The following is a 121,896-nucleotide window of genomic DNA, read 5'->3' on the forward strand; positions in this document are numbered from 1 at the left end:
ATCCTCCTTGCAGCCCTGCTCCTCTTCATGCAAATTGCAACGGCCTCAAATCTATTAGTCAATTGCAGTGCTATACTCTGGATCCCTGAAACCCAGCTCACTTTTAGTCACACCTTCCAATCCCTAAACACAGATTAAATCTGAAGTTCTTAGCCTGAGGAGTGTGACCGCTGTCTGTAACAAAGTGACCAGGTAACTGTCTCCAGCCCTCATGTCTAACATTGAGGCCCAGACTCCAGCTCATTAAATAGAAGGTGAAATTCCTGTAGTAGCTGTCGATACTTACTGCAAATGTAGTTTCTGTGGATCATACTGGTGACCATTCTCCAGCTATAATATATCCCCACTGTCTTTGTGTTAATTAATCATGTTTCAGCATAGAAGTATCATTCAGCTGTTGTGTACAGTTATACCAGATAGTTCAACTGGATAAGCTATAAATCTAAATGTAGTATTTATATTTCCTCAGCATCAGTTTAAACTACTATGTGCACTGAAAATGAATATCTTAAAAGAGTGGTCTATCTGCTCACCTCATTAAAACCTTAAAGACTCACCCATTTCTGGAGATTGAAAAAAGTGCAGTAACAAGTAACACTTTGTTCTCCCTACTCAGCATTAAGTTCCAAAGTTAGCACTCAAATCTCAAGTCTGTTTACTCGTATAGAGAGAGCTGATAACACACATTCAATTTGTAACTTTTGTCAGCTTCCTGTTAATGATCAACACCTGTTCACTTTTAGTTGATTGACAGTTAACTGCCTGGCATTACTATAAACCATGTTCTTTGACTTGAACTAAGACTGCAAGTAAGATTCAAACTGTGAATCTAAATTATAGTGTGACAAAAACTTAGCAGAGATTCCCACTGCACCAAATTCCTAAATTATCATTCACACTGGCCACTGCCCCTCTGTTCATGGTTGGAACAAATGAGTTTGTATGCATTGTTCATTCCTTCCTGTTCATACAATTAAAAGAAAGCTGTAATTTTGTCAGTAAAGCATGGGTGTAAATACCAAGAAAAGGGATGACATAGACGTACATTACCTCATTTGTCTTTTTTTAAATTTAATTCGGACAGGCTTGATGAGTTGAAGTCGTGCATCTCGATTCTGATAGTTTAGCTGTAAATGGCCTGTTATAGATTGTTCAGTTGCTTTCTGCATAAGAAAGCTAGCAAAGTTATATCAATCCTGTTTTAAACTCTCTTCAGGCTTGCACACATTTCATATGAGAGTTTAATGGCAATGATTTTAGTGAGATTTAAATCTCCACAAAACATTACCTGATTGCTTATTGCCATTTATGGCATCGTGCTGTGTGCAAACTATCTGCCATATTCGAAATATTACTGCAGAGTGCTTTGGGACGACAGATGCTATTAAAAATGGCAGCAGGGAGACAAGTCTTAATGTGCACTCTCTGACATCACATGTAAAAGAGCACAGTGGTTATGTTAAAGAGATAGTAGGAACTGCCGATGCTGGAGAATCTAAGATAATGAGGTGTACAGCTGGTTGAACACAGCAGGCCCAGCAGCATCAGAGGAGCAGGAAAGCTGATGTTTCGGGTTGAGACCCTTCTTCGGAAATGGGGGAGGGGAAGGGGGTTCTGAAATAAATAGGGAGAGTGGGGGAGGCGGATAGAAAATGGATAGAGGAGAAGATAGGTGGAGAGGAGACAGACCGCCAAAGCGGCAGGGATGGAGCTCGTGAAGATGAATGTAGGTGGGGAGTTAGGGAGGGAATAGGTTGGTCCAGGGAAGACGGACAGTTCAAGGAGGCGGGATGATGTTGGTGGGTAGGAGATGGAGGTGGGGCTTGAAGTGGGAGGCACGGATAGGGAGGTGGGGACTAGCTGGGCCAGTTTTGGGATGCAGTCGGGGAGGGGAGATTTTGAAGCTTGTGAAGTCCACATTGATACCCTTGGGCTGCAGGGTTTCCAAGCTGAATAGGAGTTGCTGTTCCTGCAGCTTTCGGGTGGTGTCATTGTGGCACTGCAGGAGGCCCAGGATGGACATGTCGTCCGAAGAGTGGGAAGGGGAATTGGAATGGAAATGGTTCGTGACTGAGAGGTGTAGTAGTTTGTTGCGAACTAAGTGTAGGTGTTCTGCAAAACGGTCCCCAAGCCTCCTCTTAGTTTCCCTGATGTAGAGGAGGCCACAACGGATATAGGATACCACATTAGCAGATGTGCAGGTGAACATCTGTTTGATGTGGAAGGTCTTCTTAGGGCCTGGGGTGAGGTGGGGGGAGATGTAGGGACAGGCTATGTTACCAGGCTGGTAATTTAGAGGCATCAACTAATTATCTGGAGACATCAAATTTGATTCCCATCAAACAGTTGGAGAATTTAAAATGTAGTTAAATCAAAAAATCCTGAGTTAATGGCTCATATCAATAATAGCAATGTGAAACAACTGGCTTGATGTTCCCTTTCAGGGAAGGTGTTCTGTTATCCTTATTTCGGCTGGTCTGTAGTGGCCCAGAAAGCTATTAAACTGCATTCAAAGCAGCTGTTGATTACCACCTTCTCTCGGTGATCAAGGTTGAGCTATAAATGCTGGCCTAGCCAACAATGTACACAATTTAAGAATAATTAAAATCAAATAAAGAACATGATTTAAATCAACATTCGGAGCAATAGGATTTAATGAGGAAATGAGGGATCACCTCTCATTCTTTTAAATTCCAGGGAATATAGGGCTGCTGTACTAAAGCTCTCCTCAGAACAATTCCCTCAAACCAGGAGCCAGTTTACCCTGGCTAGGTCTATTCATCAATTCTAATAAATTTCCACTGTACAGATTGCACCACGTCATCATTTCCACTTGTCTTTTCCTCCCTTATTTCTCTTTTACATTTTCGCAGTTCTCCACACGAATTCCAGTTTATGCACATTGTCTTGCACAGTCATGTACACCTACCAGCTTGGTTCCCAATGACAGAGAGATGGCAGCGAAGGGAAGTGATTGAGAATGCTGCTTGGGAAACAAGGGAGCAGAGGTAAATGGCAGCACTATCCCTGACTAATGAGCTTAGGCAGGGAGTCGGCTGGGGGGAAGAGAGAGAGGAGATACGCTAACAGAAACTCAGTTGTGGAGGGGGTGCGGTTTGAGCATTCAACATTTTTTGGTATTATTTATTCCCAAGATATAAGCATCACTGACGAGGCTGATATTTGTTGCCTATTCCCTTAGGATGCTGAAGTTACCTTCCTGGATCACTGCAGTCCATGTGGTCTCGGTACATCCACGGTGCTGTTGCAGAGTGTTCCAGGATTTTGACCCAGTATCAGTGAGGGAGTGGCAATATGGTTCAAGGTCAGAATGATGCGTGGTTTGGAGGCGACATTGATGAAAGTAACAGCACGTGCAATTTGCTCTCCTTCTGAAGGTGTTTGGATTTGGAACATATAATCAAGGGAGGTTGGATATGTTACTGCAGTAAGGCTTGTAGACGGTAGACACAGCTGCCACTGTACGTCAGTGGTGGAGGAAATGAATGTAGGTGGTGGTGGCTGGGGTGCCAAATAAAGCGTCCTGTATGGTATCAAGCTTCTGGAGTGTTGTTCGAGCAGTAATCATTCAAGCTAGCTAACAGCATTCCATCAGACTCTTTTTGATTATGCCTTATAGATGGAGGTGACAAAATGAGCTGCTCAAGACAGAATTCTCAGCCCTGGACCTGCTCTGAGCAGTTGAACGATTGTGGAGGCGGATGTGGAAAAGACACGAGGAATGCTGATGTCAAAGGCTGAAGTGTCAAAAATGGCAGAGAACTCTGGGATCAACTGCAACAGGAGGGGGTGCATTTGAGCGGAGATCTGGTTTGAACTTAAAAGAGAAAGTGGAGGAAGGCGAGTTCCAGTATGCATTAGCTGAGGGAAGGGGGAATATTTCCATGCAAAAATGAAGAGGAGAAAGTGAACTGTTAAAGGAATTTTCATAATTGTTGAAAATACAATTTTTTTTTAAAAAAAGGAATGTTAATCTGCTAAGGTGAAAACTGCTCACAATTATCAAAATACACATAACCTTTACATAATGACTATGTCATGTCAACTGTGTGTGAAGGAGACAGAAATGAATTGCAGGAACAAAACAATAAAGGTGCCTGAGGAGGCGCGAGTTCCACTTTATTGCAGCCATTGTGGATCACAATAATCCAATGTACTGTGAAGCACAATATACAATGTCAGTTTTAAAACAATTCTCTGTACACATTTTAGATTTATATTCAATCTCTTCAATGTCTTCACAAGACTACAAAATATTAAACCTTTTATTAATAAATAGGATACTGCAATACAATTGCGACAATATTTTACAGGACTGAGTCTGTAAAGCCACTTTCACTGCAGCAGTATCGAAGGCAGGGTTCGTGACTGGGATTCTTCATGTGCTTCAGAATTACCTGCTTTTCCTGAACAAACCATTATGGACTTTCTTTTAATTACTTGACTCGGTCTTTGGGACTATCTCATTACATCTCAACTGAAGGATGGCACCTCCAGGAGTGCAACACTCCTTCAGAACCACACTAGAGTGTCAACCTGTTTTGTGGGCTCTGGTGTGGGGCTTGACTCTCAATCTTCAGACTCCGAGAGAAATAAACTACCCACTGAACCACAGCCAGTGAAAACAGTTACAACAATGATTCTTCAATGCTCTGGCCCATTCATCAAGGGGATAACAGGATTATAGAAGATACAACTTGGGAAGCAGAACTGGAGAGGAGCAAAATTTTACAGATTTAATAATTTAAAAGTATCCTCCAGATCTCAAGCAATGACTGGCTGTCGGAAATGCAGAGAGCTGGTGGGAAGCAATTTGTGCAGTGAGTTTAAACAGGGGGCTTATGTCAGCCATAAGTCATCCACACTGCTTCTTGCACTTATGTTTAAGTAAAGGTTCTATATGCCATGTCTCTCACTGACAGGGCACTTAAAAAGAAAAGGAAGAATCATTTAGTATTCCCTATCACCACTCACTGTGTGTGCAGATCACAAGAGAACACAACCTGCTCGCAATGGGGAGCTAGTTTATATTGAGACACCTTGGGCAGCCTGTTGCCAGAGGCAATTGAGCTTTCTCATGGCACTCTCTGTATCAACACACAGCTAGTACCCTGTTCCCCTGGCAGAGGGTGAAATCACATGACTACTGGACAATCACACAATGGAGGTTTTCTTAAGCGCACAGGGATTTGCAGTGCAGGGGTGCCTTGAGGAGAGCTGTGACCTTGAGAGGGGCAACGCCATCCCCATGCACCTCAGCGAGCACTAGAAAGAGAGAGCGCAGCACCAGATTTCCAGTACCGTACATTTTGTTTTCAATCTGCAGTTCCACATTTTACATGTCAAATGTTGTGGATGGATTAGATACTGGTCAATCCCATTTGGAGTAATGTGTATGGAATTCAGACAGTCACAGGAAGGAGAGGGATGGACATGGAGGGGAGGTCTGAAAATGAGGCAAGACTAGAATTTTAGAGCACATGGAGGGGGGTGTTTCAGAATTATGAAGTAGATTTGTACAGATAATCTTACGAAGACACACATTTGATGGCTAAAAGGCTAAAGAAAAGAAAGCAGGAATAAATCAGGAGTTCTGCCACTTCAACATAATGAAACATAGTGATGTCCAGAATTAATCAAAAGGCCCTTTGAACAATGAAACCCCAAACAGAGGCAGAGATGGATTTAGAGAGTAAAACAGGGGGTTTCAGGTGAATCCAAGCGGACAGGATTTAGCAGCAAAATTATCCTGTTCTCGTTTTCAAATCTCTTGTACAATTAGAACCCACGTTTCCCTACTTGTGCTCAAAGCAATGAAGGGGAGGAATAACGGAAATCAGAAACCATGGGCAGAAGGAAGTTCCAACTCAATCAACCAGTCATGAAACAAATAAAAAAAACTGGAATTTGTAAAAACTAATGGAAATTACATGGCTGTCTGTTGATTTAGTTCGTGAATTTTGCAGCCTCAGAGCCCCTGTGTAAAACTTCTGGTTCCTTTTCTGAAATTTCTCATGATTTCTTCTCTCTGCTTTTATGATGCTTAACTATGTACTTATCGTGATTTCTCTGTGTCACTGCACCCCCACTGCCCAAATCATTCCACATCAGACCAATCATTGGAAATAGTCTTGTCTACCATCTCCCATGCTCTCTGTTCAAATGAAAACAACTGATTTTTCAAGTTTTGGCATTTTACCAAACAATACAGCTTCCAAAGAAGCTAATTTAACCAATATCTCAACATCCTTGCTATAGTGTGGAGCTCAGAAACTGTACACACTTCTTCAATTGTGGTCTCATTAACGTTTCATAATGACTTGCCATTACATTGTGATCTTTCCAGTGATCCTAAAGTGTGCAGACATAATGTTTCCCCACTCTGTCTCTACTCAACAGGTGAAAGGAGAGGGATCCAGGAGACTGACCAATGGCAGTCCACATGTCCCTAATACTCAGTGCAATGGTAGACAGAATTATGCCGCCAAATACTGGAACGATTCTCTGTACTCACTTTCCAATAACTCTACTCTGCAGAAACACAAATACATTGTCAGTCATTTCAGTTCTTCATTCTGGTGCATTGGAGTATGACTTATCCTAGACTTTATTTTTTCGTCCAATGAAACACCATAATAAATAAACTTCATGTAAAATAAGCTGTAAAGTTAACCTCAACTGTTCAAATTTAAAACTCTTCAGATCAAATTCCATCACATTGGAAGTCTACACCCATGCCTGATTATTCAGGTGTGTGAGAAGTTGAGAGCCAGTGAGGAGGCTGAACAAATAAGTGTGCAAGGAAGATGAACAAATGAGTGTGCAAGCCAGGCAAGGATGGTGAGAAAAATAAGTAGAAGAGTGAGAACACGACTCAATGTGAGAGCTGGAGAATGAGTGGGAGAGACAGATCACACTCAAGATGAAAATGAGCTTGTCTGTAACTGAGTGTTCGAATGTGCCTAGTCTGCACCCACAGGCCAGCTGTCCAAATGTTGCACAGTCCTTTTGAGTCAGAGGAACAGAATGGAGAGGAGAGATCTGTTGTCCTATGTTAGCTTCTCATGTTGAATTTGATAATAGCAGGCCTGCAGATCAATACAAAAACAATATTAAATTGCTAGAGGAAAACATTGCGTATCACTGCAAATATCACCCCGTCCCTTGTTCCAATGATTTGCACAGAGCTTGTGTGGGTTGTGTCTTAATACTGCTTTGTAATAGTGCATCAACTTGGGGAGCACAGCCTCAGCAACCTGTTTCTGTCTTCCTTCCCAGCGACCTATTCCCTTCTTCCCTGCCTCCCTCCCACACAGTGACCCATTCCTCCTTCCTGGATCCCAGCAACCCACTCCCCCTTTGCCTCACTCCCTCCCTTCATCTCTCCCCTCCCTCCTTTCCTCTCCCAGAGGGAGTCCCTTTTTTCTGCCCTCACCTCTCTGTATTTGTCTCATACTGACCTTCAGAGTGGTGAACATGATCCCCTGTTCTCCATGCTGTACTGAAGGATCCATCAGATCTTCAATCAGATGAACCTCTGAGCCCAAATTCCTGATCCTACGGTAAAAGTATGCAACTTTACATTAGAAAGCAATTTTCAGCCTTTCCCAAAATGATTCAGGAATGATGTTTGACCAGAAGGGAAGGTTTCAATACCCAAGTTGAACTAGGCAACAAAAGGTTTCAGAAGGATATATCATGACTGGTGAGTCATTTGGAGTTAGTCCTCTGACTGTGTGTATGGAATTGTCCTGAGGGCATGCACGTGAGGGCATGTGCACGTGCATGGAGAACAGCCGAAGTTTCAGGAACAAAACACAGAACTTGCTGGAAAAGCACAGCGGGTCTGGCAGCATCTGTGAGGAAAACAATCAAAGTTAACGTTTCAGGGCTGGTGACCTTTCCTCAGAACGTCAGAGTCAAAGTTTCAGTCTTAATTCAGTAGCCAGCACCTCAATCCCCAAGTGAGGTAGTTATGGAAGTCAAGTCCCACTCAAGAGATTCAAACACACAATCCTGGCAGAGGCTACTATGTCATACTGGGGGTGTGCTGTGCTGTGCCGCACTGTTGAAGATGCCATCCTACAGGTAACCAAGACCCCCGTGTTGCCTTTTCAGCTGGATGTAAAAGGGATCCTGTGCTATTACTCAAAGAGGAGGAGAGGTGTTTTCTTGGTGTCCTGGCCAATGTCTATCCTTAACACAACATTAAAAAAAACAGATTACCTGATCACTATCATAATGATATTTGTGTGAACTTATCAGGGACAAATTGGCTTCTGTATTTATCACATAACAACAGCGATTTCATTTCAGAAGTATTTTAATGGTGTTTAAGTGCTTTGAGATATCCTCAGATTGCCAAAGGTGCAACAAAATGCAAGTCTCTCTTTTCCTCATAGTTAAAGAGTACAGTCAGGTTTTCTGCAGATAATCACTGCTGAGTGGCTGTATCTGGTAAGGAAAAGTTTGAGGAACTGGGAAGATGCCTGCTGGATAGATGTGGGTCATGTTAGAGGTTCATGAACAGGACCTTCCAATGTGGTGATGTCCCACTGTCCTGCCCACATTTACACCCAGGGCACACAAGGTTTGAGCAGTTGGGCAGGGATAGGAGAGTTTCCAGAAGAATGGTGCTGCCATATTTACATAGAGGAGGAGAGGAAATGAGTACAATCTCCACTTCCCGAAGCATCCCTACACTCCTCCTAGACCAAGTGCAATTAGTGAATAAAGCCTAACTATTTATTGGGTGGAGATTAGGGCAGGGGCAAATACAAACCAACCACTTCTGAGGGATTCTAGTGCAAGTAGGTAAAAACAACTGAACAAACCCAGCTTTTTGTGGGCGGCACGGTGGCTCAGTGGTTCGCACTGCAGCCTTACAGCGCCAGGGACCCGGGTTCGATTCCAGCCTCGGGCGACTGTCTGTGCGGAGTTTGCATGTTCTCCCCGTGTCTGCGTGGGTTTCCTCTGGGTCCTCCGGTTTCCTCCCACAGTCCAAAGATGTGCAGGCTAGGTGGACTGGCCATGCTAAATTGCCCATAGTGTTCAGGGGTGTGAGAGTTATAGGGGGATGGGTCTGGGTGGGAAGCTCCAAAGGGCGGCGTGGACTTGTTGGGCCGAAGGGCCTGTTTCCACACTGTAGGGATCTACCCTAGCTCAGAATTCCATTGCAGTGCTTTACATGAAGAGAGACATCACAGAGGCTCCAGTACCGTAATCAGTATGGGACAGTACTGAGTTGTGCTATCAATCATTTGATATTTTGCAAGAAGGCTTGGTTTTCAAGAATACAAGTAATCGCAGACAAAACAGATTTCTGAGAGGCAACAATGTGGGTGTAAGTGTGGTTTGCACAGAAACGGGGGCTACTTAGTGTGTTGGAAAGCACTCTCACCTTGCTCGAAGCACCACATACAGGAAGACAGGGAAGAGGTCGTCCATTGACCAAAGAAAGTCTCCTTGCACCATAGTCAGGACCTCCTGTGTGATCTCCTCAAAGGTCTGCTGGATAACATTCAGCTTGTCAGCTGGTGTGAAGGTGGTGCTGTTGGAAGAAATGGCAGTTTTCATAACCAGGTGATTCTGGGGAATGTAACTCCATCATGTTCCATAACATTTTACAATGGAAACCAGTCCAGAAGGAGGCCACACTGGTACATATACCCCAAATACAGAGCTAGAGGAAGCCTTTTGGCCCATTCTAGCTCACATCAACCCACTGCCTAAAAGAAACATTTGAAATTCCACACTTAACACCTCCCCAAACACCACCACCCCTCCCAACCCCCAACCCACCCCCACTTACTCCTCAAATTTGACAAAAATTTCAAATTGTCATCCTTTGGCTACTGACCTTCCTGTCAGTGAAAACAATTTCTCTATGTTTTCATATGTTTGAAGATATCTACTAAAACCCCTATTTAAAGCTCCAAGTACAGCAATCCTGCTTCTCCAATCTCTCCATGTCACTGAAGTTTTTCAAACCTGGTTCCATTCTAATACAACTCCAGTCTTTCTCCAAAGCCTCAACCTTTGCTGTTTAATTGTTTTATGATGGTACTGTAGTGATAGCATCACAGCGTTAGTAACCAAAAGACCCAGGCTATTGCTTGGAGGACATAATGTCATGATCCCAGCTGATAAGACAAGATCAGCCATAGTAAAGAGTGAAACCTAGCTGATTGACAACAATGGTGGCCAAATTGCAAACATGAAACTTGTGGTCTGTTACCAAGAGTGCTCACATGATGATATCAATGTGGTTTTAAGATAATATAGGTTTTTGCACAAAAGTAAAAAAGGCAAAGATCTCTCTCTCTCTCAGGATATATATATATAATGTTCAACCCTCTTCATGATTGGTGAGTCATTTCGAGTTATTCTCCTGACTGCGTGTGGAAGTGTATAGAGGGAGTCGCAGTGGTGACTTCATGCACATATGTGGAACGGAAAGTTTCAGCCTTGACTCTGAGTCGTGCTTCTCCCCATCTCATTAAAAAATAAACACTCGATTTGCTGACTTTATAGGATAGGTGAGATGGGCTAACTTTCAGATTCAGGCAGCGGATACTGATAAGAGCTTATGGTTACACATTACTTAAACTCCCAGTGCTGCTTAACACAGATCATTCTCATCCAGTGCGGTGATAATGTCTCGCTGTGTCAACTAACTTGAATAGTTTGACACAGTAAACTGCATTTAATCTACTGAAGCCCATCAGTCTTGTTCCTCTTTATACAACATTTTGAAATCATCACACAAACCCTTGGAATATTGGAGCAGCCAAGTGTGCCCTTGATTTACCTGATCTGCTGTAAACTTTCGATAGCAGAAGCGTAGCAAACATCCTTCGTGATGGATTGTACCTGGGAAGGATGAACTATACATCATTAAAAGGAAGAAGGGAGATACCGTGCCAGCCGCATAAATTCCAGGGAATAGCATGCGGTTACAGAGAGGAAAGACTGATGAAGCTGCTCATCATAGCTAACATCCTCTCTCAGCTCGATTACTGTGTCAGTTCAGAACATCTTCCCGCGCCTCATGCTACAAGTCAGTCCTCTGGTCGAATAACTTTTGCTGAAGATTGGACATGGACGAGTCATGGCTGGGTGTACGGCATGGTGGGCACAAGCTTTGGGCATGTATCAGTATTAGAAGCAAATTCACAGCTGGGAAGCAAATGGATGGGAGACAGACGAAGGGCAAGATGTCAGAGCTGGGAAAGTGACAATTTTACTTTCTTTTCAAAGGCTGAGCCTGTGAGAAAACATCATTAAACTGTATGTTATTCAGGTCTGCCATGCAATCTTTCACAGTGGGCCCTGTTATTGAAGATCCATATTAACAAGTGAAGAGTTCAATCTCCCTCTGACCAACATTCAATAAAAGATTAAACTCTGCAGTTCCTACTATCTCAAACTCTGTAGGTTCAGAGTTCTGGCATGAAATTAAAGTTTTATTCCCAATGTGAATTCACCTTCCTCTTTACAATAAGCTGTGACTGAACATCAGACAGTGAGCAAGTTACCTGTGGAGTCTGGCTGAAGACATGACTGTTGTCTCCAAACATAGAATCTAATTTCAGACCACAACTAACAGCATACAGACTGGAATCAAAAGAACAACATGAGAAAGGGGTCCATCTACATTGGACTGAGAGGCATTTGCAGGCAGAATCTCTACTTGTACAATGATTGAGATCTACAGCACAGAAAAAGGCCCTTCAACCCATCACATCCACACCTGTCAAAAACAGCCACCTAACTATTCTAATCTCATTTTCCAGCACTTGGCCCATAGTCTTGTTTGCCTTGTATACGTTGAAATACTTAAATTTTGTGAGTGTTTTTGACTCCACCTAACAGGTAATAAGATCCTGATTCCAACTGCCTCTGAATTAAAATATTTTTCCTTACATCCCCTCTAAACCTTTGACCTTTTAACTTAAATTTATTTCTTCTTGTCTACCCTGTCTACACCCCTTATAATTCTTCATCTCAGTCACGTCCCCTGTCAATTTCTCCTGCTCCAAAGGCAACAACCCCAGTCCGTCCAATCTCTCCTCATAACTGAAACGTTACTGTCCAGGTCATGTCCAGTAAATCTAACCTCTATATCATTTCTACTGAAACGCATCCCTCCAGAACTCCACCCATGTTACTTCTAAGTTTTAAACAGGAACAGGTCGTTGATGTCTACCATCATATTTCAGTTGAGGACACCTATAGGCAGGCAAGCTATTTGAGCCTGGAGGAATCACTTTGTGAAATAGATCAATAAAAGGGTCTCAAACTTTGATTCTTGGAATTCAGCTTGCCCATGTCAGTATAGTTATTTGAAGAGCTACAGGAGGCCTCCATAACCAAGGATGAGGGATAGAGAATGGCAGTTGGACAATGTCACTCATGCCTGCATTTCTGTGAAGCTCACTTTGGTACACTACTGCAAACCTCGATATTATTTGCTGCTCTCGGGAGGGTAAAGGAAACCAATAAGAGGAGGAAGAAAGAGAACGGGAAAGGGGGAAGACTAATAAAAGTTGAGGGGAGAATTGAGGGCGGTAATAGGAGGAAATGTCGCTTCCATACCTCCATCTTCTCTCCAAGTATAGAGACAATGACAGGCCAAAACTTCCTGAAAATTAAAAAAAAAAGGAAACTGGTTAAAACTAACTAGATGTGGTAAAGCATCACCAATATGAGGTAAACTGTTGTAGACCACATGGCCATAGACAGGAGAACAGTACTATTTGCACACTGGAGCCAGTGATAAGTTGGACACCGCACCCTTTAACTTTCAGAAGTACAATGGTGTAAATCCTCAGAAGGACAGAGTTAGATAAATACAGAGCGAGGTTCCTTCTATAATACAGAACTGTACACTCCAGCACAACAACACAGTTTGTTAGATCATTAGAATAAGGATGATTTTGTTCCACTCCAATGTGGTGCCTTTTGAGATAGCTGATAGTCCAATGCTCGATCTGCAGATACTGCCACACACAGGACAGGCAGATATTGTTTGGAGGGTCAGGTACAAGAGGTTTTTGGAGGTTTGCACGGTCCCTCTAATGCCTCAACTCCATCCGTGCACATTATCAAAACATCTTTTCGTACATTCAATGCTTTCTTGAACGTCTCTTAACCAGCCAGGGACTCCCAGGAATTGGTGGGGATACTTTGAGGGCACTGCTAAAGCATTTCCACGGTCCTCATTAGAGTCGCCTATTATGACTAAATTCCCAGTAGAGTAGCTGTTCCAGGGAGCTGATGTCTGGCATGTGAACAAAGAGAAGCTGGTTTGGAGTGACCAGCACCTCCACACTGACTCGGGAGAGAACAACGCTGTCGGACTGCTCTTCTCGCCGCTGGATTTGAAGGACCTCGAGAAAGCATTACCAATGATATTCCTCCAGAGCCTTTAGGTCCCTGGGGTTGTCCAAGTCTCTGAAGTATACTGGAGCACTTCTGTCCAGTAATCCATGACTTGAGGCTTGGGTTTGATACATAGTGTAGCCCCCATCTGCTGTCCCTGTCAAATGTGCTCAGAATTGCAGAGTTTTGGCATCAACTCCAACCTGATTTCTCGAACCTATTATGGGCTTGTTTGCAATCTTGCCGGTCACATGCTGATCTTGGCAAAAGGAATTTGGAATCCCTGATGCTGTGACTTTGGGCACAGTAGGAGTAACCATTTGCCAAGGCCAGTTTCAAAATAATAAGGAGGAGATGGGGGTCATGCACCAGAGACTAACTTTTGGCACTGCCATTCAGCAATTTACAGAAGGTTCAGGTTTGGCATACTGATAGTTAATGGTTGGTCATTATCAGCCATGCATTTCTAATGTGCTAAACACCTTTGTCATCTTTAACAGCAGCTCAGAGTTCCTTTAAAGCAATACTCAACTGCTGTACTCCCAGGAAGCCAAGTAGGGATAGATCTGGTTGCTTGTTGAGTCGGAGCACACACTCCCAGTAAACATCTTCCTCCCTCTCATTGTCTAGAGCGTAAAGTGTGAAGAGAGGTGGATAGAGCCGGGGTAACAGGACTGGAAGGAGCAGGCCACAGCTCGTAACCAGTGGGACCCTGCTGGAATAAAGAACGAGGTTAACCTTCATACACACAGCATCTGCAAACCAATCCGACCCATCTTTCAATGAAAAGAACACTCCAGCCAACATACAGAGGTGATGATAGTGGGAATAGAGAGGGATCGACAGCATAAGTCCAATCCAACAAGAGGATGACAGCCATGCTACTGACACTGCCTTGGAACTGAGAGGCGAAGGGTAAACTGACAGGGGATGTGAAATGCTTCAGCGGTGCTCCTTCCGTCTCTTCTTGAAGATAAAAGGATTAAACTTCCACTTAGCCCTGTGCCAGGGACGCAAACCAGCAAGCAGGACAGCTGCTATCTGTGGAACAGGAAGACGCCAGGTCTTTGTCCAGGTAGAGTGTGCCACTCCAACACAGCACTGGCAAAAAAGGAGGCAAGGCCATTCAGATAGCAAAGAACAAATCTCAGGGTCATTCGGAGAACCACGGCGCACATTGTATCCATGTGGTACTTTCCCAGTGGTTAGGCATCTATGTATTGGTTTCTAGGATAATTGATTTCCAACATCATGATGTACTGGGTCCGAGCATTTCATCCAAGGCTAAAACAGGCACAGCCCAATCCCACTAACGACCAGTTGAACAAGTAGCAATCTTTTTACCCTTGGCTAGACAAAGTCCCTTCCTCGCTGTCAACCTCTTTGTCATCGTGTGTTCCTGATGTCAGATCGTCACCATCTGGGAGGAATGGAAAGAGAAATCTGAAAGAAAACGCAGGGCCAAATCAAGTTTAGTGGCTTCAAGTGACACTCATCCACCACTTCAGCAAAGAGTGAACTAACTGCTGAAACCTGTCCTGGTTCTCAGCTCCCAAAAGGCCAATGGAACTGTTAAAAATTGTTGTTATTACCTGACCAGCTGGAAGATGCGAGTTAGGTAGGATTTGATTTCACTGACTGCTTGCTGCAGTAATCGTCGATTTGCACCCACTCCCACATAGGTCATCCTATACACGGCCACTAGAGTCTCTAGCAGTTTCCCCAGTGGATGTAGAGGGGTGTCACATGCCTATCCAAGGTGGCCAAACAGAGCCAAAGGTCAGTCACAAGCAAACTATATTTTGTTTTCTAACATTTAAACAATGATGCAGTTGCTGGACATTATCCTTTGCCTTACAGAGGACATATCAATGGTACGAAGAATTTTGCAAACACCATATAAAAATTTAATTTTAAATGGGATTCCACAGATGGACAACATTTTCTGAATAGTCCCAAGCAGGCGAGGAAGAATATTAACAACAAATTTAAAATAATTGATAGGGATTCCAGTGTGGCTCCCCTCACTTATTTGAAGGTCTATAAAATCATACACAGGAACTTATCCTTTGCATGTAAAAGAAGCATGTCTAGGCACTGTGCCTACTTTGAATTAAACAACTTCACGGAGGATAGTTATTCCCTACTGCGTGCTCTATATGAATGCTTCAATCAGGGTTCACTTGACAACTAATCTGCACCTTTTCTTGTCTGGTTTGTACATGCTTCAACAGCATCTCTCTCTGCATCACGAGTGATTACTTAAATTAAGGGCAGGAGTTAGCTTCTAGTTTCTAAGACATACATAGGACATCAAACAATAATATACCGAGCTCTCCAGTAGATTAAAAGGGATAGTGGAGAGATGTGTCAGTTTCCCACTCAGCTACTTAGATTACATGCCCTAGAACCACACAACGTCAAGATGGATGATCAGCGACTCAAATACCTTTATTAAATATTTCCGGATGGTCTCGTATTTATCCAAGGTGATGGGGCCAACAATCTGAGGGATAACTTCCAAACTCTCCAAAGTTTGAGTGTGAGATCGACTCCTGAAATCAGGGCTGAGTCAAAATAAAAGAAACTGGGTTGAAAAGCTCTCCACTGGTGGATCAGATGTTGAGAACAAACACAGGAGGTTGAAAAAAAAACCTGTTTGACCTTGGCAAAATGCATTTCATACCAATCTCTGGCAGGTCTGTGCTATCAAGAACCAATCGCATGAGAAGGATGATGACCAACAACAATTACTTGTATTCGTTATAGTGCCTTCAATGTAATAAGTCATTCCAAAGCACTTTACAGGAGGGTTACAATGCAATATGTGATGCTGGGCTGCAGTCGAGCTATTTGGGTGGATGGCCAAAGGATCGATCAAATTACAATAGTAAGTTTTGAGGAGTGTCTCAAGGGCGAAGAAAAAAATAGGATATAGTTGGAGATTGAGGGCAGAAAAGACAGTGCTTAGCGCTTGTGCAACTGAAGATATGGCCATCACTGGTAGGGCAATTAAAAACAATAATGCTCAAGAGGCTAGAATTACAGGATGGGTGATATTTTGGGGGGTTGTGGGGCTGGAGGAGATTACAGAGGTAGGGATTGGTGGGATTCCAATATAAAAAAGGTGAGAACTTTAAAAATCAAAGCATTTCTTAACTGGAAATGTAATCACATGTAGGCTGGAGCAGCAAGGAGTGGGTAGGTTCCATTTCACAAAGGAGATTAGTGAATTAATGGGGCTTTATAACAATCCAGCAGTTTATGTGACTAATTTTCCTTGCTGCCAACTCATCTGTTAACAGATTTGCTAAATTCTACAGTCGAAGGATTTGAACTCATGATCTTTGGGTTCTCATTTAGGACCAGAGCTATGAAGCTCGGATGAATGGACTTGCATTTACATAGCAGCGCCATGAGTTTGAACTGTGTCAAAGCACTTAACAATCCATGAAATACTTTTGAGATACATTCACGGTGAAAATGTATGAAATGTGAGCAAGAAAGAAAACACTTGGTGTTGGAACGCAAATGAGACATAGGAATGGAGGGGAAGAAAAAAGTGAGAAAGTGCAAAAGAGAAAAGAGACAAAAAGAAACAAAAGAGAAGGAAAGAATATGCGAGAGAGAGAGAAAGAGAGAGAGAGAGAAAAGGAGACAAAACAGAAGCACATACAGAATATATTACTACTAATCAGATAATGCTGTCTTGCATCTTAACCAGGAGAAAATGACAGTGTGCCATACTTTCCTGGCCAAATTCATCCCCCCCTTCCTCACCTGTTGATCATCATCTGCTTCCTGTTCCACACCATTTTCAATGTGGTCATAAAATGTTAATTTGAATATTCAGAGATCAATCAGAAGGGAACCTTTCTGATCTGGAAAGTTACATCAGATAAAATGACCGAGCCGGGTATGGACAAAATCATGAGCTTTTTGAATGAAGGAAGAGGTGGCTGGGGATGGCAGATTCTCTACAGACAGCATTGGAAAATGAGAAGCCTATTTGGGTTTCCAAAGTGAAGAGGTTGTGGAAGAGAGTGGAAATAAACTTCACCTGACAAAATAGTAAAATAACAAACTTGGATTTATACATAAATGGGGATTTGGATCTACATTTGGCTCTTCAAACCTGCTGCGCTTTCCTTCTTCACCTTACGGCACTTCAGATCTAATTCAACGAATGTGAAATGTTTCTAAGTGTAGCAATCTACTGTTTAATACAGGACTTAACATTAGGGAACTGTTTTTCTTGGAAAAGGGAAAACTGATCAAGATATTTATAATCAAGTGGCATTTGGATGAAATAAGTAGGGTTAAACTGTTCCCATTGTGGGAAGGTTCAAGAACCTGAGGGTACAGATTTAAGGCAAGAGAAGCAATGGTAACACAAAGAAAAGCCTTTCAAGCAGTGAGTGGCTAGGATCAGGAGTGCTCTGCCTGTGTGGGGTGTAGGCAGATTCATGCTAGATTGCCCAGAATGTCCAGGGATGTGCAGGCTAGGTAGGTTAGCCATGGGAAATGCAGGGTTACAGGGATAGAGTAAGGGGTTTAGGTCTGGGAGGGATGTTCTTCAGAAGGTTGGTGTGGACTTGATAACCTGAATGGCCAGCTTCCACACAGTAGTGATTTTATGATTCAAGTAGGAATTGGATTATTATTAAAAAAGAACAACATGCAGGATATAGGGTGATGAGAAATGGCATTAAGTGAATTGTTCCTGTGGACAGCAGCAAAGGCATGATGGACCATAATCTTGAACAGGTGGTGTGTGTGCGTGTCAGTGGTCCTGCTCTTGCTTTGAATCAAGTTGTAACAAGTGTCCATTCGATCCAGAGGTTGAGACCATTCTTCTGACCCCTCTGGACCACTGACGCTCACCTGTCCTTATGCTGCCGTCTGCTCGTGGTGAGACAAACTGCAATATTATCCCAAGCCTTGAGGACATCACCCTGCCCAGCAGATTCACAGCCAAGCTGACTCCAACACTCATCGAACACAGCCTTCCATTTCTCATCAGGATGCACAGCCAGTTTACCCAACTTCCTGTAAACACATTAAAATGCACAGTCACTCACAAGATCAGAACTGGGACCAACTGAGAGATTTCTGGGAGCAGCGTTCAACAGAGGAATTTGCTGCTCACCACACTTTCTTCCTCATACACTCCAAATATTTGTGAAACTATAAAAGCTTATCATCTACCATCCAGTGGGGGATATAATTACATGGACGTGCTCGTGCTTTTATAAATGAGGAGGCAAGTCCCAGGTTTAAACCATGGTTTGTGTCAAGTCTGTGCATCTGTTCGGGCAGTGATGCCACAATGACTTCAGTGTCTCACTTCCAAAGAAGGGACACTCAAATTGATTCCTAATGTTGAGTTTCCTCTGCCAGTATCAAGCATGACAGACAGCAGAATCCAGCTCTGCTTAGTGCTTCATATTGCTGAACATCACTTTACTCTCCCTCTTTACATGAGAGGAGCGCTTCACCAGCAAGAGGCACATGCACCCTTCGCTATCGTCAACCAAGGCTTGTGTATTCTGCTTGGAATGGGAAAATATGGATAAATTCATGGAAAAGATGAACAAGATTGAGTTTACAGTGCAGTGCAACAGAAACCTCATCACACTGCAATTAAGTGCACTCCTTATCCAAGGAAGGATATATTTGTCACAGAGACCCCAACAAAGATTCACTGGGATGGTGGGGTTGTCCTGCAAGGAGAAACTGAAAATACTGGGCTTGTATTCTTAAGTTTAGAAGAATGAAAGGTGATCTCATTAGAACACACAATAGCTTGATAATATAGATACAGGTAGAATGTTTACAATGACTAGTGGGGGGCGGCAAAACAGCTGGTGGGAGGGGGTGTGTGTTCTAGAATGTGGGAAATCAGTCTCAGAATTTGGGACAGAGATGAGGAGAAGCATTTTCTCTCTGAGAGTGGTGAATCTTCAAAATTATCTACTGCAGACCCTGTGGTAGCCCCTGTCATCAAGAGCATCTTGTGATCAACATATTTTGAGATGTTAAAATTAGAAGGAAAATGGGGATGGTGCAGACAAAATGACCTTGAAGTAGACCAGCCATGATCCAGTTGAATAACAAAGCATTTAACGGGCTGAATGGCCTACTTCTGGTTCTGCTCTGAAGTACAGTCCAATTGCTAACCATAAGACAAGATTTCTACTGTAGAACTGCTCATTCATTGAGAACTATGCAGGTATTAGAGATTTTGAGAGTATTTCTCAGAGAGATATGATTAATACACAGTCAACAGACAGAGCTGTTGGCTGGATAAGACACAGCTGTGATTAAGACCAATACAACTTACAGCACACGCGATTTCTCCCTGTCGGACTCATATAAATTAGGCTTGAAGTACGTCCCAGCAACTTTAATCCCTGCACCCCACTCTCCGTTGAAAGTTCCTTCAAAGTAGTCACCATTTTGCATAGTCAGGATTCCCTGCAGATACAAAGACCTGGACAAGTCACTTTTATTTGCAACGACTCGAATATTTGCAGATATAAAGCACAGCATGCTCAAAATTCAAGTCTTCCTCAGAAGTATTATGGTGTCTCAGAGCTCACATAAAAGCTCCAAACACATGTGCAACAACTAATCCCCGATACCATCAGATCTTGGGGTTTAAAAGATACGATTTAAGCACCAATGACACAGCAACATCAAAAACAGGGCTGTAGAATCCCTCAATTTATATCACTAAAACAGATTATCTGGTCATTATCACACTGCTGTTTGTGGGAGCTTGCTGTGCACAAATTAGCATAAACATTTCCCTCAGAATAATTACATTTCACGGGTGTTGCATTGGCTGAAAAAGCTTTTGAGATGACCAAGAGGCTGTGAAAGATTCTATATATGTCAGTCTTTCTTGTCCTTATTACTGCCCACTTTCCACACAGCCTAGCAGACAGTCGCTCCATCTAAAGTAGGGCAATGGCTAACCAGCTTTCAGAGCCTGTGGCTTTTATCTAGGTTGTGTCATTTACTGATCCGATTAAAGTGGAGTATGTAACTTGAAAACTCTGAAAATTGAAGCCTGCCAAACAAATAGGTAATCATCGGCCCATGTTTACAGATTACAAAGATTGGAGACCAAGTATGAAAACAGAAGGAAGCTGCCATGCAGGTCCATACAATGTACTAGATCGGCACTGGGAAAGAAAAGTTTCCATCATTCAACGAGAACACTGCTGGCCAATATCTAAACATTATCTACAAACCTGCCTTGAGACTGGATCCAGGCCCATGACTGAGCCAGAAGTGGGAAGACTGCCTAACTTTTTTGAGATAAGACTATGAGGTGAATTTTATTGTTTAATTTTTCAGGCTTTTTTTCTCTTTACTCATTTTCGGTGTTTTAATATGGTGCAAGAGTGGCAACAGTAAACAACATTTTTCACTAATTGTAACAAATCAATCAATATTTCCCTATTACTCTTGGATAGTAAAAGTAAATCCATCTTCTCTTATAAATTGTTCATAGAGTTAATATCTACTGCTTTGACTTTAAGGTTATGTTCCCTTGCCCTGGAATCCAGTTCACACACTGACATCAGTCTTTTTGATTTTGCTTTGGGCTTGACTTCCACAGTTTACTAATCAACATACATGGATTTCAACATCTCCTTGGACCTGCACTGTTGCTAACTTTTCAACATTTAGAAAAGCTCCACACAAGCTTTTTTTGATGGAAGGTGGATTAGCTATGTTGAAATCTGCTCCCAAATTTTGTTCATTAAGTTAATCTATTGATGGCTCTGTAAGTTGATGCTTCCTTCCATTTTCCTTACCTTGTTCCCCCGTCTTAGTAATCAGTAAACATGGATGTATGACTACCTATTGTGTTAATGAAATCATTAATAAATATAGTGAATTACTGAAGCCTCAGTATGAATCCCTCCAAAAAGTAAAAATAATGGGCTAAATATTACATTGCTATCTTCGTTCTATTCTGTGCAATATCAATTCAAAAGAATAATTCATATAAAACATAGTCCATTATCCTTGCTCTGTGTCTTCTACCACTTGAACAATCTTCTAGCCATGAAAATAATTAAGAGTCATAGGGATGTACAGCATGGAAACAGACCCTTCGGTCCCACTCCTCCACGCTGACCAAATACCCAAAATTAATCTCGTCCTATATGCCATCATTTGGCCCACATCCCACTAAACCCTTCCTAATGATGTATCCATCCAGACGCCTTTTAAATGTTGTAATTGTACCAGCCTCCACCACTTCCTCTGGAAGCTCGTTCAATACACGCAACATCCTATGCATGAAAAGGTTGCCCTTAGCTCGCTTTTAAATCTTTCCCCTCTCACCTTAAACCAATGCCCTCTAGTTTTGGACTCTGCCAACCTGGGAAAAAAAAGACTTTGGCTGTTTTACCCTATCCATGCCTCTCATGATTGCATAAACTTCCATAAGATCAGCCCTCAGCCTCCGACATTCCAGGGAAAATAGAGCCAGCCTATTCAGCCTCTCCCTACAGCTAAAATCCGCCAATCCTGGCACCATCTTTGATAGGGATTTATTGGAAGATTGTTCAAGCCGTTTACATCTGGGCCAACATGCTCATAAAATAGCAAAGAACTACGGATGCTGGAAATCTGAAACAAAAACAGAAATTGTTGGAGAGCAGAGTCAACGTTTCAGGTCCAGTGCACCTTCTTCAGGGGTTTTTCCAGCAATTTCTGCTGTTTTTATATTCTCATCAATTTACCTTTCCATTTAAGATCCAGTCATCTGAGAACTCTCCTTCAAAGCTGGTGTCATCTTCAGAAAGCAGGATACCGGAGCCCTAGAGGAATGAAACAGACACTTGATCACTCGCCAGGAAATGTTGGGTAGGGGTCCTGTCCATCACAGGCCCCCAGAATCCAATTTTTATACCCTTTCACTTTTATAGTAAGATCTGCACATAATCAGCTTACACCTCCTAATTCAACAGCTAGTATTTCTTGGATAAAGAGAGAGACATGGTGTCAAAATTTATTGTCTTGTGCACATCAGCACAATTCCAATGATGTGTGGATCATATCAAACAGAACATCCCTTTGGCTGTTCACAACAGGCAGAGTATTATCCAGACTCAAGTTCTTACAAACTCAGATGTTATGTCTAACGTTAAATGTGATTGTGATCAGGCAGTGCTCGCTGAATAATTGCAAGCTTGCTAAGAATTACATTGACAACCACTTTAAGGTTTTCAGACAGGTTCACAATGTAGCTCATTTAGGCAATCAGAAGCTATATTTATTCATATGCAGAGACCTGTGTTCAGCAGACAATAGGAACATGTGCAGGCATTGTACCTTTAATAAATTAAAGAAAAGAGTGTGGGACACAAGAAGTCTCATTTATTTTTCTTGGCAGCAACCCAAACAGATGCAATACGCCAGCCAATCAGCACACTTTTCTCATGCTGACTGAATTATTGCTGCCTCATCAAGGCTTTAATTGGTGCCTAAGTTTGAAGGGTGAATCTTAGAATTTACCAGGGGGGAGATGATAATTTTATTTTCTACCAGCGAGGAATCCTGGAATGCTCAACCCCAAACAGTGGTGGGAAGGGATTTCCTTAAGGAAAATAAAAGGATTGAAAAGATACTGGAAGATGAGGGTCATAAACAAAAATTCAGGATGTGGGATTGATCATGACTGTTTTTTCAAAGAGCCAACATAGACACAGAAAGACCTCATGTAGTGCTGTAAAGCTTCTACGATTCCATTTAACCTCGGGACAAAGCAGTCTGTGCTCCAAAGACTCTGTTTAGAGAAACTTAGCCTCACTCATGGTGACTATGTTAAATTAATAACTGGTTGTCACTGACTTTCCAAAGAAAGCCAATGTCTGCACAACCTCAATTGCTGGCTTGGATGGTTCAGTGTCAAACACAATAGTGTTGGTCTGGAGTCACACATAATCAAGACTTTATAAGGATGGAAGACTTTCACCCCGAAGGAATTTAATGAACCAAATTTCTTTTAAGCAGTGTCTGCTGACAGCACAACTGAGAGGCAACTGTGAAAAGCGAGCTGACTTGGCAAAACACATGGTTCCAGACCCTCAATATAGTTGCGTCATGCACAAAGTCTCCTCTGTGCATAGAATAGGTGCGGCCTTATGACTGTATGGCTCCATGACTCTGAAATGGGAATCAGATGGAACTCTGAGGACAGGGCATGTGGGAGAGAGAGTCAACAGGGCTCAGTTTTAGGGTGTGGATTGGGGAAATGACAGGGCATGGAGTATGTGATGGGGAGAACAGGTAGGGGTCTGGGTTTCTGAGATTTCCCTCCCACCCCGGTCTGCCCTGTTAGGAGAATGCTTATGTTCATGGGGAATAGCGTGCATATTCTGGTCGCAGCAAATGCAGTTTTTTTTTAAAAAATCACTCTCCAGTAATTATGATCGTTCTTTTTACTTTTTTTTAAAATAAATTGAATGCTGTTTAAATTCTCCAGCTCTCTTTGTGGAATTTAAACTCATGGCTACAGGCCTCTGGATTGTTAATATATCAACAAAATGACAGAGCTACAGTACAACAACTGGTGGTTTCACAAATCCACTGGGAGTCACGACCCATAAAAAGTGGCAAATGTGAGACTGTTGAGTGCACCTGGTTTAAATGCTACCTCAAGTATGGTCTGCACTTAGATTAACGATTCACAAGTGGGAGATTCTTCAAGCTGCCGGATATGGGATTGAAGGTGAGAAAAAGTCCAAACAATTGGCCAATTCCAGAAATTGATGTGGATTTCAATTCGAGCAAGAACAGGTTACTCATTAAGAACATTAAGAGTTTGCACCTACCCAAACAGCCTGAACAAAGACTCACCACCATTTTATTGCTGCTGAAGGTACCCTCGTAGTACAGGCCAAACTGAGTGACCACAACTCCATTCCCATGGCGGATGTCATCCAACCACATGCCCATGTACTTCTCACCTCTGAAACAAGGAGTACAGCTGAATTTGTAAGTGGAGAGCACAGAGTTCATTTAACAACCATGGTTATAATTGGATGTAATCAGGCCATTTCCCAAAAAGAAACAATTAACACAGAAGGCAAAACATACTGCTTTAGATTATTTAAAAGAGCGTGTTCAGTATTTGTGGAAGGTAGCTGAATAGATTCACATTTGAGTTAGGACCTTTTAATGGATCCAGAGTCAACAGAAGAAAGAAGAGTGATGACAGGGATAGAGGATGGGAGATTGAGGAAGAAAGAATAAACCAAAGTGAGAGAGAAAGAAAAAGGAGTGGAAGCAGAGACAAGTACTCCTTGTTGGACAGGGCTAAACAAACCCAACAATACAGGAGAAATACCTTCTGTGAGACAGCCAACATCAAAATCTGTGCTTGCTTGTAACTCTATGGATGTGGCTATGTAATCCCAGGATCTTAATGTAGTGGTGACTCAAAATTAACTTTAAAGTCCACGTCCAATTGCCTTTTGAAAATTACGATGAAATTTGATTCCCCCACCTGGGTAGTGCATCTACCATCAGCTCTGTGATATTCTTTACCCACACCAAATGGGCACCGAGATCTGCTGTGTGCCCTCACCTGCCATCACACTCCATGCTGTCATTTGCCCTACTGTGCCAAGAATGAGCTTTAGACTACACTCCAAATTGCTGATACTCACCTGTGACCTCAGATGGCTGGATGCCTGGTCTGCAATGTAGAATAATGCCAACAGCATGAGCTCAGTTCACATGTTGGCTGAGGTGATCATGAAAGCTTTGCCTCTCACTTGAAGCATGGTGATCCTCAAGTTATATTCACCAGTTGTGTCTCTTTAGTAACAGCAAGCTTATGGTCCTCTGGGAACACAATGACTTCCACTTTCAAAACTGACTTTGCAAATGTGACAACCCAGAATCTTCCTAACCTGCTTCACCAAGCCCACTAAAATGTGGGCTTTAAAGTGAACATTACCTGGAGAGCATCATCCAAGAAACTCCCATGCCTTACAACATCAATGACTCCTCAAATTTGTAAAAATCATCTGTTTATTTTCCTGTATTTTTGACTAAGAAAATAGTTTCTTTGAAAAAAAACTGAAGATTGAAGAAAGAATGTTGCACTTATTAAAAAGAAACAATCTGACACACATTGTAAGGACAATTCAGCCAGCAATGAGTAGCTAATTGGTCTGTGGAGTAGCTATTTATTGATGACAAAGGCTTCCTTGGAGCAAATATTTTGGCAAAACTCACTGGGACCTCTGGAAGAAGAGCTAGTTTTGCTCTGCAGTAAAAATGCATCCCAAGGCTGATAATATGTTTTGTGCCTTTCCAGCTGCTGTAAGTGGTGACTTCCAACTGATTTGTCAAAGATCTCTAGAAAATGTGGGAACCAGTCAACTTGCAAACAGGTAAAAATATCTGGAGGGGGAGAAACCACAAAAGGAACATCTCCGTGAACCCTGTGAACAGGGACCATTGAAGTACCTTCCCAATCTTTCCCTCCACTCTTAATACCCTTTTTTTTAAGCCCCGTCTGTGCCCGAGTCTGCATTTGGTAAGTTTATATGGTGGGGATTAGAGTTTTAACTTGTGGAATTTCTATGTTGACAATTTATAACCTGGAATTAAGAGTCTAATGATGACATGAAACCATTTCTGATTGTTGGGAAAACCTATCTGGTTCACTAATGTCCTTTAGGGAAGGTGACTGCCACCCTCACCTGGTCTGCCCTATGTGTGATTCCAGACCAACAGCAATGTGGTTGATGCTTACTTATTCAGTGAACAGTTAGAGATGGACAATAAATGCTGGCCTAACCAGTGACATTCACATTGCCTGAACGAATAAAGAAAATTGTTTCACTGTAGCTAGAATCGTTTATTGAAAATAGTAATCCTTGTTACCAAAACTTGGTCCATGCTTTTCTGTCAACCTGGGTCTTGTAGACAGGTAAATTACAGAATCCTTTTAAAATCTTTCATTTTTGTGTGCTGACTGCAGCAATAGTGGGACTTGATTTTCAGCATGCTACTCTAGTGAGGTGTAACAAGTTCAAAGATTCTTAAGTGCTGGTATAGAGGCACTTCCTGCACCCCACTGTCTGGGATAAACAACACATGTTGTATTTCCCACATAGGGCAGAATGTGCTGGCAACAGGTCTGCACTGTCTAGCCATTACACTGAAATTAACTGTCTATTTAAAGTTCTTTTCACTTAGCTTGTTCCAGATTTTCTATTTGTTTCACTGCAGTCTCTTGGTGCATATTAATTAGCATCTGCTTCCTTCTCACACCTAATTCCCACTCCTACCATTTTAAAGCCTCCACTCTATATACAATTCACCCACTGTGCTCTTGCAAGCATAACCTCTTAGTAGATGCCTTCCATTCACCAGTTTGCACTGGCCAGTGAAGATCCTCCCCCATCCACCCAAAGATCAATACCTACTTACAACTGTTTGGCACTAAAGCCTCCAATGACCTGCAGTTCTTTTAAAATCTTCTTTTAATTATAATTATGTAGAATCCCTACCAAGTTCAGCCCAACAGGTCCACACTGAACCTCAGAACATTCCACCCAGACCCATCCCTGAACACTACGGGAAATTTAGCATGACCAATTCACCTAGTCTGCACATCTTTGGATGATGGGAGGCTTCCAAAGCACCCAGAGGAAACCCAAGCAAACACGGGGAGAACGTGCAAACTCCACACAGACAGACAGTCACCCAAGAGTGGAATCGAACCCAGGTCCCTGGCGCTGTGAGGCAGCAGTGCTAGCCGCTGAGCCACTGTGCTGCCCAAAATCTAGACAGCCCAACTAAATTTCAATTGGATAAAAGCACAAAACTCAATCAACTTACCTGTAAAAATGCCACACTAGCCACATTCCTGTTTTAAAAAGTCTTCACTCTTCTTGCAGTTCACCCCTTTCTCTGCACAGGACTCCTCTTTTCATGGAAACTGGCTGTGCATTAATTGGCTGCGTTGCCCATATTATAATGGCGACCCTAATTCAAAAGTATTGCTGAAAAGGAAGGCACATTGCCAAACCTCTACAGTCGAGCTCCAAATATGGCTCTATTACACTTGCAAGAAGTGATGTGCTTTGATGCAGGAACCTGTTCTGTTGAAGCTCTGCACATTTTCTGAATTATCTGAGAATCGCAGCTGGGGGGGGGGGGGGGGGGGGAGAGCACAGTTCCTTTCTCATGGCAACATGTTGGCCAATCAAAATCAGTATGCAACTTATCAGCATGCTTCTCTTCTGTTATATAAATGGTTGCAAATGTTTAGAATTTTGTATTCTTGTGTCAGTCCTGACGAGTTCAAGATGAAAGACATCGGCAATACTCTTTCAGAAATGTCAAATTCTGGGCTATCAAATGATTTCAAAAATAATTCCTAAGCTGTATAATACAGGATGCTCTTTGGATGTGAAAGGCATTATAGAAATGAAAGAATTTCTACTTTTCTCTGGAAAGTCTCAAAAACTTCACTGCACTGGACAGGATGAGAGGCCACTGTGACAGACACATTTCTTATCTGTCCCAGAGTAGCCAAGGAACCATGAGAGGTTCGAGGCGATTGTTGGGCAGAGATAAGGCAGGAGTTATTCATGTACAACAGGGCATTTTGTTAATTTGCTGTATCATCTTTTCACGAAGATCACGTCCAGAATCCAGCAGATACATCCTACAATATCCCTGGTTCAAGCTGAGCCTGCTTTCCCTGTGTGTTCTTAGGGATTCCAACAATATCCACAGGCACAACAGAAAGATCAGATCTGCCTCCGGGGTATTAGCTGTTAAAATAAACTGCTAGGCCCTTATCAAACACAAAACAATACCTTTTGCTGATCAAGGTGCTGACTCATTGGGATGTAGGAAGAAAACTGGGCAGAGTAGAGTGGCACATTCAGCAATGAGAGAAGTCTGGGACTGGGATATTACAACAATCCTAAACCGAGGAGATGGGAAGCTATGGCAGGAGAACCCCTATGTGCTCCTCTTGGCTTTACTGGCTGGGTGACAGTGTCATGACTCACTCAGTCATGGCTCACATAGGAGTTGTGGGGGTCAGGATCCCAATTGGCATACATCAATTGATAAGGCTCCAAAACCAGACAAATTAAAATTCCAGAGTGGTGGGCGAGAGAATGGCCTGCTCCCCTGAGGCCCTACAAGTTAAAGCCCAATAGTCCTGATATCAGGGAACAGTAATAATTAAACCCAACTAGTTGCTATGTTCCACATATGGCAAGGTGAATCAAGGGACGGGTTAATGGAGACCAGACCTTCCTACTGGCTGCTGAATATTTGAATACAATAATCCAGAATAACCACCAGAACGTATTCAGGGAAAAGAATTACAGGTACTTGTTGCTTAGCTGCAGAAACTTTTCAACTTGTTTACTGATCCATGTGAATGGACTTTGGGATGTTTAGACAACACATACCATTCCCTGCTGCATTATCAGACAGGAAACAACAATTGTCAGTGTGAGATGTCACTAATGAGCCCAAAAGTTCCCAACAGAGCAAACACACAAGTTAAACAACCATACTCAAAGGCTCTGCAGGCAGACAAACTAGGCTGGCCAGAAAAGGAAGGTCCCAGGATCTCCAACAAGTAAGCAGCTCTCAAAAGATGTCATGAGCAGGACATCAAGATGGCATTGTGCCCTCATGTAAAGAGACGGGTAAACTAGCGACCGATGCTAACCTATCAATCCAGGCTGTGATGGCACATTAAATTGAATGATCAGTTCACATTTGCCACCACAGCTCATGACAAGTACAATGGCCACTCTAGCAAAACAGTAGCCAGGGCAGGCTGCAGGCAGGATGTAGGAATTTGTTGAATTTTCTGGGAACATCGAGTTCTTGAATACCTGCCAATTTGATGCAACTCACACATGTATCTCAATGCCAGTAGGTTAAACTGAATAATTTGTTCCCCTGCAGCAAGTTTGGAACGTGCAAGTGAGGAGCAAGAGTAGACTGTGTGGCCCATTGAGCCAGTAGATAGTCACAATTGCTGCGTGTACTCCATCTTGTGGGCCACACTGCAGGGCAGGTTTCGTTACTCTTTAGCTAGGTCAGGCTCTTGGACAAGGTGCCATGCAAAGGTGAGGTGGTCCATGCATGGGACGGAGGGAGGAGAAGGAAAAGGGTAAAAATGGATGGTGCCTGGGCTCACCCTGTGCCTCCAGCTGGTTGGTCAGTGAGGTGTGCTGATGATGGCGCCTGGGACGTCCACGGCCAGGACCATCCCACCCTCCTGGCAGGGGGAGGACGTTTGACGGCGGGCGTCCTGCAAGGGGACAAGAACAGTCAGAAATAAAATGGAGAGGAAACAAAAACACCAGGAGTGGATTTTGCTCAACTCCCGCTTTCCTCATTCAAGTGTCATGTCCCCTCTGGGGACCAGACCCACAGGCATCAGCTGCCTGGAAACCTCTCTTCTTCACCCTGTGCTCCTCCCCAGTGACGTGCTCACATGAACATAGTAAAACTATCCCACTTTGATAAGCACCGTGGGTGAGCCCAAAATCTATCTACAGGTGATGAAGCAGGGCCCATAATGACAGAGGGACACGGTGATATAGTGATAGGGGCAACATAACTGGACTAGTAATCAAGCAGTCCCTGGTAATGTTCGGAGCTCAGGTTCAAATCCCACCAGGATGCCTGGTAAAACTTAAATGCAATCAATCATCAACAGATCTAGAATTGAAAGCTAATCTTCTTAATGGTAACAACGAAGCTACCTTCATTTGCCGTAAAAATTCTATCAGATTCACTAATGTCCTTAAGAGAAGAACTTTGCTGCCAAAACTTAGAGAATTCCATATGGAAGCAGATGCTAGAATTATAGAAGGGGCAAGGGCAGGAAGTGAAAGGGACAGGTGGGAATATAACAGCCAAGCTAGTCAAAGGGAGCATAGTGGGGAGTGAAACAAGGAGCAGATAAAGAAAAGGATGACCATAAGCACAACATGATTACGAGATGAATCAAGTGACAGGGTGAGAGTGAGGCTGACTGCTGGGTCAACAGCCAGCACAACTGCAAGGGTTGAAGTTTAGGAGAGGAGGAGTTGGATACAAATCAGGCTTACCAAAGAATGAAGGTCAAAAGGATATATGTAAATTTACAGAATGATGCAGATCTGCCCTGATATTTATGGCGGATCAATGTGGACTAGGAAGCAATAGTCAGTCTGGTTATACAATTGGCTGTACGCTTTGACGAATAACTTTAAGGCTGATGAATGGGGGCGAGCGGAAATCGGAAGTACCAATGGATTTGAACGCTCACCTCGTGAGGCTTCTTGCTGCAGTTGTTCACCAGTCTGAGCACCCAGAGTGGAGGCTGCAGTGGGGTGATTTGTTGAAGGAATGGATTCAACAAAACCAATTCATAAGCTTCTTCAGTGTCTCATTCCTTGCCAGTGTTTAGGCCAGTGCATTCCTCACATAGTGAATGGCTGCACCAGTCAGTGGTCTTGTGGGGCGGTAGGCAGCCTCTGGCCTTTAATCAGGAGCTTCAGTTTCAAGTCCCACTCCACTGCATGCTTTGTCTGCCTCATGTGCCACTAGACACAGAGAATCTTCCAGGTGCAAGCACCTCTGCACACTCTAAAGCTTTTCAAACTTGCTGAAACCGATGAGGTTTCTCCAGCTCGGAGACTTAAGGCAGATTACAGGTCCAAAGACATCTTCCAAAAGTACACAGAATAAATATAGAAAATAACAGATTCCAAGTGCAGGACGTTCATCATGTCTGATCACAGAGAGTCTCTAAGTCTTGTATCAGTTACACTCTCATGTCAGACTCAGAGTATTAAGGATTCAAGTCCTGCTTCCAAGAATTGACTACACATTCGTATTTGATTCTTCAGTAGAGTGCTGAGGAAGTGCTGCATCGTCAAGAGGCATTTTTCTAATTTATTCAAGGGATGAGGGCATTGCTGGCTAGACAGCATTTATTGCCCAACCCTAATTACCCAGGGAGCAGTTAACAGTCAACCACATAGCTATGGATCTGGAGTCACATGTATTCCAGAGCAGGCAAGTACATGTGCATGTACTAAAATGTAACAGGAAGTGGAGAAACAGTCACCTTTGTGACACTCTCTTCTTGACACCCCACTCCAATTCAAACCAAGACAGGAAGGGTTAAGGACAGTTTCCCTGCACAAAGGTCAACTGAAGTCCTGAAAGACCTCATCCAACCTCTGCTGGTCTTTTATCCTGGTGTGTACGTCTGTGATATAATTAGGAGAGTGAGTGTCCAACTGGACAGACCCTTAAGACATAGGAGTAGAATTAGGCCATTCAGGCCATCAGGTCTACTCTACCATTTGATCATGGCTGATATGTTTCTCAACCCCATTTTCCTGCTTTCTTCTCCGTACTAATCAAAAACCAGTCTCATCTACACTCAGTGACTCATGGAAAGTCAAATCCCATCCTTGACAATGACACTAGCATCAACTCCCTTCATTCCATCCCCAAGAAATCCCACCCCTCAGTGGCGCCTCCCTGACTGCTCCCTAGTGACAATCCCATCCTGGTTACCTTGGTCCAGGGACTCCTATAATTATCCTTCACCAGGGCCTGACAGTAGCAGTGCCAGAGGCCACCACTTCCACTGGAAAGCTGCCTGCCTCTGACTGAGTGGCAGCTCCTTTACTAGGAAGTTGCAGCTGGCAGGGTTCCTATGTGGGAGTTGATCCGACTGGGCCCCAGAAGTGACAGCAATGGAGTTACCACCAGCTTTCCAGCCAGTGAACAGCACAGTGGCCACGACCTCTAAAAAATATGCCCACTGTTTTTCAGTTGATGCGTTAATTTGAGGCCTTGTCTGCCCCTTTAACTTGGTGTAAATGATCCAACGGAACCATAAATTCTGAGTATCGAGCAATATTTATCTTTCCTGCTGTCATCACCAAATCAGATTATCTGTTCATTACCATGTTGTTTTTATAGGATTTTACACTCCGTCATGATTACACCACACATGCTTTCATTATATCACTTCTCTTAAAATCCATCTGCTAATGAAGACCTCATCTTTGCTCGTCACCTCCAGACTCAAGAAATGCAAACGTCTACTGGCAAACTTCCATAGCTTCATTTCATCCAAAAATCTGCTGTCATTATCCTAACCTGATCCAAGTCCTATTTACCCATCAGCCCCATCCTTATGGATGCCTCATCTCAACACCATAAATTTAATCACTGATAATGGGAACTGCAGATGCTGGAGAATCCAAGATAATAAAGTGTGAAGCTGAATGAACACAGCAGGCCAAGCAGCATCTCAGGAGCACAAAAGCTGACGTTTCAGGCTTAGACCCTTCATCAGAGAGGGGGATGGGGTGAGGGTTCTGGAATAAATAGGGACAGAGAGGGAGGCGGACCGAAGATGGAGAGAAAAGAAGATAAGTGGAGAGGAGAGTATGGGAGGGGATAGGTCAGTCCAGGGAAGACGGACGGGTCAAGGAGGTGGGATGAGGTTAGTAGGTAGGAAATGGAGGTGCGGATTGGGGTGGGAGGAAGGGATGGGTGAGAGGAAGAACGGATTAGGGAGGCAGAGACAGGCTGGGCTGGTTTTGGGATGCAGTGGGGGGAGGGGACGAGCTGGGCTGGTTTTGGGAAGCGGTGGGGGAAGGGGAGATTTTGAAGCTGGTGAAGTCCACATTGATACCATTGGGCTGCAGGGTTCCCAAGCGGAATATGAGTTGCCGGTCCTGCAACCTTCGGGTGGCATCATTGTGGTACTGCAGGAAGCCCATGATGGACATGTCATCGAAAGAATGGGAGGGGGAGTTGAAATGGTTCGCGACTGGGAGGTGCAGTTGTTTATTGCGAACCGAGCGGAGGTGTTCTGCAAAGCGGTCCCCAAGCCTCCGCTTGGTTTCCCCAATGTAGAGTAAGTCACACCGGGTACAATGGATACAGTATACCACATTGGCAGATGTGCAGGTGAATCTCTGCTTAATGTTGGAAGTCATCTTGGGGCCTGGGATAGGGGTGAGAGAGGAGGTGTGGGGGCAAGTGTAACATTTCCTGCGGTTGCAGGGGAAGGTGCCGGGTGTGGTGGGGTTGGAGGGCAGTGTGGAGCGAGCAAGGAAGTCATGGAGAGAGTGGTCTCTCCAGAAAGCAGACAAAGGTGGGGATGGAAAAATGTCTTGGGTGGTGGGGTCGGATTGTAGATGGTGGAAGTGTCGGAGGATGATGCGTTGTATCCGGAGGTTGGTGGGGTGGTGTGTGAGAACGAGGGGGATCCTCTTGGGGCGGTTGTGGCGGGGGCGGGGTGTGAGGGATGTGTTGCGGGAAATGCAGGACACGCGGTCAAGGGCGTTCTCGACCACTGTGGGGAGAAAGTTGCGGTCCTTGAAGAACTTGGACATCTGGGATGTGCGGGAGTGGAATGCCTCATCGTGGGAGCAGATGCGGCGGAGGAATTGGGAATAGGGGATGGAATTTTTGCAGGAAGGTGGGTGGGAGGAGGTGTATTCTAGGTAGCTGTGGGAGTCGGTGGGCTTGAAATGGACATCAGTTACAAGCTGGTTGCCTGAGATGGAGACTGAGAGGTCCAGGAAGGTGAGGGATGTGTTGGAGATGGCCCAGGTGAACTGAAGGTTGGGGTGGAAGGTGTTGGTGAAGTGGATGAACTGTTCGAGTTCCTCTGGGGAGCAACAGGCGGCGCCGATACAGTCATCAATGTACCGGAGGAAGAGGTGGGGTTTGGGCTGCACCTCCATTTCCTACCTACTAACCTCATCCCACCTCCTTGACCTGTCCGTCTTCCCTGGACTGACCTATCCCCTCCCTACCTCCCCACCTGTCTTCTTTTCTCTCCATCTTCGGTCCGCCTCCCCCTCTCTCCCTATTTATTCCAGAACCCTCACCCCATCCCCCTCTCTGATGAAGGGTCTAGGCCCGAAACGTCAGCTTTTGTGCTCCTGAGATGCTGCTTGACCTGCTGTGTTCATTCAGCTTCACACTTTATGACCATAAATTTAACATTCTCTACTAGACCCAGAAGGACTGATGTATACTATGAAGCAAGATTCTTCATACTTGGTTTCAGGTCACTATATGGTCCATGCTTTAGATTATATTTGCTGCCACTAGATACGTGACCAAATACAACTCAGACTTACTAGCACTGCAGCCAGTTGAATCTTTAATGCGAAGGGGCTGCAAATCCTTTAGCTTCAAACAACACTTCACAACAGAGAAAATGTTACAGCTCAGAACTCCAATTACATACCTTAGAACATGACAAGTGAACCACAAACACGGAAGTCTAGAAACACACTATCATGTCACATTAGAGTCTTACAGAAGACACTTACATTGAAAATAACATTGCATTACCTCGTGATATCATCAAACACACCATAGCCCATTTTTTTGTCCTGTGCCCACTGCCCAATGAACATACTGGGGGAGGACGACGTCAATTTGCCACTGCGGAGTAAGCCGTGACCATGGCGCATGTTGTCTTGGAAACAGCCTTCATACACCTCTCCTGTGGCATATCTATGGAAGAGGGGAGACAGAAAGGGAGAAGGTTAGTCAATCTCATTGTATCACATAACATGCAGCCAACTAATCAGAAAATCGCCCCTTTAGGCCCCTGTTGTACTTTTCATGGGGTATACATGTTTATTACAGCATTTAGTTAACGAACACCAAACCATTGGTTTGCAGCTCTGACATTTTTAAAGTTTATAATAAAGTATGTCATTCATACTTTTCATGCATCCAGTGACAACACAAGCATACCAAGCTGACCAGAGGAGGAAATATACTTCTTTGTGGCTCAGTTATCATCACTTTCACCTCAGATTCTTGGTTCCGGGTTCCAGTCACATGCTGGAGCTTCAGTACAAAAATCAAGATGGACACTCCAATGCAATACTGAGGGACAGCTGCACCACCTGAGGCGCTGTCTTTTGAATGAGATGCTTAATCTAAGAGGTGGATGGGGATTTATGTAAAAGCTCCAACCTGCCACTATTTGATGATGATGTGGGGAGTTATCCTCAGTATACTAATCAATATTTATTTTCTTTTAAAACAACATCAAGACAACGGATTGCCTGACCATGATGACACTGCCAGTTGTAGGAGCTTGCTGTGAGGACCTTAGCTGTTGTGATTCTCACACTACAACAGTGGTTACATCTCAAACGTTCTTCATAACTACCAGCCAGTGAAAAGTGCGATATAAATGCAAGTCCAACTCAGGAATACAAAAACAGAAGGAGGCTATTCAGCCCCTCAATTTTATTCTGTCCCTCAATTAGATCATGACTGATATTTGCCTCAACTCCATTTACCATCCTTTGTTCTATGTTCTTGGATATCCATTAAAATGATCAAACTTAAGTCTTAAAGTCTCAATAAACCCAGCATCAACAGCCTTTGGGGAAGACAGTTCCAAATTTCACATATTCTACATGTGAGAAATTGCTTCCTAAAAGTTATGAATTGGAAAATTATAATCGTAGAATTCAAATTCTGTTCTGGGTTCTCCAATGAGAGGAAATAGTTTCTTCACATGTACTCCATTAAATCCCTTTATTACCTTGGTTAGGTCACACCTCCATCTCCTGAGTCAGTGAGAATCCAAATCCAGTTTACGTTATGTGACTTAATCCCAGTTCCAGGAGGGCTGTAACCAGCAGGGTGAAGAGGCATTAAGTCATTCATGCAGCTTCCGTCCTTCAGTGAGCTGGGAGTCATGGGGAACTGACCTGTCTAATCTTACCACATAATACCATTACAACCGGGTGAATTCAATTTCAAGAGGATGGAATTGTTAAAAATCTTTTCAGGAAAGGAGTCGCCAATGCAGGTGATTCCTGATGCTCTTGGGAGTGGACAATAAATGCTGATGTGTTTGCCCTTTCAAGAAAAACTGTCAGTATCACCCAGACTCCAGAATGGATTGCTCATCTCCACCAACATTTGTTTGATGACGGAATCCATTCTGGCTCTAAGCCCACTTCCTGAGAGATGTACACCCAAACACACCACAGCCACCCTTCAAATTCAAATAATCAGTTAGTTCTTCTTCTGTGAATTTTAAAAGTTGTTAAGTTCGATGATGGTATTTCGGTCAAACCTGCCCACAAACTCTGGCCAGTGGTAGTGATGGGGGTGAGATGCTACTGTACATCCACTACCAGTCAAAGTACTACTGGAGCTGGTTTTGGGAGGAGCGGTGGCAGCAGCGGCACGGGCAGAGCATATCTAACCAAGACTATACAGATTCACAAACAGCTGGCCATCAGACTGATCCTACCATGAAATCAGCTAAATGGACATTAATCAGGAGTACAGGGCCTCACGAAGGCAACATACAGATCACATCAGGACCTAAACACCTTCTCAAAAATTAGCAAACCAGACACCAACGCCAACAGATAACTGAAGCGAGACCTGACCGTACTTGTAAATTCCATGGCCGTGCATCCTGCCTTCTCTCCAGTGGCCCTGATAGTGATCATTCTTCTTCAGAGCTTTATTGGGTATGATGTACTCGCCATACCTATGAAGGACAATTAAAATCTTTAAGAGCCCCCATGTACATATTCATTGCAAGGAAATTGTCCTCCAAAGAAGACAAACCACAACTCAATAAAGTATTCAGAACACAGATTAAAAACTGTTCCATTCAAAAGGGTGACTCATGACAGAAAAGTAACAATGTCCTCTTTCTTCTGTGGTTAAGTTCTGCTTTCGTGGTATTTAATGTCTGCTTAAATGGTGTTTTACAATATACATGGGCAATCGTATCTGCTTATATTTAAGACATATCCAAAACATTTTGCCTGAAGTACAAGGTTAATGGGGAACAGACAGAAGAGTGAAGGTGAAATATGAATCATTTCAGTCACAATCTTACTGAATGCTGGAGCAGGCCCGAGGGGCTGCATGGCCTCCTTTGCTCTTATTTCTTATGTTCAAGGGAAGACAAGGCCCTTTGTAATACAGTATCACTGCCCAGTGGCAGTCGTCACTCTGAGCAAGTCCACATTACCTGTGAAACAAGATATCCTGAATTGCACCATCCAGTTGGATATTGCTGTCTTCTCGAAGACATTTAGAATGAGTTTGTATGGTTTCAGCCCCTCTTGTTCCCTCAACCAAAGCAAAAGGAAGTAGAACTTGAATTTCTATAGTGCCTTTCACATCCAGGGAGACTTCCAAAGCTCTTCCTGGCCAATAAAGTATTATCACAGATACAATGTAGGCTAAAGTATTATCACAGATACAATGTAGGCAACACAGCAGTCAATCTAACCAAAGCAAGGTTCAACAGATAGCAATGAGAAGAACCAGGTAATCTCTTCCAGTTGTATTGCTCAACAGATTGTTGTCAGCCAGGATATTGAGGAAGGTCCCTTGCTGCTCTTAAAATTTCAGCACGGGACCTTTCCTATCTCCCTTAGGTGTTGGACTTACAGTTTAAGGTTTTATCCAAAGATGGCTCCTCCTGCAGTGCGGTGCTCCCTCAGGACTGGATTCAGGTCTCAACCTGGGTTATGGGCCTGAGGCACTGGAACATGCTGTCACTGATTGGAACTGTTAACTGTTTGGCTGTTTGTCATGGACAAATGAAGAGCTGACAGGATATTTGACTGCAGAACAGCTAAGTCTGCTCTCAACCATCATCGACAAGGGTACACGCATCCCACAGGAGGCGCTAGATAGTCAGCAAAAGCTGCTCCAGCTCTTACCATCTCAGAGCCATACTAATCATCTCAAGGGAAGTCAACTATCTCAGTTGTACTTAGATCAGAGATTTCTATTTTGACTTTTGAAACTTACCCATCTTCTAAACCGTTTCTGAAGTCACCAGTGTACATTCTTCCATCGGGCCACTGCAGCACGCCTCTAAGATTGGGAGACAAAGATCAGAAGATACTGAGAATCAAGTCAAAAGTACGAGACCCACCATCTTCACAACAGCAGATGTTACAAATCCTACCCCTCATCCAACAAACTGCTATTCTCCAGCTACCCCATACTCCATTATCAGACCCAACGTGGTCAGATCTTTGTACATTTCTCTGCAGGTCTATGTGCACTCACCCACATCTCTCAGTCTCATTTTACCCACATCTGTCAATCCCTCATGCCAAATCACATTGTCCTCCTCACTCTATATCCCTTCTCTATACCCCTCTCAAACCCTCTCTCTACCCCAAAAAAATACCCTCTTGCCCCTATACCCCAGGAACACATCAGACTTGCCCCGCATTTCCCCATTGGCCTAGATTTGATTTCTAAGAATTAATCAGCCAGTCAGTTCCTGGTCCTCAACCACTAGTTAACCTCCTTTTCTCAGAGTTGCTGAATCTTTCTGAGCATCAAGCTCATTAGCACTTTCACCTTCCTGCTCCTTGTCAATTGACAAGAGTAACTCTGAAGAAATTGGGAGGGTATTCCAAGTTTAGGAAGCACCACAAACGTGATTTCCTCACATAGAGTTTCTGCCGGGGCCTGCTGGACTGTGGCTTGCAGCATCAGCATTACTCTTGGACACATGGAGCTTGGAGAGATACATCATTGGCACCCCTGAGATTTCACCACTGTTGAAGGAGGAGTCGTTACTGTGGAAACAGGGGTGACCATACTCAAGACTTGTGGTTTTATCTGCTGATTAAATATTGACACGTCCAGGACTCTGCGTATGCACTTCCGACTCCTGCCAACTTTTTGTTATTTGTTCATTTTGTGCAATGTGGGCGTTGCTGGCTGGCTAGCATTTCTTGCCCATCCCTAGTTGTCCTTGAGAAGGTGGTGTTGAGCTGCCTTCTTGAACTGCTGCAGTCCTCCTGCTATGGGTTGACACACAATGCCATTAGGGAGGGAATTCCGGAGTTTGATTGGTGAAAGAGCAGCAATACATTTCCAAGTCAAGATGGTCAGTGGCTTGGAGGGGAACTTGGAGTTGGTAGTGTTCCCATATGTCTGACGTCCTTGTCCTTTTAGATGGAAGTGGTCGTGGGTTTGGAAGGTGCTGTCTGAGGATCTTTGGTGAATTTCTGCAGAGCATCTTGTAGATAGTACACACTGCTGCTGCTACTAAGCATTGGTGGTGGAGGGAGAGGATACTTGTGAATTAGTGCCAATCAAATGGGCTGCTTTGTCCTGGATGTTGTTAAGCTTCTTCAGTGTTGTTGGAACTGCACCCAATCCAGGCAAATGGGGAATATTTCATCACACTCCCGACTTATGCCTCGTAGATGATGGACAGGCTTTGGGGAGTCAGTGGGTGAGTTACTCACTGCAGTATTCCTAGCCTCTGACCTGCACTTGTAGTCACTGTGTTTATGTGATCAGTCCAGTTGAATTTCTGATAAATGATAAATCCCAGGATGTAGGTAGTGGAGTATTCAGTGATGGTAACTGGTTATGTGTGCATAATGCTGATCCCTGCCAATTAGTTATGCGAACGTATTGTGTATAAAGCCAATCAGTCACGTGTGCCTGTGTGTGTGACCCCCATCCTCTCTAACTGTGTGGATGCGCCTGCTCGACCCTCACTGTGTGAATAAGCCAAACACTCACTTGCCGTGTGGTTTTCCAGCCAGCCAGCGACCTTCGTACGTTGCCTCCTTCAATCGTGGGTCCTTGTAGAAGGTGTAACTGGCTGTACGTGAGATGGGGGGTTCTGCTCGGGTGGCATTTCCAGGTCCAGGGGGCAGGTAATCCTGACCACCATTCAGTGCCTGGTCCACAGCCTGGTTAATTGCTCTTAACCACTTGGTCTGAAATTGGATCACAGCAAAACAGTCAGTAATTCATAACCCAGCAGGACTGGAGGAGACTCTGTCTACCAGGACTGGAGGACACCAACAATCACTTGGTCAGTTCTATAACAGAGATAGGGATTTAGAGATATTGCAAATGCATTGTACAAACTAACTACTGGGTAGCAATAAGAAAGATGATGTCCTAATTACTCAGATTGTCTGGAGGAAAGGATTATTTCAATGATAGTTCACTCAGCTTTAAACATAACAAATCAATAAGTGATGCCCATCTACTTAATAACTCCTGCCCGAGAAGAGGCAAGACATATTGATCCCCTACTCCACTCTGCCACAAGTGTGTGGAGTCGCATCCTCATTGAAACGCTATTGTTGTGAGGCAGCGCTGCTCCTGCGATGGGGACTCAGCAGTGCTTAGAACAGTGATCTTGACAGAAGGGCAGCCGTGACACTAGATTTGGCTATCATTCTTGAACGAACACATTGGCATTAAATCCACCTCAGAATGAAGGGCCGAAAACTTACTTTGTGCTTTAAACTGAGGTTGCACCTTTTAAACAAAATCTACAGTAAGTTCACTCTTCCCCTCCCAGTTGGTCTCTGTGCTTGGAACAAAAAGCTGGTTTGTCCACCATTGGTCTTTGATCCACATACACATTAAGGTTGACTATCACAGTAGTCTCAGGGCTGACATTGCCGACTCTCAGAATCATGGGCAGAAAAAGCCGAGTCATCCAACTGCTGCCCAAAGTCACCCTGGCCCTGACTACAATGTCTACCTCCCCTTGAACACCAAGGAGCTCCCAATGCATTTGCCAGTCGCTGACTTTACCTTCTCCTGAGGCGAGACCGCAGTGAGGACAAACTGTTCTTCTGCTGTGGTTATTTTCAAGGAATTCCTGCAGGAGATAGAGAGCAGAAATGTGAGCGCGCGAGAGAGAGAACGCACACATGTAGGTTTGTGGCAACTGCACAGAGAGGACAGCAATGGCAGAAATGGGAGCCACTCACCACAACAGAGGCAGAGACAAACAGATGAAGGGACAGGGGGACTGAAAAAGGCACAGGCAGATAGGCCAGGCATGGAAAACAAAGACAGAAATAAGATGATCAGAGGTACCAGTGGCAGAAAACTAAGTACCACACATGCTACCATCAGCAGCCATTCCAAGAGTGACCACCTGCACCTGTTCACTCTTTAGCACATCCCAGTGCTGTACCACTGGTGAGCAGAACCAGTAGTTTTGCCAAATCAACAGAACGTAAAGCAGTTACTGAACTAATAGTGCAAAACTGTGGGGCTGAGTGACACCGGCTATTCCATCCGTACAATTTTTACCTCGTATCTGCCAATCCACAATTTCCTGGTCTTGATAGAATTTCATAGAATTCATGCAGTATGGAAACAGGCCCTTTGACCCAGCAAGTTCACACCAACCCTTAGAGCATCCCACCCAGACACATTACCCTATAACCCACCTAATCTACACATCCCTGAACACTGTAGGCAATTTAGCATGGCCAATCCACCTAGCCTGCACATCTTTGGACCGTGGCAGGAAGCCACAGCACCCGGAGGAAACCCAAGCAGACACGGGGAGAATGCGCAAACTCCACACGGACAGTCGGCCAGAGGGTAGAATTGAACCCGGGTCCCTTGCACTGAGAGGCAGCAGTGCTAACTACTAAGCCACCGTGCCGCCCCACTCTTTTTTCCCCGCTCCACACTGACGGAAGCAAAAAGGCTAGGTCAGCCTCCTCTCTCTCTCTCTCCTTTGCACTGGAGGGGCCTACAGTGTGGCCAGGAGATCCTGTGACAAAGTGGATAAGTCTCAACCTCTGAGCCAGCTGCTGTGGCTCAATCATTAAGATTTTATGGCCTGGGAGGGTCTGTTTGTAATGTGGCCAAGCAAATTGATCAGCAACCTGCAAATCCATCCACATATCAAAGGCAGGCAGTAAGAGTGAGATTCCTGGTCAGGCATGTGACATGTTGCAGTCCCTACTATCATTATCCATCGATCCAGACTACAGCATGTTTGTTGCAACAGTAACCCAAACTCCCAAATGAAATGCAACACTACCAGTTTGTCCAGCTGACCATCCATGGAATTAGCATCAGGTTTCTAAAAAAAAGGCTCAGAATCCAATTCTGTATTTTTTTTTCCCCTTTGTACAACAAGTGGTTTTTAAATATTTCAGTCCTTCCAACCCCGATCGATTCAGGAGTAAGTGAAAGATGCGCCGACAATAAAAATAAAGTCTACCCTTCCCTCAGCCCTGTGCTTCAAAGTGGTAGGTGAATGCTTCAAGAGATCAGAAAGAAAAACAGCACTTCTCCCACACAGTGGTCAGCGTTATAACTGACCTTCCACTAGTGGTGATGACTTCGCTTCTGATACTCACGGGTTGCTGCCTTCTTCAATGTGAGGCTCTACCCAAAGTGTCACAAGAGGAAATATGTGATGTGTCGAAAACTGGGGAAAGAAAACGGGACAAATAGTAACTTAGCAATTAACGAGTTATACAGGAATCTTCAACTCTCATAGCAGAAAACAGCTAGTAGCTGTTGAGGGAATAATACAGGAGCATGTCCAGGAATGGGGCAACAGAGCAATAGTTTCATTTGAAAAGCTTTGTGGGATGGTTGCTTAATTTACTGTATTCAGCTGGTCTTAGTGCCAATCCATCACTAACTCAGCACTTACGTTCAATGGTGGAATGCAACGTTACCTGTTGAAACGGAAATTAGCTAATTCACCCAACTGGCAGCAAGGTCACTGAATCAAACAGCGTCACAGGTGACACTTTTAGAGGAGGATCTTTCTGTAAAAAAAAAAAATCTATCTAGATATATTTTAAATTTGAGTGTACTTACAGGTTCCAAACTGTCTTTGCAGGCACTGAGTTGAAGAGCAGTTAATTCTTTAACTGCTGATTGAGCTGGAGATTGAAACGTGCATTCTATCGATCAGTTTGTGCAGAGACATTGTTTAGAGACTGAGACTGTACCAATCAGCGGATTCAAGAAAAAACAACTTTAAGTGCTCTTTTTTAAAAAATTTCATTCACAGGAAATGGATGTCACTGGCAAGGCCAGTACTTCGAGCTCAAGCTGAAATAGTTGGACGGAGATTTATTTGAAAACTCATTATGGTAGTAGGTGCATATTTAAGATACATATAAACCAAGCAATCATAAATGCATACAACCATGTTATGAATTATTTATATTCCAACAAAATAAAATTTTAAAAAATCAACCCGCATGGTTGTGAATGTCTCGTTTAAAAATCATTATGATATCTTACAAAATGTGGATGAATTTACAGAATAAAAATGAAAATATCAATTGGTTTCTGCACTTGTTTGCCTTTTGAGACCAAGGCTAAAGGTTTCTATAGTCCTTCACAGGATGTGGGTGTCACTGGCAAAGCCAGTGTTTGTTGTCCATCCCTAATTGCCCTTGCGGTGTTGGTGGTTGGGATGCCTTACAGGATGACCAGAGAGAATATCCATCAAAGCCAACCCAAACATGGTGACTACTGCAGCTCAATACGAACACACATTTTGTACTTTAACTAATCAAGACCAGTAGTTCTGCTATAATGCGTGTTTCATTAATGCAAATTGGCTGTAATGTGATTGAGGAATAATGGATGCTGTTTGGATAACACAAACTTTCTGCTGTAATTGAGGTATAGCGGCTTCCCTATAATGCAATTTTTTTAATAGCTTGATTTTCTGTAGTGGGAGGACACACAAGAATGCAACAGTCACGTTTGAGGAGAACTACCTGTAGAGTGAAACTGGGAGGTCGGAATTAATTATTCAGTTTGAAATCGCAAGAAGCCACAAACAGAAAAAGGAATGTATCGTCATTCAGAGTTTAAAAAAAACAGAACCACAGTAACAGAATTTAATGGATATCAAGCCCACCTGACCCCTTTGACAGAAATCAGGGTCCCTTTAAAGCAGATTTTTTCCAGCATTTCCTGTGTAGTATGTGATCTTCAGTAACTGGTGATGTAGCAGATACTTGCCTTCCCCAAGCATAAACAATTTCTAATAAACAAAAGTAGGTGACACTAAATATCATGGAGGCCACTATGTTTCATAAGCTGACAAAGCTTTATCAGGCATCATGGGTGCAGCATTCAGGAAAATAAAAGTGTTTTCTTTCTCCCAAAAAACAAAAAAAATGAATGAAAATTAACCTTCCAATGAAGGTGTGCAGTAGGACCACGGCTACTCTGAAGTCATGAGTAGCGTTCCAGTGCTTGCTGGCTGAAAGGATTGGGCAAGTGATTGGTACACCGTGGATTGCAAGCCCCAATAATCAGGCAACACAATCAATGGAGGGTGTGAGAGGGCAGTACTTGCCATTCAACTGTCTCTCCCAGATTGAAAGGGAGTGAGGAAAGGAGGAAGATGACCCATGGAATCCTTGAGTTGAATAAAAGGTTGCTGCCTCCACCATTTCAATCTCTTACACTTCATATACATTTTTTCCTGATTGTTATATCTAAATTGTTGCTTCTTAAATTTAAGAGATTTTCAGATAGTTTATGATGAATGGTTAACTGTTTATTTTCGGTAACTGTCGCCACAAACCCCTAAAGCCTAAAAGGGGTTAATGACCGACCTGGCCTCTTCCATGCCCCACTACATGGACTCACCTGAGCATGAACTAGTGCATCGTTGAAGAGGATAAACCAGTTAATGGAGAATCTGCCAGCGTGTTGCAGTGTGAGTGCCCGGTTGCTGCTCTCACATATGAGTCGTCGCTCTGGCTTCCTCAGTGAATCCTTGGTGGAAAGAAAACAGACCTGATGTTACCGCAATCAAGGTTAGAACCAGCAGCAAGCTCAGCCCTGCCCCAGAGAAGAACAAACACCATCACTGACCAATACAGTTCAACACAATGTCTCCTCTGACTTCCCAGTCAAACTGAACCATGTAAATGGGGATCAATCTATCATCAAGCCATCCCAGCATCATTTGGTGTTTTTAATCCATCTTGCTCCTGAGGACCAGGAACAAATGAAAGCCAGCGTCTCCGTCTTGGCTAGATTAGCTTTTCATAATTCAGAATATGAATCTACTTAAAAAAAAAGTGTTGCCAAACCTTTTTCATCCTACACTCATCAGGACAAATGCAAGAATGCCAAATTTTAAATGGTCACAACAATATACAGTACAAGAAAAAAAGGCTGCCGATTGATTGGCAGGTAGACTTTACTTGATGGAGGCAATGCCAAACAGGAAACAGTGAGGAACTACAGGCTGCTCCACTTTGAGCAAACGTTAAGACAGCCAGATTACAAGCTCAACTGAGGATTATAAATTTGTCATTAGTACATATTTGAAAATAAACTATTAACATTCAAAACGGGAGCAGAGTAGGCCCCTGTAGCTTGTCAAGCCTGCTCCTCCATTTCATAAGATCACGCACTCTAATCGTAGCCTCAACTCCACTGTTTCTACCTGAAACCCACTGACTCCTGTGTCAGTCAAGAACCTAACCCTGCCTTGAAAACACTTAAAGACCCTGCCTCCACTGGGAAAGGGATTTCTACAGATTTGGGACTCTCAAAAAAATATTTCTCATCTTTTTCGTAAGTGGGAAACCCCTTATTTTTAAATTGCCTCCAAGACTAGCTTCTCCTACAAGGGGAAGCATCAACTCATCAAGATCTTATATTTTTCAATAGGATCACCTCTCATTCCTTCAACACCAATGGATAAAGGCCCAATTTTTTTTCATAAGATAAACCCTTCAACCTATGAATCAGTTGTTGAAACCACCTTCTCTGAAATGCTTCTAATAGGGAGCCCAAAACTGTACACAGTTCTCACAATGCGGTCTGACTAATACCCAACTAGCAAAACTTCTCACCTTTTGTTTTCCATTCTCTTTACAACATACACCTCAGCATTCCATTTCCCCTATTAATCACCTGCCGCATTATTAAAATTAAAGATTCAACTTTTGTGATACATATACCTGGACACCCAGATCCCTCTGTACTATACAGTTCTGTAATCACTCTCCATTTAAATTATATGCTTCTTTTCCATTCTTCCTGCCAAAGTAGAAAAGTTCATATTTTCTCATGTTATAATTTGCCAAACATTTGACCACTCACTTATAAGGATTTCTTTACAGACTCTTCATAGCTTACCATTGTGTCATCATCACGATTAGCAAGAACATAAAAGAGGTCTCTTCATCCAAGCCATTGATTCAGTTTGTAAATAGCACTCCACCTGTCACATCCTGTCAACCTGAAAATGGCCAATTGAAATCTAACGTTTCCTCTATTTATCTAATCATTTTTCCATCCTTGGTCACATTCGTCCCCAGACCATGGGCACCTTACTAAATGTCTTCTGAAAATCCAAGTACACAACATTGCAAAGACTATAACTTTTTAACTTTTTTTAAAATTGCGCACCGAAATGGGAAAAGGACTGTTTTAAAAGCCAAAGATTGTCAAAGCATTACTGCATTTCTTAAAAGAAAGTTACTTGACACTCATTGTAAGTGCTGTTTACACAATTGTTTATTCAAGCATTAGGGAAAGCATAGTTCCAGGTGACCTGTTCCCAAGGGCTATGAACGAACATAACTTTGACTAGAAGCAAATAACTGATTGGTCAATGGACTAATGACCAGTTATTGATAACAAAGGCCTCCTGCCTGCTAATAACTTTATGATTAACTCCCAAGTAGCCAAACAGCTTGGGGACGTGAATGTTTGGCGGGGGAGAAAGCCATTGTACCTCTGGAATGGAAGGAGCTGTTTTTGTTCTACATTAAAAGCATCTTAAGCTTGAAGACAGTCAGTCTATTTTCCCTCATCAGTCACTGTAAGCTGTGACTTTTAATTAAAAAGTCAGAGACATTTGTAAGGGTGAGCTAGTCACCCTAGTTTTTGGGCAAAAATTTTGAGTACACGGAGGCGGAAGAGTGAGAAACAAAGTTCGGGTGTGGGTGTGTGTAGAATGGGAGTTTATAACGGGTTAGAATTTGAACTGGTAAAGGGATATGTCGATAGTTGTTTATCTTTATTTAGATTCCAAATTGCACTTTATGTTAAGTACAGAAACTTGGTTCATGCTTTCTGTCAACCTGTGTCTAAAATACAAATAAATTGGAGAATCCTGCATTCTTTTAAAGTCTTTAACCTCTGTGGAAATGCTGGAAATAGCAGTGCTTGGTTTTCTGTACTATGTAACTAAGGCACAATAACATCTGTAGATACCCTTGATCGACATGCTACTTCCACAAAGAATTCAAATTAGTCCAATATTAGATAACAAGGTGTAGAGCTGGATGAACACAGCAGGCTAAGCAGCAGAGGTGCAGGAAAGCTGGGGTTTTGGGTCTGGACCCTTCTTTTCTGAAGGATCAGCTCTACATCCAGCTCTACACCTTGTTATCTCAGACTCTCCAGGATCAGCAGTTCCTACCATCTTAGTCCAATATTACTGGTCTTTTTCAAAATCATGATGATTTTGATTGCACTGAGATTTTTTTGCACATGCCTTGTTACAAGTTCCTTAATAACTGACTCTGGCATTTTCCCTATGGCAAATGTTAGACTCACTGGCCTGCAGTTTCTTGCTTTCCATCTCCCTCCTTCCTCGAATAGAAGAGTCACATTGACTATTTTCCAATCTGAGGACCCTACTATAATGTGGACTCTAGCAATTTAACATAAATGCATGCACGATCATAAGTACTTCTTCTAGTCCCCAGATGGGTGTGTGGATGCATGTCTGGGGTAGGTGGGTGCATGTCTGTGTCTGTGCGTATGTTCAGGATTGTTCATCAAGTGTTTGTGGTGAACCCACAGCTCCCCGCTGCTCTCTCCACACCATTCTTCAAAGTCACCTTTCCAACAATTCAGCACCTCCTCTCTCATAGTTGTGATCCTTTGAAAATGGGCATCTCACATCATCTAGCTGAGAGCAAGACAAAAGTGTTTTTAGCAACATTTATCTCTTATCTTTTCACTCACCCACCTGATAGGTGCTGGGATCAATGAATTACTCCTGCTTCATATTAATGAGCTGCTACCAATAAAAGTTGACTCCCATCCTGTTGCGCACTTGGGAGGATCAGTTTCCAAACCAGTGTGCCTGGACCAACAGTTATCATGCAGCTACCAAGATAGGGGAAAGCAACTCATAGTATTTTTATTTTCATCCAATTACTTTTGCATTCAGCAATCAGAAACCCATATGCAAGGTTCACAAAAATGTGTAATTATAACATCAATGGCAAGTCCAGCATTCACTACATGGTAAAACTTCACATTTGTTCAAAAATCGAAACCCTTTTACTCAAACATTGTTTAAATAAAAACCCTATGCTTTGATTTCACAAAAATCCTTTTACTCTCATTTTCTGAACACAACGGCAATGGTAGCGTTCAGTTTACTCTTCTCTGTCAATTCGGAATAAAATTCTGATTCTCCCCTGTTAAAAACAACCAGCAACACAGAAAATTCGCTACATGTGTTAATCTACTTGTGATTTGCCAGTTCACGACTGGGACAGAAAACTAACTGTTTATTTGCTACTGCTGAGCAAATCTATGGATACTCAACACTCAATAAACTACAACTCTTCCTACGTTGAGACTTTGCGAACTATGATCTAGCTGACCAATGTAAACATTCATGCCTGTACTGACACCAACTGCATGCTGACTGGGTAATTCACTGTGCATGTGCTCTCACTTGCACACGCCTTGTACAGACAGTGTGTGGACATACCGACACAATATACCCTCACATATACGTAAAGATGCTTATGCTATCCTTCCCAAGGTTTCAATACCTCACTCTACCTAAACTGGAAGAGGAAATGCAGACAGATAAATGTTACAAATGGCACAGAAAGCTTTCAGCTCCACAGCTGGGGCTTAGAACTTGGCTGGCAATTTAGCTCTGCATCTGATTGGAAAACATTACTGCAACTGGGAAATAAGGTATATAAAACTTCACCGTGTAATTTAAACATTTTGGTAAGCTGATGTACAAAGAACTGTCAGCTGATAGATCTTTGTGGACTTGACCACAGTTTGCCATGGAATCAAACGGTAACTGGTGTTGCTACATCACTTCATTACGGATATAAGAACATTCCAGAGTGTGATATGGGGCTGTTAGATATTGGGTTTGGAAGAGGCACAATGGCCTAGGGCCATAAAGGGAGGAAGTGCCAGTTTGGCAGTGGGCTGGAGGAGAAAGAAATGGGAGCACAATTTAAAATAGAGGGGTTTGGAAAGACAAACTGCGAAGTAGGCAGATAAAAAGGCATTTGATGTGCTAAGAGGAGGGAGGGAGAAAGGGCAGTGTTATTTCCTGTGAATAGCTACAAAAATCTGCAAGAGATCACAGAGAGAGGGAGCAAGTGCATGAAAGATTCTGGAAATGAGGCAATAACCTCTGATTCAGTTTGAGAGTGCAGTTAATAAAGCCTAGATTTTATTAATTGTGGTAGATAGTACAAAACCAACAAGCTAATGTTAACTCGCATAAAATACAGGTTTGGTTTCAACAGAAGTACTGCATCCAGCTCTGGGCATGAAATTAAACATATGAAATAATTGAAGACAGTGCAGAATGGATTCATGAAATGGTCACAGGCACAAGGAGCTTCAATTATTTGGATAATTGGGAGAAGTTGCAATTGTTTTTCTTGAAGAGGAGAAGGTTGAAAGGAGATTTGACTGAGGTATTCAAAATTGTGAGGGGTCTGGACATGGGGATAAACCGTTCCAACTTGTGCAAGGATCAAGAATGAGAGGGCAAAGATATAAACTAATTAGCAAACAACAGCAATGTGACGGAAAGAGAACCATGTTCATCACAGACTGAGTGGTCAGAATTTGGAGCGCACTGCCTGAAATGTGGACTGGAGGCAAGTTCAACCAAATCATTCAAGAGGGAATTAGATTATCTGAAAAGTAACAATGTGCAGGGTTACGGGGAGAAAGCAGGGGAATGGCAATAAGGAGTACTACTCTTTGGAGAGCAGGTGTAAATATGACAGGCCATAAATGTTCCTTTGCACCCTCATCATTCTCAAATTCTTTGGAAGAGCAAGGGCGATTAAGATGGAGGTGGTTATGCTGTGGCAAATGGGGAACAGCATGGGTCAGCATTGTGATAAACTTGTAATTGCTGAAGGGTAGAAAAATGGGAGAGGTGCAGAGTGGCAGTGGTTGAGAAACAACGAGTGCTCTTTCAAGATGAAGATTACACCTTCAAATGGGCTAACGTCTCAGCTAAGAAAGATGTATAATGGTATAGTAGCTGCTCTTTTACTGTGCTCCAAATCCTCCAGAGACAGCTGACGCACTGTTGAGTAAGTGACCTTCTGAAGTTTCATAGACAAAGTCAAAAAAACTTCTAAAAAGAATTTATGTATCCTGCAAATCAAGTATTAACTGCTGGTTCTGCTGCATCCTTAAATTAAGTGCAAATTGATGAGTTTTATGGCTACCTGCTTTCTGAGCAAGTGGCACACAATTACAGTCTTGAGGAATGCTAGTGCCATGCCATTCGTGGCTGCCTAACAAAATTAAGTTTCTGAATACAGCAAGTCATAGATATTAGCGAGAAAAGCCCTTTATATAGTGAGCATTGGTTCAAATTAGAACACAATGGGGATGGCAGGGAGTAACCCAACTCATTGCATTCAAAGGTTTTCATAATAATGGCCAAATACAGACACTATTAATTAGTAGAAACATGCAGGGGTGTTTGTAATTCTAGTTCTTTCCTTCTTTCCCTGACTGAAAGCTTACAATCAGATACATATCGGTCACTGGTACAAGACGAATTGTCATGAAAAGAACTTGGACAAGTAAGAAAGCCCTTCTACCACAGGTGATCTTCATTCCACAGGCCTTTTGAACATCCATCCTCTATTGCAGAAGCCATGCAATTCAACACCAAGGTCCATTCTAAATGCCACTTCTCAAGCGTGCGATGTTTAGACCTGGTGAGAGATTCTAGGTTGCCTACCTATTTAAATAACCATGGCTAATCCCCAGGCTTCCAGAGAAGTCAGTACCAGAGAATCAGAAATTTTTCCGCTTGTTGCACAGTATCAGCACTCCACTACACAGGACTTAAAATTGCTGGTAATCGATGAAGTCTCATGAGCAATTCCTGTCAAACACTCTCAGTCTCAAGGTCTCGAATGTTATTATCTTTCCTCCTGTTTTGATACGGAACAATTTCCGGGGGTTGACTTACACTCGGTAATGCTGATGTACTTCAGAAACAGTCTGACCAAGAAGTCTATGTTGAACAGGGAAAGAAGAATTTATCCCAACACACTGAAATGAGCTCGACCTGAGTCCAGAAATCAAAATAACTGCTTCAGCCCCTTCTCCCACCATCACATCTGTTGGTACATTATAACCTTGTTTCCATGCAGTAACATCTTAAATGGAAGACAGCACGAAGGCAGCTATTTAAAAGCAGCTTCAAAAGCATTGCGTTCAATGTTAAATCACAGCAAAAGCAGGCTGAAACAACCTCAGAGCACACTTCAAAACATTAAGAAGCTGTCAAACACAAGGATGAAAAGGGACGGGAATGGAACGCAGGTTAACTTATCTGGTTGGAATCAGTACTAGTAGGAAGCTAATTCTAGAGAGGGGATGCTGCATTCTCATTAAGCACATCTTTCATCATAGGCCGAACGTGAAATGTTTCCATATATATTTATACTCACAGTGGAAAAATGTCTCGTCAGAAAAGCCTAAAAAAGTTAAACTCATATTAACCCTTGCACTACTGAACAAGGAAATACATATGCTTCACACAGAACAACAAACTCAAAACATCAAGGGCAAAAAATCTGCCTTTACGGCTTGGGCTCAATTCACAGCAGGTAGAAGGTTTGAAAAGACACTGGCTTGTCCTGCTGGGTGCTCTGTGCCAGAAAATGCAGCACGTACCAAGTAAAAAGGGAGAATCCTCTGCCACAGTGCCCTGATGCTGGAGCCAGCGCAAGTTTGTTAAGCTTATCTTTAAAGTACAATTGCATACGGCAAATAAACGCCAGATTAAAAAACCAAACATGATGCTTGTCCAATTTTCACAGTCTATGCTTCAGATCATTTGACTAAAACACTGAATTTAAGCTGGAGACAAACATAGTATGTTTAAAGTCCAAGGCAAGGTGCAAATGACCAAGGCCCAATACTGGGAATGCTCCGACAGTGGGTACTCTCTCACTGCATTAAAGGGTTTTATTTCCTTCAGCCCATTCTGCCATTCAGCAAGAGCATAGCTGATTTGTAAGCAGTCCATATCTTGACATTTGCCCATTTCCCAGAGTATTTATGAACAGCTATCCATTAATCTCAGATTTAAAAATCAACAACTGGCCCAACATCCATTACCCTTTGCAGAAGCGAGTTCCAAATTTCTAACACCCCATGTGTGTAGAATTGTTTCCTAATTTCACTTCTGAATGGTTCGGCTTTAATTTTTAGACTGTAGTCCCAGTCTGAGACTGCCTAAAAGCTGAAACTGTCCCTATCATTATCTCCTCTCAATTTTATCTAAGTTTTGAGGAATACACCCTTGCATGATCCCTCCTCATAATTTAGCCCTTGGACTGAGACATTATTTGAGTAAATCTGCTGCTGTCACAAGGCCAAAATACACTTCTCATGGTGTAATTCCCACAGCTACTCTCAGTACTCGGGAGAAATTGAACAGAGTTTTGTGTAGCTTCAGCGTGACTTCTAATCCTTGTTATTCTATACCTTTAAACATAAAGGCTAGCGTCGCATTAGTCTTTACGATTATTTTCTGTTCTTATTCATGACGCTTGAGGGATTATCACTCCTGGACTCCTCAGTTCTCCTTTATCTTTGACTGTTTCTATTTTCTCACCATTTAGAAACCACTCTAATCTCAAGAATACTTTTCAGGCCAAAATTGACACCACACTTGCCTATATTGAAATCATGAGCCAACATTTTATTTATTTAATGTACCAATATCTCGCTACAATTTTATCAGTTCTATGTACACTTGGGTGTATGGCTATCTCATCCTCAAAAAGAATAATAATTCTGGCAAACAGGGGCTGAGGCCTAGTCACAAATCTTTGTGGGATGCCTCCTGCCAGTTAGAGTATTTGCCTATTATTCCCACTTTCTCTTTATAGTCTTTCAGCTAATTTCCAAACTAGACCAATAATTTGTCTTCAACTCCATGTAAGGTCATGTTTGGCAAATATTTACAAGTATTGCATTAAAGATTGATTTGCACACAAGCAATTGGGAGGAAGCACATCCTACGTGAAACACAGCTTGAATGACTGTATCAGGGAATTTAGAGCAGAGTGAGGCAGGACTGAGACTCATGTCCTGGGGGATATCTTTGCTAGAGTGGCTGGGGAGGCTTTAAACTAAAATAGCCAGGGCATAGGAACCTCCAAGAAGTCAGAGGAAAGGGAATTAAGGATAAGAACAAAAGACAGAAAGGGAAAAATGAGAAGTGATAGGCAAAGAAATCAAAGGCCAGAATCAAACAGACCACAGTGAAAAACAGCAGCAATGTGACAAGTAATGTTATAAAGCCCTGAGGCTTCATACCTTTACTGAAAATGCTCTGCGGATTATGTGGATGAATCAATTGCACAGACAGATGAAAATTATATAGTCAGGAGCACAGAGACATTACTGCTGCAAGGTGACCATAGATGGGAACTGAATATCCAGGGGTATATGGTATTAAAGATGATCAGATAAGATGAAAAAGGTGGTGGAGTCACATTGCTTAAAGATGAAATCAACACAATAGCAAGGAAGGATATTAGCTCCGAGAACGTGGAATCTGTAAGGATAAAGCTGAAAAAACAACAAGGGGCAAAAAGAATAAGTTGGGGGAAAGGGAGGGAATGGTGCGTATAGACAGGAAAACTGCAGGGGTAATGTCGGGAAATTAAACAGGAAATTAGAGATACATGGAATAAAAGAACATGTGTAATTATGGGAACCTTCAATCTGCATATAGATTGGGCAAATCAAGAAGTAACAATACCATAGAAGAAATTCTTGGAGAGTTTATGGGATGGTTTTCTGGACCTACATACTGATGAACCCGCTAGGGAACAGGTCAACGTAGCCTACGTACTGTGCAATGACAAAGGAGTAATGATAATCTAGTTCTGTGAGGTCCCTTGGAGATAAGCAATTATAATATGACGGAATGCACCATCATAAATGGAGAGTGATGCAGTTGATTCTGAAACTAGAGTCCTGAATGTAAACAGAGAAATCTATGTTGGTTATGAGTGCCAGCTGTCTATGATAGATTGGGGGGATGTTACTAAGAAGGGATGATGGTGGAGGAACAACAACAAACACTAATGAACTGCAACAATTGTTCATTCCTGTCTGGTGCAAAAATAAAACAGGAAAGGTGGCCAAACCATGGTTTACAAGCGCAGTTAGAGATGGTATCTGATTCTAGCAAGAGGCATGCAAATTGACCAGAAAAGGAACAACAGATCTGAGAAGTGGGAGCAGTTTAAAATTCAAAGGAGGACAAAGGCAAAATATAGGAGTATGACAGTAAGCTTTCTGATGGGATTAAAGCCCAATTGTAGCCCAGGGCCTGATAATCTACACTTCCAAACGACTTGAGGAAGTGGCCCTAAAAATAATGCATACATTGTTGGTCATCTTCTTTCAAAATTCTGTAGACTCAGGAACACTGCTTACAGATTGGAGAGAAACTAATATAGGACATGTACTTAAAAACAGCATAGGTAGTGGGGAAAACGCAGGAGTCCATTTTAAAAGATTTAATACCAGAGAACTTGGAAAACACAGTGCGGGATCACACAGAGTCACCAAGGATTTCTGAAGGGAAATACTGCTGGACAAAACTGCTGGATTCTTTGGAGGATGTAATGTGTAGTTGATGAGGTGGAAGCAATACAGAGCCAGTGAACATGAACTATTTGGATTTCCTTTGACAGGCAAGAGGTTGCTAAATAAGATTAGAGCTCCTGGCGTTAGGGGCACAGCACTGGCAAGGAAGGAGGACTGACTGACTGCTAGAAGGGCAGACAGTAAGGATAAAGGGGTGTCTTTCAGGATGGCAGCCAGTGACTAGTGGAGTTCAGTGGGGCTGCCACTGAGACTACAATGATTCATGTTATACATTTAAAGACCTGGATAAAGGCACTGGATGTGGGCATTGTTGCTAAGTTTGCACAGAGATACAGACATTAAGATTGTTAAGTCCCCAGGGCCAGACCAGATTTATCCTAGGTTGCTCCGGGAAGCGAGAAAGGAGGTGCTAAGCCACTGGCGAAGATCTTTGCTCCCTCACTCTCCACCGGAGTCGTATCGGAAGATTGGAGGGAGACAAATGTTGCTCCTCTTTTCAAGAAAGGGAATAGGGAAATCCCTGGAAATTACAGACCAGGCCAGTCAGTCTTACGTCTGTGGTCAGCAAGGTTTTGGAAAGAATTCTGAGGGATAGGATTTATGACTATTCGGAAACACATAGCATGATTAAAGGGAGTCAGCATGGCTTTGAGAGGGGCAGGTCATGCCTCACAAATCTTATTGAGTTCTTTGAGGAGGTCATGAGACAGGTTGACGAGGGTCAAGCAGTGGATGTGGTGTATATGGACTTCGGCAAGACATTTGATAAGGTTCCCCATGGCAGGCCCATTCATAAAATCAGGAGGTACGGGATACAGGGTGATTTGGCTGTCTGGATTCAGAATTGGTTGGCTGACAGGAGGCAGAGAGTGGTTGTAGATGGTAAGTATTCTGCCTGGAGGTCAGTGCTGAGTGGTGTCCCGCAGGGCTCTGTTCTTGGGCCTCTGCTCTTTGTAGTTTTTATAAATGACTTGGAAGAGGAGGTTGTGGGGTGGGTTAGTATGTTTGCTGATGACACAAAGGTTGGAGGTGCCGTTGATGGTATCGTGGGCTATTGCAGGCTTCAGCGAGACATTGACAGTATGCAGAGCTGGGCTGAGAAATGGCAGATGGAGTTCAACCTGGATAAATGCGAAGTGATCCATTTTGGAAGGTCGAACTTAAATGTTGAATATAGGATTAAAGGCAGGATTCTCGGCAGTGTGCAGGAACAGCAGGATCTTGGTGTTCAAGTGCATAGCTCCCTCAAAGTTGCCACCCAAGTGGATAATAAAATGTGAAGCTGGATGAACACAGCAGGCCCAGCAGCATCTCAGGAGCACAAAAGCTGTGGATAAGGTTGTTTTGGCTTTCATTAACGGGGGACCGAGTTTAAGAGCCGCAAGGTTTTGCTGCAGCTCTACAAAACCCGAGTGAGACCACACTTGGAATATTGTGTCCAGTTCTGGTCGCCCTATTATAGGAAAGATGTGGAGACTTTGGAGAGGGTGCAGAGGAGGTTTACCAGGATGCTGCCTGGACTGGAGGACTTGTCTTACGAGGAGAGGTTGACTGAGCTCGGACTTTTCTCTCTGGAGAGAAGGAGGAAGAGAGGTGACCTGATCAAGGTGTACAAGGTAATGACAGGCATGGATACAGTCGATAGCCACAGACCTTTCCCCAGGGCAGGATTGACTTCCACGAGGGGTCATAGTTTTAAGGTGTTAGGAGGAATGTATAGAGGAGATGTCAGAGGGAGGTTCTTCACCCAGAGAATTGTGAGCGCATGGAATAGTTTGCCTGTGGTAGTCGTGGAAGCGGAGTCATTAGTGACATTTAAGCGACGGCTGGACATGCACATGGATAGCAGTGAGTTGAGGGCAGTGTAGGTTAGGTTATTTTATTTTTGGATTAGAATTATTCCAAGACACATCGTGGGCCGAAGGGCCTGTACTGTGCTGTACTTTTCTATGTTCTATGTTCTAAAGATAGGCGTAGGGACAGGTAGACAGACTGAGGAAACAGGGAGGCTACAGAAGGACTTGAATCGACTCTAAGAGTAGGCAAAGAAGTCGAAGATGGAATACAATGTGGGAAAGTGTAAGGTTATGCATTTTGGTAGGAAGATTAGAGGCATTGGCTATTTTCTAAACAGGGAAAAGCTTCAAAAATCTAAAGCACTAGGGAACTTGGGAGCCGTAGTTCAGGAATTTCTTAAGTTTAACATGCAGATTCATTTTGCAGTTAGGAAGGCATATGTATTGCTAGCATTCATTTAGAGCACCTTGGAATATTGAGAGAAGTTTTGGGCTCTGTGTCCAGGGATGGATGAGGTAGCACTGGAGAGGGCCCAAAGGAGGTTTACGAGAAGGATCCCAAGAATGAAGGGCTTGTCATGTGAGTTTGTGGACAGGGTCTGCAACCCTGAGGGTCTCTAGAAGAATGAGGGAGGATATCACTGAAACCTGCAGAATACTGAGAGGCTAGATAGAGTGGACATAGAGAAAATGCTTTTGCTAGTCAGAGAGACTAGGACCTGAGGGTATCGACTTTGAGTGAAGGGACAACCCTTCAGAACTGAGATGAGGAGTTTCTTCAGCCACAGGGTGGCTAATCTGTGGAACTCATTGCTACAGAGGGCTGTGGAAACCAAGTTCTTGAGTGTAGATTGACAGGTTCTTGACTGGTATGGGGATCAAGGATTATGGGGAGATAGAAAAATGGGGGTGAGAAATACATCAGCCACTATCAAACAGTGGAGCAGAGTCAGGGGCTGAATAGCCTAATTCTGCTCCCATATCTTATGGATCCCAAACTACCATCCCGACCCAACACCAGCAGTGACACACTGTTTACATTGTTCACGCAAGCGAGACTGAGTGAGTGAGTTATCCATGCAAACAGCGAACCTGCCAGTGAGGGAGTGAAAGAAAAACAACAAATAGAAGAGCAAGTATGACAGCATGTACAGCAGCACCAGTAGAAATAGGCACCAAAGCAGCGATAAGGAAACTTTGTGTGAGCATGCGTGTTCTGGATGGCACCCCAAAGGATTAAAGGAGCGGGCATCAAACATAGTCTACAAGGGTTAAGGTTTGTTTTATTTAAGAAACAGTAGAACCTGTACCGTCATTTTCCCTGGGAATGTTTTCCAAAAGTTGTAGGTGTATTCTGCTTCTTTGCGCTTTTTCTTCAGGAACAGGCCAAGGGCTTCACACTGACAGCTGACTTCCTGTAGCTTGTAGTATTCTTTGGAGACCTGCCACAGGATACAAAGCAGGAGAGTATTAACCTGTTTAATTCCACAACTACCCCTCCAATGCAATGGTTTTTGCACAGCGATTCAGCATACACCAGCAACTCCTTGAGTGGCTCACTCAAATGTCCATTGTTTAAGTGCAGAAAGTGAGTTCCAATGGAAGGATCTTTGTGACCAAGCCCAACTGGCAGATCTTGTAGAAATGAAAACTAAATAAAGACAGAATTGGCGAGAAGAGGATGAAAAGGTCGATCTCCTCCTCTCTAACATAGCACTAGAGAGGGCACTTCTTCACCTCACATAGCTGGCCCAGCTGAGGATACACAATAAATTGCCTCAAACTCACCCCCATTTCCCACTCCAAGCCATTCCCACATCAGGCTGCAGTGACCTGCTTGCGCTCGCTTTTACTCACACATTAACCACTTTTTTTTATTTTTATGCTTTTTAAAATTTATGAACTGAAGTGAGAAATAATTGTTTTTAAAACAGGTCTTTTGCAAGGATTGCCACATGTTTTGAAAAGCAGGTTACATGACACTCATGGAAAATATCATTTAAATGTCTCGTCAAATAAGCAGTAAATTAAATAGTGGCAGACAAACTGAAGCGGAGGGGTTCTGTATTGACATGGAGCTCTAGTTAGCAACAAGATGATGACTGGTCTATGGACCAGTGACATCTCATCAATGAGAAATGCCATTTGCCTGTGAATAGCTGGGCATTGGTTCTCAAGTAGCTGAACAGTTTGAGCTGGGAAAAGATATAGGAGACGTGTTCAGTCCTCCACCAGCTCAGGAGCCGTGTCTCTGTTCTTCATTGTCAAAGCCCAGTTTAAACCTGAAGAAAACCAGTTCATCTTTCCTTCAGCTGTGGCTAAATTTTGACTTCTTAAATTGAAAGGTCAGAGAAACGTTGTGTAACTGAAACAGCCACCCTGTGCCTTTGACAAAACAGTCAGAGCATTTAGAAAAGGAAGGCTGAAAAGGTAAGAACCAATTCAACAGAACGTATGAACAAAAATTACTTAACTACTTTCCTTCCATTTACATTTTTTTCTCTGTCTGTGCGTGTTTAATGCAAAATGTTACATGTTGATGGCTTGTAAGCATTTACCTGTAACTAGCGTTTAATTATTCGCAATAAATGCAATTCTTAAGTACAGAAACCTGGTGTATGCTGTCTATCAATGTAGGTCTGGAAAATCATGCAGGTGCAATCATTTTAAACTTCAATTTTTGTGATGACACCGCTAACAGTGGGGCTTGATTTCCACATTATCCCTGGAAGTCAAGATAGCCTGATTTCCCTTCCGAAGTAAAACTTTTACTCTTCTGTTCGTTAAGCTTTCTCTCTAGCAGTGAGCACCTCTTGTCCCTAACCACTTTCCAAAAACAAAAATCAAATTGAACCCACAATCAGCATGGCAAAAGTGCGAGTGTCTCTCTACTTTCGCCAGTCTAAAGGTCTGGTTTCTGATAAAGACTGCAGCCAAACCGTCAGCCTCACATCTCCATCACCAAAATTACTGGCCGTTCCACATTGCCCAGCCAAAACCTGATTACGCATTCAACTGCATGGGACAGGGTCATAACCATTTCATGAAACAACAGCGGTAAGGCAAGGATTGGAAAAAAATAGGCCATTGAACCATAACTCAAATTAAGGGCAGAAGATACACCCCAGGCATTAAATGTATTACTGTTTGTGGGAGCTTGCTGTGCAGTTAACTTCTCACACGACATCAGTGATTTCAAAATGACATATTTAATTGTCAAAGCACTTGGGTCTATCCAGGCTTATGGAAGGTTCTATATAAATCCAAGTTAGTTTTCATTTGCCTACACAAGATGAGGACGCGACAGTTGTTCAGAGAAGCCCAACTAGTTGTACAGATGCAACCACTGACCATCATCCAACATTATTGCAGATACTGGATTCCCGGCTATTCTCGGGTCCTGATCTATCAGAAAGAGACGACCAATGCTTCTGCTTCCTGTACGCGCAATGGAATCTTGGACACACTAGGAAAATCACCCTGCGCTGCAAGACTGCATGTGTCTTTACTGCCATTTGTTGTTCACTCAAACGAAGGGGTGGGAGGGATCATCACCAGCTTCTAGCCCAGTACCAGTACCTCCTCCTTTCCTCAACAGACCCTGTGGCTCTCCATAACTAGACTCACTGTACTCTTGCAATCAAAACCTTTCCTGGCAGTCAGTGAGAGGACTCTGTAGTTTTTTTCCGCCCCTGGAAGCAGGTTATACTTTGGTAACTCACATGCCAAAGCTAAAACAGGTGAAATGCAAGAAATGAATTCTGGACATGGGCCAGCACAGAGTTTCACTTACCACCTCAAAGCAAGTTGCAAGTTTGAGCAGCAGACGGGCGTATTCATGCAGGTGCCTGTTGGGCATGTAAAAGAGGGTGTGCAAGAGGTCAGCAGCATGGACACTCTCATCTGTCACTTCAGCCAACTGCAGGAGGGTCTGCAAGCTTTTGTTGAAGAGCTCACTGTGAAGGAGACAGTGAAAAAGTGGGCTTACATCACAGGATTGTTCAATCACCATACAGACTACTTAAACGTACTGATCTGATCTCTCAGACATGGAATAGGATGGGGTGGGGGAGGTGTTGGCGGTGGCGGCAGTGCAGCGTAAGACAATTCCTTCTCTCAACATCACCTCCCTCATCCCTCCTCTTAACATCCCAGTTATGCTCATACCCCTCCCCTCAACTCTTCAGTATCATCCCTCCCCTCGACCACTCCCCTACCATCCCGACCTGTGCCCCTCCTCACTGGGCCCTCCGTCCTCCCGACCCACCATCGCCCTTCAACGTTTGGTGCATCACATTTCCCCCCAACCATCTCCACGGCATATCACCCGCCCTCCCCCGCCTGGTCCCTCCCGTCAAACCACCCCATGCTTTGCTCGACTTACACTGTTGGCTTGGCAAGTGCTTGAAAACCACCAACCACCAAAAGATTCCCCACTGAGTCCGAGTACCTGAAACCAGATTGAATAGCATGGTCAACCAAAGCACCTGCAGTTTCATGGACACGAATATCCAGGACCCAGGCAGTTTCGAGCAACAAGGGAGCTCACCTCACTCTGCAGGAACACGAGTCAGCAGAAACATGAAGCCCAAGACCAACGTGATTCTCCCTTCAGTCACAGATCTACACAGTGTAGTCTCTTTAATCAACATGTTCAGACATGTTCTGACACATAACTAGAGTAGGTGGATATTAAAACACTACCACTGCACTACAAGAACCTTGCTAACCGTGTGCAGATTGTGCTAATTGTAGAGAGCTTTATCCATTGGACCCAAAATTGCCTTTTTCTGACAGGCAACATGTAGTACCTAAGCTAAGTTGCAACTAGGGATGTTGAGTGGACAAAAACAGGAGAAGTTCTACAGCATAGCCAAACTGGCTTGTGAGCAACAGGATAGATGCAATTCTGTACTGTGCCTAATCTAACTGGGGATATTGTAAAACAGAGAGGGACTAGTACAAAATACACGGCATCCAGTCATAGGCTTGCAGAATGGCTACCGAAGTGGCAAAGGTGGTGCATTTTGGTAGGAAGCTGAGAGAGTAAATGGGGTGAAAGAGTAAAAGGTAAAGCATACAAGAAACTACTTCTCGCTAAATCTAAGTGGAATATTTGTGCTCCGATTACCATCCCAGACAAGAACTGTTAAAAGGTGTTCTCCAAGCAGACAGAAACACAGGCATAGGTCTCAGCAACAGTTGGGCAGAGACAGGCCTCATGACAGTTACAGTATTATAGAAATGGAAGTGGACAGTCTTGACAGTAGAAACGATATATAGGGTCAGAGAAAAAAAGGGTGCATCCAAATGAGGTTATAGCTATATAGCAGGCATCCAAAAGCAACAAAAAGGAATATTATGGGGGGAAAAAAAACATGAAGAACAATCCAGTGAAACAAAACTAAAAATACAAAACAAAGAGAGGAGAAAAAAAAAACATTGAACATGTGGAACCCACGTTGTATTTTGGATGATGTTATTAGATTCAGCAGCAAGGATGAGAAACAGGAGGTGGCCGAGGATTGATCTCAAAGTGACACTGAGGTGACAATCTAGGAGTGTTAACTTAAACTACAGCTGAAGATCTGCCTGGAAATAACCAGACGACAAGAGTGGAACACCAGAGGACGAGAGTGGAACACCAGAGGACGAGAGTGGAACTGCGTAAAGTCAGTCCCCAACATGCTGGACATCAGAAGAGAGGAGTGGATGGATGTATGAGAGACCGTAACAAATGGTACATGAAGTTCACAAGAGTGCAAAGGATACTTTATGACAATTATACAAGTTGCAATTTGTTATATTAACAAGGACCATTTTCAGTTTTGGGGCAGGGCAGAAATTTGATTAGACGTGAAACCAAACATGCAGTTCTGGGAGGCGACAATATATTCAAGAACCTTGAGAACTAAAACGAATTGGGTATGGGGAGCTGAAACTGCTGGGGAAACACTCGGACAATCTGGACTTGACATGTTAATCTTCTCTTTCTCTCTACAGACACTGTCTGATCGGCAGTGTTTCTCCAGCATTTTGTTTTTATTTCAGATCGTGTGCATCTGCAGTATTTTGCTTTTGCTGTATTGGAGATGAGGGAGTCGTTTGCAAGGAAAGATGGGTCGAGGGTGAATGCAGTCAAAACTGAATATAAAACAGTGAACATAAGCCTGAAGTGTTCAGCAGAAGTAACAAAAGATAGAACTTCACACTAGAGATAACAAGGTGTAGAGCTGGATGAACACAGGAGGCCAAGCGGCATCAGCGGAGCAGGAAGACTGTTGTTTCGGGCCTGGGCCCTTCTTCAGAAATGCTGTATAAATGAAAATAAGAAACAATGAAACATTCAAAGAGAAGGAAGCAGAATACGAGACAGAATTTTGACCTAAAATTGTTGAATTAAATGTTGTGTCCATGGCGATGAAGTATTCCTCAAGGCTACATTGAGTTTCACTCCCAAAACATCAGCCTTCCTGCTCCTCTGATGCTGCTTGGCCTGCTGTGTTCATCCAGCTCTATGCCTTGTTATCTCAGATTCTCCAGCATGTGCAGTTCCTGCTATCTCTAGAATTTCATATGATTTCTCTGTGTTGACGCTGCGCTGTTCCAGTGAAACATCGCCATGGACAACATTTAATTCAACAATTTCAGGCCAAAATTCTCTCTCCTAGTCTGCTTTCTTCTCTTTGAATGTTTCAATGTTTCCTATTTTCATTTATACTGCAGCACATTTGTATTCGGGACACCCTTTGTTCCATTTCTTGCCCCATCATTAATCTCATTGAATGTTACTGGAAGATTAATTCTTGTCAATCTCTCTTGCCACCTGCCTATCACAGACCTTCCTTTGATCTTTACCTCACTCACTGTTTGTTCAAAACCTGTTGTATTACTAACATTTCCCCATTGATTGTGGATGAATATGGAAAAAGGACTGACTTAAAAACCAAGGATTGTTAAATGATTCTTACAGCAAAGTCACCTGACATTTGCTGCAAATGCTGTTTATGTAGCTGAGATAATGGGAACTGCAGATGCTGGAGAATCCGAGATAACAAAGTATGGAGCTGGATGAACACAGCAGGCCAAGCAGCATCAGAGGAGCACAATTAGGAGTTTATGTAGCTGTTGGCTCAAGTAGGGGGGAAAGCCTAGTTATAGGTTAGCCAGACCCAGGAGGCTGAATATGAAAGAAAGTTTGGCCACCAACAAGTAACTAATTGGTCAGTGGACTAGTGACCAGTTAACGGTGACAAAGGCTTCCTGCCAGGCAACAAACGTGATTGGCTCCCAGAAGGCTGAGCAATTTATGGGTGTGAATGTTTGGGTAAAAGCATTGGACACACAGAAAAGAAAGAGCTCTGTAGATAAAAGGATCTCAGGCCTGACGATAGTTTATTTTCCCTCATCAGTTGCTATAAGCTGTGACTTTTAATCAATAAATCAGAGGCCTCTATAAATGCAAACTAGTCACTCTTTGCCTCCTGCAAACAATTGAAAGTACCTGGAGGAAGAGGATCAAGAATCAACGTTCTGATTAGCAACAACATCATCTCGGCAAACCCTATGGATTGTGGCTACTGAACTGCTTTTCTGGTCTTTCCTTCTGTCCATAACACACATTTTATGTCAGTCTGTGTGTGTGTACATGGAGGAGTTCATAACTGAGCTAGAGTTTTAACTGGGTCTTAAGTTGACAGTTCATAACTGTTTGTCTATAGCTAGAATCTATTTATTTGTATTAAATAAATAGTCATTTTTGTTAAGCACAGAAATCTGGTCCATGCTAACAACCTGGGTCTAAAAGACAGGTAAATTGGGGTAATTTGGCACGCTTTTCAAAATTAACAACTTTTATGACAACTCCAGGAAGAGCAAGAATTGATTTGCAGTGCTGTACCCAGTAAGGTATAGCAGCGCTGATGAAAGTGCATCAACCTGAAAGGTGAACTTGACTCCCTGTCCACAGATGCTGTAGGATCTGCTGAGATTTTTCAGTGTTTTCTGCAGAATCGACCCAAACAGCACAAGCAGCAGGCTGTCACTAACACACAAATACTGGCATTCTTGTAGTAAAAACCACATCTTTTTATTTTGGATGGTGGACAACAACAGGAAGAGGACTGGTTCAAAACCAAGGTCTGTGGAAGGAGTTGCTAAACTTCTAAAAACAAGTTATTGGAACACATTCATTTTAATCGTGCTGTTTTGGAAGAGATCAAAGATGCCTTGGCACACAGTGTGTGTGTGCATGAATCAAGTTCACTCAGTTACAGATTGCTGACTGATACATGCAATTGGGCCGAGTGCGGATTTCAGACGTTGTCATCATAGCAACAGCACTTCGATTGGCCCCTGGGCTTGGTCTACAATGCAGGGGGAGAAGCCTCTGAACTGTAGAAAAGATTACGCCTCTCTAGTACAAACCCCTACTATTCGTCTCTTTTATTTGGTAGAATTGGGAGTTGAGGTTAGAGTTGGTCGGACTTTAAACAGTTGCGTGTTTTAAAAAAAAGAGAGCAGAACAGACATGGATAATGGCGACTGGCCTGAAGCGTAGTGTAACTTAATTACTAATCTCAGGAACATGGGACAATTCAACATGTGTTGCCATATCTAGGTCTGGCAACTGGCTGGACTTTGAATTGGTTAATCGAAAGAGGCCAGTGCAAAGCCACCAACCAGAGAATACTGATTTAAAAAAAGGAGAAAACCTGTTCTAACTGGTGTTGGCAGGAGCAGTGTTTTTGAAAAGCTGAAGACAGGCTTTTACTGTCTCTAGTCTTCTGTCTCATTAAAGAATCATCAAACATGCTGAGAAAAGAATCCCAGTCCCTAAGAAATAAGTGAATAATTCTAGAAGTCTCCAGAACTGTTTAAAGTTACTATTAGCTCTGAAACTACATATACAATGATGTGCCGGTGAATAACTCATTATCTAAAGGTCCACATGAAGGCTGAGCACTCATTATTTGAAACAGTTGAATTAAAACAGACAAATTAAAATGTTAATTTCTTTTCCATTTAAATGCTGTTTGTCTGCATGAGAGTCAGGGACATAATCAAAGAACGTTGATTTTAAATCATAGATATTAATCAGATTACCTTGCTGTTTAGCTTTGACATGATAAAATTACAGTATTAATAATACATATTTTATAACAAACAAAAATTAACATTGCATCCAAGATCTGTTATTTATAAAAAGTATAGTTAGGAACAAGTGGGCAATTTTGAGGATCATTAAATATTTTAATTTCACCATGGTATGAATCCAGTGATTGTAAGGTTGATACTGTTTGGTTAGCTATCCCTAGTGGTAATACACTCACTCTCGTTAGAGAAATAACCATAGCCCAGAATGCGGTTCTCTCCCACTAGTTGCTATAAATTGTTGTCTCTAACCAGTAAGTGAAACACTTTACAAATAGTGTGTCAACTGCCTTTGACTTTTGCAAAATATCAAAAAAGTCTGGAAATAAGGAGATTGCTGGACAAAAGCCAAAAAAGAGACGCCTCATTGGATTCTGTGGACTGGTGCTCCTGAACTGTGCTTCCTCAGTACTTTCCCACCTCTAACACCACTAACGTTGTTTGTCTATGATTTAGGGTTTTAAGAACAAGGTTATTAGAGAGGTTCAACTAAATGAGCTATATTGGTCATTCATTTTTTTTAAAACCTGTCTTTCAAATTGATTTATTTAAAATTTCTTGTTCAGCACAGGAACCTGGCCAGTGTTTTCTGGTAACCCAAGTCCGTCAGACAGGTAAACTGGAGAACTTCGATTAAATGCAATTTTTGTAACAACCCTGGGAGTGGTGAAACATGACAGTCCTTGAAGTATTCAGTGGCAGGAACTGAGAGTGACACACAAACACCAGAAAATTGAAGCACAGGTCAATGCTGAGATAACTGATCCGACCTTAGCCAAGCCAACAGCTGGGTACAGTAACTAGCCACTGAGTCCAGGAGGGGAAAAAAGGCACGCGCTGCCATTTAGGCTCAACCCAGTCATTCTTGTCTTCCCAACAACTCTTAATGAAAAGATGTGCACAACGGACTTCCTGCCTAACAGTATTGTGGGTGTATCTGCATCAAACAGATTGCAGCATCTCAAGGAGGCAGCTCACCACCGTCATCTGAAAGGCACCCAGGGACAGGCAATAAACGCTGGCCCAGCCAGTGGCATCCGCATTCCATGAATTGATTTTTAAAAATAGTGGTGCTAGGTGATGACCCATGTCTATGAAGATATTGCTTTCAGAAGGGCAACAAGCAGCAAATTGTGGATAAAGGCAAAATACTGCAGTTGCCGGAAGTTTGAAACAAACAAAATGCTGGAGAAACTCAACAGGTTTGGCAGCATCTGTGGAAAGAGAAAAACTGAGTTAACACTGAGTGATAGCCAAAAGCTCTGTCAAAGTAGTAGATTATAAAGGAGCATCTTTACTGCAGAAAGGTTGGTTAGGGCAGGAACTTCAGGCAAGTCTAGCTGAAGGTGCAGTCACCAATGGTGCTGTGATTAAAAATCATTCAAGAGACTAGAATTGGCTGGCAAGAAATATGTCAGTGAGTACAGAGATGATGGATGAATGAGGATTGTTGAGAGTTAGGCCACAGGCAGAGGTTTGGATCACCTTCAGTTGATGGGTGCCTGCAGTATCTCCTCGTTGGAGAATTAAACCTTCATGTTCTCACTGCTAGAAGCACATTGTTTCCCTTCCCTGTATGCAATAAACAGCTCTACCCATACTGGTTCATTGTGAACACATGCACCATCTCAGGAACAGTAGCAGGATTGTGTACTTGCTCTTTGAACGTGTCCAGGAAGATATTCGTGTGCTCCAACATGGCAAAGGTCTTGACATCCTTTGAAGTGTGCAGGAACTTATTTAAGGCGACAGTGTGCTGTCCAATCAGGTAGCACAGTTTGCTATATTTGCTGGCTGTGTCCTGTAGTAACTGGCTCAAAGTCAAACCCAAAGTGGAAGTCAGGTTATCTGTAAAATAACATTCAGTAAAGTTTAAAAGAAACATTAACACTCTTTATACATTCTATGTTCTTTGAATGTTAGATAATTCTCTTGATGCTTCACTAGTTTTGTCACAGAACCACTTATCACAGTTGCATATTCATCTGGGGCCATTAGATGGCACTCCAATCCTTAAAAAGCCAGATGAGTTCACAGCGCCAGAAGGCAGCTTCCAGGCCAAAAGCTAAACCCAAGTCCACTCCACTGCTTCGGACTTCCTTTCAGCACTGCAATAACTTCTTAATATTCATGACTTGCTTCAAGCTTTTTACTGTCGGAGATTGTGTACCCGTGTGCAGTCTCCACAGCAATACCAATTCATGCCCTAGGTTAATGCTAGCCTCAAGGCAGGCTTAAGAGTGCCTCAATATTTTTGCTGCATCAAATTGAAGCACAGTACTGTTGAAGACAGTTCTGTCCAAAAATGACACTGAGGTACAGAAACAGAAGCAGAAATTGCTGGAAAAGCTCAACAGGTCTGGCAGCATCTGTGGAAATAAGTCAGGGTTAATGTTACAGGTCGAGTGACCTCTTCTCAGTTCGGAAGAAAGGTCACTCAACCTTTAACATTAACTCTGATTTCTTTCCACACAGATGCTGCCAGACCTGCTGAGCTTTTCCAGCAATTTCTGCTTCTGTTTTCGATTTACAACACCCACAGTCCTGTCGGTCTTTTTTTTTAAAAAAGCGTGGAGACAGGTCTGTTCCAGCATAACAAAAACAAAAGAAGCTGGAAAAACTCAGCAGGTCTGGCAGCATCTGTGAAGGAAAAAAACAGTTTGAAGAAGGGATAATAGGAATTGCAGATGCAGGAGAATCCGAGATAACAACGTGCAGAGCTGGATGAACACAGCAGGCCAAGCAGCATCATAGGAGCAGGAAGGCTGACGTTTCAGGCCTAGACCCTTCATCAGAAATGGGGGAGGAGGAGAGGGTTCTGAAATAAATAGGGAGGGGGGGAGGCGGATCGAAGATGGAGAGAAAAGAGAAGGTAAGTGGAGAGGAGACAGACAAGCCAAAGAGGCGGGGATGGAGCCAGTAAAGGTGAGTGTAGGTAGGGAGGAGAAAGGTACGAGAGAGTTGCAGTGGGAGAGAGATCCCCTGCGGTTTGTCCGGAGGGAGGAGGGTAACTTCTTCAAAGTAGGCATCCTTAGAAGAGGCTTCGCAGTGGGGTTAAAATTATATCAGAGATAATAGGAACCGCAGATGCTGGAGAATCCGAGATAAAGCACTGGACCCAAAATGCTAGCACTGTTTTTTCCTTCACAGGTGCTGTCAGACCTGCTGAGCTTTTCCAGCAATTTTGTTTTTGTTCCCGATTTACAGCATACACAGTTCTTTTGGTTTTTACTGTTCCAGCATAACACCGGGGTATAGTATTGGCGGGGACAGCTATGTCCCTGTATAAACTGTTGGATACGGGTCGGTCATTCCAGAACAACATAGGGTGATTAAACTCAGAATACTCCATTCAGAACTATCCAGCTTTGGCAAGACAATCTGAAATCGTACTAACGAGGAGGGGTTGCGCAAGCATTTGATTACTTTTGATTCAATTTTATTCTTGTTTAATCATTCATTCTCAGGATGCCGAAAACACTGCACAGAATTCTGGAGAGGAGCAGATTGTCAGTCACCAGAGCGGGGTTGGTGGGGGGGCGGATTGGTAATCAGAAAGAGAATTTTCCTTACCTAACCCCAGCAGGGGTTTGAGTATCTGATTTTTCACGTCACTCAACTTGCATTGGAATCGCCTCTCTGATGATGCTAGTTCATGTAAGCTGGCAATGTAGCCCATTACGTTCCTGTCTGAGAGTGCCATGCACATCTGTCCCCCTGCGACCAAGCTGTTTACGTATCCAAGCTGAAATCAAACAGAGAATGACATTAAAAGAAAGATGACAAGAACTGGTCAACTTGTCCACGTTCATCTCACCACATAGGGCAGTGTCCAGCAGGGAAGGAACCTAATAAAGCAGGAGAAATATGGCTTTCAGTTCTAGAAAGCCAATCAACGGATTGAATGCTCGTAAAAATTCATGCATTCTGGAACAAAACAGTGACTCAAGAAGATAATATTGTTACAAAAACAAAAAACACCAGAAACATACAAACACTCAATGTGAAACTTAATACATTTAGACTCTGCTTCTCTTTCCACAGATGCTCCCAGACCTGATGACTATTTCCAGCATTTGCTGCGTGATTCACGATTTCAGCATCTGCATATTTTTATTTTGCCAAATTAAACACTATTCCACAGAGACTAGGATTTGGGCAGTGAGTAGCTCACTTTCCTGTCCACCATCTGCAAGACACAAGTCAGGCGTGTGATGAAATACTCCCCACTTGCCTGGATAAGCCCAGGTCCAACAAAGCAAGAAGCCTGACACCAGCTAGGGCAAAGCAGCCCACTTGACTGGTGCGCAAACTATCACCTCCAACATTCACTCCCTTCGCCACCAGTACACAGTTTTAACAGTGATCTACATGATGCACCGTGTAAAGTCATCAAGCCTCCTTTGATATAACCTTCCAACCCACATTCATTACAACCCAAAACAAGACAATGAATATGTAAGAACACCACCATCTGCAATTTCCTCTACATGGCACTCTGACTTGGGGCAGCAATATAGTCCTTTTAGTGTTGCTGGGTCGAAATCCTGGAACTCTCTTCCTCACAGCACAAGTGATGTGCCAAGACCATATGGACTGCAGGCATTCAAGAAAGCAGCTCACCACCGTCCTTGTGAGGGCAATCCGAAGTGAGAAATAAATGACCAGCAACACCCATGTCCTGAGAATAAATAATATTACAAAAAAAAACCCCAGAACACTTAATTAGAGACAGCAAGAACTGCAGATGCTGGAGTCAGAGGTAACAGTGTGGAGCTGGAGGAACACAGCAGGCCAAGAAGCATCAGAGGAGCAGGAAAGTTGATGTTTCGATCAGAGCACTTCTACAGAAATGGGAGTGGTGGGGCATCTCAGAAATAAAGAGAGAGAGGAGGGGTGGGGTTGGGGAAGGTAGGTGGGTTGGTGACTGGTGAGTGCAGGTAGGGAATGGTCAGTGATGTGGGAGGAGTGGATAGGTGGGGGAGAAGATGGGCGACTTATGTTGGGTCAAGGAAGTGGTGATGAGACAGAGCGTTGGGGAGATTTTGAAACTGGTAAAATCCATGCTTAGGCCATCGGGCTGTAGGCTCCTGAGGTGGAATATGAGGTGCTGCTCCTCTAGTTTGTGGATGACGTCATTGTGACACTGGAGGAAGCCCAGGATGGACATGTCGCTGAGGGAGCGGGAGGGAAAGTTGAAAGGTTCGCGACAGGAAGTTGTTGTTGTTTGTTACATACAGAGTGCAAGTGATCTACAAAGCGGTCTCCGAGACCCTACGTGGTCTCACCAACGTAGAGGTAGCCACATTGGGAGCAGCGGATGCAACAGACCACATTGACAGATGTGAATGTGAACCTCAATCCAACGTGGCAGGTTTATTTGGTGCCTGGAAAGGAGGGGAGGCTGGAGGTGTAAGGGCAGGTGTAGCACTGCTTGCGTTTGCAGGGAAAGGTGGGGGGGCAAGTGGGGAATGCGGAGCGGATGAGTGTGTCGTGGAGACAGCGATCCCTACGGAAGGCAGATAAGGGTGGGGAGGGAAATATATCCTTGGCTGTGAGGTCAGATTGCAGGTGCAGAAGTGGTGGGAAATGATACTGTGGATACAGAGGTTGATGGGGTGATATGTGAGGACAAGGGGAATTCTGTCTTTATTTTTGCTGGGGCGGAGGATGCGAGGGCAGAGGTACAGGAAGTGCAAGAGATGCAGTTGAGAGCATTTCTGACCACTGAAGGGGTGGGGGTTGTGGTTCTTGAAAGAGGACATCTGGGGTGTTCGAGACTGGAATGCCTCATCTTGGTAACACACGTGGCAGAGGTGGAGTAGTTGGGAGTAGTGGATCGCATTCTTGCAGGAAAGTGGGTGAGAGGAGGTGTAGGCTAAGTAGCTGTGGGAGTTGGTGGGTTTGAATTGGATGTTGGTTTTGAGGCCATCACCAGAGATGGAGACAGAGGGGTCCAGGACAGAGTGGGAGGTATCAGAGATAGCCCAGGTGAACTTGAGCTTGGGGTAAAAAGTGTTAGTAAAGTCGATGAACCGTTTAAGCTCCTTGTGGGAGCATGAGGCAGCACTGATACAGTCATCAATATAGCAGCGGAAGAGGGACTGTTCCACGTATCCTACGAAAAGCTTGGGGTAAAAATCAATATTTAGGCCATTGGGCTGTAGGTTCCCGAGGTGGAACATAAAATGCTGCTCCTCCAGCTTGTGGGTTTAAAATCCACATTTAGGCAACACTTAGTCAGCCCATTAAATGAACTAAGACTTATGAGGCTTATCTGCCACAACATAGAGACTTCCAAAGCCCATGAACCCACGTCTGCAAATAGTGCAGCCAATTTACAGACAAGATTGCACAAAGACTAAAAGAAATCTTTCAAAAAACTGGTGGGATAAGTGCTGGGCAGGACACTCAGGGGAAATACCAGCTATTTTTTCCAACAGTGCTCTGGCATCTTTTATATCCACTAGACAGGGCATACATTTCATCAGGAAGATCTTTCCTCTGATCATTCAGCTTTCAAATCTCCTGAATGCAAACTCAAACCTGATTTCTAGAAGAGCTGGCAACCTTAAGTGAGCGATCAATTTCTTGGACAATGTGTTTCGCTTGCCTCCTCCATCATCCGTCCGTTGATTCAAAGTCGACATCTATTCAGGGTCAAGAGTTCATGCAATGGGACTTCATTTCATCAAACAAGCCAATACTCAACCTGTAATTCTTTTGTCCAACCTCAACACAGAGCTACACATATCTTGGATTGTCACAGGGAAGTTGGGATCTTATCATTTACCACACGATCTTGACAGGTTGCTGGTCAAATTTCTGTATCTTGTTAAACCACAATAACAAGCCTCACTGTTGTCAAAGCCTTGCCTTTTGTCTGGCTGTGAGAGAAGAAGCTACAAATTTTGTTTGTTTGGCTGTCGAGGACTGTTTCTACCACACTTTGTTAGACAATGCCCTTTGCTACGATGCATGGCCCCACCAGGAGTAAAGAGCACCTGGGAGCACAACTCAAGGGATTGGAGTGCACAAGCCTCTCCAACACACCAAGGTGATAATTCAAAAGAGGGCTCCTCCACCAATAAGTACCACAGTAAATCTGAGGAACTTTTGAACTTCAATCACAAAGATGAAAGCCATCCGAACAGCTACCTCTACCAGAACACTCCTTTCCACAACCCAGGTCAAGCTTCCAGAGTTACCCCTGTCCAAACCCTGAACTCATTTTTTCTGTCTCACCTTGTCCTCTCCAAGCTCATCCTATCCACGAGATCCACTTACTTCTCCTTGATCACATTCTTATTAAGCTTCTTTCCTCTTCCAAGCTCCTCGTGTTGGCAGTTTTCTCCCCTCATGTATGATCCCTCGTGCCTTCAAACCACTGTCTTTAATTCCTTGTTCAAACTCTTTTACCCAGTTACTGACTCTATTCCTCACCCTGGCGACTATTTGATGCTGAATAATACTGTCTGCAACTTTGGTGTCATTGGTGACCCATCCAAGGGGGTACTGCAAATCACACGTCTACACCATTCACACAATCACTTATTTCCATACAGTCCCTGACTGCACCCTTTATCAGTCTATCTACTGCTAAAACCCTCACCCATACATTTGTGAGCTCTCGGCTTTACTATTCCAACCCAAGGTCAGAAATGACATGACACAAGGCTATAGTCCAACAGGTTTATTTGAAATCACAAGTGTTCAGAGTGTAGCCTTTTAACCTGATGAGAGGGCTATGCTCCAAAAGCATGTGATTTTCAAATAAACCTGTTGGACTGTAGCCTTGTCTCATCTCATTTCTGACCTCATCCACCCAAATCCAACTCCAGAAACCCCACATCATATTCCAACACAATCCTTGCAGATATCTGACATTCCATACTCCATAAACTTGACAATATTAAAAAATGCTACAGCCAATATCTTTACTCACACAGAAGTCTGTTCACTCATTAACAAATGTACTTGCTGACATGCACTGATTCTTGTTCAATACCTCAATTTTATAATTCTTGTTCTTCTTTCTAAGTATCTCCTGTGTTCTCACCCCCAACCTGCACAACACCCCCAACCCTCCCAAATAGCCACAAATCTACCAATTCTGGCCGCATACACAACCCTGATTTTAATCATCTCACCACTGGTGGTGCAGGTTTCTAAGGTGCCTAGATTTAAATCTTTGGCATCCCTCCCCAAATCTCCTTGGCTTGCTTGCATCCTTCAAGGCCCTTGAGAAAGCCTGCCTTTTTGATCACTTGCCTTCATATCATTTAAAAATGTTTTGGGTATCAAATCTCGCTCTCTGGTACTGATGCGAAATGACTTATGACAATGACATTTAAAAGGCAGCTACGTAAATTCAAGTTATTGTTGTGCTGCAATTTTCAATTGATTATTAAAGCAAAAAGGTCGTTGTGACATTAGTTTATTTTGCTCTTAGCTCATGTAATGCACAAAATTATGAATGTGTTTAAAATGTGCTCAAGTTAAAATAAATACTTAGCTTTTCTATTGAACTAGTGAGCTTTCTCCGTTTAAAAACAAACAGCAAAACTGACAGGTTGGACAGGCATATATTAAATAAAGATCAATAAGTAACAGTGTTGTTTCCTGTTTGTTGGTTTTCAGTCTTTTCAGGTTCAGGTCAATTTTGCCCAAAAGATGGAATACATCATTATTACACACAATTCTTTCAAGCAAAACTCTTATTCGCTCAACATACCATTGAACACACTATGGGCCTAATTAAACAACAGGCAAACAGGCTCAAAAAGAAAGAACAAGATACAACAGCCATCAAAACCCTGAGGAACAAAAATTCCAGCTCAAGTTTTAACAGAAAATCTGTGTCTTGTTAAGTTTAAAACAAAACATTTTTGGGAGAGATGGGGCCTACAAAGCATGCAGCATGAGTTTTCTCACAACATAGCAGCAGTTAGACAGCTTAAAACACACTCAAGAACAGTGGTCAGTGGTCAATTCAGTCACATGCCTTGTCTCCACCAAGTCCAAGCCTACAGTAGTTACCTAACTCATGGAAAACTGGAGTGTTCTCAGATGATAATTACTTGGGACAACAATTAATACAATGCATGCACTGAAGGAATTCCACCTCATCCCAACAGGATGCAGCTGTGGCCTAGTCTGTGCAAGCACAATAAACAGTGTCTACTTCATTTGGTTGAGCTACATGCATCATCACCCTGAATACATAGGCTGTAGTATCAACAGTCAGGCTTGATCCTGTCAGTCAATTTGTTTTTTTTAAACACATCTTCCATAAAACCATCAAACTAGCAGTTTACAATCCTTCAAGACTGTGTATAAAGACAAAGACCTTTTTATACTGAAAAGCCAGGACATAGCTTGCGTTTAAGCAGTTAAAGATAGAACAAAGTACTTCAGGAAATAGTAGTGATGTACAAAAACCAGAAATCCACACTTAATTGATCCTTGAGAAGATGGTGACTCACCTTTTAATGCATAAAGTGCATCATATGAAGCCAATTTGTCTTTGACACCCAGTTTCTTTATCCCCTTACAAATGACAGAGAATCATGCAGCAAAGACTATTCAGTTCATGTCTGTGCTGTTTATTCTTCCCCCCTACAAATTCTCCAAATAATCATCTGTTCCATGCCTGTGATTAGTTTACCACCACTACCACCACCATCAAAACGGTTATCTAAATCAGTAACTTTCATTCATTAGCTTGGAAATTTCCAAATGTCAAATCAATTTTGTCCCAGATTATTCACACTGCTCACAGCTGCCACCAGATTGATCAGCTACTCTTAAAGAAGTCAGCAGTACTTGCAACCCTCTAATTCTTAAACAACTTCCCCATATCCAAGGAAGATTGGCAAGTCATGGTTATGGTCAAAGTCATAATTTCTTTCCTTGGTATGACTGGATTATCCCACTAAGGCCACGTGACTTTGCTACCTTGACAGCTTCCACTCTTGCAAGAAACTATTGTATAAGGTAATGGTTTTGAAAGGGTTAATGTTGGTGTCTGTCTTAGGCTCCACCCAATCTGATGTCATCAATCTTTGGAAGGAAAAGGGGTGTTGAGCTTTAATTTTGATGGAGATAGATGAGTCATCATTGTTTCTTGATTGGCTAGCACAACAACATAACAAAGAGGGATATGCAACTTGTATTGATTGTAATCAATGCAATAAACTGCATATTATTAAATCAAGGTCTTCTTATTAAGATTTACAAATGGTTATCTCTATTACTGTTAACCAAATAGTTCCTCAGATATAATCTAATCAGGTTGGTGACAAGATTCCACCCTAACTACTAGCTGGGAGTGGTTGGTTCCACAGAATTTATAACATTCAACAACATGCTTCTATTTTTCTCCTATAATCTTCTTCCTTACTGTGACTTTGACAGCATCTACACCTTAGCAAACATAGATACAAGTTACTTAGTATTTGAATCATAACTTCTACCTCCACAAGAAAACTCCCCATTGGCTCCCTAATTATTTTGATTATGAGATGATTAAGATACTTCGGTTTTCCTTTGTCATTTATGAAATGTTCTCATACATTTACTTTACCCTCTTATTTCCTCTTAGGTTTATCTTCTTTATGATTTCAACTTGGTTTTACAATTTAATACAGAACTACTATTAAACAAAGCCTCCATTTTCTTTCAACAGCCATTCAAGAAGCTCCAGCTCAGATGTCCTTCCTTTTCCCCCCATGTGGGAATATGTCTAGTCTGTACCTAAACTATTGCTTCTTTACCTTTTCACCCAGCAATTTCTGATTCCAGTTCATCTGGACCGAATCCCTTTCTAAATTGTTAAAATTAGTGCTTTATTCAGTCAAGTATCTTAATCTTTGTTCCTTGTGGTTTTCATAACTTCTCTATGCCTGATAATGATCACACATGCTACCCCAAAAAAAGTTTCAATTTGTTCTTAAAACTAAATTTCACATTGTTCCTATTCTTCATTGATGAAGAAAGTTCCTAACAGGATTTCCTCCTTTTTTTTCCTTTTAAATTGTTGTTTTCTAGTCTATATTTAATACCCCATGATCCCAACTCTAAATTCCTTGCATTTTTCTGTAATTTTCCTGGAAATTTGTTCATCAGTCTCCTTTTCTGCTATTTGGAGGCCTATAACATACACCTTGCAGTTTGAAATCCTCTACTGTTGCTTATTTCTAACAAGATGGATTCGATCTTTGAATCTCTCAGATCATTTCCTCTTCAATACTGTAGTGACATCTGTGATCAAAACTAACACCTTCCTTTTTTTCTTTGCGAATCTTCCTTGGACACACTGCAGGCAGGAATATGAAGTATCAATTTCTTCCCTTGTTTGGGCCAGCTATTTGTTACAATACTGTTACTAGATGGCAACCTCAGGAGGTAATTGTAACTGTAGCTTATTAAAGTTATTTGCTTAGCGTGTTTGCATTTACGCACATGTGCTCTATATGAGCCTTAGTCTGCTTTGCAGATCACTCCTTTCTGATATCTTCCTCTCTCCCGGGCAACCATCCAATCCAATTATTCTTAATGCGTGGAAAGAGACCCTTCAGTCTGACACATCCTTGCCAAACATAATCCCAAACTAAGCTATTCCCATCTGCCTGTTCCTGGTCCATGTCCTTCCAAACCTTTCCTATACATATACTTATCTGAATGTCTTGCAAATGCTGTAACTGTGCCCGCATTCACCACATCCTCAGGAAGTTCGTTCCACAGGCGAACCACCTTCTTGTCCAAATAAACAAGATATCCTGGCCAAGAGCCAATTGCATTTTACATTTTCTTATTCTTACGTTATCACTTTTCCTGGCAGATCATTACAAACCGTTAAAATCAGGTTAAATGTTCTAGTGGTGTGATTTCTCTTGAGTAATAGTCTGGGTTCACCACACATACACAATTGAATAACAAATGTTGAGTTTCACTTGCCTCACTACAGGCTGATAGAAGCATTGGTTGCTGGGTGCAAGAATGACCACATTCAATGTTGCTGGTCTCGTGCGCCGCTTGTTGTCCACTGTAATAGACGTTGGGCTGAAAGGATTCCCCATCAGTCAAAAAAAGGGAATGTCCTTGTCCAGCTGCTATATCCCACACACGGACACCCTCTGGAATCTGCATGAAGAAAATATTCAAGTTAGTTTATTTGTTTTCAGAATGGCTGAGTTCTACACCAATGTTCAACAGCAAACTAGCCTCTGCAAATAATTTAATGTTTTCCTCCTCTCCTCAGTGCACTCATGCTTGCTGGGTGTGCAGTTTCATGGATAATTGCTCCTAATATAATGCACTTTAAGCTTGAAAAAGATCCCAAGATGACAGATTGCAAGGAAAACAGCCTTTGTGTAAGGGTCTGAAAGGGTTAATACTGGAGGGCTTTAAGTGGCACCTACTGTGATGTTATACAGATTTGGTGGGAGAACAGCTGAGGATCTCTGAAGCGTAAGACCTACTGTCCAGTTCCTCCCCCTAAGTTTTTGTAACATCAATCACAATCAGTGTAACATGTACGTGGTTACTAACTTACAACAGGCAATTTCATCATGACAGGAGCTTCTCATTAAACTGACAAGCATTTTCTGTTCCATGCGATGAAGTGTCATAAATACCTTGTTACTACTATTTGAAAATTTGCATTATCATGCAAAACCTGAAGTTTGATTTGTATTATACATTGTGGACTTTAAGAGGGGAGGCATGGTTTTAGTTCCACTTTAGTTTTGAGAGTGGTGCTGGCCTGCTTCAAGTTTGTTGATGCATACATTTTGAACGATGGTCTGTAACCTTGCAGAAGAGCTTGAAGTTAATAGTTCAGTATTTAGGGGGAAAAAGGAGGAGGAGGAACACCAAGTTGCTTGAGAGAAAAATATCCAGAAATAGAGAAATGGAACTTGAGGATATAGAAAACCCAAGTTTGGTCTGCAAGTATTTTGAAGTGAGAAAAAAGAAAACTCCGAGAAACCAACAGGCCTGCCGACTGAACAAGCAACTGTAAAGTGCAGACAGATGACCCTTCACTGAGGTTTGCTTATCTGTGAGGTTGTTGTTGAGGGTAAAAAGGTTGAACCTCTACTTCTGGTATGGCAGTGTTTGCTGACACTGGCAGCTGTGGTAACAATGTATGTGCGCTCATTCAGGAACGTGCATGTGCATGGTTCCAAGCACAATATGTCACCATATCAACTTTACATGCAGAGTCATGCACAAGTGCACTACTTTGCATGAACAGGGAAAGGCGTAATTTTGAACTGAGGTCCAGTGGTGGGGACAGAGGAGGCAGAGAGGGGACGAAGCGGGGAAATCCCTGGAGTGAGAAGGGAAGGGGTCCCAGCACTGTCTGCAGTTCTGGTTATAGAAAGGATCTGACTGAACTGGATGGATGCAGCCCAGCATGTTGTCTGCATTGGAGCATTTCAGATTTGAAGAGAGGCTGCATAATCCTGGATTGTCTTGTTTAAAGCAGAGAAGGCTGAGAGGGGACCTGATTGAGGGGCGTGGACAGGGTAGATAGGAAGTAGCTATTCCCCTTAGTTGAAGGATCAATCACACCGGCACATAATTTTAGGGTGAAAAGCAGGAAGTTTAGAGGGAATGGAGGGGGAGAAAACATTTTTTTTACTCACCGGGTGATGGGAATCTGGATATCTGGGAGGGCAATAGAGATGGGAAACCTCACAATCTTTAAAGTACACGGATGAGCACTTGCAATGTCATAACGTTCGAAGGTATGGGCCAAATGCTCGATAGTGGGGTTAGTGTAGATACGTCAACACTGACTCGACGGGCAGAAGTGCTGCTTCTGTATTGTATGACACTGGCTATGACCATTTCACATAGCTCTTCTATGATGTAAAATAGCTTATTTTTGTTTTTGTGCATAACATGCTTTATTATTTTGCAAGAGTTACATGAACAGCTTCTTGTAAAGTGACTGATTATTACAGTAGTCAATGGTTTTTAAAATCTATTTTGTGTTTATTTTTGATTTCATTTAGTTTTAGTTGTATTTTTCTATTAAAACAGACTTCACTTTGGGATCTGGCTACTGTTAGCTGGGATCATAACGTACCAGATCAAGATTGCCTGTAGATCCCAAGGATAGCAGCAGCAGCAAACCCAGCTCAAAATGAGCAACCTTAAACAATGTGGTGGTCTGTTGTACTGACTGCTCACAGAAAAAGACCAAGTGCTGAGCCCACGTGGCTGAAACAGGAATAACTTGGAAATTGTGGTGCGAGATGCAGAAATTGAATGACTGGGATGGGGAGTTGCTGATTAGAGGACCAAGATAATTGAATGTCCCATCAATGAAAGGACAGTCTGTAGAAGTAAGGGATACAAAAAAAAATCTGAGATTGCCAGAAAAGATTCAGTGGTCAGGTAAGGCCATCAAGATTAGTGGGTTAGCATGAACATTTTTAATACCAGTGAGACAGGTGGATTTGATATTAATGCATCAACAGTACTGACTGACCATCTTCAGCATGCTGGGATAAATAGGTTCCCCAGGTACTCGTTGCTGTAAGCATATCACTTCCTGACCCAACGTACAGCTGTTTGGAAACAGGAAACCAGTGCAAATCAACAAGGGTAGAGGTGATAGACAACTGGCATTGAGTGAGGGGCTGGATGTAGGCTGCACAAACTCCTCCATTGCTTGGAATTTACGGGTGATTGAACCTGTGGGGTGCTAATTTCAGACTTTCAGACAGGAGGGGATATTTTTAATCATCCTGTTCAGGCATGATGAGACTCGAACCCACTTCCACAGCGTCTCAAGAGACCTGACACTAGGAGTATGCTCCATTCCTTCGTTGATGTTGATTGCTTCCTAACTGGGAGATCTTTGACCTCTGAGTTAGAAGATTGTCGGTGCAGGGCCTTCTAGAGACTTGAGTCTATAATCTAGGCTGACAGTTTGGTGCTGCACTTTTACAGATAGCATCTTTCAGGTGCAATATTAAGCCGATGCCCAGTATGGATAAAAGTAAAACTTCCCGTAACGTGACTTTTAAGAAAAGTAGGGAAGGTTTTCCTAGGGTTCTGACCTGTAATTAACCAACAATCATGGTTTATCACGTAGCTCATAATTCAGAAAAAGTGAAATCAAATTTAATTTTGTGTTTTTAAAAGTATCTGGAAATAAGATGCACTGGTTATTCTGTGCTAGGCAGTTACTAAGCTCCAGTCAGAGCCAAAGAACATAATGTATTGTCATTTGCTGCAGCCCAAAAAGGAGTCTTTATTCTGCAGGTGTGCACTTTGTAAGAGCCTAAAACAAATCTGAGTAAGCCCATGAAACTGACTGACTGGCCCACCTCGTAAAGGGACACTGTCCCAACATAATATTGGTAAGTGACCACAAACTGACATATTTTTATAAAAGCCATCTGCTTCTTGAATATTTTTTTTAGTGGAGAAAAATCTACCAACATTACCCAGTCTGGTCTGTGCATAATTCCAGAAGTACGTCAATACCGTTGAAATGGAGTTTCAGCCAGACATCATCTGGTGCAAGGTGTATGCTTGAAAACAAAGCAGCAAAGACTAAGAAAACCTTGCAGCTAGTCCACAGTCACCTCAGATTGTCAGTGAGGCAGGTGGATTTGATATTAATGCATCAACAGTACTGGCTGACCATCTTCAGCATGCTAAAATAAATAGGTTCCCCAGGTACTTACTGCTGTAAACATATCACTTCCTGACCCAACGTACAGCTGCAAAAAATATGCCACTTTCCAATGTCCATGTCCCCTTTTATTATTCACACGTGGGAATCACTGGCTGGCCAGGATTTATTGCCCATCCCTAACTGTCTTTGGTGGTGAGCTGCCTTCTTGAACTGCTGCAATCCATGTGCTGTTAGATGACCTACAGTACCATTAGGGAGGGAATTCAAGGTTTTGACCCAGCTATAGCAAAAGAACGGTGATATATTTCCAAGTCAGGATGGGGAATAGCTTGGAGGGGAACTTGCATGTGGTGATGTTCCCAAAAATCTGCGGCCCTTGTCCTTCTAGAAGTGGTCGTGGACTCGGTAGTTTCTGTCTAAGGTTCTTTGGTGAACTTCTGCAGTGCATCTTGTAGATAGTACACACTACTGCTGCTTCCGAACATGGTAGAAAGAGTGTATGCTTGTGGATGTGCCATCAATCAAGCAGGCTGCTTTGTCCTGGATAGTGTCAAGTTTCTTGGGTGTTGTTGGAACTGCACCAATCCAGACAAGTGGGGAGCATTCCATCGTATTCCTGACTTATGCCTTGTAAATGATGGACAGGCTTTGGGGAGTCAGAGAGTGAGGTATTCACTCCAGCATTCCTAGTCTCTGACCTGCTCTTGTAGCCACAGTGTTTATGTGATGAGTCTAGTTGAGTTTCTGGTCAATGGTAACCCCTGGGATGTTAATAGTGGAAGATTCAGTGATGGTAACACTATTGAATGTCAAGGGGTGGCAGTCAGATTGTCTCCTATTAGGGATGGTCATTTCTTGGCATTTGTGTGGTGTGGATGTTACTTGCCACTTGTCAGCCCCAAATCTGGGTATTATTGTCAACATCTTGTTGCATTTGAACACAGACTGCTTCAGTATCTGAGGAGTTGTGCAAAGTGCTGAACTTTGGCAAACAACCCCATTTCTAATGGGCAGGAAGTCACTGCAGCAGCTGAAGATGGTTGGGCCTCGGACTCTACCCCGAGGAACTCCTGCACAGATGTTCTGGAGCTGAGATGACTGAAGTCCAACAACCACAATTATGTTCTTACGTGTCAGGTATGACTCCAATAAGTGGAGAGTTTGCCCCCGATAATAATTTTTGCAAGAGCTCCTTGATGCCACATCTGGCTGTCACTCTCACCTCATCTCTGGAATTAAGCTCTTTTATCCATGTTTGAACCAAGGCTGTTATGAAGTTAGAAGCTGAGTGGTCCTGGCAGAATTCAAACTGGGTGTTACTGAGCAGGTTACGTTTTTCCCGTAGAAGTCAACCCTCACAGGGTAGAGTTTCCCGCTACTGCTACCCTCATTTCTTTTGGGAGAGAGACCATCAGCGCTGACAGCTTGATCAATTTTGTGTAGCAGCAAAACCTACTGCTTTGCTGACCCAACAACAATGTAACTCAACACAATGTAACTCAACAGTGGCAAGCAAAGAGGAGCCCTGGCTGATTTTTCCCTCCATTTTTTAGGTTCACTAAAGTCACCTCATCTAACGCTGACCACATATTGTAACTAGGGATTTATTTCCCATGCATTAGGGCAGTAGTTTTCAAAGTAGATGTTTTATCTGGTTTGTCTACATTAACTGCTTCTGAGTATATCTCCATCACAGATTTTAGATGTAGGTTCATACGTTCAACTTGTTGAGTGCTACACTGTACCTTGACTAGACGAGGCATGATGGTGGGTGACTCTGTGTGGCCAAGTTGTCCATGGGAGTTGCTGCCCCATGAATAGACCTGTAGGAAGAAAATTGTGGATAAAAGAAATCAACTTGAGCCTTTATATATACTTATATCTCTACAGAATACAAAACAAGTCTGAAACACTGCAGAACATTTTCTAGATATGCAAAACATTTTTTACGTATGGCCCCACCTCATGAATCTCACACATTTCCTCGTAAAACCCAAAATTGTGCTTGGGTTTTCCAGGATTTTAACTTGGCAACAATGATGGAACACTGAAATAGCTCTAACTCAGGATGGTATGTGGCTTTGGGGAGGAACTTGAAGGAGGTGGAATTCCCTTGCATCAACTGTCCTTGACCTTCTAGGTAACAGGGGTCATGAGTTTGGACATTGTGTATGAAGGATCCATTGTGAGCTGCTGCAGTGCATCTAACAGATGGTACACACTGCTGCCAACGTGCATCAGTTGTCGAGAGAATGAATGTTGAAGGTGTGGATTGGGTGCTAAACTGCTTTGTTCTAGATGGTATGGAGCTCATAAGCTGCACTCATCCAAACAAGTGGAAAGTATTCCATATACTCAACAACAGAAAACATAGCCTATCCTGCAAAGTCCTCCTTACAAAAATCTGACGCGGGTAGTACCAAAGTTGGGAAGCTGTTTCACAGACCAATCAAAAAACAGCCTGACCATAATTATATTCATGGAATCATAACTCACACATGCTGATTCAGACAACACCATTCCTCATAATGTCCTAGCCTGCAGGCAGAGCAGACACGGTGCTGTGCAGTCAGGAGGTATTTGGAGTACTCAACATGAAGTCCCATGGCACCATATCAAACATCAGCAAAGAAACCTCCTACAGATTACCACATCCCACACCCCCTCAGCTAATGGATTAGTGCTTCTCCATGTTGAATAGCACTCAGAGGACACACTGAGGGTGGCAAAGGTGCAGATTGTATTCTGGGTAAGGAATTTAAATGACCACCACCACGAGTGGCTTGTTAGCACTGATACTGACTGAGATGGTCAAGTCCTAAAGGATATAACTGCTCACCTGGGTCTGCAGCAGGGGGTGAGAGAATCAACAAGAGGGAAAAAGATACTTAACCACATTTTCACCAATCTACCTGCTGCAGATGCATCCGTCTGTGGCTGTATCAGTAAAAGTGACCTCCACACAGTCCTTGTGGAGGTGAAGCCCTACCTTCGCACTGCTAATACCTTTCTATCATATTGTATGGCACTGTATCATGCTAAATAAGATTGATTTTGAACAGATCTAGCAACATCACTGAGCATCCAATAATCATATCATCAGCCTTCTCAATACAATTCTCTTGCTGCTGATGGCCCATTGTGCCAAATTAGATTTGATGTGCTTTATTTTTTATCTGGGCTATTTTCCATAGTGTCAGGTAAATACTTTCATTGTAGCTGTACTGGGACAGCTTGGCTAGGAGAGCAGCAAATGCTGGAACACAAGTCTTCAGTACCATTGCTGGAATATTGTCAGACTTCATAGCCTTTGCAACATCCAGCTATTTCTTTAAATTGTAGAGTGAATCAAATTGGCTAATGAATGACATTTTGATGCTGGGGAGCTCAGCAGGTGGATCATCCACCTGACACTTCTGGCTGTAAATGAATGCAAATACTTCAGCGTGGATCTTTACATTGATGTGGTGGGCTTCCCTGATGTGAATATTTGTGACGTCACTGCCTCTAGTGAATTGTTTAATTGTCTACCTCCATTCATGGGATATGGGCCAGGAGCAGGCAGGTGGGACTAGCTTAGTTTGGGATTATGTTTGGCATGGACTGGTTGAATTGAAGGGCTTGTTTCCATGCTGTATGACTCTATGACTGGATGTGGTTGTACAGCAGAGCTCAGATCTGATCCATTGGTTGCGGAATCGCTTAGCTCTGCCTATTTTACTTGCCATTCAAGTAGTCCTGTGTTGTACCCTCATATTTCATCTTTTAAGTATATGTGATGCTGGTCCTGGCATTCCCTCCTGCACTCTTCAATGAAACAAGAACTGATTCCATCACCTTGATGGTGATATTGGAGCCTGAGATAGGCCGATTCATGTGGTTACAGTTTTTGGTTGAATACAATTCTGTTCTTGATAGCTCATAGCACCTCCTGGTAGCTAGACATGGTCAAAGTCTACCCCTTTTCGCTCAGTGGTAGTGTCATATAACATGGAGGGCGTCTTCTATTTGAAGATGGGGCTTCACATCCACAGGGGCTGTGCAGTTGTCACTCCTACCATGATTGCACTGGACAGAAGCATGTGCAAATGGTAGACTGGTAAGGACAAACTCATGTATGTTTCTCCCTCATGTTGGTTCTCCTACCACCTGCCACCTGCCACAGGTCAGTCCAGCAGCCCATTTAGGACTCAACCAGCTAAGTCCTCATTGATACTACCAAGCCACTCTCTGCTGGATATTGAAATCTTCCATTCAGAGTTATCCTGTGCCCATGGCCTTTGTTGCTTCCAATTTGCGCTCAACACGGACAGGTACTGATTTACTGGCTGATGGGATTCAGTAGGTCATTAACGCCAAGACAGTTTCTTGGCCACATAGACAAACTTACAAATTCGGAGCTGGAACAGGCCATTCAGCCCCTTGAGCATATTCTGTTATTCAATAAAGTCTTGGTTGATCTGGCCATAACCTCAAATCCACGTTGCGACCTAACACATATTTGATCCCCTCGCTAATCAAAAATCTATACATCTGCCTTAAAAATATTCAAGCTCTCTGATTACTGTCTCTTATAGGGGAAGAGTTGCATAGACTCTCAATCCACTGAGAAAATTTCTTTTTTCTTTATCACTATCTTAACTAGGTGATGCCTTATTTTGATACAATCACCCCTAGCAAGCTCGCATGATGCCACAAGATTTCATGGGGTCTGGAGTAAATGTTGGTGATTCCCAGGGTAACTTCTCCTGACTGTATGCCACTATGCAGTCACCTCTGGTTGCTCTGCCCTGCCTTGCCAAGTTGGTGATGGATGCTGAATGGCGTATTTAAAGATATAATTTATTGAACATGACAGTCAGGAAGACTTCATAGGCTCAAGAGGGCTACTTTCACCATTTAATTTTCCAGTACCTAGAGCCTAATTTTATTTCCTATTTAGACTTCACAGTGGCTTGATACAACTGAGCAGATTGCTCAGCTATTTCAGATGGCAGTAGAGAGTCCACCACCTTGTAGTTTGTCTGTAGTTACACTTTGGCCAGTTCAGGTGAAAATTGCAAACTTTCTTTGATCCTATGTTCCTCTGACATATCTATTAACGTATATTCCCAGTTCACTTTAACTAACTCTTTGTATTTCTTCAAGTGCCTTTTCTTTTTTTAACAAATTAACACACTAGTCTTAGATTCATATTTCTTACCCACACCGTGAATGAATTTGAAAAATTACCATCATGTGGCTGCCACCTCAAGGCTCCTTTCTTGTGTGGTCCAACCATGTCTGTCCTTGCATATAACCTTTGCTTTTGTCATACCGTGGTCCATTTTTAACTCTCCTTGTTGCTTTGACAAAGTACTTCCTAGTTCTCTCAGATTAGAGACACTGAAGGATAATGGAGCAAATAGTATGAATCTTACCTGTGACCTGGCAGTTAAAGCCAATGAGTGGTATGCACCAGCCACAATCTGGACCACCTCCTTATTGCTCAAGCTCTTGATGCACAGGGGTTGAAGCCTAGAGACAGGGCAAGAACTTTGTTATTGCAAGTGAGTAGGCACTGTTCACTACTCTAAATGATAATCACATCCATCAGCAAACATCACGCTCAGCATTCACAGTGGTGCTATGAAAATCCAGTGACTTTTTTAAATTCATTCATGGAACATGGGTCAGGCTAGCTGGCCAGTATTTGTTATCCATCTTTAGCTGCCCTTGAGAAGGTGGTGGTGAGCTGCCTTCTTGAACTGCTGCAATCCATGTGCAGTAAGTTGACCTACAATGCCATTAGGGAGAGAATTCCAGGAATTTGATTAAGCATCTTTGAAAGAATGGCAATATATTTCCAAGTCAGGATAGTGAATGGATTGGAAGGGAACTTGCAGGAGGTGCTGCTCCCATGTATCTGCTGCCCTTGTTCTCTTAGATGGAAGTGGTCATTGGTTTGAAAAGTTCTATCTGAGGATCTTTAATGAATTTCTGCAGTGTACCTTGTAAATACTGCTACTGAGCACCAGTAGTGGAGAGAGTGAATGCTTGTGGGTGTAGTGCCAACCAAGTGGGCTGCTTTGTCCTGGATGGTGTCAAGCTTCTTGAGTGTTGTTGGGGCTGCACTCATCCAGGCAAGTGAGGAATATTCCATCATACTCCTGACTTGTGCCTTGTAAATGATAGAAGGCTTCAGGGGATCAGGGGGTGAATTATGTGCTACAGTATTCCAAGTCTCTGACCTGGTCTTGTTGCTACTGAGTTTATGTGGTGAGTCCAGTTGAGTTTCTCACCAGTGATAACTCCCAGGACGTAAACCATGGGATGTCAAGGCGTGATAGTTAGACTATTTCTTATTGGGGATGGTCAGTTCCTGGCATTTGTGTTATGGGAGTATTACTTGCCACTTGTCAACTCCAGCCTGGATATTGTCCAGATCTTGTTGCATTTGAACATGGACTGCTTCAGTACCTGAGCAGCCACAAATAGTGCTCAGTGTTATGTAATTCTCAGAATGCATCCCCACTTTGGTGTTTATGATTGAGCCAAGGTCTACTCGATATAGTGCAATACAATTCAGGCCAATTGGACCGGTTGCTGGTCAGATTGATTCAGATGGAGCTGTTGTTTGAAATTTTACAAGTGATTGGGATGCTTCTGTGTTTGGAAGTGCAGGATTTTATGACAAAATTACAACAGCAACTTGAATTTATAGTTGTTTTTAAGTCAAGGTGGTTCACAGGCGAATGATCAAAAAAAGTTTAACAGATGCCATATTAGGCTGGAGAGGTAAGTTTCAAGGAGCATTGTAAGGAGGCAGAGAAGTGTTGCTAGGATATGCCAGAGCTCCAAACCAAGCTGCTGAAGGTAGAGTCACCAATAGTGAACTATTAGAATCGGGCTGCTGAGCAGTGGTAGGTATCCTTCTGAGAGGGCGATCAAGGGCAGTTTGAGAAAATAACTGGACAAAGCCTATTTGTCAAAAGACAATACATACAATGTGGAGTTGGAGGGACGCAGCAGGCCTGGCAGTAACTGAGGAGCAGGAAAGTCGCTGGTTGAGTCCCGAGCTGAAATGTCAACTTTCCTGCTCCCCTGATATTGCCTCACCTGCTGTGTTCCTCCATCTCCACACTGTATGGACTCTGACTCCACCATCTGCAGTCTTGCCATCTCCTGCTTGTCTGTACCTCCACGTTGGGAATAAAAGGAAACAAAAACAGCAAAGACAGGGAAAGGACAACATTCCAAAGACAGAATTTGAAGAGAAAGTTGTTTTGTATTGAAGGAATGTCGTAAACCAGGAAAGACTATCAAAGCTTGTTCACCTCAGGGAGAGCCATGCTTGCACTTTAACTCATGTCCGCACCTTCCTTTCAAAGCAAGGCACTCCATTGCAGAACCAATACTACAATGTCTGGTGCTAATTCCCTATTTTTTTTTGTTTCTTGAACAAATGTCAATGCCTAGGCGAGCATTTATTGTCCATGTCTAGCTGCCCTTGAGGGTGATGGTGAGATGCCATCATGATCTGCTACAGTCCATTTGGTGCATGATCTGCTACAGTCCACATGCTGTCAGAGAGGGAGTTTCTGGGACTTTGACCCAGTGACCATGACGTGTTGGGAATGCACGTATTTGTGGCTAATGCGAATTGGAACACGGACATGTTTGGAGATTGTCGTGTTGAAAATTATTTATCATGTGGTTGACTGGAACTGGAAAGTGGAAAGTTAAATGAGACTATGGTTTATCTGCTGTTCACAAAAAAAATGTGACTTTGAAAAGCAGTGTCCAGCAAAGTTTTTAGAGAGAGAAGGATGGTGATTTATTGTTTTGATCATTGAAGAAACATATCAGGGAAACCCTAACCTAGGATCTGTGCTGTCATTGCCCAGCAACTGTCTCTGGACTGAGGAAGTTTTTTTCAGTACATGCTTAGAAGTTGTGATCAGTAGTTGAAGAATTCACAAGAGTGTAGTCCTCCTCTCCTTTCCATCCAGCCTAATCTATCAGTAAAGAGTCAGAGCTTGGAGCTGAAAACAATGAACTCTGTATTTTTGTGAAATAGTTTGAAAAGCCTGTTTAAAGTTTCAAATGTCATGACACCTAACTGCTCCTCAGTTAAGTTTAATATCTAGTCTGAAGATTTTCCATCATTCTCCAACTGTCAGCAAGCAAATCTCATCAACAACAATTCAAATGAATTGTCAGAAATCAAGCTTTTTTTTCATCTGAATTTGCCTACAGGGCTGTTTGCTTTTTTTTCCATTTTTTGCTGTGTTCCCTCCCCCCTTTTTGCTGTTACCACAATCCCCACCCCCCAACTGCCCATTATAATTCTGAAGAATAAAGTTTGCATTAATAAGTTTACTTTTGTTCCAGTTAACAGTAATAAAGAGAAACAAATTGACCATTTTGGTGATTTAAGTAAGCCAGTTCAACTTTTTATTCAGCTTGTGGAATACTGGGAATTGATGTCCAGCTCACTTCTCCTGCCAGGGCCGTAACAAAGCTCTGGGGGCTTGGTATGGGATGTTTCGGATGCAGATGTGAAATTCAACATGGGCCTATGGTAATTCATAAAGAGTAACAGGGCCAGATAATTTTCTGATTTTCAAAAAATGATGGCAAATAGAAGCAGCTAAAACTTCCTTCAAGACGGAGTAGCCCTTATTGATTTACAATAGTTGGCTAACAGTTAGCCAATAAAATTGACAAAGGATTTGGGGGTGGAATTTCCTTCCAAAGAATGCAGAGATAATTAATACACTGACAGAGTGTCTGAGATTGGTGGAAGTGACTGGAATAAGGCAAGTCAACTGGTGAATCATTTGAGTTTGCAAGAATTCAATGTATAATTAAAGCAACTTAAAATAGAAAAGGAGATTTTAAAAAACACGAAAGGGAACTTGAAAGACTTGGAACTTGAACTTCAGGCAATGAAAACAGTGAAAGAGACCACTTAAGAGGCTGGAACTGGAGTTCAGGGGAGATAGAGCAATAAAGTGTAGGAGTTGAAGTGACAGTGTCAGATGAAGGCTGGAATTATATAACGAGGCCTCTGGTACAGAGGATGATTCTAATGAGGAAAGCCTAGTCATAACCTGAAGGCAATAGGAAATATTTAAATTCCTTTGGGCCCTACTGAAATTTGAGGAAAAGGATGTGCAGACAACCTTTATGTTGTTTCAAAAAGGAGCAAAATAAATGGAGTGACTGAAGGAAAACTGGAAACTGTCCATGCATCAGGCTGGATGGATACAGCTCATGTGAATTATGCATCACTGTCAGAAACTATTTTGATGAATTATGATTCAATAAGAGGACAAGCTATTCTGGATGCATAGGACTTAGTTCTTCAAGCATAAATGCAAAAGTTTTTGAAACTTATGGGAACAACCTCGGATACAATCCTACAGATCCTAGTCACCCTATGCTTCCACACTGAGAAGCACAGTGAATGTCAACAGAGTATATAACTGCAGACTGCCTCTCTGCTAAGGCTGATCCTCTCCTTATTGAATAACTACTCAGGCACTTTCTGACAGTAGAACCTGCAAAGTAACTTGCAGCCTCGGTGGACATCAGCCATAGCTGTACACAGTCCATTAGCTTCAGATAAGGATCTGAGGTCAGCACCCAAACTGCAGACATGCAGACCGTTGAATCCCGGAACATACAAATTGGGAACAGAATGCCGTTAAGCCCTTTGAACCTGTTCTGCTATTCAAAGCAATCAAGCCCTTGACTTCCTTGCATGTCAAGAATCTATCTACCTCCGTTTTAAAAATATTTAATGATTCTGCCTTCACCCACTCTGGAGAAGGGCTCCAAAGACTTGAATTTTCTGAGAAAAAATAATACTCATCTCCCTCTTGAATGAACGACCTCTTAGTTTCAAGCAGAATCCCCCTAGTCCTCTCCCACAAGTTGAAAAGTCCTTTGAGAGTCCACCTTGTCAAATCCCCTCAGGATCTTTTTTTATACCTCAATATGACTTTCATTCATAACTCTAATGGAAACTGGCCTAGCCTTTATAAACTTTCCTAATGACACCCCCATTCCAGATCAGTCAATGATCCTTCTCCAAATACTTTCTAATGCCTTTAATTAAGATCAAAGCTGTATTGCTGGTGAACTCAGGTGCAGACCATTCAGCCCTCTCAGCCTATTCAATCACATCGTTAGATTTTTCTGATCTGTATCTGCACCTGCCTTTGTTCCAAAACCCTTGATACCCTGCCCAACAAAAACATCCACCTCCATTTTTAAAAGTTTCAATTGACCAGACTCAACTGTTTTTTTGAGAGTTCCAGACTTCCACTTGATTTGTCAGAATTGCGTCCAAACATCATCCTTGAATGGCCTAGCCTTAATTTTAAGGTTAGGGCTTTGTTCTGGTCTCCGCCTTGAAAGGACATAGTTCCCTCAATTATTTAAGATATCACATTCCATAATTAATGTGTTTTTAGAGGTATAACTTGGGAATCAGATGTTATCTTACAATTAACTCTCAGTGTAGGTGTAACTCACATACACCTAGGGTGACTATCACTCCAAGTGCTAAATGCAAAGGTCAGCGTTTGAAGGGAGAAAACACAATGACCAACAGAGGCCTTTTGGTTGAGCCTGGTGGTCTGCAATTTAATCAACAAAAGATTTAAATTGTTATTATTTCTTAAATCAAAGAAGGTAATAGCATCTTTTCAAATAAGAGGGTTTAATGGCTGAATCAGCAAGTCAGGAGTAGTGGGTCATTAATTCCATTAGAGTTACGGCTTATTCATGTGGATCCCAAAATGAAATCAAAACATTTGGTGGTTTTAGAAGTTATCTGGCATTTCCATAGTGGTACATCCTAAAATATATGGTGCCAAGAAGGTGAGTTGTGGAGCTTAGACAGGTCCCTTTGGTTTCATTTGTTGGCTTTTGTTTTGCAGAAGTTGGCAGTCAGTCATTCAGTTTTAGGACAAACTGTCATTGGGCAATGAAAGACAAGGAGATAAATGCATGGCTCCAAAGTTGGTGTGGGTGAATAGGTTTCAGATCATAAAGCACTAACACCAGTACAGGTGTAGAAAGGAAGTATTTCAGCGTGACAGACTGCACTTAAACCATACTTTGACCAGTGTTCTGGCAGATTGAATAAAAAGAGTTGTACAAAGGCCTTAACACTAATTACAGTCTATAAACAAACAAACAAGAAAAAGTCAGCAAATAGGCTCAAAGGGGAAAAGAATTGCAAGAGGTAGAATTAATGGCTCTTTGCTTGAATGCACAAAGTATTCAGAAAGTAAATGAGTTAACAGCACAAATAAGGGTTAATATGAATGGTTGTATTGGTATTACAGAAACATGGTTTACAAAATTGGGAACTAAATATTCAAGGGTATGTGATTGTTCAAAAAGGCAGGCAAGTACTTCAGTTAGTACTGGATGGTGGAGATCAGAAATAACAGGAGGAAGAAGACACAGGGAACATTTAAAATATTATTTAAGTGGAGAAAGCTGTAGCACTGAGGGATTTGGAGTTCCCTGTAAATGAATCACAAAAAGCTGGCATGCAAGCTTAGTTAATAGAGAAGACAATCAAGTGTTGACCTATATTTCAAAGATAATGGAGCATAAATATAGGGAAGACTATATTCAACCAGACCTTGCAAAGCCAAAATCAAAACGCACACTGTTTGCTGTAATTGCAAGTTTGTGCAGCACTTGAACAATCCTGAGTGTACTATTTACGACACTAAAATGAAACTTAAGATAGTCAAGCTTGTAATGGCTCTAACTGGTATTGATATGCCAGGATATGTTTTCTGCAAACAAACAGAATAAATCCAAGCCTTGTCTGTTCTGAATAACCCAGGAGCATGGGGGGGCCTATAGTTTCCCTGTTGCTTTCTCCATGGCAACAACTTGACAAATTTTAGTTGGCCTTGCCAACCAATTCATCCCCTTTTTTTCACTGTTGTAGAGTTGTTTGTAATCTTTTCAAATTGGACATTCTTGGGTTTGTTCTGAGTGCAAGATGAAAAGCTTCAACAACATGCCTCTCTTCAGCAATATTCATGATCAAACTCGATTTAAAGTCAATGATTTTATTTCCCAACATTAAACAGCTGCACCACAGTCTTCCTAATCATTTAATTTCTTGACAGCCAAAGTCATTTTGTACCTTACTGCCTAACCTGGAGCACTTACTGTGCCACCAGCACACTTAGGATTATATGGCACTCTGCTTGGTTACCTTTTATTGAACTGAGGTGATCTGAAATACAATTTTTTTTTGAAGAAGTGACAAGGCAGGAAACAACGAACATTAGTTCAACAACATGGTTTATCCACAGATGACTGAACTCCTGTTACCTGGGAAGGACATCTCCATGACCTAGCTGGCCCTCTTTGCCTCGTCCCCAGCTCCATAACTCTGTCTGTAAGGAAGGAAGGTGTGCAGCTGCCTCACTTCCGGGCGTTGGGGTCAGGCTCACCGATTTGATTCTTGCTCGTCCTGCTCTTCTGAGAAGTCTTGGGGAAACTGAAAGAAAAAGACACAATTACTTGTGGATGTCAGGTGGCTACAGAAGATCTTGGTGCCATGACACTATCATGTCTCACACAATTGCGATTTTTAAGTCAAATATTCTGCAGTTTCTGGGTAGATGACCACCTCTTTTCTTCCGACCACAGTTCATACCCTCATGCCTTCCCACATGGTATTCCATCTGTCAATTCTTTGTCCACTCTCCCAGCCTGTCCAAGTCCTTCTGCAGCCTCCCGCCTCATCAATAGTACCTGTGCCTCCATTTATCTTCATGACATCTGCACACTTTGCAACAATACTCTCAGTTTCTTTGTTTAGATCATTAACGTATAACATGAATAGTTATAGTCCCAATACTGGCTCGTGCAGAGCTCCACTAGTCACTGGCCTGAAAAAGATCCCTTCATCCTCACTCTTGTCCATCTGCCAAGATCTTGCACCTAACATCATGAGTTCTTAATTTCTTTAGCAGCCTTCTGTGTGGCACCTTGTCAAAGGCCTCTGGAAATCCAAATAAGGCACATGCACTGACTTTCCTTTGTCTAACTTAGTTACCTCCTTAAAGAATTGGTCTTAATGTATTGTCCAATATTTGTAAATATGCGCATCAATCATTCACAGATCCTTGAATCTGCTTAATATTCACCAGTAAATATTTTTCTTTAAAACTATAGTTAAGACTATGGATTGACAACTATGTCAAACTTTACAGTTCTGATTATCACATGCAAGATACTTCTCTTGCACAACAAATTGAATTTTAAAACACAAAAAATCCAAAAAAGTCTCAGCGGTCTTAGGGAGGCGATGGCCTAAGTGGTATTATCGCTGGACTGTTAATCCACAGACCCAGATAACATTCTTGGGACCATGGCAGTTGGTGGAATTTGAGTTCAATAAAATATCTGGAATTGAGTATCGAATGATGACCATGAATCCATTGTCAATTGTCAGGAAAACCCACCTGGTACACTAATGTCCTTTAGGGAAGGCAACTGCCATCTTTACCTGGTCTGGCTTACATGTGATTCCAGACCAACAGCAATGTGGTTGACTCTCAACTGCCCTCTGGGCAATTAGAGATTGACTATCAAAGCTGCCAGTGACGCCCTCATCCGTTAATGAATGAAGAATAAAGGTACCAGTCTTAATGCTAGCAAAAAGTCAGATTTGAATAGAACAGTTCTTTGATTATATACTGGAACACAAAACACTAAAAATACATACTTTGTGTCTGACATTCTCATGATTTAATATCTATATGCATCTTCACCAATACTGCAGCTGATTAAACATACTTAAATTCACAGGATAATGATCAGGAGAATTAATCCAGAGAAATGTTAGGTGATGCATTACTGGAGGATAAACCTGCACAGAACCATATGTTAACTGGTAAAGAGATAACAGAATTAGTTTCATAGAAATGTGGTTTCAGACAGTAGGAGATGGAATTGATAAAACTGTAAAAATCCTATTTTTCTGGCCTTGAGTGAAAAGTTTTGATTTATTTGCAGAGCACTTATCTCTAAGTTGAAACATTTTTGTTAGGCATTGTTGTTTTTATGAATGTTCCAGCTTTCTTGTGCTATATAACTAAGGGCATAGAGCATTATAATAATTGATGCTAAGTCCATTACTGCTGAGATTGTTTTGGCTTATGTTCATGAAGACACATACAATAATTCCAAATTTAAAACAATAGGCTTCCCAAGTACCTGGGTTGTTCCAAAAAGTGACTGGCTTGAATAAACAATATTCAAGAGCAGTTTAGAGAGAATATAGCACATCTGAAACCCCAGCTTAAACCACCACCAGTAATTACTACCCATTGTTCAAATAACAATCCATTGCTGAATCCAGAAAAACAAGAACAACAGGGCAAGCCTGTAAAAATTGATGAATGATTTAACTGTTGTCAGACGCTTTTTATGCAAATCATTCATCTGTCTTTGGTGAAGCTGCTGTTGTGCCAGTGTTGAACTGGGGTGACAAGGTCAGAAGTCAGATGACACCGGGTTGTAGTCCAACGGATTAATTTGAAATCACAAGCGTTCAAAACTGCAATTTCAACCCCAGTTCTGGGGCAGGGTCACCGGACCCGAAACGTTAACTCTGATTTCTCTTCCCAGATGCTGCCAGACCTGCTGAGCTTTTCCAGCAATTCCTGTTTTTCTTTATGATTTACAGCATCCGCAGTTCTTTCAGTTTTATAACCGGGTGTCGTCTGACTTCTGGTGTTGCTTCAGCTGGGCGAGTGATTTCTGGCACCTCTGTGAGCTCTACCTGACTGAGCACCACGTTTTGCCTGTAGTTGGGCAGTACCTTGGGATAGAAGATCTGGCAGAGAGAGTCGACGACAAAAGCCCTCTGAGTCTTGCTCCCGTATATCGCCCAGGCTGAAGCTCTTTTTGTCAGGCATGGACTCCTCCATTTTTACCAGTTCCTTTCTGGTGTCTTTGTGCTGGATTCCACCACTGGCTGGGCTGCCGATGCAAGCCGCAATTGCACCCTGAGATGGGTAGTAGTAGTTCACTACTTTTCTGAGCGAAAGGGCTTCATAGGTGGCGGCTACTCTCTCGCCAACAACTGAAGCACAGGAGACAACCAGGTTATTAAATGTTGAAGGTGCTGCAGAGGAAGGGCTGCTGGGTTGGGTGTCCTCAGACATGGATAAAGGTGGCAGGTTGGGAGGGTGCACGCTTTTTGTGGAGGAGTCCAGTTGGGAGATGTCAGACAGCTTTCTGAGGTATGCTTTTACTGCCTCCTCATCGGGGTACTGTGAACTCCTGGGTTTTGTGTGGTTTAATACTCCATTGGGCTCCTGCTGCGAGCTGGGAGGTTCACCTGCCTCAGAGTTATCAGGGCATTGCGCTGATTCCACTTTGTCAGTATCACCTGAGAAGTGCTCAGGATGCACTGGCTGGGGCTGCTCGGATCTGTCTGCGCCCGTTACATGATTGTGAGGGAGTTGCTCAGATGGGGAGCAGTGGTGATCAGGATTCTGGGCAGAGTTCTTGTGTTCTGAGTTGGACAGTGCCATGCCCAGAGGACAGTAGTGGCTATCTGAGATGATCACATGATCTTCTTTGTCCATCATGGTCAGCAGCAGCTGGTGGCAGTGGTGGCACTTTTCCGAGTTCTGCTTCTTCTCATGGGGCCAGGGCCTTTGAACCAGTGCCAGACTGTGGTGGGAACCACAGGCGATTTGTATCACTGCCCGTCCAGCAAGGTGCTCCAGCTTCTGTGGCTTTGCCAAGGGGAAAATGGCTGTGACGAGTCCGAGCTGGCAGCCGCTGCCCCAGGCCCAGATCTCCTTCCTCGATGACAGAGCCAAGCTGTGCTGTTCTCCGCAAGCCAGCTGCACTGTCTTGACCAACTCTGGGGGGCTGGTTTCAGAGTCTGATATCATGACCAGGGTGGGTATCGGGATCTGGCTTTGACCCTGGACTGCACACTGGCAGGATGAATTCTCTCCCCACATGTATACAGCTCCATCCTCGGTTACTGCTCCACTGTGGTAGCTACCGGCCGCCACACTGACCACATGCAAGCCAGCTAAGGCCTGCTCCAGCATTGGGCCTGTTGACTGACTAGCCTCACAGTCCAGTCCCCACGGAAGGCATCCAAAGCTGTAGACATCGCCATCTGAAAACAAAATGAGAAGAATTTCAGGCATTAGTTCACCAAGGGAGTTTGCATTATGAAGATTAGGCCCAAGGTGCTGTTAGTGCTGGAAGACATTAAAGAGATGGAGGCAGGGAGTCAGAGTAGGGAATGAGAATGGGACTTGGTTCCAGATTTCTATTTTAAATAAGTATAGGTTTACCCCAGACTAGCAGGGTAGTAAAGTGTAGAGGTAACCAAGCCATGTCGGAGGATTTTGGAAGCGGATTGATTTTAAGCGGGGTAAAGAATATGGAACAGGAATGTTGATTCAGATTTGAATAGATCCCCAAGGTTGGTACCAGTCTGATTTGGCCCAAGCCATCCATCAGAATGAGGGATAGCATCGGTCATGAAGACGCAGTTAATGGCAAGGGATGAAGATAATCCTCAAGGTGTAAAAAAGCAATTTTGACTCCTTCAAGACTGGATGTCAGACAAGCCAAGCAGTGAAGGGGTTGGCAAAAGGCAGAAAGCATTAGAAATGGGTCAAACACAGAAAATGCTGACAAAACTCAGCAGCTGTGGCAGCACAGATGGAGAGAGAAGCTGAGCTAACATTTCAAGTCCAGTATGATTTCTGAAAAAGATTTGTACCAGACTCAGCGTTAATTCTGTTTCTCTCTCCACAGATGCTGCCAGACCTGCTGTATTTCTCCACCATTCTCTGTTTTAGATTTCCAGCATCTGCAATATTTTGCATTCAAATAGAACTAGCAGTTGTGAACGAGGACATATCGGATCTGAGGGGAAGCTTGTGAATTATTTCACCAAGGGGAAGGATGGGGTGACGGTTCTTAGGGGAACGGCAGTGGTAGTAAGTTAAGTAAAACAGCTGGAGATGCTCTGACATGAATTGCAAGTGCAACCAGATTCGAGTCCCAATGAGTTGGGCACCGGGGCAGGAACTGGAGAGGTGAATGTTGTGGTTAACTGTGTCTAGAGAAGACTAGGAAAACTATCAAAACAGCAGTAGGAACTTCTATACCTGTTCCACTATTCAATTATAACATTCCGATCTGTATCTAATGTCCACTTACTTCCCTTCCATCATTCTGCCTTTACTTTTACATTATTGTCTCTTGTTATGTTCCGGAATCATAATCCATGGTCCAAAAGAAATCTCTTCAAATCACTGCACAAATGGCGGAATTCAAATTAATTTGAATAAATCTAGAATATAAATCTAGTCTTATCTTTAATTCATGAGACATGGAAACTGTTGGCTAGCCAGTATTTGTTACCCATCCCTAATGGCCCTGGACTAACTGGTGTTGAACTGCTTCATTGTTGTGCTGCAGTCTACAGTGCTGTTAAGAAGGGAGTTCCAAAATTTTGACCCAGCAACATTCAAGGAACGCTGATTATACTCCCAAGTCAGGATGGTGCATGTCTTGGAGAGGAATTTTGTAGGCAGCGGTGTTCTCATGCATGTGCTGCTCTGGTCTTTCTTATGATTGTGATCATGGTTTTCGAAGGAGGAGCTTTGGTAAAGTTACTGCACTGTGTATCTTGTAGATGGTACACACTTTCCACCCTGTATATTCCTGGTGGATGGGATGCTAATCAAGTGGCTGCTTTGACCTGGATAGTGTCAAATGTTTTGTGACATTGGAGTTGCACCCATGCAGGCAAGAGTAGTGTTTTCAGTCGAACTGTCAATTTACGCCTTGTTGGTGACGGACAGAACTTGGGCACATAATCTTAACATCAGAGCCAGGCTATTCAGGGCTGAAATCAGGAATCATTACAGCAACTCACTCAGACTCTTCCAACACAGTGGTTCCCAGCCCTTACTCTACCAGCAGGATTATGCCCAATGTCTGCCCAAGAGCTGCCTCCACCTCATGACCCACTCTCTTGCCTCAAACAAATCAGTTTGCTGCGAATGGCAAAGTCACCACATTCAAAGGGCTTTCTTGTTGTCAGCTTCGCTTTGCTCAAGTCCCTCACCTTCTGTCAGGAGCACACCATGTTCTGCTCCCAAAGCAGCCTGTAACACCACCTTGCCACCAAGGCCAGGCAGCTGCTTGGGGATCCCAGAGATACCACATGCCGTCCAGACCTGCAAAATGCCTCTCTCATGGGGAGTCTCCTCCTCTTGCAAACTGTGAAACACAAACAACATGTCAAGACTATTACAATAAAAATTGAACGACTTCATTTTTTGTTTTGTTTTGGTTATTTTGTTGGAATTTTCTTTATTCTCTAGGTATGCGATCGACACAGCTGGATTTCCTTTCTTATTCCTGAAGTTTTAATCTTCTAACTGACAAACCATGACCATGGTGGCTGCTAGAAAGGTCTCCAGCCACCTGCCCCTCTGGGGGTAATCAAGATGCTCTGACAACTCTTCAAAGCAGTTTAGGTTGAAAACTGTGTACAGAAATCTCAGAGATAGTAAGAACTGCAGGTGCTGGAGTCAGAGATAACATAATATAGAGCTGGAGGAACACAGCAGACCAGGCAACAACAGAGGAGCAGGCAAGTTGACGTTTCAGGTCAGGACCATTCTTCAGAAAAAGGGTCCCAAACCGAAACATCAATTTTCCTGCTCCTCTGATGCTGCCTGGCCTGCTGTACACAGAAATCTCGTTTGGTCGGGTCCATGCCAGCATTCTGCATGTTGTCCCCATTTTAACTGGAGAGTGACATTCCCTAAAACTCTCAGCCCAGTACCTTGGAACCATTTCCTTAAACTTCCTGCCTCAGGTCAGACCTGGGACTAGGAAAGAATTCCATTCATACATTATTGAACTGAGTGAATAAAGCAAAATGAACAGTAGCAACAGCACTTGGCGTCCAGTTAACTCTCCGGTCAGGGTGCTGCTGGGTTTCAAAGAAATCTGAGTCCTGATACCCAACACCAAAAAACTCAATACAATTCTGAGAATGAGCATGGCAGAGGCTGGGAAATGCTGGGAGCTTGTGATTACTGTGGAGAGGGCATGTGGCCTGTGATTGGTTATCCTGGAGAGTGTGGCGAGCCTGTGATTGGTTACTGTAGAGTGGGTGAAGAATGAACATAGTTTTGAAAGAGTTGTACCATCAATTTTGACGTCATCCACCAACTTACTAACTATTCCTTCTAAATTCACATCCAAGTAGTTTATATAAATGATGAACAGTACAGGTTTGGTGAAGTGCTGCAACGCATTTTGTAGGTGGCACACATCATTGTCATTGCATGCCAGTGGCGGAGGGAATGAATGTTTAAGGTGGTGAAAGACATGCCAATCAAGTGGGTGCTTTGTTTGAATGATGGACTCCAATTCTGGAACTTTCATAGACTTTGCTCAGGCAAGGATACTACAAGTTACAGACCTAAGCTTCCGGACAGAACTAATCTATTCAGTTCAGCTAAGGTCCCACTGAAATGAAAGGGAAACTTGATGGGTTGAGTGGCGAACTTCTATTTCAATAACTTCGGATTGACTGACTATTGTGGGGGAGACTATTAAAGGTCTTGCTACCCGTGAACTGAATCCTAATGAAGTGTTAGTGAAGAGAAGGTCAAGAGGAACTTTGATGTAGGTATTTAAAAATCTTGAGGGAGTTGAACTGAATAGATCATGATAAACTATTCCCATTAACTGTCGGGTCAAGAACCAGAGAATACCAACTGAAGGTGACTGGCTAAGACAACAGAAGTGATCTAAGGAAAAACATTTTAGGCAGAGAATGGTTTGACTCTGTAGAGTGTCTACCTGAGAGTTTTGTCAGGCAGATTGATTTATGGCTTCCAAGTAGGAATCGGATAAGTTCCTGATGAGAGAACTTTTGCAGGGAAATGAGAAAAGGCATGAGTGGGACTAGCCAATTTTCTGTTGCAGGCAGCCTGCATTATTGCATTAGGATGAATGGCTCCATTTGTGTTTGTAGCCAGGAACAAAAACAGAAGTTGCTGGAAAAGCTCAGCAGGTCTGGCAGCATCTGTGAAGAAAAAAATCAGAGTTAACGTTTCGGGTCCAGCGACCCTTCCACAGAACACCAGTCCTGAAACTTTAATTCTGATTTTCTCTTCACAGATGCTGCCAAACCTGCTGAGCTTTTCCAGTAACTTCTGTTTTTGTTCCTGACTTACAGCATCCAGAGTTCTTTTGGTTTTATTGTGTTTGTAATCACTTTGGTTCTACAATGAAGAGGAACAAAAATTTCAGAGCCACAAGACAAAATCAGTCATAAAAGGATGATAGGGATGTGGACAATTTAAATTCAAACAGCTTATACAGTGTGGCATGTGAGTGAAATAGTCTAGCAGTCATGGTGTATGGATGGGGCAGGGATTTTAAAAGATGTTTGAGGATTTTGAAGGATATTTGAGGGTTCTGGATAACTTGGAGAATTTCTTTTTGGATGAACTGTGACTTTTCCTGGTGCTGGACTCTGCCGTGTTCTTAGATCCAGAATTAAAGAGCCCATTCAGATGCAAGTGTTACCTTGTGTCCTGGCCAGCCATTAGTAACTCCTTCCCTCACCACTGCCTGGACAGTTCAGTTCTCCATAAAATTCCATGCCAACGAACCTCGAGAGAAGAAAGCATTAATGTGAATGGAGCAACAAGTCACATGAGACCCATCTCCAGTTCTCTCAACCCCAATTCCACCAAAGTTTTGACCTCTCAATTTTAAATCCCAGCACCTAACTAATAATAAAAACAGTCTATCTGTTCAAGTACTCTTCTCTCTCAAATCAGCTAATGTAATGCCATCACTTCCAAGAAGACTTCAGTGGCTCTACACTTCCTACTCAGATCACAAAAATCCCTTTCTTCTCTCAAGTTATCAAATGTGTTGTCACCACTCAAATTTGTGTCTATCTTTCTCCCACTCGCAAGTTTTAATCTCCACAATTAGGTTTCTGCCTTGTCTCAAACTTGCAGCAGGCTTTTCTGAAATGACAAATGATGTCCTCTTGTGGTCATAGCTCAATAACTATTTCCATTGATACTTTGCACTCAACGCAAAAAAAAATCCTAAGGGTGTACTGGGTGAAATATTATAAAACAAAATAAGACACTGGAGCATGTGAAAGGATACTACTGCAGATGGACAAAACCATAAACCAAGAAGTAGGTTTCAAGCAGCATCTTGAAAGAAGGATAGAGAGGTAGTGATGTTAAAGGAGGAAATTCCAGAGCTTGGGCCCTTGCTGACTGAAGACATGGCCACCGATGGTGAGGGGATTAGGATTGGGTATGCACAAGAGGCCAGATTTAGACAAGTGTGGATATGTCTGGGGCTACAGGGCTGGAGGAGATGGCACCAGGCAAGGGCAGTCCCACTCAGTGAATGATGGAGGAAGATACTGGAGAAGGATGTTGCAGCTAACCATTTCAGGGATTGCAAGCAGTTTGAGAATGAAGGGCAGTCACTACGATTACCTCTTGCCACCTCAATAGTCTCATCCAACTCTGCCCTGCCTTAGCTCTTCTGCAACTGGAACTGTCATCCACGGTGCGTTTGTGACGTCTAGACTACAATAGTGTATTCATGGTCAGCATCCCATTATTCACATCTCCCTTTTTTGCAGTAGAGAACGTCGGGAGCCAGGCAGACGTGAGGTCAGAGCAGAAAGGCGGTTGGGAAGGTAAGTGAGTACTACTTAAGTAGGTGTGTTCTCGGCCCCAGGTCCTACACGGTAGGGCCGCCCTCCCACCCTCCTCCTCTAACCTAATTAAGAGTCCACAGACTCACAGCAAAAAACAAGGGTTGAGAGAAGTGCCTGGTGAGTAAAGTGGGAGTTTTTGGCTCAGGAGTTTTCGGCGAGGAGGCTCAGTGAGGAGATTACGCCACTGTTGAAGAGGTGAAGACATGACTGCCAAACTGATTCACTGTGCTGCATGCATGATGTGGGAGGTCAGGGACACTGACGATGCTTCTGGCTCCTATAGCTGTGGAAAGTGTGTACACATTCAGCTTCTGAAGGAGGTTGTTGCAGCACTGAAGAAAGAACTAGATGACCTCAGGCTCATCCGAGAGAATGAGAATTTTCTGGACAGGACCTTCAGCGAGGTCATTACATCGAGGATACCAGAAGAGACAAGGGGGATGTCGATGAGGAAGAAAGACATGAATGAAGGACAAGAGACCCCGGGGAAGTACCTATTGTAAAGAGGTTGATTCCCTTGGAAACTGACGAGACAGATGACACTGCCGGTCCGAGAGGCGATAGGTCTGCGAGTCAAAAATTGCTGTAGAGGCAGAGCTGAGGAGTCAGACATCACGCAGAGCTGTGGTAATAGGGGACTCCATAGTGAGAGGGACTGAAAAGGGTTTCTGCGGCAACAGGCGAGATTTGAGGATGGTGTGTTGCCTTCCTGGTGCCAGGATCCAGGACGTCACTGATGGAGTGCAGGGAATACTCAAGGGCGAAGGTGAACAGCCAGAGGTGGTGGTGCATGTCGGCACTAATGATGTCGGGAAGAAAAGGAAGGACATTCTACAGCGGGACTTCAGAGAAGTCGGAAGAAGGCTGAAAAGCAGGACTTCCAGGGTTGTTATCTCCAGTTTGCTTCCAGTTCCTCAGGCTGGAGAGGGCAGGAACAGGGAAATAATGGACTTGAACGTGTGGCTGAGGGACTGGTGCCAGAAGCAAGGACTTAAATTTTTGGATCACTAGGGTATGTTTTGGGGTAAGGATAAATTGTACAAGAGGACGGTTTGCATCTTAATAGGTGGGGGACCAGCATTCTGGCAGGCAGGTTTGCTACTGCAACACAGGTGTGTTTAAACTAAGTTGTGGGGGGGGAGGGGCCAAACTGGAAATTTAAGAATGAAGTTAAACGGAAAGTGAGAATAAGAGAAGTTAAGAAAGACAACAGAATCAACGGAGCAGAAGACTCAGGAAGGGATCATACAGTATGGCCAAGTGAAATAGGGATTGATAGGAAGGGTGAGGGGAGAAACAATTTAAAAATATTATATATGAATGCACAAAGCATTAGAAATAAGGTGGATGAGCTTGAGGCTCAGTTGGAAATTGGCAGGTACGATGTTCTGGGGATAACTGAGGCGTGGCTTCAAGTTTACAAGGCCTGGGAAATGAATTTTCAAGGCTATACGTGCTATCAAAAGGACAGATTGGTGGGCAGAGAGGGTGGGGTGGCCCTGTTGGTGAGGAATGATATTCACTCCCTTGCGAGGGGGGACGTAGAATCAGGAGAGGTAGAATCAGTATGAATAGCGCTGAGAAATTCTAAGGGTAGAAAGACCCTAATGGGAGTTATCTACAGGCCCCCAAACAGTAGTCAGGATGTAGGGTCCAAGTTGAATCAAGAGTTGAAATTGGCCTGTCACAAGGGTATCACTACAGTTGTTATGGGAGATTTCAACATGCGGGTAGACTGGGAGAATCAGGATGGTACTGGGCCCCGAGAAAGGGAGTTTGTAGAGTGCCTCCGAGATGGATTCTTAGAACAGCTTGTACTAGAGCCTACCAGGGAGGAGGCAATTCTGGATCTGGTGTTGTGCAATGAACCAGATTTGATCAGGGGCCTCAAAGCGAAGGAGCCATTAGGAGATAGTGACCATAATATGATAAGTTTTAATCTGCAGTTTGAGAGGGAGATGGAGAATTGGAAGTGTCAGTATTGCAGTCGAATAAAGGGAACTATGGAGCTATGAGGGAGGAGCTGGCCAAAGTTCAGTGGCACAATACCCGAGCAGGGATGGCAGTGGAACAACAATTGCAGATATTTCTGGATATAATGCAGAAGGTGCAGGATCAGTTCGTACCAAAGAGGAAGAAAGATCCAAAGGGGAGGCAGGGTGGCCATGGCTGATGAGGGAAGTTAAGGACTGTATAAAGATAAAAGGGAAGAAGTATAATATAGCAAAGATGAGCGGGAAGCCGGAAGACTGGGAAACTTTTAAAGAGCAACAGAAGATAACTAAAAAGGTAATACGCAGAGAAAAAATGAGGCACGAAGGAAAACTGGCCAAAAATATAAAAGAGGATAGTAAAAGCTTTTTTCAGTATGTAAAAAGAAAAAAAAATGGTTAAGACTAAAATTGGACCCTTGAAGTCAGAAATGGGTGAATTTATTATGGGGAACAAGGAAATGGCAGAAGAGTTGAATAGGTACTTTGGATCTGTCTTCACTAGGAAAGACACAAGCAATCTCCCAGATGCAGTAGTGGCTGAAGGACCGAGGGTAATGGACGAACTGAAGGGAATTTATATTCGGCAGGAAATGGTGTTGGATAGGCTGTTAGGTCTGAAGGCTGATAAGTCCCTGATGGTCTGCATCCCAGGGTACTTAAGGAGGTGGCTCTAGAAATCGTGGACGCATTGGTAATCATTTTCCAATGTTCTATAGATTCAGGATCAGTTCCTGCGGATTGGAGGGTGGCTAATGTTGTCCCACTTTTCAAGAAAGGAGGGAGAGAGAAAACAGAAAATTATAGATCAGTTAGCCTGACGTCATTGGTTGGAAAGATGCTGGAGTCAATTATAAAAGAAGAAATTACAACTCATTTGGATAGCAGTAACAGGATAGGTCAGAGTCAGCATGGATTTACGAAGGGGAAATCATGCTTGACTAATCTTCTGGAATTTTTTGAGGATGTATCTATGAAGATGGACAAGGGAGAACCAGTGGATGTAGTGTACCTGGAATTTCAGCGAGCCTTTGATAAAGTCCCGCACAGGAGATTGGTGAGCAAGATTAGGACGCATGGTATTGGGGGAAAAATACTGACTTGGATTGAAAATTGGCTAGCTGACAGGAAGCAAAGAGTAGTGATAAATGGGTCCGTTTTGGAATGGCAGGCGGTGGCCAGTGGGGTACCACAAGGTTCGGTGCTGGGACCGCAGCTGTTTACAATATACATTAATGATATAGACAAAGGCATTAGAAGTAATATTAGCAAATTTGCTGATGACACAAAGCTGGGTGGCAGTGTGAAATGTGAAGAGGATGTTATGAGAATACAGGGTGACTTGGACAGGCTAGGTGAGTGGACGGATGCATGGCAGATGCAGTTTAATGTGGATAAATGTGTGGTTATCCACTTTGGTGGCAAGAACAGGAAGGCAGATTACAATCTCAATGGAGTCAAGTCAACTAAAGGGGAAGTACAACGAGATCTAGGTGTTCTTGTACATCAGTCAATGAAAGCAAGCATGCAGGTACAGCAGGCAGTGAAGAAAGGTAATAGTATGCTGGCCTTCATAACAAGAGGAATTGAGTATAGGAGCAAAGATGTCCTTCTGCAGCTGTACAGGGCCCTAGCGAGACCACACCTGGAGTATTCTATGTAGTTTTGGTCTCCAAATTTGAGGAAGGACATTCTTGCTATTGAGGGAGTGCAGCGTAGGTTCATGAAGTCAATTCCTGGAATGGCGGGACTATCATATGTTGAAAGATTGGAGCGACCGGGCTTGTATACACTTGAGTTTAGAAGGATGAGAGGGGATCTGATTGAGACATATAAGATTATTAAGGGATTGGACACTCTGGAGGCAGGAAGCATATTTCCACTGATGGGTGAGTCTAGAACTAGAGGACACAGTTTAAAAATAAGGGGTCGGCCATTTAGAACAGAGTTGAGGAAAAACTTCTTCACCCAGAGAGTGGTGGATATATGGAATGCTCTGCCCCAGAAGGCAGTGGAGGCCAACTCTCTGGATATTTGCAAGAAGAGATGGATAGAGCTCTTAAAGATAGTAGGATCAAGGGTATGGGGATAAGGCAGGAACAGGATACTGATTGTGGATGATCAGCCGTGATCATAATGAGTGGTGGTGCTGGTTCGAAGGGCCGAATTGCTTACTCCAGCACCTATTGTCTATTGTCACATTCTGGAGAGGTCAACCAAAGCTTCTCTGTATGTTCCCAAAGCCACTGAAAATCACGTTCATCCCTCAGCCCTATGTCCATCAACGTATATTCCCATTCACAAACTATATCATTTTTAAAATCACACTTTCGTTTTCCTATTCCTCAATGGCATTCACTACCTTTGGAACCTTTTCCATTCCAGCAATATTCAGAGAATCCCTACAATCTGGAAGCAGGCCGTTCAGCCCATTGAGTTCACACTAACCATCTGAACAGCATCTCTCCCCGATCCAATCCCTCACCCTGTCTCTGTAACCCAACATTTACCATGCCTAATCCACCTAGCCTGCGTGTCCCTGGACACTTTGGGCAGTTTAGCATGGCCAATCCACCTAACTTGCATATCTTTGAGCTGTGAGAGGAAACCAGAGCACCCGGAGGAAACCCACACGGACACAGGGAGAGTGCGCAAACTCCACACAGACAGTCACCTGAGAGTGGAACTGAACCTGTGTCCCTGATGCTGTGAGGCAGCAGTGCTCACCACTGAGCTACTGTGCCACCCTGCCCTCAAACTTATATTCCTTCAACTGTGGCTTGTTGTGTCACATTCCCTACATATCAACACTAGCAGCAGTGTTTGTAGCTGTCTGCATCCGAGGCTGTGGAATTCCCTCCCTGAACTTTCCACCTGTTGATCCTGATTTAATCAGGTCTATAATAACTATCTCTTGAGTCACTTGCCCTAATTAGGCTTGTTCATTTTTGTCTGATGATATGCTCGTCAAATGCCTTGTGTTTTACTATGTTGAAGACAGTATAATAAAAAAAAATTGTGAACAACAGCAATTAACAGAAAACCACAATCAGCTTCAAGTCTTTCATACATTCCTGGTCATTTTTAAATATGTCAAATTAATTTAATCATCAATTTATTTCCTGTCCTTTCACACTTCTTAGATCCTTTCCTGGAGTCAATGGTTTATCAAGAACATCGACCATTCCATCCACTTTGCACAAGTCAGGCTAGATGACAATTCTACATGGAATACATCTCAACCAAAGCTCCCAGCTTCCCTCGCTTGATATTCCTAAACATGCAACAGATACAGTCTAACAGGTGGAATTTAAACAACTGTTGCCTTAGGCTAGCCCAGATATGCTGAGGCCAAACCTAAGCCTCTAATCATCACAGACCAGGCAGTGAACTTGGGGTGGGATGAATGAATGTTTCATCTTCCCTCAACACAAACCTCCAAATTCTGTCACCATCTTAAAATTGCCTCTTTATTTTATTGATATCCTATTCCTCCATGGACCCAATGGCCCACCTTACATATTCTCCCTCTCTGCTGGCTCCCATTAATGTTTGCTTATGGCTGCACTGTGGTCAGCTCAAAGACCTGGACCATCCATGAAGGTTGTCGCACCCTTGGTTTATAGTCTGGAATTCCTGCTGCTATCAATGACAAGATCTTGCTGGGTTTGGAAAGTATCCCAGACCACTCATTCCAAATCCTCCTTGGTCAGTCACAAAACTGATGAGTGCTTATTTTCTCCAGCCACTCCCATCATTTTCAGAAGGCTGTGGTCACAAAGGACATAAATGAATTATTCCGTGTACTTAACATAAAAATTTGCTAAAGTTCTTCAACAACATCTGCTGTGCCTGCCAACTTGTTCAGCATAAGTTAGGGTCTATGTGAGCTATACAGGACTGTGGGTCCCAACTATTAGCAGCACTGAGGTTACTGGCCTCAACAATGTAGCAGAAAGGGACAATACCATCTCCCTCTCCCTGATTTGGGAAAGGATTAAATTAGCCGGGATTCTGATCTTGATCACTGACTGCATGTACAGAGGCTAAATAAAAATAGGATCAGGTGTTACTATGCTTTCTCCACAGATGAATGCAGCTGTTTGGGTTTTAATATTAAATATTAACTTTTTGTCCCAGCAAGAGTGACAGTCTTCTGGAAAGTCGGAAGACATAAAACAAAAATACAGAACAATCTTAATAAACACATGCACACTCAATATTAAAGTTATGTTAATGATCTAAAATTAAGGGTCGAAAACCCACTATGGCAGTTTCAGAATTTCAGTTCTGTTTTTGAAAAGAGAAACAAAACTGGAAATTAGAGCTGGTTTAAAATGAAGCAGTCCCGAGATGGTTGGGTTGCCAAAATCACAAAACTGATTCCCTGATATAACTTAGGAAAGGTTACTCACTTGTCAGCCAGTTCAGCCCAAATATTTCTATTTCTGTACCAAAATGAGTACATCTTACCTGCCTTCTGAAATGGCCTAGCAAACAAATCAAATGTATAAAACTACTGCAACAAAGGTTAAGAAGAATAAAGCTGACCTAACTGTACAGCAAGAGTACATTCAATACAGGGCAGCAAGAAGGCTCAGGTTGTCAAAAAAACTAACCCCTCTGGTGGGAGTTAAGTGATGAGCTATAAATGTTGGCTTTGCCAGCAATGCCCAGGAATAAATTTTTTAAAAACCAATTGCATACAAATTTGTTTTCCTTGTCGTGAGTGAAGTTTTTAGACACCCAAAAACATCTGCAAAATACAGCACTCCAATCTCCTATTGTATTTTTCGATCCACCAACATGTTCCCTGGATCATTCACATTCAATGTGTTAATGCCCGACAGGTTATTTGAATTACTTGGGCTATATAAACATAAGGGAGCTCAAAAGCTGCTTGCTACAAACACAGTAAAGAACGCTGCATTGCAGGAATGTTTCAGACTAAACTTCCAATCCCAGGAGATGATCACCATAATCAAAACCACAGCAAGACAACTGGAAGTTCAATTAGTCGAACAGAAACAGAGAAGACACAGACTTAACATATTTAGATTTTCAAAAAGACGTTGTTGCATAGTGCAACCAATCCCAGGGTCAGTGAATGTAGAGTCAGGGGACAGATAGCTAACAGCATGTTAGCATGTTGGTTACAAACAGCAATGAGAGTTGTAGCAAACTCCTCAGATTGGCAAAAAGATAGACAGAATGATCAGGAAAAAAATCACTGCTGTTCAAAACTTAAGTCAACAGCTTTAACCTAGGGCTTGTTGACAAAATCAAATTAGGGTGTGAAGTTAATATGAGGAAAGAATGTGCCAAAATGCAAGACGACATGAATAAACTTGTTACATGGGTGTGTAATTGTGAAATTAATGTCAGCAGATTATGTGAGAGGTGGTGCATTTTGTCGGGAAGGTACAGAGGCTGCCTACTGCTTGAAATATTAATCTAAATTTGACTCAGAAGAAAAAGGATGTAAGATGACAAGTGCACAGGTTATTAAATTTAATGCTGCAGGTTAACAGGGCAATTTAAAAAGAAACAAACCAAGCACTGAGTTTGTCCCAGCAGAGCTGGAATTATAAAGCAGGAAAGCCATGTCAAACTTGTTTAAAACTTTGGTAGATCAAACTTGGGGGCACTGTGAATAGTTGTAGTCTTCATATTACAAATTGATATTGGCAAATAGAAAAATGACTCTCAACGATGACCACAGGAGTTTATTACTGAAGAAAAGCTGAACATTCTGTTCCTGTTATCTCTATAAAGGAGAAAGCTGAGAGCTGACCTATTGAAGGTCTTTCAGATGAAACAGGTTTTTGCAGAATGGAGATATAATAAGTTTTTCATGGAGAGGCAAAACTAATTACAGCCTATAGAGTTTTGAAAATTAGCAATAACTTCCATAGGAAATTGAGAAAAAATTTATTTACCCAGAGAGTGAAGAAAATATGGAGTGTATGATGCTAGGGCCTAGCAGGAGAAGTAAGCCATTCAGGCCACTAATTTTGCTCCACCATTCATTGAGATCCAGCTGATCTGAAAATCCTCAACTCCACTTTCCTCCCTTTTCCTCATTACTCCTCATTCCTTTATTAAAAACCTTTATATCTCGATCCTAAATATACTTAACGACCCTGCATTATTTTTGATGGTCTGCTTTGCATGTAAATGAATGAATTGGAGAATTCAACTGGTCGATAGATGAAAAACTACCACAGATGTTTTGGCGAGGGAACAAAAAAAAAGTTCAGTTTTGTGTAAAAGTACCTCTGAATATGAAAGAAAGGCCTAACACTGACAGGCCTTCTGCGAAAAAGAATTTCACAGAAGAATACCATCAGAAGAAATTCCTCCTCATCTCAGTTTTTAACCATCATTCTGAGATTATGCCCTTTAGTCCTGGACCCTCCCACAATGGAAAATAACCTCTCAGTGTCTACCCTGTCAAGTCCCTAAGAATATCATACATATCAATAAGGTCTCCTCTCACTCTTCTAAACTCCAAAGATTGTAGTTGAACACACTTAACCTCTTTCATGAGAAAATCTGTCCATGTGTGGGATCAATCCTGTGAACCTTTTGTTGCCTGCCTACAAAGACAGTATATATTTCCTTTAGAAAAGGGAACTAAAATTGTTTCCTCTATTCTAAGTATTGTCTAACTTGTACCTGGTATAGTTTTAGCAATACTTCCCCACTTTTATAATAACCAATAACATAGGGCAACATTCAATTTGCACTTCCTTTTACCTGCTGAGCCCTTGTGTTAGCTCTCTGAGGTTTATGGATGAGGGCCCCAAAATTCCCCTGTTGCTGTAGCTTTCTGCAGTCTTTCTCTGTTTAAATAGGAAGCAGTACTTCTATTCTTCCTCACGAAGTGCAGACATCACATTTTCTTAGATTACATTCCATATGCCAATTTTTTGACTACATGCTTAACCTGTCCACACAGCTCTACAGATGCTCTGATACCCTCTCAGTTGTTTTCCAACTTAATATTGTATTCTCTGCAAACTTGAGTACAGTACATTTCACGTTCTTCATTCACTGTAATGTAAATAATTGCGGCCCCAGCACTGATCCTTCTGGCAGTCCATTAGTCACAGGTTGCCAGCCTGAAAATGTTTTCTTTCTCTGTGAACTACTTGTTAGCCAATCCTCTATCCATGCTAATACACTACCTCCAATAACATGGACACAACTTATTAAGTCGCCTAATGTGTAGTATCTTATCAAGCAACTCCTGGAAATCTAAATACAGGAGCACTTCCCCTTTCTCCATCCTGCTTGATTCTGCCTCAAAGATTTCTGATGGATTTGTCAGGCATGATTTTACCTTGGTGAAGCCATTCTAGCTCTGCTTTAACATTATCATTTATTTCTAAATGGTCTACTATAACAGCATTTATAATAATAGAGACTCTAATATTTTTCCAATCACAGATGTTATGCAAACAAGCCTATAGATACAGGTTAAAGAGTAATTAAGTTTTTGTATGATACTCAGTATTAGTCGTGATAGATGCGTCACTGTACAAAACAGGTTCAGTACTGATTGGGTCTTTTCAATCTATAATACTAGGGTAGAACACTGGATTGGATAGGTCTGTCATTGTATAACACTGGGGTTCAGCATGGGTCAGGACATGTCTGTCATTTTCTAACACAGGAAAACTGCAATGGTGGGGGCAGATCTGTCAATATATTCCATTGGGGTACAGTTCCACTGAGAACAGGTTTGTTACTATGTAAACTGGGATACTGCAATGGTTATGACAAGTTTCTAAGTGTATTTCCTTGGGGCACTGCAATCATGAGGACAAGTCACTTTTGGAATATTGTGTTCAATTCTGGTCTCCGTGCTATAGGAAGAATGTTGTGAAACTTCAGAAAAGATTTACGATAATATTGTCAAGGTTAGAGGGCTTGAGCTACAGGGTGAGGGTGAATAAACTGGGGCTAAATTCCCTGGAGTATCTGAGGCTGAGGGGTGAAATCATGAGGTGCATGGATAGCATGAAAAACCAAGGTATTTTCCCAAGGGTAGCAGAATCCAAAACTAGAGGGCATAGGTTTAGGTGAGAGGGGAAAGATTCAAAAGGGACCTAAGGGGCAACTTTTTCAGGTAGAGGGTGCTGCATGTATGGAATGAGCTGCCAGAGGAAGTAGTGTAGTCTGGTACAATCACAACTTCAAAGGCATCTGGATGGGTATGTGAATAGGAGGTGTTTAGAGGGATAAGGGCCAAATACTGGCAAATGAGACAAGATTAATTTAGGATATCTGTTCAGCTTAGTCGAGTTGGACCGAAAGGTGTGTTTCCACGCTGTACAGCTCTATGATGCTAAGTCTATCACCACATAGCATTGGAACATAGGACTAGCAGAGTCAGTCTGTGTGCAACTCCGCACTGTACTGCTGAGACGGGTTGGCCCATGTGTCACATGGGGTACAGTAATGGGTGGGGACAGGTCTATCACTATTAATATCATGACGCTACAGCAATGGTGGGGGCAGGCAGGTCGCTGTAGAACACTGCAGTATATTACTGGTGGGGACAGGACTATCACTAGATAACACTAGGGTACAGAATTGGTGAGGACATGTCTGTCACTGTACTGTACTGGAGTACTGTACTAATGGATGAAGATCCATTATGTTATACATCCATGTAAACTGGGGTACTGCAATGGTTATGACAAGTTTCTAAGTGTATATCCCTGGGGTACTGCAATCATGAGGCCAAGTCACTTTTGGAATATTGTGTTCTGTTCTGGTCTCCGTGCTATAGGAAGAATGTTGTGAAACTTCAGAAAAGATTTACGATAATATTGTCAACACTGGGGTACCATGCTGGTAGATATAAATCTGACACTGTACAAACTAGGTAAAGTCCTGGTGGATACACATCTAACACTGTACAATACTGGGTACAGGACTACCGGATACAGGTCATTGTACTGATGGATAAGATCTGTCACTGTATAACACTTGGGTACAGTACTGGTGGGGATAGATCTGTCACTTTTTAACACTACAGTACAGTACTGGTGGAGACAGATCTGTCACTATTTAACACTGGGGTACAACAATGGTAGACACAGATCTGTCACTGTACAATTCTGGGTACAGTACTGATAGGGACAGGTCTGTCACTACATTATATTGGGGTACAGTAATGGAGGGCTTAGATCTGTCACTATATAACACTGGTGTGCAGTACTGATGGAGACAATTCTGTCACTATATAGCATTGGGGCGCAGTACTGATGGGGACAGGTCTGTCACTTTATAACACTGGGGTACAGTACTGGTGGGGACAGGTCTGTTGCTGTATAATATTGGGTTAAAGTAGTGGTAGAAACAGATCTGTCACTTTATTATGTTGTGGTACAGTACTTGTGGGGACAGGTCTGCACTGTATAATATTGGGGGAAAGTACTGGTGGAAACAGGTCTGTCACTGTACAATATCAGGGTACAGTATTGGATACAGGTTTGTCACTGTGTAGCATTGGGGGACAATACTGGTGGAGACAAGTCTGTCAGTGTATGTTACTGAGGTACAGTAATAGAGGGGACAGTTCCGTCACTGCATAACATTGGGATATAGTACTGATGGGGACACGTCTGTCACTGGATAATACTGGAATATAACAACGGTGGGGATAGGTCTATCGCTTTATTCTACTGGGCTACAGTACTGGTGGGCATTGGTCTGTCACTGTATAATACTGGGGTAAAGTACAGGTCTGTCACTGTATAATACTGAGGTAAAGTACTGATGGAAACTGCTCTGTCACTGTATAATACTGGGCTATAGTACTGGTGGATATAAGTCTGCCGCTGTTATAATACGTGGGTACAGTAATGGTGGATACTGATCTCTCACTGTATTACATGGGTGTACAGCAATAAAGGGGACAAGTCTATCACTCGTGATCAGTGACTCACACCCGCCTTAACCTGATTTCTTCTCGGTCCCCGCGACATCCCTGGCCGTTCTCCTGGGCTGCAATCTCACCTGGTTCTCTCCCATGCTCAGGAAGACGATCTTCCCGCTCCAGGAAGCGGAGATCAGCTTTGTCCCACGGTGGGATCCCGGTGCGGCCTGTACTGTGGCCGAGTCAGACCAGAAATCGCTGAACAAAGCAGCAATCGCGTTTCGAAATATGGAATGTCACTGTGAGCGACAGTCGGGGGTTACTAGTGAGTGTGCTTTTAGGGTCAATGAAATCGAATCGTTTTCTTTCCACAGGTTGTACCAGACCTGCTGAGTTTCTCATGTTCAGCATCCCCAGTTCTTTGCTTTAGTTTACTGTTTTGTGTCGCTGGATAAGATCGTGTTCGACCTTTGCATTTTGTTCTTGAAGTAGACGTTGTTATTGGGGTTACATTATGTTCTTTTGTGAATGGAGATACATTGTGTTCCGCAATTCAGGTTATGGCAGGTCACAAGGTTACTTTGTGTTCTTGACGTTACACGATGTTCCTGGATTACATGATGTCGACTTGTTATTTGTGTTCCCGCGGTTTCAGGTGCTTGCTTCCCTATGAAACTTCCGTTAATATTTGCAACCACTTTAGGTCCTTAAATAACCTCAATCATTGTGGCTAGTTGAAAGCAAATTGCATTTCTATTGCAACAAAAACAAAGTTGCTGGAAAAGCTCAGCAGGTCTGGCAGCATCGGTGGAGGAGAAAACAGAGTTAACGTTTCGGGTCCGGTCACCCTTCCTCAGTGGGTTTGCGGATCCCGAAAGGTTTAGAGGAGATATGACGGGTTGGGAATCTGTGTGCAGTTTGCACATTCTCCCCGTGTCTGCGTGGGTTTCCTCCGGGGGCTCCGGTTTCCTCCCACAGTCCAAAAATGTGCAGGTTAGGTGGATTGGCCATGCTAAATTGCCCATAGTGTTCGGGGTGTGTGGATTATAGGTGAAGGGGTCTGGGTGGGATGCTTCAAGGGGCGGTGTGGATTTGTTGGGCCGAAGGGCCTGTTTCCGCACTGTAGGGAATCTAATCTAAAACGTGTTATGAGCCTTTCTACATTTCAAATAGGTGACTACACTGCAAAGTACTTAATTGATTGTAAAGTACAATGAGAAATCTGGTCGTCACGACAACTGCTATAGAAATACAAAATAAAAACCAGAAGAACTGCGGAAGCTGTAAATCAGGAACAAAACCAAAGTTGCTGGAAAAGCTCTGGCAGCATCTGTGGAGGAAAAAACAGAGTTAACGTTTCAGATCTGGGGAGGACAGACAGGTCAAGGGGGTGGGATAAGGTTAGTAGGTAGGAAATGGAGGTCCAGCTGGAGGTGGGAGGAGGGGATAGGTGAGTGGAAGAACATGTTAGGGAGGCGGAGGACGAGCTGGTCTGGTTTTGGGATGCAGTAGGGGGAGGGGAGATTTTAAAGCTTGTGAAAATCACATTGGTACCATTGGGCTGCAGGGTTCCCAAGCGGAATATGAGTTGCTGTTCCTGCAACCTTCGGGTGGCATCACTGTGGCACTGCAGGAGGCCCATGATGGACATGTCATCTAAAGAATGGGAGGGGGAGTGGAAATGGTTCGTGACTGGGAGGTACAGTTGTTTGTTGCGAACCGAGCGGAGGTGTTCTGCAAAGCGGCCCCCAAGCCTCCGCTTGGTTTCCCCAATGTAGAGGCAGCCACACCGGGTGCAATGGATACAGTATACCACATTGGCAGATGTGCAGGTGAACTTCCGCTTGATGTGGAAAGTCATCTTGGGGCCTGGGATGGGGGTGAGGGAGGAGGTGTGGAGGCAAGTGTAGAACTTCCTGCGGTTGCAGGGGAAAGTGCCGGTTGTGGTGGGGTTGGAGGGGAGTGTGGAGCAGACAAGAGAATCAGAGAGAGTGGTCCCTCCGGAAAGCAGACAATGGTAGGGATGGAAAAATGTCTTTGGTGGTGGCGTCGGATTGTAGATAGCGAAAGTGTTGGAGGATGATGCGTTGGTGGGGTGGTATGTGAGGACGAGGGGGATTCTGTTTTGGCAGTTATTGCGGGGATGGGATGTGAGGGATGAGTTGCGGGAAATGTGGGAGAAACGGTTGAGGGCATTCCCGACCACTGCGTTGGGGGGGAATTGTGGTCCTTTTAGAACGAGGACATCTGAGGTGTACAGGAGTGGAATGCCTCATCCCGGAAGCAGGTGCGGCAGAGGCGAAGGAATTGCGAATAGGGGATGGAATTTTTGCAGGAAGGTGGGTGGGAGGAGGTGTATTCTAGGTTTGCCAATGTGGGATACTGCATCCACTGTACCCGTTGTGGCTTCCTCTACATCGGGGAAACCAAGCGGAGGCTTGGGGACCGCTTTGCAGAACACCTACACTCGGTTCGCAATAAACAACTGCACCTCCCAGTCGCAAACCATTTCAACTCCCCATCCCATTCCTCCTGCAGTGCCACAACGATGCCACCCGAAGGTTGCAGGAACAGCAACTCATATTCCGCTTGGGAAGCCTGCAGTATCAGGGTTGGTATCAATGTGGATTTCACAAGCTTCAAAATCACGCCTTCCCCCACTACATCCCAAAACCAGCCCAGCTAGTCTCTGCCTCCCTAACCTGTTCTTCCTCTCACCTATACCCTCCTCCCACATCAAGCCGCATCTCCATTTCCTCCCTACTAAACTCATCCCGCCCCCTTGACATGTCCGTCCTCCCCTGACTGACCTATCCCCTCCCTACCTCCCCGCCTACACTCACCTCTACAGGTTCCATCCCTGCCCCTTTAACTTGTCTTTCTCCTCTCCACCTATCCTCTCCTCTATCCATCTTTGATGCACCTCCCCCTCTCTCCCTATTTATTTCAGAACCCTCTCCCCGTCCCCCTTTTCTGATGAAGGGTCCAGGCCCGAAATGTCAGCTTTTGTGCTCCTAAGATGCTGCTTGGCCCCTTGGGTTCATCCAGCTCCACACTTTGTTATCTCGGATTCTCCGGCATCTGCAGTTCCATTATCTCTCTCCAGTCTACCCAATCTCTTCTTAAACTCTCTGGCCCAGGCAATGCCCTGGTAAATCTCTACACCCTCTCCAGTGCAATGACATCCCTCCTGTAATGTGGATTTTAGAACTGCACACAGTACTCTAGCTGTGGGGCAAATGAATCCAGTGGGTTCTGGATATCAAGAGATATACACAAGATTGGAGAAAGATAAATCAAAAGGGAAGCTTATGGCTGAGTCTGAGGGCTGAAAACAATGGAAACCCTAAAGGGGTACAGAATGTGCAAGGGGAAGCTTAATAAGGGAAATTAGGAGAACTAAAAGGGCGTATAAAAGAATAATGGTAGGTAGAATAAAGGCAAATCCTAAGCTATTTCACAAGTACATTAACAGTAAAAGGATAACTGGGAAAGAATGACAGAGCCCTCCCACCCCGGTTATACTCTCGTTCCACCCTTTTCCATCGGGCACAAGATATTAAAGTTTGAACACACAAACAGCTTCTTCTCCACTGTTATAAGACTTTTGAATGGACCTCTGAACTGTCAATTCTAATTTTTGTTGCACCTATAACACTGTATTCTGTACACTGTTCTGCTACCCTGATGCACTTTGTATGGTACGATCTACCCGTCTAGCACTCAAAACAAACACTTTTATCTCAGTACATGTGACAACAAAAAAATCAGTTAAATGTATTTAAAATAACCAGGGGTCTGGATATAGTCGGAGATACTGGTCCCACTGGGTGATAAATCAACAGAAAGAATGTGCAGTTTAAAGTAATTGACAGAAGCAAAATCAAGAAAAAAAAAATTCATGAAGAAAGTGGTCAGGATCTGGGAAAAAAAACCGGCCTGTGAATGATGACAGTTTCAAATGAAACTTTTAAAAGGGAATGACGCCATTATTTGCAAAGGGAGAAGGCACAGAGTAACAGCGAGAAGACAGGACAATGGGACTAAATGAAGAGCTGATTCAGAGAGCAGATGAGGATATAATGAAGTGAATGGGTATCTTGTGCATTGTAACTATTTAGTGCTTCTGTCAACCCCTCGTTCCATTGAATTTACAATTGCTTTAAAGCTTTTAAATCTCTAACTTCTAGATCTGATAAATGGTCACAAACCTGAATGATTAACTTTCTGTACAGATGCTGCCTGACCTAAGTGTTTACCGCACTTTCTGGTTTTCAGATTTCCAGCACCACAGCATTTTTGCTTTTTTCTCCAGTAATTCTTCCACCTGCTCTTTTGAAAGGCAGAAATATTTCTGAATTATTGTTTTCCACATAGAAAATCAGATTATGGACAGTGCATTAATACCAACATTGCGGTTTCATTTTTGAAACAGCATTCTGTGAAAACTCCCAAAGCTGAACAACCTATTGCTCAGTATTTTTATGTAGCATCAGATTAAACCGTCTCAGACTCCTTTGGACACTAAATTATGATTGAAACAGAAAGGAACCAAATTAACTGTTTTTTGTAATTAAATACACCAACCATTTTGTGCCAGTGATGATGACAATTAATGTATTTTTGCTGGAACTGTAGCTATTAAGGGAAGCAACAAAGAAAACTCCCTGGCTTCCTCTCCGTGGAATCAATAATGTCTGTCTGTACAGTAATCCATAATAACCCAACCAAAAATCATGACTACTGCAATGCCACATTCCCCAAGTTAGAGGGTCAACCTTGATTATATGCTTAAATTCTAAATAGGGACTTAAAAACAACCTTTTAGAGAGGCAAGTATGCTGTAATGAATGTTCACAAAATTAAATACTATTTGGTGAGAGTGAGAATAAGAAGAATTTAACTGATTAAAGCTCTGTTGCAGCTTTTACTTGTTTGATTATAAATTTTTCAAGTTCAGAAAGCAAATAAAGCTGTGAATGAGTTTCTTCCAATAATATCAACAATTTTTGTTTATCTAGCACTTGGACTAAAGCATCACTAAAACAAAATTAACATCAAGCCATGTAAGGAATTATTTGGGCAGATGACTAAAAACCTGGTTAAATAGGTCTAAAGAGTGTATTTAAAGGAGGAAAATGTTGTTTCCGAGAGAGAGAGAGAGAGAAACTGAGAAGTTTAGAGAATAAATTCCAGAGCTTAGGGCATAATAAGCTAAACGGAGTTCTCCCAGCACAAAAAAAATTGAATTCTAAAGGCAGACCTGAAGGTTAGCTGCCTTGTTCATACTAAGAAAATATACATTTGTGAGTGTGGTATTCTTTCCATTCATGGAAGGATATAATTTTATAACAGTTCATATATATTTTTGACAAACAATTGAATCAATGGTTAGGGATGCAGACAGGAAAGAGGAGTTGAAAACACAACCAGAACAACTGTGACCTAAGTGAATGGCAGAGCAGGCCCAAAGGACTGAATGGGGAGCTCCGAATTCTGAATCTTCTGTTCATTTCAGTTACATTACATAGGACCAATCTCTCAACCTCTGATTCATCCTCCCATTGTATTTGTTGCTGCCATTGTATGTCTTTGAAATAATATACCACAACTCAACAAGCTCCCCACTTTGAAATCTCCCTTCTTGCATTTCAGCATGTTATAATTTTACAGCCAACAGCTTCTCCAGTAATGCTGATCCAAGGGAAAGAGACCTCAAACATCCCTCTGACACCACTCATGCTGTATATATGACTGGTTCCAGGAGTAATTCTTGCTACTAACAGTGAGTCCACCATTGCCTGGTCACAACATTTGCCAATTCCTCCCACCACCCCCTCCAATCCCCCATCCAGCTCAAAGTGCCCCCAACTCCAGCTTCAGAAGAGAAAACCATTAAAGGGGCAGAAATATCTTTAAAGATCACAAAGTCAGTTGTTTTATAAACCTTACTAGAGACAAAGAACTGCAAAGCAAGGGAAGACAGTAACGCAGAATCAGAGAGGAGTCCACAACAAGTTATTGCTTCCTCCTGAAGATCAAACTCCCACCTAATGGAGATGCTCTTTCTATATAAATAGATACTTAGTCTAAGTGCTAGATAAACAAAAATTGTTGATATTATTGGAAGAAACTCATTCACAGCTTTATATACTTCCTGAACTTGAAAATATTTATAATCAAACAAGTAAAGGCTGCAACAGAGCTTTAACCAGTTAAATTATTCTGATTCTCACGCTCACCAATAGACAAACAAGGCCGTCAAATGGCTCCAAACAAGTTTGCCCATGTTACTTCACACGGTCACACTTACTTTAACAGAGGGCTCCAGGTCAATCAGTCCAACCCACACGGATGTTTTGTTCACTGTCCTTCAAGCATTCAGTATGTTTGTGTCATACCCAGCATGCGCATGT

General features: G+C 42.9%; 1 protein-coding gene across 5 annotated transcripts; it reads right to left on the reverse strand.

Moving 5' to 3' along the window:
• Window positions 1–4,123: 4,123 nt before the first annotated feature.
• On the reverse strand, window positions 4,124–115,713 carry als2b (alsin Rho guanine nucleotide exchange factor ALS2 b). 5 transcript variants are annotated; one of them, XM_048534028.2, is made up of 35 exons: window positions 115,621–115,713; window positions 102,427–102,512; window positions 99,941–100,095; window positions 96,647–97,969; window positions 94,147–94,315; window positions 87,210–87,306; window positions 83,535–83,612; window positions 78,087–78,272; window positions 69,702–69,873; window positions 67,787–67,976; window positions 61,360–61,425; window positions 60,769–60,931; window positions 58,286–58,417; window positions 51,996–52,022; window positions 44,911–45,039; window positions 42,639–42,709; window positions 41,065–41,131; window positions 40,030–40,229; window positions 38,284–38,349; window positions 36,902–37,000; window positions 34,819–34,983; window positions 29,627–29,740; window positions 24,289–24,400; window positions 22,170–22,247; window positions 19,748–19,881; window positions 18,289–18,453; window positions 15,854–15,971; window positions 14,997–15,154; window positions 14,749–14,847; window positions 13,937–14,116; window positions 12,619–12,664; window positions 10,832–10,893; window positions 9,422–9,571; window positions 7,482–7,578; window positions 4,124–7,109 (listed from the first exon to the last, which is right to left on the reverse strand). In XM_048534028.2, the coding sequence occupies exons 2-35, from the start codon at window positions 102,444–102,446 to the stop codon at window positions 7,071–7,073; spliced, it is 5,127 nt and encodes a 1,708-aa protein (XP_048389985.1). In that variant the 5' UTR covers window positions 102,447–102,512; window positions 115,621–115,713; the 3' UTR covers window positions 4,124–7,070. The 5 variants fall into 5 exon arrangements, with proteins under 5 accessions (XP_048389985.1, XP_048389984.1, XP_048389986.1 ...); XM_048534027.2 differs by having other exon boundaries at window positions 13,937–14,119; XM_048534029.2 differs by lacking the exon at window positions 51,996–52,022 and having other exon boundaries at window positions 13,937–14,119.
• Between the last annotated feature and the right edge of the window lie 6,183 nt (window positions 115,714–121,896).

The sequence above is a fragment of the Stegostoma tigrinum genome, chromosome 7 (assembly GCF_030684315.1).
Source record: "Stegostoma tigrinum isolate sSteTig4 chromosome 7, sSteTig4.hap1, whole genome shotgun sequence".
NCBI lineage: Eukaryota > Metazoa > Chordata > Chondrichthyes > Orectolobiformes > Stegostomatidae > Stegostoma > Stegostoma tigrinum.

Bases quoted from the DNA above. Each gene is read 5' to 3' on its own strand.
- als2b (XM_048534027.2), bottom strand. From the start codon at position 102,446: ATGGCTGGCCAGGACACAAG. The intron at 78,273-83,534 runs GTACAGTGTAGC...TTCTTCATGCAG, and splicing joins TCATGCCTCGTCTAGTCAAG to ATTCCAGAGGGTGTCCGTGT. The intron at 67,977-69,701 runs GTAAGGAAAATT...GTTATTTTACAG, and splicing joins CAAACCCCTGCTGGGGTTAG to ATAACCTGACTTCCACTTTG.